Here is a 131483-nt window from a genome sequence, read left to right on the forward strand (position 1 = left end):
CAGGAGATGTGTATAAAGGAGATACGATAAAGGCAAGCACAGAGAAATGAAAGCTGCATCTAAATCAGATTGTGGTTTCTGGGAAAACTTCCTGAAGGAGAAGGTTTCTTTCAAGTCTTGGAGGATGAGTTAGGTGTTGGCAAGCTGTGAGTGACTGCGAAAAGCATTACAGGGACTAGGCTTGAAGATGCTCCAAACCATAAAACATGTTGCATTGAGAAGTAATGTCTTAGCTGAAGGGGTGGCTGGGGAAGGAGTTGAATGTGGATAGTGGGCTAGTGCTGCCTCACAGAGGGTCTTGCAGAAATACAGTTTAGTGGTTAGGAGCAGAGGTTCAGAAATCAGAGAGCTGAGTTCAAATCCCAACTCTGCTATTTACCAGCCATGTGATAATAACTGTTTTTTTTAACCCCTCTACATCTTAGTTTCCTTAGAACAATGTCTAATTGTGTTAGTTATCAATTGCTGCATAACAATTTACTCCAAAAAAATAGAAGTTAAAAACAACATACATTTATTGTGAGTATAGTTGAGGGAGAAGGACTGGGGGCACACATGAAACCAGAAGCAAAGATAGAGGATGAAGGCTGAGACAGTATAACTTAGGAATGCCTAAAGTAGACAAGGACGGTGATTAAATGTACAAATAAAAAATGTTTTCGCATGAGGGAGAACAAATGAAGGTCAACATTATAAGATGTTGAAAATGAGATGGTGTACGGGAAAAAGTACAATCGATGCAAGCTAGGGTCTGTAGTCCACAGGAACGCTGCAATATGCTTCCACTGAATGTAGCAAACGCATTATGCCAAAACTAAACAGGCAGGAGGCATAGAGGAGGGGGGTGGATTCTTTGTGGAAGAAAAGGAAATGTCTTCATATAGGTGGTGATGGCAAAGGCATGGCTATCTGCTTATACCAGGAACCACTGATTTTTTATATAGGTTGGATTGAATGATGTGTGAATAAAACTGTTTAGAAATGAACAGAGAGCTGCAGAAAATGCAGAGGAAGAGATGTACCTATTCACTCTCGGTAGGGAAGCTGAGGGGTGCAGCCCCTTGGAGGGCAGTGTGGTGGTTCCACAGGAGAATGGGGGTAGGGTTGCCATAGGATCCTGCAACCCCTTTGTTCAGTGCACAGCTGGGATAACTGAGAGTGGGGACACGAATGGACGTTTGCACACTGGTGTCTGGAGGCAGTGTTCACAACCCACAATGGATGGAGGTGGCCTAAGGGTGCACAACTGAGGAATGGAAGGGGGAACAACGGTGTATACATATAATGGGCTACTGAGCGGAAGAAGGAATGAAGTTGTGAGGCATGCAACTAGGTGAAAGAACCTTAAGGACTTAATGCAGAATGAAATGTCAGAGACAAAAAGATGAATATTATTCCAGACATATATGGACTAACTAAAATATACAAACTCAGTGGTGAACTGACGTCGAGAGCACGGGTTATCAAGTTGTGTCTTATTGTAAAGGGTCCTAGATGGTAAGTTCTTACAGCATCACGTATATTCAGGAGTTGTAACTGGCATTTCTAAATTCTGAGATCCTGGGCTGTTTGTAAACAACAGAAACTTCGGGTATTTATGTGACACATGAGACTCAGAGTCAGAGCTCTGAAGCTGTGAAAGTCAGTAGTACCCCATACGGGAATGGTTTAAAAAGTTGAGAAGGGATCAGAGTTCGAGTAGAGATATGAAGGAAGCTAATCTGGATAGGACTAAGGTAAATCAGAATACAGGGTAAAGGATAACATCATCCATATTTTAAAACTTCAACTTCTGTGTGAGATCAAAGGGAGAGATGTTCAGTTGGTGCAAAACTTATATTTTGGGTAGCACATTACCTAATCTAACTTGTATGGTCAGTTTAGCTAAACACCATAAGTACATGGAATCTTGAATAGGGCGTGAGATCTTGATGGTTTGTCCACGTTAGTGTGATGCCCTGATATATCCCAGAGTAATTTGGGCAGTGAATAAAGGTGAATAAAGAAATATTTGCAAAGTCACCTTGGGGGACTGAGGAGAAAGGAGGAAATATTCAACTTTCCCATTTGGAGAATTCCTGATATGCTTGCAGGCAGTTCGGATAACCAAAGGTTGAGCCTTTGATCTTCGGGTTCACCCCTATGAAACTTATTCCTGCAAAGGACAGGCTAAACCTACTTATAAATATGCCTGAGTCACCCCTAGAGAACCTCTTTTGTTGCTCAGATGTGGCCTCTCTCTCCAAGCCAACTTGGCAGGTGAACTCACTGCCCCCCCCACCCCCCCGCACACATGGGACATGACTCCCAGGGGTGTAAATCTCCCTGGCAACAGGGGACAGAAATCCTGGATGAGCCGGGACCCAGCATCAAGAAGAAAACCTTCTTGACCAAAAGGGAGAGGAGAGGAATGAGACAAAACAAAGTTTCAGTGGCTGAGAGATTTCACACCGAGTTGAGAGGTCATCCTGGAGGTTATTCTTATGTATTATACAGCTATCCCTTTTTAGTGTATGGTGATTTGGAGTAGCTGGAGGGAAGTACCTGAAACTGTTGAACTGTGTTCCAGTAGCCTTGATTCCTGAAGACGGTTGTATAAAGATATAAACTTTTACAATGTGACTGTGTAATTGTGAAAACCTGTGTCTGATGCTCCTTTTATCCATGGTATGGACAGATGAGTTAAAAAAAAAAGGGATAATAAATAGTAAGGGGGGAAAGAGGTAAAATAATTTAAGTAGAGGGAAATACTAGTGGTCGATGAGAGGCAGAGGTAAGGGGTATGGGATGTATGAGATTTTTCTTTTCATTTATTTATTTTTTTTGGAGTGATGCAAATGTGCTAAAAGTAGTCATGGTGATGAATAAATTGTGAGCCACTGATTGCAACCATGCATGGACTGTATGTGTGTAAAGATCTGTTAATATAAATTTTTTTAAAGAAACAACACACATTTATTATCTCATAGTTCCTGTGGGTGTTGAATCTGGACCCTGCTTAACTGGATCCTCTGCTTCAGTTTTCTCAGAAGGCGGCAAAGTGTCACCAGGGCTGGGTGCCATCTCAAGGCTAGGCTGGGGAAGGTCTGCCCTCACGCTTCCTCACCTGGTTGTGGGTAGAATTCAGTTGCTACTGTTGGGCAGAGGCTGCCCTTCAGTGTGTCAGGTGAGCCTCCGCATCAGCAGCTGCATCAGACACAGGGAATGTGCTAACAGGATGGAAGTCACAATCTGTGCAGCCTCACCTCTGGAGGGGCATCTGTCACCTTTGCAGCCTCACCTCCGGAGGGGCATCCGTCACCTTTGCAGCCTCACCTCCGGAGGGGCATCCGTCACCTTTGCAGCCTCACCTCCGGAGGGGCATCCGTCACCTTTGCAGCCTCACTTCCGCAGGGGCATCCGTCACCTCTGCAGCCTCACCTCTGGAAGTGCATCTGTCACCTCTGCAGCCTCACCTCCGGAAGGGCATCCGTCACCTTTGCAGCCTCACCTCCGGGGGGGCATCTGTCACCTTTGCAGCCTCAACTCCGGAGGGACATCCGTCACCTTTGCAGCCTCACCTCCGGAGGGGCATCCGTCACCTTTGCAGCCTCACCTCCGGAGGGGCATCCGTCACCTTTGCAGCCTCACTTCCGCAGGGGCATCCGTCACCTCTGCAGCCTCACCTCTGGAAGTGCATCCGTCACCTCTGCAGCCTCACTTCCGCAGGGGCATCCGTCACCTCTGCAGCCTCACCTCCGGAGGGGCATCCGTCACCTTTGCAGCCTCACCTCCGGAAGGGCATCCGTCACCTCTGCAGCATTCTCCTGCTTGGAAGAAGTCACTTGGCCACTTTCACTTAGAGAAAGGAATTACCCAAGGGCACGAATGGGAAATGTTTTGTCTGTCACTCTAGCCTATAGCTTATTTCCACTAAATAAAAGTTAGACATTATCATGCTGAATTGAGAGATTTGGAAAAGCTACAAAGACCCTGCAGAAGATTTTAAATCAAGGAATAACTTTAGGTGACTTGGGCAAGTTATTTAATATCTTTGAGTCTTCATTTCCTCTTCAGTAAAATGAAATACTTGCCCCCCAAAGAAATGAGTAAACGTATGAACCAGCATAAATGTGTCTCTTATAACCACAGACAGCTTTTGACAGTCTGTGGAAGCACACTGCTTTGGGCCAGTTTTCCATCTGTGTTGATTCAGTCTGATATCTTTTACGGTTTTAAAATTTGGCCCTGTGGGTCCATAAGGATTTGTGTAACTGGATGAACACCTACAAAAATGTATCTGTCTTTCTAGAGTTCCCTAAGTGTTTTCCAGTGGTTTGCTTTTTTCCTCCTTTTTAAAATACCTTTGCTTCCAAGGAACAGATGGGGAGCCTAAGAGAGAAAACAGACAATTTGGGAAATTCCAAGCCCTTGATAATAAAAATGGTAATAAACTCTCATGCAGCTTCTGAGGCTTCGCAGAGGGGTTGTTTATTGTGGATGGGGACGCCCTCCCCCCCCCACACCCCGCGGTGCAGATGGTCTCAGGTTCCCCCACCCAAAGCTGCGCCTTGCCTCCTCTCTCACTTGTTTGCTGCCTAAACCGGGTGCCTTGCTGCACTCCCCAAACCCACCCGACCGACCGTCGCGTTTCCTGCTCTTCCCTGGTGGGTTCCACTGGGGAAGGTACTGGGCACCCCAGGGCCCCACCGGAGGCCCCCTCGCCCCCTCCCTTCGGAGGGAAGCTGTACCTAGGATCCACGCGAGCCTTGGCACACAGGCGCGCTTCGTAGCAGGACGTCTCCGCGTGGGGCACAGTGCAGAGGAGCTGACATCGCCCTTTGCTTCTCAGTCCCCGGCCCAGCCTGGGGCGGGGAGGGGCAGAGGCGCCCGCATGCCCCACCACCCCCACGCCCTGCCTGCCCCGCGGCGGGCGTTGCGGCAGTCCTCAAATGCACTGCCACGGGGTCCCCTCTGCGCTGCTGGGTCCCCCTCTGTGTTGTGTGTCCTGCTGCGCCGCTGCCTCGGGCCTCGACGGCAGCGAAGGGAGGGCAGCGGGGACCCTGGAGCTCGCCGGGAGGGGAGGGGAGGGGGCAGCCCAGGCCGTGGGCTCCCGCCTCGCCAGCTCTGCCGCGCCCGCCACCGCGGCCTTAGCAAGACCTTAATGAGAACCAGACGTGGCGGTCGCTGTCGAACGTTCTCAGACCCAGTGATTGGTGCCCGGCCGAGGGCCGGAGCCAGTCAGTTGCCTGGGACGGCCGGAGTCCCGCCCCTGCGGGCGCGGCGGGGACCCCAGTCCAGGCTGGCGCGGCGCCGCTAGAGGACGGGCGGGCGGGCCTGGGCGCGCGGCGGAGGGGCAGCCCACGGGCCGGGGCGCGCGGCGGGGGGTAGCCCACGGGCCACGCAAGTATGCCGGGAGGACCCGCGGGCGGGCGGCCGGCGCTGCTCCAGCCACTGGCGCTGTTGCTGCTCGTGTCGCGGGCCGCGGCGCTGCACCCGAGCCAACTCTTCCCCCGAGGCGAGTCGTGGGGCGACCAGCTTCTGCGGGAAGGGGACGACGAGAGCTCGGCGGCCGTGAAGCTGGCGACTCCCGTGCGCTTCTACGAAGCCCAGTTCCACGACCTCTACGTAAGTACAGTCCCTCCTGGGACAGGGCTGGCGGCCTCCCGCCTCTCCCCCAGGGCCAGCGTAGTGTCCTCTCCGCGAGTCCTGCCTCGGGAGCGAAGAAACGGCCCCAGCCCAGCTGTCCCCGACCCCCTGGGCTGGGACTCGGCTTTGCAGAATTGTTGGCACCACCCTTGTGTCCCAGGAGGAAACCAGGTGTGTTGGGGGGCAGCCGGGGGTCCAGTGAGGGCGCGGAAAGGCTTCGCAGGTCTGCGGAGCTCCGGGCTCCCGCCTCCACCCCAGCTTTTCCCCTCGGAGTCTGCGGGAAGTGAGAGGTGGGCGCGCGGGCTCGGGGCGCGTGGACCTGCAGAGCTGGGAGGTGGGACTCGCCGCTGAAGGTGCGGGAGAGGGGCCTCGGCTGGTGGGAAGCAGCGGCTCCGCCGGGGCCGTGGCAGCGCGGCAGTCCCCGCTGCGGGCCGGGTAGGCGCGGGTCAGAGCCTGCAGCGCCTAGGCGGCTAGAGCACTCACCGGCCGGTCCCCCCCAGGTCGGCACCAACGGCGTCATCTCCACCCAGGACTTCCCCAGGGAGACGCAGTACGTGGACGACGATTTCCCCACAGATTTTCCAGTCATCGCCCCCTTCCTGGCCGACCTCGACACGAGCCGGGGCCGGGGCCGGGTGCTGTTCCGCGAGGACATGTCCCCTGCGGTCCTGGCGCTGGCCTCGCGGTACGTGCGCACTGGCTTCCCGCGCTCCGCCGCGCGCTTCACCGCCGCCCACGCCTTCCTGGCCACCTGGGAGCAGGTGGGCGCCTACGAGGAGGTCGCACGAGGGGCGCAGCCCTCGGGGCGGGTAAGTGACCGCGAAGCTCGGCAGTGGCAGAGACGGGGGCGGCCGTGCGTTCAGGACTGCACACCGGGGCTTGGCCAGGGATTTCCTCTGGCCTGCTGGCCTGTGCATCTGTTAATGCACAGGTGTGGTGGGGTGGGGGGGTGGGGGTGCGGGGGCTGGTGCGCGCCTGGGGGGGCTGGTGTGCGGTTGGGGGTTGTGCTGATGCGTGCCTGGGAGGCTGGTGTGGTGCCGGGGGTCTGGTGCGCGTCTGGGGGGCTGGTGTGTGGTTGAGGGGGGCTGGTGCATGCCTGGGGGGGTTGGTGAGCGCCTGGGGGGCTGGTGCAGGGCCGTAGGCACCAGGCTTCCTCTGAATCTCCGACAGGGACCAACTTACTGACCAAGGAAAATGTTGCTCAGAGAACAGATGGAGAAGCCCCTGGGAACTTAAGGCAGTTTTCTGTTTGATTATTTATTTTTAGGGTCACCTCTAAGTGCTAAGTATCCTTCCTAATTATGTGTTTACTGAAGGGAGAAAAAAAATCAGAAAATGCAAGCAATTTTAAAAAGAACACTCATTTTCCTACCACTCAAAGATGACTGCTGTTAAAACACTGTTGGATGTAGGCTTCCGGAGTTTTTCCCTATCCTATTAATAATGAGGGGCTCAGAGTGCACGTATTATTAGTATCCTGATCCTTTTTCACTGAATGTTTATTTGCATATGTTTCAAAGTCAGTAAATATATTTCTACAGCATTTTTAATGGCTGCATAATATTACATCCAGTGGATTTACCACAGTTTACGCAACCAGTGTCCTCAGTGGTCATTGAGGTTATTTACAAATAGCAAATATTATTGATAATATTGTGAAGCACTTTTTAAATAATTTTTTTCATGTGTCCTTAGTTGATATTCCAGAAAGTGAAATTGATGGACCATGGAGGCTGCACTTTTTTATAAGGTTCTTGATTGCTCTTGTCAGATTCCCCCTGGATTCTAGTTTGCCTGAGCCGTAGTTTGCAAGAGACTGCCTTCTGCTTGTTTAATAGCTTCTCTCTGGAGAATATAAAACAACCCAGACCCTCAGTGTATAGACTGGGCAGCAGCGTTTCAAGGACTCCAAGTGGACATCAGATGGGGCAGGGAAGCTTGGCAGATGGTGGAGTAAGGGCAGCCTGTGAAATAGGACTGAGATCTAAAAAACTCTTAATATTGATTTCTAGGTTAAATCATCAAAGTGATTCCCTAAGAGTTTAAGTGCCTTGTCCACTATCCCTGAGCAGCTCAAGATGGTGGCCATTCTTTTTTATGTTCTGAGTGTAAGATGAGTATTTCCTAAAAGTTATACCAAGCAAATGAGGTACCAGAAATGAAAACCCCTTGGATTTATGATGTCTTGGCATTTAATTTTTTTGGCAGGCAACTTCTCGTTTTGTTTATTGACTAATTTTTCAAATGCCCAATGACATCTCAATTGTTCAGGTCCACAGAATACATTCAATTCAAACAGATACACCGCGCCCCATAAGCACTGGCTGGAGAGGGCTCAGAGATGAATAAGGCAAGGTCTCCACCAATGTTTGCATTTATAGTTTCTTAAAAACGCATTTGAACAATTATGTACTACATGCATATAATTTAACTATTGGAAAACAAAGAATAAAAGGAGATAAACATTAATTATAATTCTACTAACCAGAGGTAAACATTTCTAATAATTTATTGTTTTCTTCCCAAAGCTCATGCCTTTTGTGAGGCATATTCATATATGTCTGATTTAAATTTATGTTTAAATATTGTTGAGATTTATTCATTCAGCAAATTTTTTTTGCACACGTACTGTAGGTTGGAATTGGGATAAACAGTTTGAAAGGACATACTCTTACCCTCAAGGACGCCATGGTTTAGTAGGGACACTTATTGTTCAGCCTAATAAGTGAAGTCTCAACTTCAAGAGCATTTTTTGATTAGGTGGTTTGATCTGGGAGAGTTTCAGTGAAGAAGTAGCTTTGTGTGTGGGTTGACCAGAGTGGTGCATTCTCAACAGGAGGGATAGCATATGACGTGTAACTACGTGGTACAAAGGATTGCATGTTTGGGGCATTACATTTGTGTTCTTGCTGAAGAGGAGGTTTGCTGAGAAGTGAGGCTGGAAAGGCCATCCACACTCTGCTGGGAGGCTGGGCTTGGCTCTTTGGCAATGGGCAGCCTTTGAAAAATTTTAAGCTGGTAAAGAGAGAGCCCTTTTTCACTGTATTGATTAGGCAAGGGTGTAAAAGAAATACTGACTACTTAAACAATCGTTATATACATTGTTCATTCAAGTCACCATCTTGTTAAATTTGTATAACTATTTTACTGTCTTCCCATAACAGTCATACAAGATAGATATGACAGGAACTGTTGCTTGCATTTTACAGATCAAGGCAATTAGAAGTTAAAGTAATTGTTCAGAGTTCTACTGTTAGAGAGGCAAAGGGCCAGGTTAGAATACAGATATCTTGATTCTTAGTCTTTTTGTTGCTTTTGTGTTGTAAAACCCATTTTCTTGGCCAAGGTGTTGTAGATAGTGTTGTCTTGATGTGCTCTTGGTACCGAAAGAGTCCGTGGAACATAGCTCATTCAAAGGAAGAATGAGCTTGGAATAAAATCTGCTGCCAAAGATGCTTTTTATGCCAATATGACTTCCAAATTAGTATTCCAATGCTCTGAAGAAAATTCAGCTGCATCTGTCTTATTTGTTTCAACAGAGGAAAGAAAGACAAAGTTGAGTTAAGCAAGATGAATTGGAGAGATGAGCCATTGCACAGAGGTTCTGGGGTCATGAAATCTGGCTAGGGTTTTACGATCCAAATTTTATCAGGGCTTATTTGAAACTCAAAATTGCAGTACAGTCAAGATGACTTTGTTCATTATTTTTCTTCATCTGTTGCATGGTAGTAATGCTTCCCTTATCCAACTTACAGAGTGGCTGTGAAGACAATGACAATAAAGATAAAAAGGATTTTGAAAAGAGAAGTAGTTTGTGAAAGGTTACACAGTGACATTGGAAGCAATGGCCGGCAGAGCTCACCCTTCGTGGTTGTTGTGAGAATTCACTGACATGACACTTTTATTAGCCATTGTCATCCCTTTGACTGAGTGAATGCAGATGTGCGGCCTCTCTGTGTTCCTGATTCGGTCTGATAGGACCAGATTCTGGTTCTTTCATTTCTCTATCTTGTATGGATGCTCAAATCCAGGATTGCATAAGGACTCTTTAAATAAAAGATTTTCTGAATTGTGACTTTTTAAGTTCCTTTTTTTTGCGGGGGGGGTGGCAGGGAGCAAATTCATAGATTTCACAGCTGTTTTACTTTTCTAATTGAAATCGTTCTTCAGCCATTGCCATATGCTGAATTGGCTTCAGAATTTGTTTCATTTAAAAAGAAAAAGAGAATTCTGTTTGGAGAGAGAATGCCTTTTCAATTACCCATGTGGAAGGTTCTTCTGAATATTTTAAAGAGACCTGGGACTTGAGTTCTTGTGTTGATAACTCTTTGGCGATAGACTTTGGCAAATAGCTGCTTTCCTCAAAGAACTGTGTGGGTTGTATGTACACTGGCATTGTAACCTTGGAGTGAAAGGTTACTGGACAGCGGAAGATATCAGAGCAATGTTGTCTTTTCTGTACCATTTAAAAGAACTTTAGTTCAGTGTCTGACCTTTCTCTCCATGGGTGATCACAGTGGGTGTGACAGGGTGTCGTACCTGATGTTACAGCAATGTCAAGGTGTGATTACATCTAAAACATGGGAACAAATAGTGTCTATTGATTTGGTAACCTGAGATTCTGTGGACAATCGTGGTACTTCACAGAGCAAAGTGGTTGTGGTTGCTCGTCAGAGCACTTACTAATGGAAGGCAAAGAGGATTACTGTTTCCTTTAGCTGTGTTCTTGTTTTGTTTTGCTTGTTTGTCTGGCAGGGGAAGGGTTTTTTGTTTGTTTGTCTGCTCTGCTTTAGGGACGAGGGTTATGGAGAATGGAGTTACACAAATCTGTAGCATAGGGAATGTGTTTTTTGACCTGGAGTTTAAGTTGGGTTGAAAGAGCTGAAAGGATGGAGGTTGGGAATGAGGCAGCAGGAGAGATTGTTGTGAGCAGGGAGGGGTCAGGAGAGAAGGCCGGGAGAGCCGAGGCTGGGGGCATGGGTCGAGAGAGCTGCGGGTGGAAGATTCCCACGGAGGCGTCTGTGAGGGCGCCAAGGGTGCAGGTGGGTGCTGGGCTCCAGAGCCGGGCCTCCGAAGAGGGCGGCCTAGACTCTCTGTGAAAGGGCTGGACCCGAGTCTGAGCTATAGCTGTGAAGACATGGAGAAAAGAGACATTTACGGAAATTGGTCAAAGAAATGTTAAGATTTTGTTGAAAGCCACGTGTTGGGAAGGGTGTACTGTTGGGGACTTGATACTGCCGAGCATTTATCTTTTAAGTTCGGGTAGGATCTGTAGGATCTAGGCAGAGAATGAATGAGGGGCAGTCATGCATGTGACCATTTCCTAGTACAGTGGGACATGGAGAATTCTGCGAAGGAATTGGAGGCTGGAAGCCGATGATCCCACAGGTGGAGGGGACATGGCTCCGAGGACGACAGGAAAACTTCGTGACCGCTGCAGGAGCCCCCGACTGTTTAATCTTAATTTTGTAAGACTCTAAAGCAAACTCCTTTGGGACAGGGGTGACACTGTTCTGATTTGTTGCCAGATGGCTGAAGTTAATCAGATGAACTGCGAAAATTAGAAACCTTCTAGGGGCATGTTTTGTGTCCATTAGACTGGCTCTGCCAAGTGTCAGACCAGCCTGCTGCCCCAACCTGGAGGTGGGAGCCGCCTCCGCTGCGGGCTCTGGCTTCTCCCTAGGGCTGGTAACAGGGCTGCGGGACCTGGGTGCCCGGACCTGAGTGCCGGGCCGCCACGGGCGCTCAGCCTCCCTCAGCCCCCCTCGGCCACACCCCGTGCCCCCCTCAGCTGCCCCCTTGAGCCCCCTCGGCTACACCCCGTGCCCCTCTTGGCTGCCCCCTTAACTCCCCTTGGCCACACCCCGTGCCCCTCTTGGCTGCCCCCTTAACCCCCTCGACCCCCCCACTCCTCTCTCCTCTCGGGGACCCTGGGGGCTGGGAACCCATGACCCAGGTGGGTGGGCGGCGCCTGAGGGTTGGGGCTGTGAAAGGCTTGTGCCGAGGAATCCCCCTCGGTGGGCAGCGGGTCCCTGGGGTTAGAGGAACCCCCCTCGGTGGCCAGCGGGTCCCTGGGGTTAGAGGAACCCCCCTTGGTGGGCAGCGGGTCCCTGGGGTTAGAGGAACCCCCCTCGGAGGGCCAGCAGGTCCCTGGGGTTAGAGGAACCCCCCTCAGAGGGCCAGCGGGTCCCTGGGGTTAGAGGAACCCCCCTCGGAGGGCAGCGGGTCCCTGGGGTTAGAGGAACCCCCCTCAGAGGGCCAGCGGGTCCCTGGGGTTAGAGGAACCCCCCTCGGAGGGCAGCGGGTCCCTGGGGTTAGAGGAACCCCCCTCAGAGGGCCAGCAGGTCCCTGGGGGCTGCGGGAGGAGGAGCCTCAGGACTTCACGAGGTCGAGTCTTCTGCAATTCGATGTAGAATTTTGTAGAACAGAGAGAGAACCGGAGAGGCAGTTATTTGGCATGTTGGGCAATTTTTAAATAGCCAGACTCCTTTGGAGTATATTTTGGAATCATAAATCCTGCTTAGATGGAGTTGTTTCTTTCCTCTATTTGCCTTTTTTCAATGGAGACAAATAAACATTTGCTGTAATAAGTGCTTGCCCCAGGAATGGCATATAAAAGATGTCGAATAAATTTTAATGGAAGTGGATTTGTTGACTGACTGACTGAAAGAATGAATAAATGAGTGTGCGAATGCCCAGGCCCCCTGTAAAAAGCCAGGCTCTCCTCTCCACTTTATCCTGCGGCTCCTCCCATGTCCCCCATACCTCCTTCACAACCTCCACAGCCTTCTTATTTTATAGAATTTCTCTAAACCACTATTTCCTCCTGTCTTGCATTTATGATGGGAGATCAATGCCAGGAACTTAGCAAGCTTATCTTTTAAAATGGGTATCTTCCGCCTTCTTTGCTTTTCTTTCCCAAGTCAAACTTTATTCTGACTGAAATAAGACTGAAGTTATTGCATCCACATTACTTGGTGATATCTGTTGCATAGACACGATGCAGAGCGGCCTTTGTTTACATTTGGCACAAGTTATGGCTTCCTAACTTTTAGAAATTCTAGAAAGCATTCTCCGTCTTTTGTTTTTGGAAAAGAAAACTTTGCTGAACAAACAATTAGCAAATACAGCAATGACACCGATCTGAGACTCCCTGTCTACTGCTTTGGGGGGGATGGGAAGAGAGAGAGAAGACTTTTTGTAAGTTAGAGAACTAAAAACGGTTTTATAATGTTATGTTGTCCTTGATAAGCATATTGACACCTGAATTTTATTTGTCCTATAAGCAAAACCTTAAAACTCTGCTTTGAAATTAAACATTGAAAGGCAAAGTTAAGATTAGGAAAGCGCTTGAGCGACACATGGGAAAGGGCCCAGTACAGGAGAAAATGGGTGCCACATTCCTTTTCCTTGCTGTGTTTTGTTTAATAAAATAGAATGTTCTTTTCTGTACTCAATTTTGTCTGTCTAAGCAAAATGGGAAGGTAATACTACGTACCAGTAAATAATGTTTCTTAGAGTTGCATTATTTGTGAAGTACATAGTATTTTTAAAATACTTTCTGAGGTCCTTATTAAGTTATAAAAGGAGCAGACTTTAGAGAGAGAGGTATTCTCAGACTCCTAAACATAACATCTTGGTAACAGCCACAGGATCTGCTAGGAGGGAAAAAATAGCAGGATGAGGTATAAACTAATCACAAGAGTTTTTGTTGAACTTGAAAGCATTATTCTGTCAAGCCCTGGGCTCAACTCTGCGGCTCGCTCTGGCTCCGGCCTTGTTGCCAGCCTGCCTTGGCCCCTGCCGTGTTTATGAACTGCACAAGCACTTCTGTGATGCTGCCTGCCCCAGCCCCGAGTTCTGGGCCCACCCTCCTCTCCGACCTCGCCCACCTTGCCCCTTGCTGCTCTCAGAATTCTGACTGCACTGGCTCCCTCTTCTAAACCCCCAGCCTCCTGGTCAGTCTTCCCGTCCTTGGCTTTGGTGCATCAGCACCGAGTGTGCTATCCCCTGCTCAGTAGGCACTGGCTATTTGAATCAATGTGCAAATGAATAAATGAATGGAGTTTACAAACATGTAACTGTTCACCATGAAACACCCACAGAGGTATTATGGGGTGGCAGAGAAAGGAAATAGTTCTGCAGGGAATCACACAGCACCTCGGAGGGGCAGCATTTGCAGCTTGAGCGGGGTTTCCAGGCCTAGGGAAATGACCACATGTACAGAAGCACCAAAGCACAGGGTACAAATGCGGGATGTTAAGAGTCTGATGAAGTTGTAGGGGAACTGAGCCTGCTCGGAGAGCTCGTACCAGCTGGCGAGTCACCCTGAATGCCCTGCTAGGGTACACTTAGAAGGCTCAGGGTGTGGACTTGGGAACTGACTGTAGGTCGATGTGTTAGCCCTTGTGCCTCTGTCTCTTCAGCTGTGAAATGGGGGTACAGTGACTCTTGTACTGGGGTGAAACGATAAATGAAAAAGAAAAGTGAGCGAGGCTGTGAGTGCAGACAGGAGGCCTGGCCCTGTGCCTGCCCACGTGGCCGCTCAGTAGTCAGTGAGTGAGTGGAGGACCCAGACAGGAGGGGCTGGGTGCCTAGGGAAGTGGGCCTGGTCAGTGGCTGTGGAAATGGACAAATTAGTACCGCTGCTTATCAGCCCTGAAAGAGGGTTAGATGGAAGGAGTTTGAAACCTTAAAAAATATTTTTAGCCTATGTTTTATCTATGCACATTTAAACTGTTGATCTTAAAATTGATAAAAGGTGATTCTTATAATAAATGATATAGCTTATAAAGTTATATTTGTAACTTTAAGAAGAAATTTTAAGGAATATTATCATTATTATTAAAAAAAAACAAAACACAGTTTGGAGAAAGCCAATGAGTGAGTCCCGGAGAAGGGGGAAAATCCTTTGAGCTGTCTGATGTTTTGCTTGCACTCCAATTTTTGGTTTGTTCCTTTCTTAAGGATGTTTCTAACATGTGTTCTCATATATTTTCTTTTCACAGCTGAATACTTTCCAGGCTGTTTTGGCGTCTGATAAGTCTGATACCTACGCCCTCTTTCTTTATCCTGCCAACGGCCTCCAGTTCTTTGGAACTCGCCCCAAAGAGTCTTACAATGCCCAGCTTGAGCTGCCGGCCCGGGTGGGCTTTTGCCGAGGGGAAACCGACGACCTGAAGAGAGAAGGGCTGTACTTTAGTTTGACCAGCACTGAACAGTCAGTGAAAAATCTTTACCAGTAAGTAAAATAGGACTTAAGCCCTTTCCTGCTTGAATGTCATTGGACCTGTAGAAGCTGCCCAAATTCAAGTGACCACAAGACACTTAAATAATACCCTGGTGGACTCTCAGCAAAATCAGGAACTAGATTAGACGCTGGGAGAATCACGGTCACAAAATATAAAAGGTCCTTTACTTCTCATGCCCTGTTGGGTGCAGATAAAGGAAATAGAACAACATGTGTGTGTATTTGCAGGACCACTAAGGCGTGCCATGAAAAACATTGCTTTTGGAGCCACATAAAAATATCCAGTCATATAACTGCCCAGATTGAGGTTTTCCAGGTTAATCATTTTACAGGAAGACACATTACAGTTTAATCTTTTGGATAGATACATGTTAAAATTTAAATGACGAGTAATGTAATTTGAAGGAAAAAGTATTGATAGGTTTTTAGAATACTCAGGATTTTTCTGTGGTTTCATTGCCTGGAATCATACTGATTGATTGTCCATGAGGTACACAGAATTAAACCCTTCCCTTGCTCCCATCAGCAGCTTACTTTGCTGCAGTAATGAGCCCTTCCCTTTCTGTCTGCCCAGTTTGTACCGGTGTCTCGGTTAGCAAAAGCAGACTGATCTCAGGCATTTTTTTTCTTGATGTATTTGCTTTTATTCGTTTCCCAACTCCTGGTCTGGAAGCCACACAGTACAAGTTGGCTGTTACCTCGTCTCCCTAACCCGCTTCACAGTTTCATGAAATCACTCCCGGGTACTGAAATACCTTACATTTTTGCATGCCATTTGCCAGCTACCAGAGAGCAGGGAACTGCAGCCAAATATAGTTACTTAGGGCTGATATTTATTAAGAGCTTAGTATTTGCCAAGCATTGTGCTGAACACTTTCCAGATATTGTCTTCATTAAAACTCACAAGAATCCTATGAGGTAAAACTGTTTTTAAAACACAAACAGTGACTCCTAAGGTAATCCATGGCCTAAGCTTAACAGTTCAATTATAGAAATGTGTTTTCATCAGTTGTAGCAAATGCACCATATTAATACGAAGTCTTAATAATGGTGGTATAGGAGGACCCTGTATTTTATGCATGATTTTTCTGTAGACTCACAACTTCTCTTAAAAAAGAAAAAAGAATCCTATAAGGTAAGTACCACTATTTTACAAATGAACTTAGGGAAGTTAGTTGCCTGTGCTCTCAAAATTAAGTGGCTAAGCCAAAATTTAAGCACAGGCCTGGCGCTCTGAGCTACCTGCCATACCTCCTACCTGCCACGCCTCCTGCAATATAATTATTTTTAAGGAGAGCCCCTGCTGAGTCCTTGCCTCCTTCCCCATCCCCATGACCCATACTGGGTGTCTTTGGGTCTCCTTCCTAGGCTGCCTTTTAGTCTAGAATGGAGCAGCTTTAGCTCCTGAATGTTTCCCCCCGCCCCCGCCTCCTGCCCTGGAGTCCGTGGATCATTGCTCGTTGCGCCCTATTGGGAGTGAACCTGGCACCGGCGCTGCGGAGGCTTCCGGGGCCAGGCCCTGCCACCGACAGTTTGTGCTCTGCCGCGGTGGACGGAAGTGGACGGACAGTTGTGAATGCGTGGAGGGGGTAGAGTGAGTGCCCATGCCCGCAGGTGCGGGAGGCAGCAGGCCCCCAGGAGCCCGTAGGGAGAGCCAGTGTGCTCCCCCAGCGCCGTCGCGGAGGCCCAGGGACCCGTGGGAAGAGCCGGTGTGCTCCCCCAGGAGCCCGTGGGAAGAGCCTGTGTGCTCCCCCAGCCCCGTGCGGGGGCCTCCAGGAGCCCGTGGGGAGAGCCGGTGTGCTCCCCCAGCGCCGTCGCAGAGGCCCAGGGACCCGTGGGAAGAGCCGGTGTGCTCCCCCAGTCCCATGCGGGGGGCCCCAGGAGCCCGTGGGGAGAGCCGGTGTGCTCCCCCAGGAGCCCGTGGGAAGAGCCGGTGTGCTCCCCCAGCGCCGTCGCTGAGGCCCAGGGACCCGTGGGGAGAGCCGGTGTGCTCCCCCAGCGCCGTCGCTGAGGCCCAGGGACCCGTGGGGAGAGCCGTGTGCTCCCCCAGCCCCGTGCGGGGGCCTCCAGGAGCCCGTGGGGAGAGCCGGTGTACTCCCCCAGCCCCGTGCGGGGGGCCCCAGGAGCCCGTGGGAAGAGCCGGTGTGCTCCCCCAGGAGCCCGTGGGAAAAGCCTGTGTGCTCCCCCAGGAGCCCGTGGGGAGAGCCGGTGTGCTCCCCCAGGAGCCCGTGGGAAAAGCCTGTGTGCTCCCCCAGGAGCCCGTGGGGAGAGCCGGTGTACTCCCCCAGCCCCGTGCGGGGGGCCCCAGGAGCCCGTGGGAAGAGCCTGTGTGCTCCCCCAGGAGCCCGTGGGGAGAGCCGGTGTACTCCCCCAGCGCCGTCGCTGAGGCCCAGGGACCCGTGGGAAGAGCCGGTGTGCTCCCCCAGGAGCCCGTGGGAAGAGCCGGTGTGCTCCCCCAGGAGCCCGTGGGGAGAGCCGGTGTGCTCCCCCAGGAGCCCGTGGGGAGAACCGGTGTGCTCCCCCAGCGCCGTCGCGGGGGTCCCAGGAGCCCGTGGGGAGAGCCGGTGTGCTCCCCCAGCGCGGTCACGGGGGCCCAGGGGCCCGTGGGAAGAGCCCTTGTGCTCCCCCAGTCCGTCAGGGGGGTCCCCAGGAGCTATGTGCACAGAGCACTTCTAGCCACCATGCCTTCCCCCATTTTCATTTTTGAAGTCTGTGAATTCTTTGATAAGAGCAAAATAAATGGTCAAAATGACCAATGAAGGTACTTTTCTTTAGTGGATTTTTATAATATAAAAAATAGAATAAAATGCAAACAATATTGAATAATGTGAAAAGGAAGTGAAAATCACTCATGGCCACTACTTCAAGTGATAACCAGCGTTAACAACTCTTCCAGAATTTAGACACATGCAAAAAATAAAAAAAAAAACAACAAGAAAACATGAGTGCTTTTGCTGTACATGTGGTATTTTCCTGCTTAACACTACATTATTATGGGCATGTGTTATGGACATCTTTCAGTCAGATCCCTGTGCATATTACCATTTTAAGACTATAAAGCATTGCACTCTATATGTTCAGTATTATTAAGACAGTAACTTAATGATGAAACTTTAATATGTTTTGGATTTTTTTGGTTATAAATAACCCTTCTGTAAACAGCATATTGTACATTGTTCACATCTCATTTCTCCTCCAAACAAATTCCTAACAGTGGAATTGCTGAGACAAGGGATGTGTCCAGTTGACCGTTTTGCTGCCTGTTAGCCAAATGGCCCTTCAGAAATGTTGCACCAACTTGTACCCTCGTCTGGTGTGATGCTGTGGTTGACAGTGTCTGTTCCCCATAAGATTTTATTCTTTTTAATCTTTGCCAATCCGATAGGTATAAAATCTTCACGTTTTTACTTTGATTTCTTTGATTACTAGTAACACTACACATCTTTTCATATGTTTAATAGCCAATTATATGTCTTTCTTTGTCCCGATTCTTGGGTGTTTCCTATGGCTTGTGTAGAAGGTCACTAAATAAGTAAGGAAAATACAGACGAGACATGAACCTTGTGAATATTTTTATTCAGTTGTTGTTCGTCTTTATGATTTGTAAGTTGGAAGTTCAGGATTGTTGAAGTTGTTGATTTTTTCCTTTATGATTTTGGGCCTTGATACTGTCGTTAAGCATTTCATGTGTTTTCTCACTTAACCCTCCTAACAGCTCGGGGAGGAAAGCAGTGACATCCATTTTGTAACCGTGTTTTCCTCTGTAGGACATAAAGTTCTTTCTGTCACTAGGCTTTACAGAGGACCTCGGATTTCAGGTAGAGTCTGAAATCCATGGTACTTTTGTGCACCGTGACAAAAGCCAGGTTAGTGGCTTATATTTAATCAGGTTATTTTATTTAGCTTTTATTTTTCGTAATTTATATTTTCCTTCTCTATGAAGCTTTTTATAGTTTTCTGTTTCTAATGTCAGAAAAAAAATTCACAGGTGTATCACCTCTAATGTGACAACAAACTCAATATCCTCAAATCTTCAGGATTTTCTCTTATCTGCTCATTTTCCTTATTTGCTTGCCCAAAATACCAACATTAATTCTTACAGGCTTAATAAGTACACATAGCACATTGCACAAACGATCACAGTTTTGCTTTCTAGGCTCCTCTTCTTCTAGATTAGCTACAACAGCAGCAGCAGTGACGACAGGTAGACACACACACACTCAGGCAAAGGGGAAAGAGATGCTGTGGGCTGTCTCAGCAACTGGAAATCCAAATGAACAGAACGAGGCCTACCCAGATGAGCTGCAGCCTCTTGTTCACATACATTCAATGAATTTATTGTCTTATTACTCATTAATTCTTAATCCTTGCTGACTTGGAGGCAATTCCATAGCATGGGAGACTCTGAGCATGGTCTTTTTGACATTTAACCACCACAGTAAATAAACTGGAATACTCGTGCTTCCCAACCCTTGTTTGTTCAAGTTTTTCCATAGCTTTAGAGTCTTATGTGCAGGTGTTCAATTCAAAACGTATGATTGACTGGGGAAGGATGGATCACTGGGCTCTTCGGAGGCCGTGTTCTCCGAGGGAGAAAGTGAACCCTCTCTAGTCTCAGATGTCTCTGCAGAGACCTCTTGTCATGACCCCTGGCTTCTGATTAAGCCTCTTGCTCTCTTACTTTCCCCTTAAATTTGCCTGCATTTGATCAAAATTTGGACATTTTATTATTTTTAACTTGTTGCCTTGGTTCATTGTTCTCTGAGAACTGGTGAATCGACCATGTGGGTAAGTAGTGAAGCAGCTTTAAGGTCATGCTGATTCGGATGCGGCGGGGGCAGTGGTTTTCCAGCCTGACTGCTGAGGCGCTGACATGGGTGCGGGACTGAATTCAGACCCAGGCTCTGCCAATGCCGAGTTGGTGCTTCAGGTGCGCTCACCTCCCTAGACCTGTTTTCTGCCCTGCGGAGTTGGCATGACAGCTGCCCCTGCCTCGCATGGCACGCACGGGCACAGGCTGACGTACAACTAACTCTTTCAGGCAAATAGTGGTCATTATTATGTAAGTATTGGGGGAAGACTTTTAAGCATATGTTTTCTTGAGTGTGTAAGAGTTTTCCAATAGGGAAAGGATAAGATATTCCCACATTCCCTGCTTGTTTCCACCCAGCGGGTATTTAGATAAACCATTTGGATTGCTGAGTGGAATTATAACGATGGTGGAGCATTTGTGGACGCACAGCCTCTGAAACAAAGCCAGACGAACGGTGGTTTGCTCACAGCTCCCTGTAGTGTCCCTGGCTACCCTGTCATCGGCCTCCAGCTGGGAGAAAACATCAGTAGGTGCCGTGGGTCCAACCTCGGCAATCTCTCAGCTTTAGCGTCAGCTGCTCATGCGTGGGAGGGGCGGGTGGGCGCCCATACAGTGACCTCTTCCCTTCTCACCTAGACTCAGCAACCTGGGCGTCGCCGGCGTGTGGGCCTTTCACATCGGCAGCGCCTCCCCGATGGCCAACGTGGTGCCGGCCGCGGTGCCCACCCGGGCCCACCCCCCAGCGCCCCTGGGACCCTCGCTTGGCCACGTGGCAGCCCCGGAGGACGCCGACATGGAGGGCCATGGGGAACACCATGAGGACAGCGGTGTGGAATACGAAGACCCCCCGAGCGGGCCGGGGACGGCAGGGGACGGCCACAGTGGGACGGCAGCCTCCACCCCCTCGGCAGCTGGCCCCATGCCTCCGGCCGCCAGCCTGTCCCCGCGGCCACCCCTAGTGCCTGGGGACTGGCCACCCACCCCCGAAGCACGATGGGCCGTCCCGGGCCCTCAGACCCGAGCTGGGGAGCCCCTGGGCGAGGCAGGCGCCCCAGATGCAGATGGCCTCGGGGAACCTCCCGGGCCCACAGGGGCCGCAGGCTTGCTGGGTCCCCTGGAAGCCACCCCACCCTACCCTGGTGGCGGGGCCGGGCCTTCGGGAGCCGGCATCTCTGCAGCCCCCCCTGACGGAGAGGCGCGTCTCCCGCACTGGCCAGCACCCAGCAGGTGGTCCGAGGCGGCAGAGGAGGGCGAGGCCCACGCCAGCACCCAGGGTAAGTGTGTAGGCGCTGGGGCTGCCTCCTCCTTCAAAGGCTTGTTTTGTGAAAGTCAAGAATGTTCTCTTAAGCAAGTAGGTGAAAAGTTTAGCAGAAAGAAAATTGGAACTGATTTTCAAACCCTGGGCTTCAGGAGATAAAGTAAGTTTCCCCAAATAAATCTTGGCAGGCACACTCAGTTGTGAAGCTCTTGACCATTAATAATGTTTTAAACAAAATGGGTCTCAAAGTGAGTGGGGGAAGAAATGAGCGGCTTGTGCCAGCTAAGTTCTCAAGTGTAATAAAGCATTTCAATTGGAAAGTTCAGCCACGGCCAAGCTTCCTACACATTTCAGTGTGTGGCTCAAGGCTGCAGTTGAAGGAGCCTGTTGGGCTGGCTCAGATGGACAGGCCAGGGACTTTGTTATGGGGTCCTTGAGCTCCACTTGGCTGGAGGGATGCATTTCAGTGTGTGGGAGAGGCCGCCCGTGGGGAAGGAGAGCTAGACACCTGTGTGTGCTGTCATTTCTGGGTCATGGCTGTGCAGCTGTGCTCTCCCTGGAGCCTCATCCTCATCCCGTGACTCACTGACCGGGATGAAAGGCGAGCAGGGAGATGCCAAGAGGTCACCATTGCAGCCGTGGCCAATTACTGCAGACATGGAACCCGGGTCATCTTCTCTTCCTAGTTGGAACTTGTCATGTTGGCCTTCCCTTCCCAGTCAGGGATGTAAAATCAAAGTGAATGGGAAACAGGCCACGGAGTCGTTCTGTTTGCTGCAGTGACAGGTCATCAGATCTCCTGTGAGAGAGGGGAGGTCAGAGGTGAAAGGCGGAAGCACTCCTCCGGACTTTTTGTTGTTGTTGTTAGGAAACAAACATTTTGCTTTCATGGAAGAAACAGGCAGACTGAGCAGGACATGTGTGCGGGGGAGATTCTTCTGGGTTATTTTGCTGGGCTATTGATCTGTAGGATTCTGCTTAGAGAGGTGCTTTATTTTTTAGGAGGAGAGAAAACATTTTGTGATTCGCAGTATGGGGTAACGATTAAGAGAAGAGCCTTGGCGTGGGACTTAGATGTGAGGCCTGGTGGCCGCACTCACTGGGTGGGCTGTGGGATGGGCAGCCCCCAGGCCTCCAATTTCTCATTTTTGGGAGGGTTGAATGAGGCATTGTATGTGAAGTTCTTAGGTTAGTTTCTGTACCGGTTGGTTCTTACTCAATGCTGGCTGCCGTTACTAACTTTAGGGGATTTAAAACGGTGGGGAAGGGGATGGGGGCTGGAGAGAGAACGAAGAATGTGCTAAATAATTTTGCCTTAATTTATGTGTAAAGGGCCAACATTCCTGTAAAGTTGAAGATGTGGATTTGATTTGAAGATGTTAGGACCTTCAGACCTTTCTGACAATCTCCTGAATTTTCTATATGAGCCCTCTCTCTTGAAAGAAATTTTAAGGCCAAGAATCAAAAATTTTCAGCAAAGAGATCTTGAGGGAATGAGGTATTCCTGAATGATGTCTTCATATGTGGTTGTAATGTCCTGCCCTGGGAAGAGCTTCGAGTATTGAAAAGCAGGTCCCTGGAGTCATTTATTGATGAGTTAGAAAAGGGCTGCTTGCCCAGCCTGTGAGGCATTGAGATAGCTGGGGTAGCAGTGGAGGAGGTTTAGGGAATGGCCAGTGAGAAGATCAGAACGCAGCAGCCTTAACCCTTCTGAGGACAAACTGGTATTTATCAGCTGTTGGATGGGCTCTGACACTGACATACAGGAAATGGCAAGATGCACATGAAAAGGCTGGTTAAGACACTGAAATAAGTTTCAGAACCTTGGAGAAAAACAATCAGAAGCCACCACATTAGAGAGCAGAGAAGGGAAACTTGAAAGGTGAGCCTCTGTTTATTTTCACCTCAAGCTTTAGGGAGATTGCATGAAGAATAGAAGGTTGCAAATGTTAATTTTCTTTTTTTTTTTTTTTTGGTCATTGATGAACCAGAAGGTGCATCAGATAAAGCGGACTCCATTTGGGAAAGATGGTGAGGTGGGGGTGGCAGACACACCCGCCCAGCATTGCCTGCTAACCCTCCAGCCACGAGGCATCTTGCTTGCACATTTCTACCCATGGAGTATAAACAGCTTGGGTTTTGGCATTAGATGATCTTGGGCTTGATATATATACTCTGTGGAAAGACTTATATACTCTGCGACCCTTGTTTTCCTCAGCTATAAAGTGGACATGATGCAAACCTCCTTAAGTTGCTGTGAGAAAGTAAGATATGGAAAGCACCATGCCCAATAAATCCTAATTTCCTCTTTGTAGTGGTCACTTCGCTAAACCAAAAAATTAATTTAAGGTTTATTTAAAGGCTCAGAAAATAATCTCTCCCTCATCTTTTTATTTTAATTTTCTTTTACAAAGAACTCTTTGTACAGACCTTTCTTTTGGTTCAGAAATCTAGATCCTTTTCAGATCATGTTTACCACCAGAAAGGAATTTCCTGACCACACTCTAGTTTAGGGTTTATATATATTTATTTGCTTTGTTCTGCTTTCATAGGCCACGGGACCAGCAATAAGAGAGTTTAGTATACTTTCTCTGAGGTGTCTCATCTCTCCACGGTGCTCCAGTAATTTTGTTGTCAAGTTAGAAAGTTACCTGAGCACCTACCATGTACCGTTTGCAGAACGAGGCACTTGCGGAAGTTCTCACTGGCTTATGATGAGCACGCACTGTTACCCTAAGTCAGAACTTTGCTTTAGCTTGCATTGTCATGTTGACTCCTCAGAACAGCTCTGTAAGATACTGTCATTTTGCAGAGAAACTGAAGCCCAGGAATACTGAGGAACCTGTCTGAGTTTACGTAACTAATAAGAGGCAGACCAAGACTCCAAGGAGGTCATGAAAGAATTAGGAAAAGGTGTCAAGTAACAGAGCAAGCAGGAGAATGTGTGTCACTGCTGTACGGGAACTGCTGGGCAGGAGGGGCCCAGACCCGACCTGAGAGTCAGAGTCCAAGTAAAGAGAGGGAAAGAGTGGGGAAGCATTCTGGGGAGGGGATGCCATGAGTGGAGGTAGAGAGGTGGAAATGGGTCGAAGTATTTGGGGGTGGGGGGCAGGTTACAGAGGAGCTGCCAGTGAGGGCTTCAGCTGCCCAGGACCTGGGACTGCCTGTGCTACGATCAGCGAGGAATGAGGTTGACTTCCGGGGGTTTTAGGGGTCCCTTAGCCTGTGGAGGAGGTACTGTGCAAAGCTTAATTTGGCTTCAGCCTGTGCCATCAAGTAGAAAGGGGGAAGGGCGCTGTGGCTGTCAGGAATCCCAGTCTTCTCTACTTTGGGGTCCTCTCGCCTCTAGTTGGGTGGCAGTCACGCTGGGGCAGCCCAGGATGGAAATGGGAACTTCTCTGCAGTGCCAGTCCAGTGCCACCTCTGCCCCCAGGAAGGGCTGCAGTGTTTTGCCCGTATGGTGCCCGTGGGGGGGGGTGACGTCCTGCAGGCTCTCCTGCCCAGTCCAGCCCTCCGTGGGGGAAAGCCCGTCTCCCGGGAGCACTGCTGGTCTGCTGAGGCTGCTTGGAGGGAGGGTTCCCCTCCTGTGGGGACACATGTCCCAGGAGATTCCTCGGTGGGACGTGGCCTCCTTCTTTCTCCAGAAGTGGGGAGAGAGCCCATACACGTCATGGCAGCAGGATGGCCCCACCCGGGCTCTACTAACTGTCTCCCAAGTGGCACTCTGCACCGAACACACCCCTCAAAACCAGCAAGCACGAAGACACGAGGGCTGGGGGACAGCCTGCTACTGTTTTTAATTTCAATGTTGGTGGTGGTTCCTGTTTTTTCTTGTAGTCTGTCATTCTTATCTTTTATGGGAGCGAGGAAAACTTAGAAAAATCTGCCCTGTGGCAAAAACATCGGTTCTTTTTCTTGACGTAGTATAAAACGTTGTGAGAAGGAAAACTCACTCCTGCTGCCATGGGATCATGTGGCGGACAGGACTCCTCACTGCATTCCCAAGGCTCTCTGACCCCTTTGATGAGCTCCGGCCACGCTGGGGGCTAACCGCTTCCCCCTGGGCCGGGTTAGAGCTCTCGGCCACAGAAGCCAGGCAGGCGCAGGGGCTGGAGACAAGGGCTTAAGTGTTTCTGGACAAACGGAGATTGAAGGAGGGTCAGAACAAGTACAGAAGTTTCCATTTGTGTTAAAAACTCCCAGTTACAACTCTCAAGTGCTTTGGCAGTGCCTTCACTGTTTTCTTCTCCTTCTTAAACATCCCTACTCTTTTCTCTTCTTATTCAGTATGTGAGAACAGTAAATGGAAAAAGTTATGAGATTTGAAAAATCCCCATATTAAGGTTCCTTTAGCATCATTAAACCTCAGTTTAAAAATCTGTTAAAAAATAAACTCTGGGCGGGCAGCGATGGCAGAGTTCTCGCCTGCTGTGCTGGAGACCAGGTTCCATTCCCACAGCCTGCCCATGCAAGCAAAAGAAAAGAACTACAGACACGGCCAGCCTCCGTCTCACCGCTGTGCCCCAGGCATGGCGGCAGGTTGGTTTCTTTGGCACTTTTCTCCCTGGCAGAGCTCCCTGCAGCGTATGGATTCTGGGAGGCCTGTTCCACTGGAGGAAAGCTGAGTGTGGGACCGAATCCACCTGTGTCTCACTCACCGGTGGCCCTGGTTTAAAACACTCACACACCCAACCTCGACCTTCTGAAGCAGAATCTGTGTTTTTAACCTGGTGGTTCTGATTCCCGCTGGACTTGATAACAGCGAGTATGCAGTGGAAGGTGTGTGGGTTTACTGCCAGAAAACCATCCCATCTCTGAGGGCCTCTGCTTCCTCAGTTCTAAAACGGAGATGATACCTCCTTGCCAGAATAGGGAAAAAGTGGTGAAAATCCAGTTGAAAACTATGACATAATGGGGCATACAAATGGCCATTGAAAATTTTAAAACGCCACTTTGTCTGTGATCATTGCACATCTCGTTGGCTGGGACCCAAATAGTGAGTCACAGCCTTCAAGTACCTTCAGCATCTTTGACTCCAACTGCAATTCCCTAGAAGTTTGAGAATCACACTGAGACAGAACTCTGGCTTTTCTTTGCACGCTGGTGTTTTCAGGTCCAGTTCGCGCCTGCCCACCCTTCCTCAGGGAAGGGACCTGGGGGTGTGGACTTCCAGGTTCTCTGCACAAATAAACTTTCATGTCATTTTCTTGTGGCTCAAGACCTAAACAGACCACCAAACACTGAGCTCCACTTACCAGAAGGCGTGGGGTGCCGGCCAGAGCTTTCCCTGAACGTCTGCCCTTCCCGGGAGCTGCAATTGGTCAGGTTAAATTCATGACATTGATGGGCATTCCCTAGCTCAGAAATAGCAGCTTCTGAACACCCCACATAGCAACAGCACCCTCCTGGGAATGGAATCACCTGAGAAGCTGCTAAAACACAGGTTCCTGGCATCCACCCATAAAGTCAAAATGAGTAGGTCTAAGGCAGTGCTGGGAGTTTGCATTTCTAACAGGCATCCCAGGTGATTCTGATGCACGGTCCCTGGAATCCGCCAGGAAGAAACACAGCACTCCCTCTGAAGGGTTGGATAATGCCGTGCTGGGGTGCAAGTAGCTATCAAAGCCAGCCTGGTGCGTCCTGGCTGCCCCACAGCTCTTGTGCTCTCCCAAACCTGCTCCTCCACCTGCCATGTCCCCATGCCGGACCCCTGACGGCCACCCCAGACGCCTGGTTCCAACCGGCAGGCCCTGCACCCTCCACCTTCTAAACGTTGCAGGTCTGGTCCCTTTTCGTCCTCTTTCCCGTGAGTCCCATCGTGCCTGTCTTCTCCCGCCCTCCGTCTCGCTCAGGCTAATGCCAGGTCCCGGGCCACGATGTGCAAGCCATACCTGGGCTCTCAGGCTGCCCTCCGGCCTCCTCGCCTCTTCCCTCACCTCCCCGGATGCGGGGCCTCCACTTCCACTCTCGGGTCAGCTTCTCCTGCTCCTGCTCTGGCCCCTGCTCCAAGGACATCGTCTCCGGAGGGCGCCTCCGACGGCTCTGCCCGCAGGAGCAAAGAGCACCATCTCCTCCTTCCCTGTGTCTCCCCTGCTTTATTTTTCTACAGCATTCTGAGCACCGCCCACCGTGATACCGAATCCCCTTGTTTACGGCTGCCCCAGGACAGCATCAGCTCCACGGCAGGGATTTTTGCCTCTTTTGCTCCTTTCTATATCCTCGATTCCACCACCAGTGCCAGGCCCATAGTGAGTGCAAACGGTAGCTGTTTGAATTATTACGTGCGTGAAGTAAAATGTAAGGGGTATCTCCTTACCTCCCAGCTGTCGTGGTCAGTGTCCACATTAATGTATGCATCTGTGAGTGGTCAAGCAGAGGGAGGGCCCTCGCCACCCCTGGCAGGGAGAGACCCCACCCCCTTTTCGTAGTCTTGGCTCCCACAACCTGGGAAAGAAAGCTTGTGTTCTTGGCTTAGTAAATTCTACCCTAAGGGTATAACTTTCCACAAAATCTGTTAAAATTGCTACCTAGGTCCCAAGGCCAGTTTACCAGTAGCTATTTAATCCATCATAATTACAGTGTCCACCTCACAATAACCTTTCATGGGCATCTAACCACATTTATTGAATTTTTTTTGTAGAAAAATGTCTGTTCCAATCAGCTTGTAAACTTCTGCACAGTGGCATTCCTAAGTCCCCGCATCATTGCTGTTCTCCACTGTTTTTACCCATATTTAAAAGCTGACTACACTTAGTTTTTTTAGTTAAATAAGTCGGATTCTCCGTGTCTCCATCCCCAGCCTCTCCCTGCTTTGTAGTTCAGCCTTAGAATAGGAATCGGGTTGAAGATGTTTTCACGAAATGCAAACAATCCTCATTATTCACGGATTCTGTACTTGTGAGTTCTGGCAGACCTTACCCTTGGCCTCGTTTGTGGGCCTGCAGAGCCCTTGCACCATCCCCGGAGGTGGGACAGGACGACCTCTGCCTTCCCGTTTGAGCTCTGCTTTGTGACGAGGGTGTCATCGTCGTTGTTGATTATTTAGCGCTTTGTGGTCCGTGTTTGTTGACGGCTTTGCTGTTTGGGAAGGCGCAGACGCGTGGAGATGCCCTGCACCGTGAGTGCCGCAAGGCTCTGCGGGGTCCGCGCGCGGCGGGCCAGCCTCCTTCCACCTGAGTTCCGTGCTTCTGGCCTCGGGCTCCACGCGAACAACTCGATCCGATCAGGGGCCGCTTCACGGAGTCGCAGGAAACAGGGCTGCGTGGCGCGGCCGACCAGGCCTGCGGCACCGCCCCGCGTGTCCCCCGGCGCTGGCTCAGGCAGAGCTGCTGCAAAAGGCGGGACCAGCTGGGACGGAAAGAGGCGATCAAGTTAAACCCATCATTTCCTTAATGCAAGGGGAGGCAGGGGAGGGGGCAGAACAGTCGGTAGGTTCTGGGTTTGTTATTACCTGTATTTCCTGAAAATGACAACTCTTTGGACCTGCATCAGTTTGCCTTTTTAGCTTGCTTCTCAGGAGTACTTAAACAAAAGTGATGTCTATCTGTGTTTTTTTTGCAATGCAGCTATGAGGCAGGGGGGTGTCACTTGGGATTTAGAGATGAGAAGGCTGCGGCAGCCCCCGTGTATTTCTGTAGTTTGGCACACCGAGCAGCTTCCGAGGTTCTTGGGGCTCTTTCTGCCGTGTCTTCGGGAGAGTTCCCCGACCAGCGGCCGGTGTCACTCGCACGCCTGTGGGGCTCGAGGGGCTGCCTTTCTGTTTTCAGACCTGTGACTTTCTGAGCTGGAGAAAATCAGGACTTTGGCACATTCACTTTATATTCAGTGTTGGGTCCTCCCCCCCTTTCTTAAACCATCGATGTACAAGTGATATATTTCCTCACAGCAACCTCAGTGATGTTTTTATTATGATCTACTCTGTTTTTTTCCCATCTTGAATTTTATGCTACTTTCCTCTTCAGAAATGTTCAGGGTTATGCCTGTTTTCTTTCTATTTTTATCAAAATCTCTGACAGTTGAGAAATCTGAGTCATCAAAGCCTATACCAAATCTTGAGTTATCAGCTTCATCCTATGTTCCTAATCAGATGTGCCACTGAGTCAGGTTTATCTCTTTTTCCTGCCAGTCCCTCAGCCTGCTGCTTTCTTAAGGATCTGTACACAGCAGGGGAACGCACTGTCCCAAAGCTGCTGCTACTCTCATATCTTCTTACCTGTCTGGGGTTTGTTTTTTCCCTCCATGTAATACCACCTGGAACAATCTTCTGTCTTCTACCATTAAGCCTGATTTATAAAGTATAACTTAAATTTTTCTTGCTGAAGCTTGTACTGATCAGCTGCTTAAACCCTGCCCTGGGGGTAAATGCACTTGGGTTTCATTGCAGAGGTAAACGTCTGCAGCCAGGCTGCCTGGTCTCGAGTCTTGCTCTGCCCGATGCCTGAGCCTTCAGACAAGTCACTTGAACACTCAAGATGCTTGGTTTCTTTATCTGCAAAGCAGGCATTGAAAACAGTCCCTGCTTGTAGGGCTGTTGTGCAGATTACGAGCAAAGCTCTAAGAGTAATATCCGACATAAAATAAGTACCATTTAAATGTTAACTTTTATTATTCTTTTACGTGCTGATACAAGGCTTTATCCTGGCTGTATTGTTACATATGCTATTATATCTTCCCTATTAGTTGGTTTGCTTTCTCCTTTTAATGGAGGGGCGGGGGTGGTGCATGGTCTGGGAACCGAACCTGGGTCTCCCTCATGGAAGGCGAGCATTCCGCCACTGAACCACGGTGCACCCAGCTTGTTTGCTTTCTCTTCTGACCTAGGATACTGGGGGAATATTGATCTTTGCATTTCTTCTTTCCCTTCTCACTTCCTCCTTTTCAGACCCCTTTGCTCAGGACTCAGTAGCACTGTTTTCCCCAAGAGCAGGGCATCTTTTCTCCTTGGAAGCTGGCGCTTGGCACTGATGTCCGCCTCTGCTTTCCACTCTGCTGCTCCCCTGGCTCATCACGTCAGGCGGCTCCACATCTAGGGATGTGCAGGCAGGGAGGTGCGCAGCCACTTTGCCGCCTCGTGGCGGTGCTTGGAATCGGCATGTTCCACAGTGGAGAAAGCCTCCTCTGCCCACCAGACGCTCCCACCCCAGCCCCTGGGCCATTTCCTTCATGGACCATGGAGCGTTTACTTCAAATTTCCTTGCTTCCTGGCAGCACAAATGACTCCTTTTCTTTTTCTTTTCCCTTCTCTCCTCCTCTGTTCTTTCTTTCTTTTTTCTCTTCTCTATAGGCAGGACAATTGAACAATGGAAGAACAGCTCTGGGGGCCTGTAGCCGACCTCGGCTTCCCAGAAAACCTGACTCTGGCCCAGGCCTCTTTCCCCGTGCCTGGAAATCCTGCTTCTATCGTAATAAACCCTGCAGAGGCCATAGGACATGTTGACAGCTCGATTCTCTGTTGCTTTCCTTCTGCACACCCCTTCCCACACACACTTTAAGGTGTGTGTGCGCACGCGTGTGTGTACGTGTGTGTGTGTGTACGTGTGTGTGTGTGTACGTGTGTGTGTGTACGTGTGTGTGTGTACGTGTGTGTGTGTGTGTGTACGTGTGTGTGTGTGTGCATTTCTTAAGACCTTCTTCCTCCCCCAAAACTGTTTTTATGGGGAGGGGACAGGCTAGAGGCTGTTCTGTTTAAGCTCAGGGCAATCCAAGAGAAGAAAACCATGGTTAAACGGAAGCCCACATTCCTTAGTTTCTCTTCTTTTGCCTTGCTCTCAGTGGGGGGCCATGACCATCAGGTTGAACTGTATAAAACTGCTTGAATTTGACCATTTTTGACATACAGAAATGGCAGTTTCTACAGTTCGGCCTAACCTGCTTGTTTGCGTTCATTTGAGAGCCCCCAGAGCACATCGTGGGTCACCAGTGCTGGGAGGAGACCCATGTGGGGGCAGTAAGCACCGCGTGTGGCCAGAAGACAAAGCAACCTGACTTGTGCGTCTTAAACATCAGAAGTGCATTGCTTGGTACAAATTCAAGCGGATCTTGGGTGCAGAGGCTGTGTGGTGCTGATGCTTGGCAGCCGCGCTGCTGGAAGCGCTTATCCTTCCGACACAGGTCTGTTCTATTCTTCAGTCTTCAGGTCCGAGGCCCCCGGCCGGGGCACGTGCTCCCAGCACCACGGGCAGTGCTCCCGGCGCGCCTTCTGCACCGACTACGCCACCGGCTTCTGCTGCCACTGCCAGTCGGGGTTTTACGGCAACGGGAGGCAGTGTTTGCCCGAAGGTGACGGCGGGTCTGCTTTGGTCCCTTCCCGTGTCCAGCTGCGCCCGGCTGCTTGGTTGGAAGCGCTGGCAGCGTGGGGGTTTCGGGGGCGGTTTGGGACAGGGACGCGTGGGGCCGACTTCCCAATTCCAGGCTTGTCCGCGGTTCTTTTTCTTTTTTACTGCCTTATTAGAGCCAAAGTCCAGAGAGAGTGCGGGAGGGCCGGCGAGGGTCCTTGTCTGCTAAAGAGGGGTATTTGGAGCTGGGGTGGCATTGCGGTTCTGCGCCCCCAGCCCGGCCTGGGTGACAGCCTAGGCCGACCGTCCCCTTGTCTTTCCTTAGGGGCCCCTCTTCGGGTCAACGGGAAGGTCAGCGGCCGGCTCCGCGTGGGCGCCACGCCCGTGCACTTTGCGGGTGTGGACCTGCACGCCTACGTGGTGGCCGGCGATGGCAGGGTCTCCACGGCCATCAGCCACGTCCCGCCGCCCGCCGCCCATGCGCTGCTGCCCCTGGCCCCGCCCGGGGGCCTGCTCGGCTGGCTCTTTGCCCTGGAGAAGCCGGGGGCCCGGAACGGCTTCAGCCTCGCCGGTGAGTTGGGGGGGTGTGGGGTTGGCAGGGGCGGGGCGGCGGGGAGGGGGGGCCCTTCCCCTTCCCTCAGTGAGGTTTGATTGAAACCTTGAGGCAAAAGTAGAGAGTGAAACTATAGTTTATTTGGTTTAACTTGAATTTCAGAGAAACAATGTTAGCATAAGTATGCCACATGCAATAATTGGGGCATACTTCTCTGAAATTCCAATTTAGCTGGTTTTCTCTTTGGTTTTAGTAAAAAAATAAAATAAAATCTGGCAGCATTAGAAAGGGAAGGGCCAAGGGTCTTCGCAAGAGTTTTTCTCACAGAAGACCACGTCCTACCCAGAAGAGGTGTGAGACAGGATGAAGCCACATGCTTGTGTGGGTATTTGAGAGCCTGTGGACTCAACAGCTGATGATGCTTGGTTGAGTCTCAGAACCTTCAACGGGGTAGAGATTGGGAGGAGAAAGCATGTGGGTAACTACTTAAGCAAGGGTTCTCTCCATGCCTGTGTTCTGAGTTGTTTTTCCTCTCTTCTCCCAGGTGCTTCCTTCATCCATGACATGGAAGTCGTTTTCCACCCAGGGGAGGAGAGGGTTCGTGTCACACAGACTGCTGAGGCACTTGACTCAGAAAACTACCTGAGCATCAAGACCGACATTCGAGGGGAGGTGCCTTATGTCCCAGAGAATTTCACAGCCCGCATTGCTCCGTACAAGGAGCTTTACCACTACTCAGACTCGGGTATGTGCAGCCAGTTTTCATGTCTGTGAAACAGGAGTAATTACAGTACTGGCGGTTAGGATACCATGTGGAGTGCCTTCGAGTGGCGTGTGGCACGTAATGTGAGCTCAGTATCACCCTTATTGTTATCGGATATGCAGTGAGTGCAATACGCAGTTACGTTACGTGAGCAGAGTTCTGGCTGCTGTGCGTAAATGTCAGTGTCAAATCACTCCTCCTCGTCACTGGCAGTAACAGTGTTGTCTGTGGGAGTTGGGTAGGGATGGGATAACTGTGCACAACCTGCTGTCTTTTGCATGGGAAATATTGATTATTGAAGTCTGTGCTTGTCCCATAACCTTGTTTCAGCTGATGAGTTCAGCCTGCTCCAGAACCAAAGGATGCTGGCTTGGTGTAAAACTCAGGTTGAGTTTGGAGTCTGAAGATAGGATAGAGACCCACATCCACTTTCCAGACCTGCTGTCCAAAGCTGTGGGAAGTCCGTTTAACACCTGAGAAACCATTTTATCTGTAGACTGGGAATAACACACCCTCTCTCTGCCTTACATGGTTGTGAACACGTGTGAAGTTGCATCAATTCTGTAAAACACCACCCCAGTGCAAGCAGCTGCCATGATCCCACTGGCATCCCAGCACTTGGATTTTTTGTTCCTTTCCTTCCAGCCTCTGCTTCTCCTCAGTGGGGGTGCTAGAAGCCAGGCAGATGAGGGACTAGAATAGGAAACAGAGGGCTGGACTGTGTACAGAAAAGCTGATGGCCAGATGACTGGACTGAGCTCTGGACCCACGGAGGCAGATGGAGAGAAATGGTCCTTTCCTCTCTCTGTGACCCCTCATGCTGAAGTGCAAGGCACTGGAAGATGGCACCTCTGTGCAGTGAGAGTTGTAGTTTCAGCTCTACCACATGTGTGTGACCTTAGGCTGGTCACTTGGTCTCTGTAGGGTTCTGCTCGTGACCATGTTGCTCACTTCGTGTGGCTATTACGAGACTTAAACAAGACAGCGTAGAGAGCTATGGGCCCGGCTGGCATGTAGCGACATTTATTCTTTGCCTATGATGACACCAACAATTGCAGTGCCATCTCCCTGTTAGCACTTTGGTTTTGTATCCACTCAGGTTCTTGAGATTACACTGCAAGTTTCTCATATAAACTGGGAGTTTCCAAGGGTACACACTTCAGTAAATTAGATGAAAAATGATAGAGAAAAATCCATCCCAAGTGAAAATCTCTGCATTTTTTTTTAACTTCCCCAGCATTCATGTTGAATGTGTCTGTTGCAGCTGTGACCTCCACAAGCTCCAGAGACTACACACTCATGTCTGGTGCCATCAACCACACCCGGTCCTACAGCATCCAGCAGAACATCACGTTCCAGGCCTGCAGGCACGCCCGCAGGCACCAGGCCGGCCCTTCCACGCAGCAGCTGAGCGCGGACCGCGTCTTTGCCTTGTATGATGAAAAAGAAAAAGTCCTTAGATTTGCGGTGACCAACCAGATTGGCTCTGTTGAAGGTAAAGCTTCCTTTGCTTGTTGTGTTGGGGAAGAATTACATCTGGCCGCCTTTCTTCATTCCTTTTTGAGTAGCCTCAAAATAATTCACAGAAGTTACTAAGGGCTTCCGAGTGCCAGCCTCTGTGTTCAGTGCTGGGGTGCAGAGACGAGTAAAGCAGAGCCCTTGTCCTTGGGGTAGAGACAGTGGCAGAAGTGCTACTTCAGAACGGTGTCATGTAACCAGACATGGTCAGTGACGCTGACTTGTGGCACACAGGGTTGTGTGTACCAGTCTGTGCTGGGTTCACACCTGTGCACAGCACAGCACAGCCACATCCTCCTAAAGCCACGTTGGGAGGGAGAAGGTACTGACAAGTGCTTGTCCCAATGGTGATAAGCATGGGATGCCAGGAACCTCGGGGAACACATTTCCAAAGAAATGACATTTCCGATTAAACTTAAAGGATGAAAAATATTTCACCAAACCAAGGTCAGGCCCAAGAGTCAGTGCCCAAAAAAAACAAAATGGAAAGTGCACTGATGAAAAACCCACACTCGCGTCTTACTTAATCGGGAAAGAATGAATACTTTCCTCTAAAATCAGGAGCAATGCAAAGATGTCTGCTGTTGCTGCTTCTATTTGATATTGTACTGGAGGTTCCAGCCAGGGAGATTAGGCGAGAAAATGAAATAAAAGGCATCCAGGTTGGAAAAGAAGTACCAATATCTTTTCTTAGGTAGCACAGTCTTATATATATATATATTTAAAATATATATATAAAATCCTAAGAACACCACTAAACAGTTATTAGAATTACAAAATGAGTTCAGCTAGCTGTAGGATAAGACAAGTTGTATTTCCGTACAATAGCAATGCATAAATCAAATGAAATTAAGAAAATTCCATTACAAAAAGAAAATACTTAGGAATAAATTTAGGAAGGAAAGTGCAATGCTTGTGCACTGACAGCTACAAAACATTTTTGAAACTAGAAAATAAATGGAAAAGGTGTTTATTCATGGATTGGAAGATTTAATATCATGAAGATGGGAATATTCCCCAAATTGATCTATAGATTCAGTACAATCACTATCAAAATTCCAGCTCGCCTCTGTGCCACAACTGACAATAAGAACCTAAGATTCACGTGGAATCTCAAGGGACCAAGAATGGCAGTCTTGAGAAGAGTGGAGGACTCACTTCCTTATGTCGAAATCTACTACAGTCAACGGTAATCAAGATAGCATGGTACTGGCATAAGCACAGACAGACAAATCAGTGGAAGCAAATCAAGAATTCGCAAATTAACACTCACATTTACAGTCAACTGCCTTTCAGCAAGGGCATCAAAACAATTCAGTGGAGGAAGGAATAGTCTTTAACAAATGGTGTTGAGACAACTGGACGTCAACGGACAAAAGAATATTTGGCCTCTAGGTCATGCCATATAGAAAAATTAATTCAGTGGAGCATATACATAAGTATAAGAGCTAAAACTTTAAGAATTCTTAGGAGAAAACATAGGAACAAGTTAATCTTGAATTTGGCAAAGATTTTGTTGGAGAAGCCATAAAACATCGCTGCCATGGCTGCCATGGCTGATGCAAGACAACACAAAATGGCTGACCTGAAATCTGCCCTCCGCCCTAGCAACAATGGTGACCAACCCCGGAAATCTGCCTTCCGCCCTAGCAACAACGGTGACCAATCCCGGAAATCTGCCCTCCAGCCTAGCAACAACGGTGACCAATCCCGGAAATCTGCCCTCCAGCTAGCAACAACGGTGACCAATCCCGGAAATCTGCCCTCCAGCCTAGCAACAACGGTGACCTATTCCGGAAATCTGCCCTCCGCCCTAGCAACAACGGTGACCAATCCCGGAAATCTGCCCGCCGCCCTAGCAACAACGGTGACCAATCCCGGAAATCTGCCCTCCAGCCTAGCAACAACGGTGACCTATTCCGGAAATCTGCCCTCCGCCCTAGCAACAAGGACCACCAATCCCAGCCCGACACGTGTCCCTGCATGCTCCCAGCCTATATAAGCCTGTGCACTTCCTGAGTAAAGCAGACGCCTTCCACTCTCCCCTGAGGGTTGTCTCCTAGTCGTGTGCTGTGTGCTGTGTGCTGTGTGCTGTGTGCTGTGTGCTGTGTGCTGTGTCTGTGTGACTGACTCAGTACGGCCGCTTACCCCCAGCCATCAGCTAACCAGCCACCAGCTACCCCACAGATTTCTTAGATATAACTAAAAGCACAAGCAGCAACAACAAAGACAAATTTGACATCAACAGTTAAAATGTTTGTGTTTCAAAGGACTCTGATAAGTTAAACTACAAAAATCAGAGAAAATACTTGAGAGTCATATCTGATGAGGGATTTGTAGCTAGGATACGTGAAGAACTTTTATAACTCTTTAATAAAGACAGCCTAATTTTAAAAAAATGGGCATAGGATTTGGGTAGACATTTCCTGACGATGACCTGGACCTCATTAGTTCTCAGGGAGAAATGCAAATCAAAACCACCATGAAATACCACTGTATACCCCCTTGCATGGCTGCAACTTGAAAAGACTGATAATTAGATTATCAGTTAAGTGTTGGTGAGAATTTGGAAACAATAGAACCTTCATACACTGCTGGTAGGACAGTACAATGGTATCACCACTTCGGAAAACAGTCTAGTGGTTTCTCTAAAAGTTAAGCATAAAATTACCATTCAACCCTGCAATTCCATTCCTACATATAGAGCCGGGAGAAATGAAAATATATATTCACGTAACACCTTGTACGTGAATATTCTTAACAGCATCATTCCTGACAGTCAAAGATGGAAACAATCTGAAGGTCCATCAGCTGATGAATGGATAAACAAAACAAGGTGTACAGTACAACTTTTTCGGTCATAAAAAGGAATCGAGTACTATTATGTGCTACAGCCCAGCTGAATCTTGAAGAAATTAAGCTAAGTGAAGGAAGCCAGTCACAAAGGCCAACGTTGTGATCCATATATGCAAAGTGTCCCGAATAGACAAACCCACAAATAGAGAAGCACTTCAGTGGTTGTGTAGGGTTTGTAGGGGCTGGGTGTGGGATGGAGGGGCATCCATGGGGTGTGCAGTTTCTTTTTGAGGTGATAAATATTCTAAGTTGACTGTGATGATGGCTGTGCAACGCTGAATATCTTAAAAACCATTAAATTGTACAATGGTTCAATAGTTTGTGAATTACATCTCAAAGATGTGGGGGGTGTCGAATAAAACTCGGAAACGTAATTCTCAAGCTTCAGTAAACATTAGCATCACCTCCAAAGCTCATTTAAAAATACAAATAAAGATGTTCTAGGCAAGCCAGAAGATGAACCTGTGGACTCAGAGAATTCTACAGATGCCATTTACACTGAGTCAGGTCAAGGGAACATTTTAATTCTGGAAACAGGCTGTTTCCCCCACGAGGCACATGAGGAGAAGGTGTCTCCTCGTCTCCATATCAGACTGTTCAGCTCTCTGTTGACTCTGTAACTGCCAAGTGGCTTTTGTGCTTAATTTCTGGAGTCAGGGGCCTCTTTATCCTCCCCAGGCTCAATACGGAGGTGTTGCTTCAGCAGTATGACAGCAAGAGATTAAAGGAAGAGGACTGGCTCCTCTCCAAGATGCAGAGGTGACTTGTAGTGAGCTGGGTTGAGTTGGTTTTATCAGACTTGACCGGGGGCCCAGGCGTTGTGTGCCCAAAGATGGTAGGGCAGTGAATAGCATGAAAATATCAGTTAATTGTAGAAGAATGTGTAAATGAGAGGAAAAGATTGATTTTGCAAATTTCTGTAGGAGAAGTTTAAACAGAAACAACTAGGGAAACATTGTTTACCTCTAGATGTCCAGTTGAGCCCTCTGTTGGGCACACACATTTGATCTATCAAATAGCCATCAGCCAAAGTACCTTCCTCTTCAGGCCACAGAATCCCAGGTCCTAGAATTATCTGGGCCAAAGATGCATCACTGGGTGTATTTTTCCTGGAGACATATCAAATAAGAGTAACAGTGGGTGAAAGGAAGCTAGCAAAGTGGCAGGTACATAGTTGTTCATTTGTCTTGAGAGTTTTATGATTGTCTTCTACCTAAGTTCAATTAATCACAATAATAGAAGACAAAGACTGTTTCCTTGGTGCCAGCACTGGTCTAAGACTCGCACATGTTCTGACTCATCAAGTCTGCACACCAATGAGGAGGGAAATATCCCTGTTCTGGAGATGAGACTGAGGGAGAAGGTAAAGTATCTGATCATAGCCTGTAAGTGGTGAGTTGGAGCTCGAATCTGGGTGCTACCTCTGGAGCCCAGGCTCTCAGTCCTCCATGGTACTGCTTCTCCACAGGGACAAAGAGAACCTCTTTCTTCCCTTCTCAGATGTAGCAGTATCTTCTCGTCTTTAGCTTTTTCCAGAGGGAGCTATTATCTCGTTGGAATGCGTATAGAACAACACAGCTGTCCATGCCTGATGTGGGCGCGTCATCATTTCCCAGGGTTTAGAAGGAAAAACTGTTTTGTCTTTTCTGGTGAGTAATCTGAGTTGGTGGCCCCCACTGACTTCCCGACCACCAGAAAACTCCCCTTGATTGTTTGCACTTCCAGTGTGGGTTGGTTTTGTTTTGCTTTGTTCTTGTTTGTGGGGGGAGGGGGGTCATAGGACAGGATCTCGCTTCCGGCCCTTGCTGCCACTTCAGGGGTCCTTGAGACTTTGGGCAGAGGACAGAGGGTGGAGCTGAGTGACCGCAGCCGTAGATGCTCCTCTCAGGAAAGCCACTTTTCCCCTCTTGATTAAACAAGTAAATTAGTTCCACATCCGCTGTCAGAGTCAAGCAGTTTAATGGGGTGAGGGTGAAATAGAAAATGTCTTAGCGTCTTGTCTATTCTTAGTATAATGGGAAAAAAGCTAACAAGCCACAGAGGATAAATAGCCAGTGTTAGAAATGAATTAAACAGTAATGGCCTGGGAAGCCAGAGGCCGTGGGCAGGACTGAGTTGGTAGGCCGGCGACGTGTGTTCAGAGCCCCAGGTTGGTTTAATGACCTGCTGTTTTTGTCATGAAACCTTAGTGGCTTTTGAATGAACGGCCCTGCATCTTCATTTTGTACTGGCCTCTGTAAGCTGTAGAGCTGGTGTTGTCAGTGAAGTACATTTAAATCACCGACATGTAAATATAGACAATTTCAGGTAGGCTCCTGCATCTTACTACTTTCTGTTGTGCTGCTGCATTTTTTTTTTTAGTGCCTAATAGGGTGGTAAGCTTAGTGACACCCTTGTATATACACTAAACTCTGCCTGAATGTGTTATGGTAACATTTGATGTTGGAAAGCACCAAATAAGAAAGCTAAGCATTAGTACCTACAAATTAAAACACTTTGATTTCCACTTTGGCTGGGTAGGCCAGACCTCTAGGACAGAATCTTCGAAAATGGCAAAATAGTAATAGAGAACTGGGTTCTTGTCTAATGTTGTCCTCAGCAAGGGCCTGACTTGCTCTTTGCATCGTGACACGTGCTGTGACTGACTCAGAGACGCAACCTGTCCGTCAGGTTCGTCTCGCAGCCACGGGTACAGTGCTGTGCCGCTTTCCCTGCTGCCAGGAGACCCAGCAGGAAGCATAAAGAGATTCAGATGGCACAGTGGGAGTTTGAAGGACCTCCGCTCGATTTAGGGAGGGGGGCTCATCTGACATGCTTCAGTTCGTCAGGTTTAGAAAGCGCTGGAGCTTCCGATTCACCTAGATGGTGCTGTGAGATGCTTCAGTGCACTGCTCCTGTGCTGGTTTGAAAGGATGTGTGTCCTAGAAAAGCAATGTTTTAATCAGAATCCCATTTCATAAAGGTAGAAAATCCCTATTCAATACTGTATGTTTGAAACTGTAATCAGATCATCTCCCTGGATGATGTGATTTAGTCAAGAGTGGTTGTCAAGCTGGATTAGGTGACGACATGTCTCCACCCATTTGGGTGGATCTCGATAAGTTTCTGGAGTCCTAGAAAAGTGGGAACATTTTGGAGAATGAAGGAGATTCAGAGAGAGAGTAGAGAATGCTGCAGCACCATGAAGCAGAGAGTCCATCAGCCAGTGCCTTGGAGATGAAGAAGGAAGATGCCTCCTGGGGAGCTTCATGAAACAGGAAGCCAGGAGAAGAAGCTAGCACATGACACTGTGTTCGCCATGTGCCCTTCCAGATGAGAAAGGAACCCTGACTGTGTTCGCCATGTGCCTTTCCAGATGAGAGAGAAACTGTGACTGTGTTCGCCATGTGCCTTCTCACTTGAGAGAAACCCTGAACTTCATCGGCCTTCTTGAACCAAGGTATCTTTCTGTGGATGCTTTAGATTGGACATTTCCATAGGCTTGTTTTAATTGGTACATTTTCTTGGCCTTAGAACTGCATACTAGCAACTCATTAAATTCCCCTTTTTTAAAAGCCATCTATTTCTGGTATATTGCATTCTGGCCACTAGCAAACTATAACAGTTCCCCAACAAAATCTCTGAACAATTAGCAAAAACTGGCACAGCCATCTTCCTCAGTGTCAGGAAGCAGTTAAAGGGTTGCATTAACTAAGCAAGTGCTGAATCAAGAAAACCGACCTGTAAAGTGGTAGGAGAGGTTTGTGGCACCCCTGCTGGCCTGTCCCCCACTGTCTCCCCAGGGCGGTGCTGGGCCAGCCTGCGGTCCCACAATAGGTCGCTGGCCAGATGACTGGAGAAACAGAATAACCCCTGTGTGTATGCTGATGCCAGTCCATCAGGCAGAGCCAGAAGGCCTGGGTCCACCCTCCTGGGTTCACCACCAGCGCTGTGTAAGAAAGGGCAAAATAGACTGCAGGAAAGGATCACCTGTGTTAGTCAGACAATATAGCACCAAGGGGGGAGTCTTCCAAAGCGAGTAGAGGAGACATGCCAATTCCTGTGAGTGGGGGAATTCCTAAGGCCATGACACAATGGATTGGTAACTAGAAAGGGAATGGATGGAAAGCGACCACTGCAGAATATGTCAATAGAAAAGATTGAGAAGATTGATGAAGCTTCCCAAGGAATGGAATTCAGGGGAAGCATATTTCTGGTCAAGGCATCAAAGGAATAAAGAAGCTGATAGATTGGCCATAGAAGAATCTAGAAAATAAGATGGTTTTCATCATATGTTACCTGCCTTCTTGGAACTATGCCTGCTGGTGCCAATGGCAAAGGTCTCTTCCTGCTTTCTCATGAGCATCTACATATAAAACTTGTCTCTCACCCATATTTGTTTTTCTGGGATATTACCAACTCTTTGTCAAGTACAGTACAATGGCAGATTTACTTCTTTTTTAAAAAAAAAGGAAGACAGTTGATCAGAAAGCAAGTACACACCACCTGAGACCATAGTTCCAGCGTACTAAAAGAGCGCTGTCAGCACGGCAGCAGGTCAAGCACAGAAGGATGGCCAGATGGCAGGGAAGTCCAGTGTATGAGGTGGGCTACCGCGACACGTACCTCGCCCAGTGAGGCAACCGTGACGAGGATGAGGATGGGCATGGCAGCACGTGAGGCCACGAGGGATGGGCGGGTTGGTGCTCCCTGCCCAGCAGTGCTCCCTGCACTCCGCTCTCACTCCCAGGGGGAGCAGAGCTCCTTGGGGAGGACCCCAGATGCTCAGCCATTGCTGCCTGTGCGTCACGGGCTGCTGGCAGGGCTAATCCTAAGAGTCAGTAATGTGGAGGCCATTCCTGTTTGGTCTTATGAATCTTAAAAGAGCAAGCCTTTCTCATTAATCGAATTTTAACCCTTAAGAATGGTGGATTTTAGTGACAGATTGTTAACTTCAGAAACTTGCGGTTGCAGTCCTGGCTCTAGTACCTCAGGATTAGGGTTAGATTTCCAGTGTTTCTCACTCGCTTTCCTAATCTGTGAAAACTACCAGTGCTGGTGAAGACAGCCCACTGTGCTGAATTATGAGAATCCCAGAAGATGGGAGAGCAAAGCACTTTTAAATCAGAGGCTGTCACGTATCGGGGTCTTTGTTCCTTGGGCGCAGACCTGCTGAAAGCAGGACGGCATTAGTTGTCTGGAGGGTAAACACGGGAAGCCGCTCTGGAGTTTCAAGCTGTATGCAGACAGCCCGCCCTGGTCTTGGGTGGTAATAATTCTTTATCCGTATTTAAAGTGTGCCACAAAACACAGACACGGGCAAGTGAGGTCTCGGGACCCTTCCAGCTCCTTCCCTGTGGCCCTGATTGTCCTTTTGTCTCTCACTTCCTCTCTGCCCCAGTGAATCCTTGCTACGACGGGAGCCACATGTGTGACGTTGCAGCCCGGTGCCTCCCGGGGCCAGGCATGGACTACACCTGCGAGTGCTCACCTGGGTTCCAGGGAGACGGACAGAGCTGCATGGGTGAGTCCCGGCATCTGTGCTGCCCTTGCGTGGACTTTCACTTTGCTGACCCCGGATAGAAAGACCCTTAGCTTTTCTCTTAGTGTCTCACTGATCGATAGGTTCAGCAGATATCCATGCAGGAGCAGTTGATTAAAAGCTGTAGCATGTTCTGACTAGGTCTGAGAAGGTAGTTTGGAGATGAACGTTTTGGGGTAGGATGGGTGAAAATGGAACATCTAGTGCAACTCCTGAATATTTTCAAGTTCTTAGGTTTTGCATTTTGAACCTGAGTTAAATAGTTCTGAGACTTACTAAGATGCAAGTTTTCTGGTTACCTTTACATTTCAGACATTGCCTCATTTGCCTATAGTAGCCCATAAAAAAAGGAGTAGAAACATTTACATTTTAGAAGAAAGCTTTTTATATTGTTTTTCTTCTAAGTGTTCAATATTTTTAAGTGTTTAAAGAATTCTCAGAATGTTAGCTCAAAAAGTATTTTCCTATGGCTTGCACTTGAGTGATTTGAAGTAAGTTTTTATGATGATCTTATAATATGTATCCGTATCTGGCCCTTTAAAGTACTATCATTTTACTCCTGTTTTTTCCTACCTACTCTCAGGCCGCTGAACCTCATGGAGGGGAGACAACACTGAGTTTTCAGACCTCCCACTTCTGGGGCCCTTGATTCAAGTAGAACTTTGCTGTTCTCCTGTCTCTTTAGATGTAGACGAATGCGCATCTGGCTTCCCTCGCTGCGGCCCCAACTCTGTGTGCATCAACTTGCTGGGAAGCTACCGGTGTGAGTGCCAGAGTGGCTACGAGCTCGCAAGCGACAGGCGCACCTGCAACTGTGAGTGCCTAGACCTCTGCTTTGCGCCCAGAGTGCTGTGCAGCCTTGCTCTTTAATCCGTGAACGTTTCTGCTTCTGCTGTACGGAAACTCTGCTCTGTGGTGGTCTTAAAAACACAGTTTAAATGGAAATAACCCAGAATTCTGGCTCAGTTCAGCCCTGGTTTATTTGTTTGTTTGTTTGTTTTCCCCCTAAATGGGTATTTGTGGTGTTATTGAAGGTTGTTCTCCCTCAGTCGGGGTCATTCTGTCCTGGTATTTGGCCAAGTCACATGACAAGGCCATGGCCCTTTCCAGTAAACACCCCCAGCTCTCCCTCGAGGTCAAGTCTTTCTCAGGGTAGAACGAAGTGGGTTTTTAGTTCAGCGATGTGCGCCCCACTTAACCAGTCAAGGCACCCCATCTGTGATAGATGCACCCTTTCTAGGGCTCCAGAAAATACTTTGGACCTAGAAATGGGCCCAAAAGAAACAGAATTCCAAAACTCATCCCAGTGATGGAGCAAGATGATAATAAGATGCACTTCTTAATGCAGCGGGCTGAGAAAACAGGAGTGATAGCAGGAACCGTGTGCGTGCGTGTGTGTGCGTGTGTGTGTGCGTGTAACAGCCCTCTGGGGAGTTATAAACTGTAATCAGAGCCTGTTATGACGACTGATATTGTGCCTGGTGTTTTAACCACAAACCCAGACCAGATTCTCAGACTTGAGTAAGCAGATGCGCCCTGCGGGAACTGTGTTGAAATGCAGACCTGATGCGCTGAGTCTGGGATAGGCCTGAGAACCTGCATTTTTACCAGCCTGCTTAATTTCATTTTGTAGATTATGGAAACACTTTGTTCCAAAGGTCAATTCTGAACCCATGGTTCAGAACAAAAACTTCATCCAAATATTTACATCTTAAAAGGATATTAAAAGTAGGCTGTTTACTTTGCTGTTTGCTGTGGAGTTAGTTCCTACTGAATTCTTAGTGAGGCAGCAGCAGAACCCCGATGTCTGAGGGTTAAGAGCTTGCAGTTCCCATCTGCGGTGGAAGAGCAGACAGGACGGACAATAGAGCCCCTGTGTCCGAGCCACTGTCTGCAGCTCACAGTAGCAGGACTGGTGTGCGGGGCAGTTAGAGGGCTGCGAGGAGCTTGGCACTGCTGCTTATGACCAGGCACTCGGTAAAGCTCTCAGGAGGTCATTTAAATGTGAAAACTGTACCTCACTGCACTGTTATTTCCTGGTAGTTTCACCAATTTGGTGGAATTTACCCCTTGAGAGCGTGCTGATGCCGCTGGTGCCCTGAGCACACTGAGGGGCGAGGCCCCCAGTTGCAGCGTGGACTCTGACTCCCCTGCTTCTCCTTGCAGTGACTGCCCCAGGCCCGGATCCCTGTGTGGACGGCAGCCAGTCCTGCGTGCCCGCCAGCCAGGCCCAGTGCACCCAGCTCGGGGACGGCACGTTCCACTGCGCCTGCCTGCCCGGGTACGCCGGCGACGGGCACCAGTGCACCGGTGAGTACCCGCCACGGCTGCGGAGACATGGGAAAGCTGCACGGAGGCAGGGCCGAGCCCTGCCTTGGTTCAGACAGCCTTGGCGTCACCAGAAGAGAAAAGCAAAGAGGCTGTGCCCTGAGGAGGGAAGGGGGCCAGGGGTGGTTCCTCTTGTGCTCCATGGAGAGGACAGCCGCCACCGGAGCGCGCCTCGAGGGCGGGGAAGCCATCAGCCTGCGGGAAGCTCCTGTTCCTTGGAGCTGGTGCAGATTGGAGGAATGTGCGGAAAGCAGCATATTCTACTGTTTTGAAGCCTCCTTCTTTCATTCTCTTTGGCTAATGGCTTAATTCACCCCTTTCAGTCAGGCCCAATTTCTAGTGGCAGCTGCTCCCCTGGTGAAAGTGAGAGCTTTAGCGGTCACTAAACACGCATACAATTCTTTTTCTAGGTTCCAACCTCTTTCCTGTCAAAAAAAAGAAAAGAGAGAGAGAGAGAGAGAGAACTCCATAGGTGTAAAAGGATGTTAACACAAATTACTCAAATTTTCTCTCAGAAATCTAACTACTTTTAAGATTCCATACAGTGTTTTATAAAAATCACTAAACCAGAATGTAAGACTAACTGTTCAAATTTAGCTTTGTCAGAAATAATAGTGTTAAGATTTTTACTTCAAGACCATGCCCAGTTCTCTGGGGGTACGTATAAATAAATGTTCATGAAGCTACAGGGTCTGTGAAGCTCAGGATTTTCTAAGCACAGGCGGGGCAGCAGTTGAGTTGAGGCTCGGCTGGCGGGGCAGCAGTTGAGTTGAGGCTCGGCTGGCGGGGCAGCAGTTGAGTTGAGGCTCGGCTGGCGGGGCAGCAGTTGAGTTGAGGCTCGGCTGGCGGGGCAGCAGTTGAGTTGAGGCTCGGCTGGCGGGGCAGCAGTTGAGTTGAGGCTGGGCTTCATGCTGTCTGCTAGTAACACTCACGAGCCTACGGTAGGATGCAGCGCCGGAAATGTGAGGATGGTGGGAAAAGGGTTTGGAATGGAGAAGAACTGGTTGGGGAATATAACCCTAAAAGGCAGCTCCCCTGCCTTCTCTGAATGGTTGCTCGCGTCTGCTTCCCTGCACTGAGCCCACGAGCTGTGCCTCCTGGGAGCTCTGAAAGGGGTGGACTCCCCTCCTTGCTACCTGACGCTGCACTCCCTCCCTTTCCCCTTCTTTTTCCCTTTGGTTCCAGTGGGACAGGCTGAGTGGACAAGCAGGCTGAAGCCACATGTTATTGAGGGGACAGATGGGTCAGGGCAGCACAGCCCCCCACTCCTTTCCAGACATCGTAGGCTATTTGGAATTGTCTGAACTTTGCTTCTTAATTAACTTCCACTTCTGTTCAGAAACACTGTGGCACGTTTTTCTTCAAGTCACACAATTTACATTGAAATAACCCAAAGCCATGGCTCAGTTCACCCTAATTTTTCCTCCTAAATAGATTTTTGGTGGTGTTATTGAAAGACTTTTCATTGCTGTGTATCCCGGTCTGGCCCAGGTGTGCAGCAAAAGGTAATGTGCCCTCTGATAAACATCCCTAGCTCTGAGTGCAGGCAAGGATGGCGTCTCAGGTTCGAAGGAAGGACGTTTGTGATTAAAAAATGCTTGTCTCTCTTGAGAAGCCCAGGAGCCCTGTGGTGATGTGCCCTTTACAGATGGAGCTCCCTGACAGGTGTGTGGCCCCCTGACAGGTGTGCGGCTTCCGACAGGTGAGCGGCTCCCCGACAGGTGCACAGCCCCCCAACAGGTGCACGGCCCCCCGACAGGTGCGTGGCCCCCTGACAGGTGCGTGGCTCCCTGACAGGTGTGCGGCTCCCCAACAGGTGCACAGCCCCCCAACAGGTGTGCGGCCCCCCGACAGGTGCGTGGCCCCCCGACAGGTGAGCGGCTCCCCGACAGGTGCACAGCCCCCCAACAGGTGCGCGGCCCCCCGACAGGTGCGTGGCCCCCTGACAGGTATGTGGCTTCCGACAGGTGAGCGGCTCCCCGACAGGTGCACAGCCCCCCAACAGGTGTGCGGCCCCCTGACAGGTGTGCGGCTTCCGACAGGTGAGCGGCTCCCCGACAGGTGCACAGCCCCCCAACAGGTGTGCGGCCCCCCGACAGGTGCGTGGCCCCCCGACAGGTGCGTGGCTCCCTGACAGGTGCGTGGCTCCCCGACAGGTGAGCGGCTCCCCGACAGGTGCACAGCCCCCCAACAGGTGTGCGGCCCCCCGACAGGTGCGTGGCCCCCCGACAGGTGCGTGGCTCTCTGACAGGCGTGCGGCTCCCCGACAGGTGTGCAGCTCACAGTCAGGTGCGCAGACGCCTCATTTTCGTCTCTTGGAGGGACCAGAGCTTTTTTTCATCCTTGTAGTCTTTGTCATTTCATTATTTGCCCTCTACCAGCACAAGCTCAAAGAAATGATAAAGCAAAGAAAAAGAAAATCTTGTCTATGAAATTGCATATTTAGGCATCTAACTTTTCAGGTCAGCAGAGATGGTACTCTTGAGGTACTTAATTCCTTAGGTCTTCAGTTTGAAGCATAGAATTTGGAATTGATTTCCACCTAGGTGTGCTGGGGACTGATGTTCAGGGTGTTAACTAGGTTAGATGCTTCTTGCCATCATAACCTCTCTATCGTTCTTTCTCCCTTCTTCTTACTTTTGCTTGTCTTGTGAGGCTGTGGCAACCTAGAATCACATTAAGAACCTGAAATTGGCTTCTCTTCCATGAAGGGCATCTTAGAGCACTGCCATTTTTTGTTTTGATCGTCTTGCTGATTTCTGTCATTTTGAATTGCCTCTGTTTTATCTCTTGTTCTCTACTTTGGGGTTCCCCTTAAAACCTATGCACTTAAAAATATGTCAAGCCCATCTAGTACTTTTCCTGGATGTTAGTTTTCTATCGCTGCATAAGAAAGCACACCCAAACATAGCAACTTAAGACAACACAGTCTGTGCCAGAGCTTTGAGAGTGGCTCAGCTGCTTCCTCTGTTTTAGGATGTGAGGCTGCAGTCAAGGTGTCTGCCAGGTCTGCGGTCTCATCTTAAGGCCCGACTGGGGGCACATCCTTACATGGCTATTGTTTGGATTCAGTTTCTCAAGGACCATTGGATGGGAGGCCCCAGCTCCTTTCTGGCTGTTGGCCAGAAGCTGCTATCAGTTCCTTGCCATGTGGGCTTTCCTAGCATGGCAGCTTGTTTCCTCAAAGCCAGCAAAAGAGAGAATCTGCTAGAAAGGTGGACGTCACGATCTTGTATAACTTTTGTAGTGAGGGAAGTGACAGCCCCTCTGTTGCTGTATTCAGTTGGTTGAAGCAGGTTACTCAAGGGGAGGAACTCCACAAGTCATAAATACACGGGACAGGGATCACGGCAGCCTGCTTATGGTGCGCGTGTCTTTCCATGTGCAAAAACACTCACTTTACAAGACCTCCAAGAGTCTCCTCTCATTATGGCATCAACTCAAAGTCCAGAATCTCACCTAAATCAGATCCAGGTGTGACTATGGCTCCTCAGATGAGGCCCCTTAAGGATCGCTTCATGAGTTCTTAGTCTGCAGGTCTGTGAAACAAAAGCGACAAGTCGCCTTTTCCGTCTGCACGATACTCAGCAGTGGGCAGGGTAAGGTGACAATGGTGGAGATGGGGTGAAAGGTACAAAGGAGCCACTGGTCCACAGCAGTTCTGAAATCCAGCTGGGCACATGTTGGCAGTTTTTGGTTAGGTTTCAGGGCCTGGAAACAATGCTTGTGGTCTTAACTCACTCTCTGTGTACCTGGTTCCATCTTCTCAGCCTTCCTTTCTTTTTCATGAAAGATAAGACATGTTATAGCTGAGTGGTTTTTTCAGCCTATCTTCCTGTCAGTAGAATTTTAGAGGTCTGAAAGCCTCTTTCATTTTCTACTTTCTCTGTCCCTCTCAGCCCAAGCTGGCTGTGATTCACAAAAACTTTAAGTCTTCTGTGAATTTCATTGATGTTCACACCCCTGAACAAAAGTCATACTCACAAATCTCTTTGAGATAAGCCCTTCTCTACCATGGTCACCCACTGAGATGGCCAAGGGGCCACACCCTTCAGTTTCTTTGAGACACTTTTATTTGACTCAGAGTATCTAAGGCACACTGTTAATCTCTTTAAAGGATCTTTTGTTTGACTGAATACTCTGATCCTTGGATCTTCCTGAAGTTGTAACAAAATTTTGTACAGTTATACCTTGGCTTCATTTTTTAAAAGTATTTTTATTGTATAATATAACATGCATAAAAAGCAAAGAAATAAAAAACAATAGGTTTCAAAGCACTCTTCAACAAGTAGTTACAGGACAGATTCCAGAGTTTGTCATGGGCTACCATACCATCCTCTCAGATTTTTTCTTCTACCTGTTCCAGAATATAGGAGGCTAGAAGGCTTAAATATTTTTATCGTCACAGTTGACTATTTTTTCTTTTTAATGAAAAATAACATATACAAAACGATAAATTTCAAAGCACAGCACCACAATTAGTTGTAGAAAAGATTTCAGAGTTTGACATGAGTTATAATTCTACAATTTTAGGTTTTTACTTCTAGCTGCGCTGAGGTCCTGGAGACCAAAAGAAATATCAATTTAATGATTTAACAGTCATATTCATTTGTTAAATCCTATCTTCTCTGTACAACTTCACTTTCAACTTTGATTTCTCTAACACTCTCCCTAGGGCTCTTTGGGCTATGGTCATTCTAACTTTTTCATGTTGGAAGGGTCTGTCACTAATATTGGGTAGGGAGATGGAACTATCTGATGTTCTGGAGAGGCTGGGCTAAGTTTCAGGACTTATCTGGACCAGGGGCCCATCTGGAGGTTGTAGGTTTCTGGAAAGTTACACTAGTGCATGGAACCCTTCTGGAATCTTATACATTGCCCTAGGTTTTCTTTAGGATTGGCCAGAATGATCTTGGCTGGGGGTTGGCAAGTTACGATAGTAGCAGTATTTAACTGAAGCTTGTGAAACAGCAACCTCTAGAGTAGCCTCTAGACTCTACTTGAACTTTCTCTGCCACTGACATCTTATTTGTTATACTTCTTTTCCTACTTTTGATCAGGATGGAATTGTTGATCCCATGGTGCCAGGGCCGGATTCATCCCTGGGAGTCATCTCCCACGCCTTTAGGGAGACTTTCACCGCTGGATGTTATGTCCCATGTAAAGGGGGAGGGCAAGGAGTTCACTTGCAGAATTGGGCTTAAACAGAGTGAGACCAACAAAAGCAACAAAAGAGGTCCTCCGGAAATAATTCTTAGGCATACTTATAGGTAGGCTAAGCTTCTCCGCTAATTACATAAGCTTCATAAGAGCAAACCTCAAGATCAAGGGCTTGGCCTATTGATTTGGGTGTCCCTAAAGTTTGACACAGTGTCAGGGAGTTCCCTGATGGTAAGTTTTAATAGTTTCATATTTTTTCTCCCATTCCTCAAGGGACTTTGCCAATACTATTTGATTATCTGCTTAATATATTCTAGGATGTATCCAGGCATTACAATAATCTATACGGGATTAAAGGTCCTCTTTCTTATTCTGGGCTCCTGTGCTTCAATTGTTCAATGAGCTATACGGATAAGTAGAGTTAGAGCATGTGCTTCAGTTCCAGACCAAATACAACTTTCTTCCTTTCATCTCAAAGAGTTGTATAGTTCTAAAATATAGACAATGTCTTCCTTACCCCTGTGTTCTGAATTACTTTAACCCCAATCTGATCAGCTTCATTCTTATCTCTAAATATCAGGTTATATAGATATAAAACAGCCTCTCTAAATCCAGAAATAATCACCATCTGGACTAAATGTGTCTGCTACAAAAGCTTACAATGTAGGCCCCTGTTTTCTTATAAGCATTTTCTAAAGGGGACCATACCATTGCTGTTGTTTTGTTGCTGACTTATTTTCCCTACCAGATGTCCCATGTATTCATTCACATCACTGCATGCCTCACGACTTTGTTCCCTTTTGTAGCAGCGCAACCTTCATTCATAAGTATACACAATCGTTCACCAATCTCCTTCTCTGTCAGTGCATCCTTCAGCCACCTGCATTCATTCGGCATCATGTATAATGCCTGAAGTTCACAGTCTGTCAGCATTCTCAATTTTAGATAATTTCATTGTTCCCAAGAGAAAGAAAACCAATGAACCTCGCCAAATAGGAAATCTAAACCTCCCCTTAACGCTTGTCCCTCTCCGCATTATTTACCTCTGCTGTTGCTGTGGTTGTGCTGATGTTTTCCTGTTAAGCGTAGACATAGCATGCAATAGCAGTTTCCCCTGTACCCTGGACTTAAACACTCTTTGTACATGAATCAAACCTTTGAAGTAATTCTTGCAAGAACAAATTCATCTTTCTAATGTTAATCAGTGGGACGCATAGGTCTATACATCCCCTTTCAATCTTGTTCATCTTCAATATGGTAATATTACTTCTAGACCCACTAGAGAATCACCTTTACCCCCATCTATTCCTTTACATTGGAGTTCAACCTCATAAGCTAACGGTTCACCCATCTCTAGCTTCGATGTGTCTCTAAGTCCCCTGTGTTCTATATTATACATCTCTGATATACCTTTTTGCTGGTCATAAAAGTGGTATCATAAAGTATGTATCCTTTGTGTCTGGCTAATTTCACTCAGCATCATGTCCTCAAGGCTCATCCATCTTGTCAGGTAGTTCAAGATGTCATTTTGTCTTACTGCTGCATAATATTCCATCGTACGTATATAACACATTTTTTAATCCACTTGTCTGTTGATGGGCTTTTGGTTTGTTTCCATTTTTTGGTGTTTGTGAATAATGCTGCTGTGAACAGCAGTGTGTAAATGACTGTTTCTGTCATTACTTTCAGCTCTTCTGGGTGTATACCAAACCAAGTAGTGCTATGGCTGGGTCATAGGGCAACTCGATATTTAGTTTCCTAAGGAACCGCCAATCAGTCTTCCATAGTGGCTGCACCATTATACATTCCCACCAGCAGTGCATAAGTGTCTCAATTTCTCCACATCCTCTCCAGTGTTTATAGTTTCCTATTTGTTTAATAGCAGCCATTCTTATGGGTATGAGGTGGTATCTCATTGTTGTCTTGATCTGCATTTCCCTTATAGTCAATGAAAATGAGTATCTCTTCATGTACTTATGAGCCATCTGTATTTGCTCTTCAGAAAAAGTCCTATTGATATCTTTAGCCCTGTGCTGATTTGAAATGATCTATGTACCCTAGAAAAGCCATGTTTTTAATCCTAATCTCATTTTGTAAAGGCAGCTGTTTCTTCTAATCCCTATTCAATACTGTATATTTGAAACTGTAATTAGATCATCTCCCTGAGTGATTGTTAAATTGGATTAGGTGACATGTCTCCACCCATTTGGGTGGGTCTTGATTAGTTTCTGAAGTCCTATAAAAGAGGAAACATTTTGGAGAATGAGGACAATTCAGGGACATTTGCATTTCCCTCATAGCCAGGGAAGTTGAGCAACTTTTCATGTAAAGCCATTTGTATTTCTTCTTCTGAGAAGTGTCTGTTTATGTCTTTTGCCCATTTTGTAATTGGATTGTTTGTCTTTTTGTGGTTTAGTTGAACAATCTCTTTGTTTATTCTAGATACTAGACACTTATCGGATATTTCATTTACAAATATTGTCTGCCATTGTGTAGGCTGTCTTTTTACTTTCTGGACAAAGTTCTTTAATGCTCAAAAGTGTTTAATTTTGAGGAGTTCCCATTTATCTATTTCTTTCTTCAGTGCTTGTGCTTTGGGTGTAAGATCTAGAAAACCACCTCCTATTAACAAGTTTTATAAAATATTCCCCTACATTTTCTTCTAAAAGTCCTTGATCCATTTTAAGTCAATTTTTGTATAGGGTATGAAATATGGATCCTCTTTCATTTTTTTGCATGTGGATATCCAGTTCTCCAAACACCATTTATTGAAGAGACTGGTCTGTCCCAGGTGAGTTGGCCTTATCAGAGATCAATTGTCCATAGATGAGAGGGTCTATGTCTGAATACTCCATTCAAATCCATTGGTCAGTATATCTATCTCTATGCCAGTACCAGGCTGTTTTGACCACTGTAGCTTCATAATGCACCTTAAAGTCAGATAGTGTGAGACCTCCGACTTCATTTTTCTTTCTCAGGATATTTTTAGCTATTTGGGGCACTCTGCACTTCCAGATAAATTTGGTTATTGGTTTTTCTATTTCCGCAAGTAAATTTTGGGGTTTTAATTGGTATTGCATTGAATCTATAAATCAATTTAGGTAGAATTGATGTCTTAACTATATTTAGACTTCCAATCCATGAACACGGTATGCCCTTCTATTTATTTAGGTCTTCTGTGATTTCCTTTGGCAATGTCTTGTAGTTTTCTTTGTATAGATCTTTTGTATCCTTAAATTTATTCCTAAATATTTTATTCTTTTGTTTGCAATTGTAAATGGAATTGTTTTCTTGATTTTCCCCTCAGAGTGCTCATTACTAGTGTATAGAAACACTACAGGTTTTTGAGTGTTGATCTTGTAACCTGCCACTTTGCTATACTCATTTATTAGCTCTAGTAGTTTTGCTGTAGATTTTTCAGAGTTTTCGACATATCATATCATCTGCAAACAGTGAGGGTTTTACTTCTTCCTTTCTAATTTCAATGCCTTATATTTCTTTTTCTTGTCTAATTGCTCTGGCTAGCACTTCCAACACAGTGTTGAATAACTGTGTGATAGTGGACATCCTTGTCTTGTTCTGATCTTAGGGGGAAAGTTTTCAGTTTTTCCCCATTGAGGATGATGTTAGCTGTGGGTTTTTCATATATTCCCTTTATCATGTTGAGGAAGTTCCCTTCTATTCCTATCTTTTGAAGTGTTTTCAACACGAAAGAATGTTGAATTCTGTCAAATACCTTTTCTACATCAATCGAGATGATCATGTGGTTTTTCTGCTTTGATTTGCTGATATGGTGTATTACATATTGATTTTCTTATGTTGAACCATCCTTGTATACCTGCAATGAATCCTACTTGGTCATGGTGTATAATTCTTTTAATGTGCTGCTGGATTCGATTTGCAAGAATTTTGTTGAGAATTTTTGTGCGTCTATATTCATTAGAAAGATTGGTTTGTAATTTTCTTTTCTTTTAGTATCTTTGTCTGGCTTTGGTATGAGGGTGATATTGGCTTCATAGAATGAATTAGGTAGTCTTCCCTACTCTTCATTTTTTTTTTCGAAGAGTTTAAGCAGGATTGGTACTAATTCTTTCTTGAATGTTTGGTGGAATTCACATATGAAGTCATCTGGTCCTGCACATTTCTTTTTTGGGAGCTTCTTAATGACTTGATTTTTTTACTTGTGATTGGTTTTGTTGAGGTCGTCTGTTTCTTCTCAACTCAATGTTGGTTGCTCATGCATTTCTAGGAAGTTCTCCATTTCATCTACATTGTCTAGTTTTTCAGCATAAAGTTGTTCATAGTATCCTCTCATTACCTCCTTTATTTCTGTGGGGTCAGTGGTTATATCTCCTCTTCCATTTCTGATTTTATTTATTTGCACCCTCTGTGTTCTTTTTGTCAACCTTGCTAAGGGTCCATCAATTTTATTGATTTTCTCATAGAACCAACTTCTAGTTGTTGATTTTCTTGACTGTTTTCATGTTCTCAGTTTCATTTATTTCTGCTCTAATCTTCATTTTTTTTGTTTCCTTTTGCTTGCTTTGGGGTTAGTTTGCTGTTCTTTCTCTAGTGTATAGTTAATTCCTCAATTTTTGCACTTTCTTCTTTTTTGATATAGGCATTTAGGGCAGTAAATTTCCCTCTTAGCACTGCCTTTGCTGCATCCCATAAATTTTGATATGTTGTGTTTTCATTTTCATTTGCCTCAAAATATTTACTGATTTCTCTTGTAATTTCTTCTTTGACCCACTGGTTGTTTAAGAGTGTGTTATTGAGCCACCATATATTTGTGAATTTTCTGGCCATCTGCCTGTTATTGATTTCCAACTTCATTCCTTTATGATCTGAGGAAGTGCTTTGCATGATTTCAATCTTTCTAAATTTATTGAGCCTTGCTTTGTGACCTAGCATGTGGTCTATCCTTGAGAATGATCATGAGCACTTGAGAAAAAGGTATATCCTGCTGTTGTGGGGTGTAATGTTCTTAAATGTCTGTTAAGCCTAGTTTGTTTATTCTATTATTCTGTTTGCTATGTCTTCTTGTTGAATTGTTCCTTTTATTAATATATATTGTCCTTCTTTGTCTCTTTTAATTGTTTTGTATTTGAAGTCTAATTTGTTGGATATTAGTCTAGCTACTCCTGCTCTTTTCTGATTGTTGTTTGCATGAAATATCTTTTCCCAACCTTTCAGTTTTGCTTGTCATTGGGTCTAAAATGCGTCTCCTGTAGACAGACTATAGATAGGTCCTGTTCTTTAATCCATTCTGTCAGTCTGTGTCTAAAATGGGGAGTTTAACCCATTAACATTTGATGTTATTATTGTAAGTGCAGTACTTTCTTTTACCATTTTGCCTTTCATTTGTCATATCCAATTTTTCCTCATTTTACCTTTACTAATAGTCTTCATTTATATACTCTTCTCCACACCTCTCTCTCCTGTCTTTTCCTGTCCATCTCTAGTGCTCCCTTTAGTATTTCTTGAAGAACCAGTCTCTTGGTCACAAATTCTCTCAGTGATTTTTTGCCTGAAAATGTAATTTCCCTCTCATTTTTGAAGGACAATTTTGCTTGATATAGAATTCTTGGTTGGCAGTTTTTCTCTTTTAGAATTTTAAATATATCATCCCACTGTCTTCTCACCTCCATGGTTTCTGCTGAGAAACCCACACATAGTCTTATTGGGCTTCCCTTGTATGTGATGGATTGCTTTTCTCTTGCTGCTTTCAAAATTCTCTCTCTCTTTGACCTTTGGCATTCTGATTAGTAAGTGTCTTGGAGTATGTCTCTTTGGATCTATTATGTTCATGGATTGGGGGCAGATGTGACCTGGCTACACAGGTCAGCACGTTCTCAGCTGGGAAGTGAGGCTGAAGGTCGTGCGCAGGCCGGTTCTAGGACTTCTCCCAGTTCCGCTCCCGTCCGTGCTCCCCCAGGGCTCCGCGCCTCCGAGCCCGTTCTCCGCGCGCCGGGCCCCGCTTTCTGCCTCCCGGGTCCTCGGCCTCCGCTGCCAGGGCTGCCAGGTATGGTACAGAAGCTTCCCCAGTGCAGCCCACCACGAGCCGCCATCTCAGCCGCCTCCTGTCCCTTCTCTAACTTTTCCCTGGAGCGGGGCTGAGCTCGAGCTGCCCTATTCCTTCATCTTCCTGGAACTCCTTGGCTTTATTTTTATATCTTTTTTTTTAAATCTCTAAACCAGATTTTATCTTAATTTTAGCATCTTTTTTATTTGGAGAGATTGAGAATTTTCAAAATTATAGTGTCATGTTTCCTTTTTGTTTTACAGCCCTTCGCTCGATTTCTCTAGAGCTCCTCGTGTTTTACTATAAGCAGCACAAAGTAGGATCTTCAACACTTTGCTTGGAAATCTCCTTAAGCAGATACAAAAATTCATCAGATATGTTTTCTGCTTTACACAAACAGCAGATGATGGTGTTGCTTTTCGCCCCGACATAACACAATCCCTTCTTCCATTTCTGATAACACGTCCCCCACTTATTTTTTTTCATTTTTTAATTTTTGCATGGGCAGACCCTGGGAATCAAACCCAGGTCTCCGGCACGGCAGGCAGGAACTCTGCCACTGAGCCACTGTTGCCCGCTACCCCCACTTATTTTTTAGCTTTCACTGGAAGCATTACCAAAATCCAGATTTCTGCCGACTGTTAAAAGCAGTTTTCGCTATCATGCTCTCCAGTCCTTCCAGCCTTAGCCCACTGCCCAGTTCCAAAGCTGCCCCAACATTTTCAGATGTATGTTAGGTAGAGTCACTGCCAGATACCAAGGTGTGTATTTGTTATCTCTTACTACTTGTTCTAGTTTGTGAGCTGCAGCATGTGATACCAGAAGCAGAATGGCTTTTCAAAGCGAAATTTTTTTTTAACTTTTTTTATTGTATTGTATAATATAACATATATACAAAAAAAAAAAGAGAAAAAGAAGTTTTAAAGTACTACTCTTCAACAAGTAGTTACGGGACAGATCTCAGAGTTTATCATGGGCTACCATACAGTCCTCTCAGAATTTTGCTTCTAGCTGCTCCAGAATATAGGGATTAATTTTTTTTTATCATCACAATTGACTTTTTTTTCTTTTTGTGAAAGATAACATATATACAAAACAATAAATTTTGAAGCACAGCCCAACAATTAGTTGTAGAACAGACTTCAGAGTTTGACATGGGTTATAATTCCACAATTTTAGGTTTTTACTTCTAGCTGCTCTAAGGTACTGAAGCCTAAAAGAAATACAAATATAATGATTCAGCAATCATGTTCGTTTGTTAAACCCTACCTTCTCTTTATAACTCCACCATCAGCTTTGGTCTTTCTCCTTCTCTCTAGGGGTGTTTGGGTTATACCCATTCTAACTTTTTCATGTTGGAAGGGGCTGTCAGTAATATGAGGTAGGGAGATAGAACTATCTGATGTTTTGGAGAAGCTGGGCCCTCTAGGTTTCAAAAACTTATCTGGACCAGGGACCCATCCAGAGGTTGCAGATTTTTGGAAAGTTACTCTAGTGCATGGAACCCTTATGGAATCTTATATATTGCCCTAGGCATTCTTTAGGATTGCCTGGAATGGTCCTGCTTAGTGTTTGGCAAGTTATGATAGGTAGCAAAGATCTAACTGAAGCTTGCATAAGAGTGACTTCCAGAGTAGCCTCTCGACTCTATTTGAATTCTCTCAGCCACTGATACTTTATTAGTTCTACTTCTTTTCCCCCTTTTGGTCAGGATGGAATTGTTGATCCCACGGTGCCAGGGCCTGGCTCATCCCCAAAAGCTAATTTAATAAATTGCAAGTTTACCATTCTAAGGCCATGAAAATGTCCAAATTAAGGCACCAACAAAAGATTACCTTTACTCAAGGCTGATGATGTTCGGGGTTTCTCTCTCAGCTGGGAAGGGCACGCTTCTTGTTTCATGAAGCTCCCCTGGGGACATTTTCCTTCTTCACCTCCAAAGGTCTCTGGCTGTCTGGGCTCTGTTGTTTCTGGTAGCTCTAAAGCTTTTTCCAAAATGGTTCCTTCTTAAAGAGCTCCAGTAAGCAGCCCCACCTTGAATGGGTGGAGACACATCTCCATGGAAACCATCTAATCAAAAGTTACCTCCCACAGCTGGGTGGGTCTCATCTCCATGGAAACAATCAGAACGGTCCCACTCAAGCAATATTACATGAGGATTGAAGGACATGGCTTTTGGGGGTATATAATGGCTTCAAATTAGAACATTACCTAACAAATGACCCCAAAACTTTGTGGCTTAAAATATTGTGGCTTAAAACCATGTGACATTTGTTATCTCTCAGTTTCTATGGGTGGGAATCGGGGCATGGTCTGGCTGGGATTTCTGCCTCAGGGTCCCTTTGAAGGCAGCACGTGAGGGGTCAGCCAGGGCTGGGTCTCATCTCGAGGCTCAACTGGGTCTGTGGATTGCTCCACGCTCATACCATGGGTGTTGGCAGGACTCGTTCTTCACAGTCGCTGGGTGTCCCTGGAGGCTAGCTTTGGTGTTTTGGCTACGCCTCCCAGCATGACAGCTTCCTTCATGAAAGCCAACAAGAGAGTCTGCTAGCAAGACGGAAGTTATGATTACAGAAATGCCATCCCGTCAACGTTGATTTGCTGTATTGGTTAGAGGCAGGTTGCTCAGGGTAAGAGATTCCCTGGGTCCCTCAGGACTGGCAGGTGGACATCGCTAAGGCCACCAGGGGCTTCCTGCCAAGTGGGTCGCAGTGGGGCTGCTGCCCAAGCTCACCGCGTGTGGGTGGTGGAGAGCGAATAGTTTTTCTCAGGTCCCGTGCTTTCATCAGATGGGGCTAATCATGAAGGTGACTTTCAGAATAAATAAATGTATAAATGTTGTATAGATATGACCGTCATAGTATAGAAGTATAAATACAGATATTCTGTACAGTATCCACGTGTCCCAGTGACCAAATGATTTTTGATGGAGGCTCTACTTTGTGGAAAGTGTACCTTTTTTTTTTTTTAACTTTTTAATTAGTATAATATATATACAAAGAAAAAGCAATAGTTTTCAAAGCACTCTTCAACAAGTAGTTACAGGACAGATCCCAGAGTTTGTCATGGGGCTACCATACCATCCTCTCAGATTTTGCCTGGTAGCTGCTCCAGAATATAGGAAGCTAGAAGGCTTAAATATTCTTTTATCATCACAATCAACTTTTTTTCCTTCTTTTTTGTGAAAAATAACACATGTACAAAACTGTACATTTCAAAGCACAGCACCACCATTAGTTGTAGAATATATTTCAGATTTAACATGGGTTACAATTCTACAATTTTATGTTTTTACTTCTAGCTGCTCTAAAATGCTGGAGACTAAAAGAGATATCAATTTAATGATTCAGCATTCATATTCATTTAAGTCCCATCTTCTCTATATGACTCCACCTTTGATCTTTCCATTCCTCTCTTTAGGGTTGTTTGGGCTATGGCCATTCTAAAAGCGTACCCTCTTGAAACGCACAGTTTTTTATTTCATCAAACTAGTAACACAAGGGTGTGTGGGTTTTTCTCCAGCCACAGTCTGACCACCTCCCTGAAGTCTCACCAGCAGGAGACTTCCATCCAAGGAGGGTTAAATCTTGTGCAGCTTTCCTCAGTTTGGACTGATTCAAGCCTTATACTGACATGAACTGGAGGTTTCTCAGTCATGTTAACGACAGTTCCCTTTGTCTTTGTAAATCTTGATGACTTTGTTGGGGGTGAAATCAGGCTGTCTTGGAAAGGAATCTTCCCGGGGGTGGGGAGTGGGGAGCCAGTCAGTGAGTTAAGGAAACTGGCTTATAGGGGGCCCATCCCTCGGAGCTGTCCCTGCTTGGGAGGACGAGGGGATGTGCCGAAGTCGTCTCTCAGGTTTTCCAAACACGGTTCAGTAGGTGAGGGTGGGAGCTTGTGGGGGGCCCGAGCTGCCCTTCGCAGACAGGCCCTCTGGTGCTTGAACATGTTGTCCTGACCTCGGGGTTCTGCTGGGCTCTGACCACCAACGGGGGTTGTTCAGCCTAAGTGGCCGAGCTCCTCCTGGGCCAGGGGCTTGACAGTCCTTCCATGTGAAACCTCGGACCTCCCAAGGCCCCTGGGGCTCGCCCTCCTGGAGGGGCCGCCCGCTGGCCGGGCTGGCTCCAGCTCTCTCTGGCCGGGGAGGCCCTGCGGGGCGGGCCTCTCCCTCAGCATCTCATGGCCGAGGTCCCTCCCGCGTGCCGTCTGCAGCCTCTGCAGTTCTCTCCCTCGTTGGTCCTTCGTGGTGGTGACTGCCTCCCTGGACTTCAGCCTGGACGGCAACAGCGGCTGAGGGAGGGGCAGGCCCTGGGCTTGGCCGGACGCTCTGAAAGGAGGAGGCCCCGCAGTCTGGGGAGTCCCCTCTTTGCTCCACTCAGAAGTAACCGGAAGAAGTGGCCCCAAAAGTAGGTGCTGCCCCAGGAGTTCCTGCTTCTGTCCTTGCTCGGGCTCCTGTCACCCGAGAAGGGCTCCAGGCATCTGCTGGGAGCAGCTTTACCCCTGTACGAGGCTGGATGCCGATGTGCACAGTTGGCTCTTATAGCCGGGCTTTTTTACAGACTTTTTCAAGCCCAAGGAACTAGCTGGTCACCAGCTTTGCCAAATTGCACATTTATTTGACTTTTAAAGAGACAGCCAACCTTAAGGATAGCTAAATATGACTAATACAAAACCTATATTGACTAAAATAGAAATATAGTTTTTGTTTTTTATTGGTTTTCTTTGGTTTATATTTTAACTGCAGCACTAACCAGGAAGCGTTTGTGTCTCACTTTGCAGATAAATTCAGCGTTCTACTTTCTTGTTTGTGGGTGATGTGAGGGTGGCAGGGAGGCCAGTTGCTTACGAGGAAGAGTCTCTTGTTGGCATTAAGCTTGGTCACATTGAACAGCCAGAGGAACTGATTTAGGCTGTCCCCGGAGACGCAGAGGTGGGCGGCAGGCGCGATTACCCAGCCCAGTGTGACAGGCCCCTCCCCAGTCTGGGTTGAAGGTCTAGAGAGCAGCCGGGAAGAGGCCATTGTCCGCGGGGGGTGACCTGGAATGCTTGGCCTGGGTCCTGGGAGACCGGTGAGGCCCGAGGCCACCCTGTTCGGGGCTGGACATCTCCTGCACCCAGACGCGTCCCATGTTTTTCTGCTCATACGTTTTTAGAAGTTTTGGGATGTTGTCATGTGTGACGCTACTTTCCATCTAGTCGAGCCGTGGTCAGCCCTGCACCCTCGTTTGTCCTCCTTTGACTCTGCAAGGCTGTCTCTTAAGACAGCTCATTTCACTACTTGAGCTTCGATTCTAACAGTTCTGCTTGGAGAACTTCGGGGGTGCCTTCTATTGCTGGTAGCTGCCGAGTTCAGCAAGCAAAAGTAGTATTGCTTGTCTTTTATATGAAGTTTCAAGATCTTGCTTTTCTCAGGAATATTATAAAAATGAGTCCTCATGGTACAATGTGGCATGTGGAAACCTGAATTGTTTGTACGATAAGCCTGATAAATTTAGATTTTTATATGTGGTTTCAAAGCCCTGACCATATTTTTCTTGTACTTTTCTTAAAGTAGAAAGTAAAGAAAATTTCTGGTTGATCGAGGGTTCTAGAGAGTGGGGTTGTGACTGCACACAACTAAATGTGCTTCCAGCTTAGGTGAAAAAGTGTTTGGACCCTGGCCCCTTGTCCCTGTAAATGAGTGCTGTGCAGAGATGGTGCCAACAAGGAAAGGAAAAGAAAACTATTGTTACTTGAGTTTATCTTTACTGTAGCAGAACTGAAAAAGAATGAACGATTTCTAGTCTAAAGATTTGTTTGAAGGTTAGCTTCCTGGAATTCACTGTGATGAAAAATGCCTTAGAACCATGTCCCAGGTTGTTTTTTTCTGCTAGTGACCCACACGTTTGACTTCTACACCAACCCTTCTCAGTCTAGTGGGGTACCTCACATGTTCCTCACTGCTGTCTGCTAAGCTTGCCTTTAAGTCAGCCTTTTTCTGTTGATGCCCAAAGGTCTTCTGAGCCCATTTCAAGCAGGACCTCTGGAGTGGACAACTCATCGTTGTCCCGTGTGTTGTGAGACCGTGTAGTAGCACAGGCGGTGTGCAGAAGCCATTCAGTCCCTTCCTTCCGTCCTCTACTCTGTCTCTGTCCCTCATCTCTGCAGATGTTGATGAATGCTCAGAAAACAGATGTCATCCCGCGGCCACCTGCTACAACACTCCTGGTTCCTTCTCCTGCCACTGCCAAGCTGGATATCATGGAGATGGACTTCAGTGCCTGCCTGGTAAGGTTTGAAAGTCAGATTAGGTTCCTGCTCCTTCGGTGGTACTTTGCTCTGGCACTTCAGCCCTCTCTGTTTATATAGGTCTGAGGCCTTTTGTGGTAGATTATCTGGGCTCTGCAATTTTTCCTCAGTTACCGCCTGCTGCCTAGTTTCAGGGAAACCCAGGGATGCGCCGTCCATCCTTCTACATGGTAGCAGCTCTGGTTAACTGACCTCGGCATCTGCATTTCCTCAGTGAGCACGTGTTAGATGAAGCCTTGGGGTAGAGCTCAGGAAAGTGGGGCCATATCACTAGTGAGCTTAGCCTTAGTCCCCGTGGCGGCTGCTGTGGGGGGAGCTGGCCAGCACGTTGTCTCATTGGCCTGGAGCTTGTCAGGTTTGAACTGTGGCCCTCAGGGGATGAGTAGGGTTTTGATTTTGTTCCCCAGTCTCTTGAGCTGTTTGGTTGGAAGCTGGGGTTGATGTTCATTTCCCTAGAGGGCACTAGGGTCCTTTGGGCAGAGGGAGGGGCAGTCAGCTGTGGTTTTTAAAGGGTATAAACAATGAGAATCAGGGAAAGACCAGACAGAGACGGAGCTGAAATAGGAGTTCAGGACTCCAGAATTACAGTGCATTGCTATTTTCCCATGCCATGCTGTTTTCAAAATTCTCCAAGGTTGGATGGTAAAAGTGGGTGGGTTACAATGCCTTTTGTCTCTTCATGGCTCCCTCTGCCTCGTTCTGGAAGACTCTGTCTCAGGGCCGAAACCCTGTGAGCATCAGTACCCTGGTTGTTCAGGACCCTGGCTACCTGTCCTGGCTCCCAGCCCCACATCCCCCAGTGCCGTGAGCAGGGCAGCTCCCTGCCCCTTCAGGGCCACTGCGGCACAGGCTTCTGCCAGGGCGTGGACCCTGACGGTTGGGAAGCTCCGTGTGCCCGACCCACGTGGCTGCAGCCCGCCTCCCTCCCCTGGTGAGCCAGCTGGGAGAGGAGCCTTGCAGAACCCCTCTTGCAGATGTTCACCATCATTAGCTATTAGAGAAACTCAAATTAAAACTGAGATATCATTTCACATACTCTAGAATGGTATTATTAAAAAAAAGAAACCCAAGTATTATAGGGGATGTAGAGAAATAGGAACAGTTATTCACATTTGTGGGAATGTAGAACAGTGCAGCTGCTGTGGCAGACACCAGCAGTTCCTCAGGAAGCTAAACAGAGAACTACCTACCATACGAGCCGGCAGCCCCTGCCAGGTGTACACTCACGAGAATGGAAGCAGGGGCACGAGCAGACACCTGCAGACCAGCGTGCACAGTGGCATTATTCACAACTGCAAAAGATGGAAGAAACTCAGGTGCCCGCCAGCTGGTGAAGGGATAGGCAATGTGATGTGCTCAGATGATGGGCTGTGTGCAGCTGTGGGAAGAAATGAAGTCGAGGCACATGTAACTTTGTGGGCGAACCCTGAGGACAATATGTTGAGTGAAATAAGTCAGACAGAAAAGGACAAATACTGTATGATCTCACTAACGTAAACTAACTATAATTAGCCAACTCATGGAGTTAATACCTAGAACAGAGGTCACCAGAAGGTAGAATGAGGGCGGAGAATGTGAAGCTGGTGCCTAATTTGTGCAGAACATGTAATAAGGTTGGCGGTAAATGTTTAGAAATGGATGGAAATCGTGAAAGCACGTTATAGCGAGTGTAGCTAATAGCAGTGATGTGTGGATGCGGTTGTGGTTGAAAGTGAAAGTTTAGGTTGTCTTTGCTGCTAGATGGGGCGGGGGGGCACGCGTCCGGTGAGCTGTGCGGGGAGGAGGCGCCGGAGTTGGGGGGCAGCGTGGCAGGGAGCGGCAGCCCGCGCAGCAGGGTCCAGCGGGAGAGGCGGGAGAGGCAGCAGGGTTGCAGGCATCAGGCGGTGCGCGCCGCCGCCTCCGCTGTGTCCACGCGCGCTCGCCGCAGCCGGGCTTGTCCTGCCCCGGGAGGCTGGCGGCGTCAGGCGCTGGGGGCCACGAAGCAGGCCGCGGCCGCGGCTGTCCACGGTGCGCACCGGACATCTCGAGGCGGCCCTCAGGGCAGGTCCGAGCTGGCGGCGAGGAGGACAAGCCCGGAATCGCCTTCGGCGTCGCCCAGGCGCTGGGCCGGGCGGCCGGGTTCGGGGCGGGCGGGCGTGCGTGCACCCGGCCAGCGGCTCCCCGTTCCGCGCAGAGCCCACCCGGAGGCCCGCGACGGTGTGCGAGCGCTGGCGGGCCAGCCTGCTGGAGCTGTACGGCGGCGCGCCCCGGGACGACCAGTTCGTGCCGCGCTGTGATGCGCGCGGCTACTTCGCGCCGCTGCAGTGCCACGGCAAGAGCGACTTCTGCTGGTGCGTGGACCAGGACGGCCGAGAGGCGCCCGGCACCGCACCCGCATGTAAGCGCCCCCGGCCGGCCCGGCCTCCTTGGCTGCACCCGGGGCTTCTCGCGGGAAGGGCCCGTCCCGGGAGGCGGGAAGGGGAGGGACCCGCAGGCCTAACAAGTGAGTCCCTGGTACTACGTGGGGCCTTCCCCAGACCCGGGAGCCTTCGGCGCCCAGCCGGGTGGCACTGAGCGCTGGGCGCAGCCTCACACAACCCCTGCTTTCTCGGCAGAATTGTGGCTGCCGGGGTCCTAATGGAATGTCACCAGCTTTGTGCTCATTTGCTCTTTTGATTAATTACCTAGTCCACATGGGGTCCCAACTGGGATTTAATATTTGGATTTTTCATGAGCAGTTTCTGCAATCAGAACATCTGGGGTTCACTTGAGCATGGGTTTACTCCCCTTCCCCAAGAGACACCAACCAATGCTGGCTGTGGTTTCCCCTTTAAAAGCAACAACTCCCCAAAACACAAGGCCCTGCTTTGCTCTGGGGGAAGCGTTTTGTTATTTTCCTCCCCAGTAGTTGGCAGCATTTACGTAATTAAACCTTTTTTAAATACCTAAAAATTAGAATCTCTTTAAAGACCATCTGGAGCGCCTCTGTCTAGGGTGAGGAGCCCCTGATGTCCTCAGTGGCTGTGGGGTGTGGGCAGGTGGCTTCTGTCCTGCACACGCCTCACCCTCGTGCCCTTTCTTCGCTCACCCTCACGCCCCTCCACTTCTTCTCGCTGCAGGTATTCCCACGGTCACCCCACCCACGGCTCGGCCAACCCCCCGTCCTGACGTGACCCCTCCATCTGTGGGCACCTTCTTGCTCTATGCCCAGGGCCAGCAGATTGGCCATCTGCCTCTCAACGGCACCGGCTTTCAGAAGGACGCAGCCAAGACCCTGTTGTCACTGCATGTAAAGTGGACGCCCAGGCGGGGGGAGTGAGGCAGGGGCAGGGCGGGGGCTGCCCGACGGCGCAGCGAGCTCCCCTCCCGGGGCCAGGCCATGCAGTGGGTAGAAGGCATGCAGGTCTCCAGGCCATAGTCCATCCTCACGGGCCCCACGCCCCCTACAGAGAGTGGGACTCTGTGGTTAGGAGCGTCAGACGAAGGCTGCCCTCTCCAGTGGGTTCATGGGCTTCGAGTGTGGGGAAAGGAATGAGCGTTGTCAGGCTCTGGAAGCAGTGCAGTGGTCCGAGGGAGAATAGACAGATCAGAGTCCCCAAAGAGACTCCAGACCATGGCAGTAAAAACGAAGGGATGGCCAGCTAAGAGTGTGGTTTCTGTGACGTTGAGAAACCCCATGTGGTGATCAATCAATCAGAATCCAGCAGTGACTGCCTCACTGTGGCAGTTCCCTTCCCTCCTCTTTTGTTTCTATAACTGGTCAACCTCTCTCCTTTATGCTCTAGGGAGAGCATGATGCCAGCAGAGGAAAGGGTTGAGCTGTCCCAGGGGGTGGTTGCCACCTCCTGAACCAGCCCCTAGTGCCAAGGTGGCACATTTTAGAGAGAATTTCTTCTCTTAGCCGGGGGAAGATGAGAGGGGCTCACCTGACGGGTATCCCACTGGCACTTAAACAGAAAACAGATTCCATTTCTAAACTTCATGCCCCGGGTACTTGCTAAGCAATGAGAAAGAACAGCCCATGAACAGAGTTAATGGTTTTATTTGCTTCTGTTAAGGAACTAATCAGGTTCCAAAAAAGTTCAGAAGCAGCCAATATTCAGAAAGAGATGTCTTTTCCTAAGACTCGAGGTTTCTCCCCCAGCAAACACTAACATACCATCTTGAAAACTTTCCTGTAGAAGTTAGAAACTAAGGAATTGCCAGACTTGAGTTAACCATTGCTTTCTTCTAGTCTGCTGTCAGGCAGCTTAGCTGTTTATGAAGGGCCCCTGATGGGGTGGAGTGCTGCTGGCGGCACCTAAAGAGAAATTGGACTTGGGTTATAAGCACATCTTTGGAGAAATTTACTTGAGCTGGTACGTTTTTCTCCAATAAACGTTGAACTCGGTGAACTAATAGGTTAATAAAGCCTCAAATCCGTCAAGTTGGTGGACGCTCAGGACCCCTGAGTTCATGGAAGCCCGTAGGGAAGATACTCGTCTGGGCAGGAGGAAGACTTCATTTCAATTTTCAACTGAGATTGTAATTGACCTTCAGGCCCCCCAGGAATTAACCCCCTTTCCAAAATTTGAACGGTCTTTTCACTCCCTACTCTCCCTGAGGCCCAAGGTGAGCCGGGTGCCAGGAGGCTGTGTCAGGGGGCCTCGAGAACGGTCAGATGGCCTTGCAGACGGCTGTGCACACCTGCGGGAGTCTGGGTGGGAAACTGAGTGAAGCAGTGGGGAAAAAAAGAACTCAGATTTAGCATTTTTAGAAAGACTTTGTCATTTGTCTAGAACTTCTCTGCAATGAGGGAAGTCATCTCCCTAATCAGAAGCTGAGCAACCACCATTCCCCAGTTCCTTAATTCACCAAATTATACTTATTTTTTACAAGAGTACAACCCAAGAACATCCTGTAGTAAGAAATGGGGGTGGGGTGAGGATTATTGCCCTCAGGTAGAGGAGAGATCTATGTTATCATAAGGGGAAGAGGATAGATTTTTTTGGCATATATTGGCAAATTTTAGAAAGCCTCTTTCATAAAGGTGCTGATAACATGTGAAAGGGATCATTTGCTCAATGAAATATTAAGGACCTGTTTTGCTCAGACTAACTTTTGTCCTCTAATTACTAAAGGGACTGATTTTGTTCTCGTGAAATCCCTTTCGTTTTTATTGCCAACGGTATGAGAACCTATTGAGGGCTTTCTGGTTACTAATTACTCATTAAATATAATAATAAAGGATCTTTTACACTGACACCAATTTTTGTAGCAACCATATGAAATAGCAACCATTTTGCAAATGAGGAAACCAAGGCCTGGAGAGGTGAAGTGCCTGAAGTCACACAGCTAGTAAGTGGGGCCCTGGCTGTGACCCCCAGAAGTTGGCCGCCCAGCCCCCACTTCTGAGCCCTGCTCAGCTGCCCACAAGGCCACAGCACATGGTCGGTGCTCACGTGGCCACACGATGGAGGCTGCTGAGCATGAACACAGGTGAAATTCAAGTTCTGTTTCTTCCATGAAATCTGTTTCGGTCCATGAAGGGCTCCATAGTTGTGGGAATTGACTACGACTGCCGGGAGAGGATGGTGTACTGGACAGATGTTGCTGGACGAACAATCAGCCGTGCCAGTCTGGAACCAGGAGCAGAGCCAGAGACGGTCATTAACTCAGGTCAGCAGTCACACAACAGAAGCTTCACATTTCATTTGACTTGACTAAATTCAAATTCAAGTTCTTGCCTTTTATGCCCAAGTCTCCCTGTTTTCATCTGACAGCGAGATGCTAAGTCACTCTATTGAGCTGTACTAGACAGCCACTCTGTAAACAAACATGTTCAAACGTAAGGATGAGAAAGAAGGCAATGGAGACCTCTGAGCTCAGAGCAAGAGCTCAGGACATAGAGTGCGTGTTCCCTGCCCCAGCACTGTGGCTGCCTGGTGCTGTCAGGCTGGCGGTTCTGCTAGTCTAGAAGAAACTAGAGGTGACTAAGAAAATCAGTAATTTCCTCTAATTAACCTGATTCTTGGGACTTTTTTTTTTTTTTAAACACTGTTCAAATACTTCCAGCTTGTCTTTCCTACACTGCAAATGTTCCAGTCCTGCCTCTGCTTTACTCGCAGGCCTGATAAGCCCCGAAGGACTTGTCATCGACCACTTCCGTCGCACAATGTACTGGACGGACAGTGTCCTGGACAAGATAGAGCGCGCCAGGCTGGACGGTGCCGAGCGCAGGGTTCTCTTCTACACAGACCTGGTGAACCCTCGAGCTATTGCTGTGGATCCAGTCCGAGGGTGAGCAGGGCTTTCCCGGTTCTCTGTTACATGCACATCCTGACGTGAAGTCCAAGGGTGAGCAGGGCTTTCCCAGTTTTCTGTTACGTGCACATCCTAATCTGAAGCTCTCAGATCTTAAAGGCAGTGTGGAAAGGGTCAGAATGAGAGTAAAAGTTCACGTTCATCAACTAACAAATATTATCCACTACAAATATATTTCTTATTTACTGACTGTCAGATGCTACTCCAGGCAGACAAGGTCTGCTCTTTCATGGGCCTTAAATCCTAGTAGGAGGAAATAAGATGTAAACTGAAAAATATTTGGGCCATGTCATGCAGGGAACTCAGAGTATTGGAGGGTGGCTGCAGGGCTGTGAATCAGGGTTCAGGGTCAGGCAAGGCCTCTCCGAGGCAGCAGCACGAGCTGGAAGGAAAGCAGGTCTCCTCCTTGTAGCAAGTTTGGAAACCATGTTATAGCCTCAGCACGGTTGACCTCCACCAGACAGGGTAACCAAAGCCCAGCACCCAATGTGATCTTTCTCTGGCCTCAGTTTCACTGTAACAAGTCAAGTGAAAATTCTTTCCTGCCGGTGGTAAGTGCTCAGCTCATCAACTGGAGGTCGGTGTTCTAATACTAGTTAGAAGCGGAGAGGATTTTTATACCTACAGAAACTCTTGTTCCTACCAAAGGAAATTCCAGAGAAACCGTTCAACAGTATAAAGCAAACCTTCACCTTTAATCTTCATCAAAGTGATTCTGCCTCAGAAATTTTTAGTTCAGAAACTCAAATTCTGAACGCTGTAGCTGGGTTCTACACATCGAGGAAGATGTATTTTCCTTGATTGCAGCTGACTTGGCTACAAGATAACTCTTAAAAAATGCATCTTTGGTAAGTTTGCTTTTTCTGACATTTGGGAAGTTCATTACTTCCTCTTGTCACTTTAGCTGAAGCTGCGATACCTTTGTCATGTGCTTCAGAATCTGGAGGAAAAAGCACACTTCTAGGCAGATCATGGCCATGAGCGTAAAGATTAAAGTAGAGCCTGCTTCTTCCCATAACAGATACTGAATGGTAAAACTAGAAGCTATAAACTTAGCTCCAATTAAAGGAACCATATTGCTTTCCAAATATGTTTGCTAAATAAATATTTTACATTTCAACAAGACAAAAGGTCAAGTGCCTCACTTCAGTGCACCCACCCTTGGGTCTTAGGTACAGGACAACTGAGATTTCCTCTTCACCAAGTACCAAACAGCCTTTTCCCTGAAAGAAGGAAACAGAACAATTTGCCACTCAGATCCTTGGCCCAGGTCTTCCATGGTTCCTATAGCTAAACCACTCCTGGGAACTATTTCTTTCTATCCCAAGCCTGAGATCCAATTTAAGATTTCAACCAATTAATGGATTTGTGGGTACTTGAGTCAGGGGTGTCTGAGGCAAGGATTTTGAGAGACTTAAACAAGAATGACTTCTTCCGCAGGACACTCATGTGAGAAAACCATGTGATGCAGGTAAAAGTGGAATATGGCTATGTCTTAGTCATCTAGTGCTGTGTAACAAGTTATTTCAAACCTTACAATTTAAAACAAATATTTATCATTTCTCAATTTCTGTGGGTCAGGAATCTGGGCAAGGCTTGCTTAGCAGGGTGCCTGTGGCTTGGAGTCGCTCACAGGACGGCAGTAAGGTACTGGCCAGGGCTGCTGTCATCTCAAGGCTTGACCTGGGAGAATCCACTTCCAGGCAGGCACACGTTGCTGTTAGCAGGCCTCGTGTCCTTGCTGTCGGCCAGAGACATCCGTTCCTTAGCACCCGGGCCTCTTGGTAGGATAGCTTGCAGCATGGCATCCAGCTTCCCTCCAAGTGCATGAGAGAGCAAGAGAGGGGCCCAATACAGAAACCAGTGTTTATGAAACCTAATACTGGAAGTGATGTCCCAATCAGTCCTGTCATTTTATTTCCTGGAATCAAATCATTAAATCCAGCTCACACTTAAGGTTGTAAATACCAGAACACAGAGCTCACTGTAGGCTTAGTGGCCACTACAGGCTATATATAGCTATTCTTTTACAATCTTGATTTTTATCCACAGCAACTTGTACTGGACAGACTGGAATCGAGAAGCTCCTAAAATTGAAACATCATCTTTAGATGGAGAAAACAGAAGAATTCTGGTGAATAAAGACATTGGACTACCGAATGGATTAACCTTTGATCCCTTCTCCAAACTGCTCTGCTGGGCAGATGCAGGTAATATTTCTGATAGAAGGCTAATTAGTAGGTAACTCCTTCCTACGGTGGGTGTATGCACGGAAACAGATTTTACTAGGAAACCAAATCCCATCATTTAAATCTTTTGGTTTAAATGTATAATAGCACAGCATGTAATCTCCTTTCTTTAGTCTGTAAACTTTTATTTAAACAACATCTTATGATCCTTATAATGAACCCTGTGAGGTAGAGGTGGTTGGTGTTGAATTAGCTGGTAGGTTTGAAGCTAGTATGATGTTCATTTTTGTTGTTTTGTCCTTCTCCTACCTAGCACTTGGCATAACATTTTTTTTTCTTGGCATACATTTTAAGAAACAAGAAATATTAGCTACTGTTGAATTCACAAATTTAGGTAAACAAACAAGAGGTTACTCTTTTTGTTGCCAGTGTTAGAATTTATTTGTAAATAGTATCTGTTACTTTGCTGTTAGTTATTAGTATGCTATTATGCTGAGGCTATTCTTTGAAGTGATGTGGCAGAATGGCTTCCTTCAGCAATAAATTTGGGTTATTTATAGCCAAATTATCTGTTTCTCTGTTGTGTTTTCACTATTAGCACAACTGAAAGGATACTACATCTAGTTCTATTTTAAAGAATATGAAAATGAATGTTCTCGAATAATTTATAATCTAATAAAAAGGAATATAATGCAGATGGGTTATGATTACAACTCAGCTGTCCATAACAGTCAGAATTTTAAAAAATATTTGAAATTTAAATCATGACTCCATGAGAAATATGAAAATTGAATTAACAATTGCAAAATTGTCAAGACTAGCTTTTTTACATTGGTCAAAACTACAATGAAAAATATGAGCCATGTTTCCATTTAAGTTGCGGCTTTTTCTACCTAGAAAATAATAGTCTTTAAAAACTATTCAAGGATTTTGTTTAAAAGGTGTCCTGGATATCACACATCGCTTGCAAAGGGCAAATATTTATCCAGTGTTATGTTTACAATTTATGAACAAAAACTTAGGTGAAGTATAAAATGTTTCTCTCTAATGCCCCACTTTGAGGGAAACTTAGCCAGATTTCAGTAAATGCAACACTTTTTTTTCTAAAAAGTAACTGAATTTGAATTCTATTAACTAGAATGCTACTGAACAAACTGGAAGACTAGTAACACAATCGGCAGTTTTACAATTGCTAATTTTTATGATTACAGTGGGAATAAAATAGTTTCCTCTTCTGTCCCTACCGTTTTTGGCAAAGGAGCCCCACTCCCTCCCCACTACCCCCCATGGTATAAAAGGATCTCATTGTCCCTCTCTGATGTTTTAAAAAGGAACCAAAAAACTGGAATGTACACTACCTGATGGAACTGGACGGCGTGTCATTCAAAATAACCTCAACTACCCCTTCAGCATTGTGAGCTATGCCAATCACTTCTATCACACAGACTGGAGGAGGTGAGCCCAACACTCTCGTGACAGACCTGAAAAGGCAAACTGTTCTGGAGAACATACCAGTTGTTATACAAAAAGTTAACATGTGACTTTAGTAATTCAATTCTCTATTGAAGTTTTTTTGTTATTTCGTCATTAGTAGATGTTAACACCATTCAAATATTACTGCTTTTAGTCTATTTTACTTCATCCAAAAATTCAGTGGTTACTGCTCACACATGACGTGGCAAAGCAGCTTAGTAATGACTATCCAAAAAGGAAGCACAATCACCTAAATCTGATCTTCAGAGAATTAAGAGTACTTCAAGTAATACCATGAGGTACATTACGTAGATACCATGGGGAACATTTAACAGATCCTCAAGTAATTCTAAGGTGTACTTTCAAGGGACTGAGAACCATTTATTTAGACCAATGCTTCTCAAACTTCCATGCATCAATAACACTCTTTGGCCTTATTAAAACAGATTGCTGGATGGACCCCAGCCCAGAATTTCTGATTTATTAAGATCTGGGATAGGGCCTGAGAATTTGCATTTTATTTGTTTGTTTTTTTACTTGGGCAGGCACTGAGAATCAAACCTGGGTCCTCTGGCATGGCAGGCAAGCATTCTTACCTGCTGAGCCACCCTAGCCTGCCCTAGAATTTGCATTTTAAATGGTTCCCTGTGATGCTGAATTGGAGACCACTTTGAGAACCACTGATTTAGATAAATCTTCAGTATCCAAAGTCAAAATTCATTTGGTTAAATTAACTCTAAAAGTTTATTCTAGAGGGCTGCCAAAGATTTTATGTATTGAAACTGAGATTGTTTTCTGTCTAACCACTTAAATGTTTCTTATCTAATTACTGTCCATACATTCATTCTTCCTTTCTGTTACCAGAGATGGGGTTATAGCCGTGAATAAAGACGATGGCCAGCTTACAGATGAGTATCTTCCAGAGCAGCGGTCACACCTCTATGGGATAACTGCAGTCTACCCCTATTGCCCAGGAGGTAAGCGAACATGCTTCGGGTGCTCCCACGGGTTGGCGTGGTGGGAAAGGACACAGGATGATGATGACTGTGGTTTCTGGCCCAGAGACAGGCTGTTCCCCCTAACGCTGCCCACAGTCTGCCCCAGCCAGGCCACTTTGAACCAGAAAGTGAACAGCCCTTGCATGGAGGCCAGACTTCTACTTTAACTCGATCTAGCTTGACTATATGGGAAATGAAGATGGTCAGCACAGTGAGGTCTTTCCCCTTTGAAGGACTTGCTGTTCCAATTCTGGGTTACAAAATACTCAGCCACTCCCCCTACAACTTTACTCTCCCCTTACAGGAAGAAAGTAAATGTACGTTCTAAAGGAGGACTTGGGAGTTTACCACCAGAATCCTGACCCTGAAGAACATCTACTTGCAAATAAAGGCAAAGAAAGTGAAAAGGAATTGCCTGTTAGAAATTCCTGGACATACAAGATGAACATTTTTAATACAAAAAAAAAAAAGATGAAATGTATTTTGTGAAAAATTCATACCTCAATCTTTACTACTGTATTTTTAAAAGCAAAAGTTGCTATTACAAGTTTAAAAAAAAAAGAAAAGAATTTTAATTGTTGCTTTTATTAAGGTAACTTCTTATATACATTTGTATCATATTTAAAAGGTCAGATTTCTTAAAGCCAGAACCAATTAGAGTATGTTTAGAACCTGAATCCGATTTTTGCTATGGATTCTTTCTGGCCAGACTAAAGCACACATCGGTGTAAACATACAATCCTGAAGATCCAACCCTTGATGTAGTTAGAGAAGGCTGTGCACAACTGACGGGAAAGAACCAATTTATTTATCGTTTCCCAACAAAGAGTTCTGTGCTTTTCTATTTATATTAAAAGGTGCTAGAAATAATTCATTTTGTATTTTCTGATCCTGTAAGTGCCTCTTTAAATTAACCCCAGAAAGTACTACATTTATAAATACCAAAGATGTATGAGTTCTTAAATTTGCTAAATTACTCCAATAAAATATTTTGTTTTCTTATGACTTGAGGATCTGTATGTCTCTATGACAAAGTTAGGGGTTGGTACGTACCTTAACCACAAAAGAGGAAGCATCGATTATACAGATATACAATAACACGTAGTCCAAAAAAATCCACATTCCCCAACTTTATTAAAGAAAACAGTGATGGTAAATCTCTAGAACAGTCAATCTTTTGGAATTTCCTCCCTTGAAAATGAGACATTTACTTTCCAAACACATGCCTGAAGTATACACGGTTCCCAACTGCACTAATAGGTGAGAAGGCTGAAACCCTAAAATGTTCATCTTCCCACTTTTCCCAGTCTGTGGTCTGTCTTAGGATCAGCAATAATGGCCTGGACAGCGACTATGGCTTCATTAATTTTTGTCTGTAGCTCTCTGAGCTCTTCTATATGCAGCAATCGCAGAATTTGAGCAGCTTCATTTAGTACTGCATCTGTTTCATAAAAACACCACATCATTAATTTTTATAGTAAGACCATTTATTCACTCATACTCCCAAATAGTCAGCAAATCTATAAAAACAATTAAAACAAAACCACTTACCTCCTGTGTCGAAACCAAGAATATGCTTGTCTAAAGCAACAGGCAAGCCCTTTAAAAAAAAAAAGATAATGACATCACAATTAACAGTATTCTCTCCCCTGAAATTTGCAGCATACTAAGAGTTTTGTTTTAAATCTACCTTGTGAGGGATTTTTCCTCCTACAATTAGAAAAGAATGGCCCTGAAAAATATGCAAGGATGCACCATAACCACTGTACTCCTTTAAACAAGACAAAATCCTTGTGCAACAGTGCTCTATCACTACTACTATGGAAGCAGGACTGCTGTTGACCCATGTTAGCTTTAGCAAGCAGCAGCCTATTTAAATTATATACAACTGTACTTTTCAGCTAGCACGATTTTTTACTGGATCATCTATGAATAATTTATTTTTCTAATCTGTTTCATTTAGCTAACCTAGTCACCTATATACTATATCTGTATAGTCACCTATATACTATATCTGTATATAGTATATAGTATATAGTATATCTACAAAGACTGTGACCTTTATGATGCCAAACTGTACAGACTTCACCATAAACATCACATACACAAGGACAGCTGGTCCGGACTTTGTGCTGCTTATATTGTATGACATCATTACCATTAGAAAAATCCACTACCTGAATTTTCAGTGTTACAAATGCTAAGTTGCCACTAGTTTTAGCATTTTTACCCAATTCATTAAATCTACCCTGGCTTTATCTCATTTAAAATCGCTAATAATAACTTATTATGTACACGTTACATAAGGAACAAATGGCTATGAAAAAATGGTAATCAAAATTATGTCAGTTTGGTATTAGAGGATCCAATGTTTCCTTTTGTCTGCCAATAAACCACCAAGAAACAGACAGCCCTGAGATTCATCACATACCTCACATGCTAGGTATGAGAACATCAAACTGTCAGGTTCTCCGCTGCATTATTACAGGCTGATGGTTTTTTGAAGACAGCTCTAAAATTTAGATTTGGAGCACTGAAAATAAAATTTCACTTTGCAAACAAGAACAAAGAGATCCAGCTATGCCTTTACTTGCACTGCCTTCTAAACTGTTTTGCCATTGAATAAATGAAAATAATTACACCAGAACAATTCACTATCCATTCAAGTGTGCCTGAAATAAGCTGATCTTTGATTTCCAGTGGCCTGATTCATACATAATTAGTGAACCAACAAGAACTTTTAAGAGAAAACTGAGTACTTTCAGAGGCAACTATACTACCCTGGCACTAGTAACCTTTTTTTTTTTTTTTTTTTTTTTTTATTAACGGAAAGAAAAAAAAGAAATTAACACAACATTTAGAAATCATACCATTCTACATATGCACTCAGTAATTCTTAACATCATCACATAGATGCATGATCATTGTTTCTTAGTACATTTGCATCAGTTTAGAGGAACTAGCAACACAACAGAAAAAGCTATAAAATGTTAATATAAAGAAAAGAAATAAAAGTAGTAGTAATAGTAAAAAACAACAACAACAAACAAACCAACAAGCAAACAAAAACAAAAAAAAACCCTATAGCTCAGATGCAGCTTCATTCAGTATTTTAACATGATTACTTTACAATTAGGTATTATTGTGCTGTCCATTTTTGAGTTTTTGTATCTAGTCCTGTTGCACAATCTGTATCCCTTCAGCTTCAATTACCCATTGTCTTACCCTGTTTCTAACTCCTGCTGAACTCTGTTACCAATGACATATTTCAAGTTTATTCTCGAATGTCCGTTCACAACAGTGGGACCATACAGTATTTGTCCTTTAGTTTTTGGCTGGATTCACTCAGCATAATATTCTCTAGGTCCATCCATGTTATTACATGGTTCACAAGTTTATCTTGTCTTAAAGCTGCATAATATTCCATCGTATGTATATACCACAGTTTGTTTAGCCACTCTTCTGTTGATGGAGATTTTGGCTGTTTCCATCTCTCTGCAATTGTAAATAACGCTGCTATAAACATTGGTGTGCAAATGTCCGTTTGTGTCTTTGCCCTTAAGTCCTTTGAGTAGATACCTAGCAATGGTATTGCTGGGTCGTATGGCAATTCTATATTCAGCTTTTTGAGGAACCGCCAAACTGCCTTCCACAGTGGTTGCACCCTTTGACATTCCCACCAACAGTGAATAAGTGTGCCTCTTTCTCCGCATCCTCTCCAGCACTTGTCATTTTCTGTTTTGTTGATAATGGCCATTCTGGTGGGTGTGAGATGATATCTCATTGTGGTTTTGATTTGCATTTCTCTAATGGCCAGGGACATTGAGCATCTCTTCATGTGCCTCTTGGCCATCCGTATTTCTTCTTCTGGTAGGTGTCTGTTTAAGTCTTTTTCCCATTTTGTAATTGGGTTGGCTGTCTTTTTGTTGTTGAGTTGAATAATCTCTTTATAAATTCTGGATACTAGACCCTTATCTGATATGTCATTTCCAAATATTGTCTCCCATTGTGTAGGCTGTCTTTCTACTTTCTTGATGAAGTTCTCTGATGCACAAAAGTGTTTAATTTTGAGAAGCTCCCATTTATTTATTTCCTTCTTCAGTGTTCTTGCTTTAGGTTTAAGGTCCATAAAACCACCTCCAGTTGTAAGATCCATAAGATATCTCCCAACATTTTCCTCTAACTGTTTTATGGTCTTAGACCTAATGTTTAGATCTTTGATCCATTTTGAGTTAACTTTTGTATAGGGTGTGAGAGATGGGTCTTCTTTCATTCTTTTGCATATGGATATCCAGTTCTCTAGGCACCATTTATTGAAGAGACTGTTCTGTCCCAGGTGAGTTGGCTTGACTGCCTTATCAAAGATCAAATGTCCATAGATGAGAGGGTCTATATCTGAGCACTCTATTCGATTCCATTGGTCGATATATCTATCTTTATGCCAATACCATGCTGTTTTGACCACTGTGGCTTCATAATATGCCTTAAAGTCAGGCAGCGCGAGACCTCCAGCTTTGTTTTTTTTCCTCAAGATGTTTTTAGCAATTCGGGGTACCCTGCCCTTCCAGATAAATTTGCTTATTGGTTTTTCTATTTCTGAAAAATATGTTGTTGGGATTTTGATTGGTATTGCATTGAATCTGTAAATCAATTTAGGTAGGATTGACATCTTAACTATATTTAGTCTTCCAATCCATGAACACGGTACGCCCTTCCATCTATTTAGATCTTCTGTGATTTCTTTTAACAGTTTTTTGTAGTTTTCTTTATATAGGTTTTTTGTCTCTTTGGTTAAATTTATTCCTAGGTATTTTATTCTTTTAGTTGCGATTGTAAATGGGATTCGTTTCTTGATTTCTACCTCAGCTTGTTCATTACTAGTGTATAGAAAAGCTACAGATTTTTGAATGTTGATCTTGTAGCCTGCTACTTTGCTGTACTCATTTATTAGCTCTAGTAATTTTGTTGTGGATTTTTCTGGGTTTTCTACATATAGTATCATATCGTCTGCAAACAGTGATAGTTTTACTTCTTCCTTTCCAATTTTGATGCCTTGTATTTCTTTTTCTTGCCTAATTGCTCTGGCTAGAACTTCCAACACAATGTTGAATAATAGTGGTGATAGTGGACATCCTTGTCTTGTTCCTGATCTTAGGGGGAAAGTTTTCAATTTTTCCCCATTGAGGATGATATTAGCTGTGGGTTTTTCATATATTCCCTCTATCATTTTAAGGAAGTTCCCTTGTATTCCTATCTTTTGAAGTGTTTTCAGCAGGAAAGGATGTTGAATCTTGTCAAATGCCTTCTCTGCATCAATTGAGATGATCATGTGATTTTTCTGCTTTGATTTGTTGATATGGTGTATTACATTAATTGATTTTCTTATGTTGAACCATCCTTGCATACCTGGGATGAATCCTACTTGGTCATGATGTATAATTCTTTTAATGTGTTGTTGGATACGATTTGCTAGAATTTTATTGAGGATTTTTGCATCTGTATTCATTAGAGAGATTGGTCTGTAGTTTTCTTTTTTTGTAATATCTTTGCCTGGTTTTGGTATGAGGGTGATGTTGGCTTCATAGAATGAATTAGGTAGTTTTCCCTCCACTTCGATTATGTTGAAGAGTTTGAGGAGAGTAGGTACTAATTCTTTCTGGAATGTTTGATAGAATTCACATGTGAAGCCGTCTGGTCCTGGACTTTTCTTTTTAGGGAGGTTTTGAATAACTAATTCAATCTCTTTACTTGTGATTGGTTTGTTGAGGTCGTCTATTTCTTCTTGAGTCAAAGTTGGTTGTTCCTGTCTTTCCAGGAACCTGTCCATTTCTTCTAAATTGTTGTATTTATTAGCGTAAAGTTGTTCATAGTATCCTGTTATTACCTCCTTTATTTCTGTGAGGTCAGTAGTTATGTCTCCTCTTTCATTTCTAATCTTATTTATTTGCATCCTCTCTCTTCTTCTTTTTGTCAATCTTGCTAAGGGCCCATCAATCTTGTTGATTTTCTCATAGAACCAACTTCTGGTCTTATTGATTTTCTCTATTGTTTTCATGTTTTCAATTTCATTTATTTCTGCTCTAATCTTTGTTATTTCTTTCCTTTTGCTTGCTTTGGGATTAGTTTGCTGTTCTTTCTCCAGTTCTTCCAAGTGGACAGTTAATTCCTGCATTTTTGCCTTTTCTTCTTTTCTGATAAAGGCATTTAGGGCAATAAATTTCCCTCTTAGCACTGCCTTTGCTGCGTCCCATAAGTTTTGATATGTTGTGTCTTCATTTTCATTTGCCTCTAGGTATTTACTAATTTCTCTTGCAATTTCTTCTTTGACCCACTTGTTGTTTAAGAGTGTGTTGTTGAGCCTCCATGTATTTATGAATTTTCTGGCACTCCGCCTATTATTGATTTCCAACTTCATTCCTTTATGATCCGAGAAAGTGTTGTGTATGATTTCAATCTTTTTAAATTTGTTAAGACTTGCTTTGTGACCCAGCATATGGTCTATCTTTGAGAATGATCCATGAGCACTTGAAAAAAAGGTGTATCCTGCTGTTGTGGGATGTAATGTCCTATAAATGTCTGTTAAGTCAAGTTCATTTATAGTAATATTCAGGTTCTCTATTTCTTTATTGATCCTCTGACTAGTAACCTTTTAACATTGTTCAACCTTGCCAAAGGATCAGAGGACAAGATAGTGGGGCCAGTGGCAAAAACAGAGGGACCAGAGTCCAGAATGGCAGCTGCGTCTGAGGCCCACGCTGACAGTGAAGGATCTCAAGGGGCAGGGTGGGGCCTGGTATCAGACACCTACAGCTATTTCTTTCAACCCGAGGACATACTCCACACTACTCCATAGTCAATAAGACTGTGGGGATATTTGGATTTCTGGCACTAAAACTCTAAAAACTTCCCAATAAGTAATTCTTTTTTTTCTTATGGGAAAGGTAGTTATGGTATAGCATTTACAACCTACAAAGGACCAAAAAAGATAATGTTTCAGTCACCTGTACTCTGAATCTTAAACCGTTCTAAAACAGCCCTTCCCTTGGGATGAGCTACCAGCTCATCCAGACACGGACCCACCAAGGTAAGAGTACAGGTTCTCAAAATGGATTGCCTGAGCTCAACCACTTTTCCACTAGGTGACCTTAAACAATTTACTTTTTCTCATGATTTTTTATGTCTGAAACTAGAACAAATGGACAAGATGAAAGAATGACAAATTTCTCTGAGAAACAATGGAGGAAGGATGTGATTTAGGTTGAAAGGGAGAACGTTAAATAGTAACAAGAAAAAGAGTGTAAAAAAAATCCAGTAAATTTCAATCAGTAAATAAATTTAAACTCCAAATGGACATGGTTTATATTGGTAGAATGTGGACTAAGCTCATTAGTATTTTCTCAAGGTATAAAGTAGGAAAAACATGAAGTTCATTTTCACTCAAAAATGATTGCTAACAATTGGATACATCCTGGAATTCCTGCATAAATGTCAATTTTGCTTAAGAATCAAATTCAATCCGAATGAAGCTATCTTTTCTCTAGGCTATTCTAACATAGAAGGAATATCTTAAGTAGATGCATGCAAAACTTAAACCCATGCCAATACCAGAAAAAATTTTCATTATTTAGAATTTATTAAAACATACATACCTCTTTTGTTTGATTTGCTTTAGCAACTGCGTCCTGCGTCAGGCGCTCCTGAACCAAAATGCGAATTGCCTAAGGCAGCCAAAAATACTGTTTTTACTTCTAAAGGCTATATAACTATGATCCTTTCTTCTCCGATTCTAGAGAATAAGGATGTCCAGTTTGTTGAAGTAAGAATTACCTAGTTCATTAACTCTCCAGTAAATTAAAATAAAAAACGAAACTGCTACTACAAATTTTCACAATGAATCTGGAAAAACGCTCATGATGCTTAAAAACATTTTTTGAGTAGGTTATATCTATGCATGATGAAAGAATTTTAAATACAGGATATGTTAAAAATAGGTCTTCTCATTGCTGACCTTCTGCCACTTGGTTCCCCTCCACAAAACTCTACCATTGTTACCAGATTCTTGTACATATTTAAAATATTCTATTAAATTATAAACATATACATCCAAATATACACATAACTTCAGCAATATCCCACCTCCTGTCATGTACCTTTTTTCACTTATTGCAAAATGTTTTTAGACCTTTCAAAGGATGCTCTGTTTTTTTTCATTCATGAGCTTTTTAAATTATGGGAGCCATGTGTATGCATACACATGCACATGCTCAAAAAAGCGAGATCCTTTTCATGGAGATTTAGTAGGGTGAAAATAACTAAAAAAATAGTGAAAACCTGAAAAATTACTTTATAATAAAAACAAAACAAATGCTGTATTTGAAAATAATTAAACCAATTTTTTACAGTGATTTCAAAGATATTAAACAACCCATTTGCCAAACAGTTTATATATTGATTCTTACAGTTGGCCACCCTACTAGGATGTTTTCCATATTATCATGTATTATTTGAATGCCTCCTAAAATAATGCAAGAGACAATATTCAGCTATAATCAGATTCTATAAAGCCTATATACCACAGCTGATTCGTACTTTTTCCCATCAGGTTTTCAATGTCTAACAAAAGCACCTCAACTACACTATGCATTGTCTTTTTGCATTCAGTTTATAATGAAAGATGACATGACCACTGTAGAACTGTTCCAAAGCAATTATATAAAGCAAATTGTACAATTATCTGAATAAGGAACAAGCCTTTGAAAGAGCCAAATTTCACTCAGAGCAACTCTGTCTCTTGACATACAACCTGGGTTGAGAAAATCTAAGTAACCATTAAGCTTCAGCAGAGAGAAATATTATGATTCAAGGATAGAATAATCCTTTCCCTGTTAAAACTGCCATTTAATATACTCAGTTCTAAAAAGTTGGATAAATTATGGCTTGGTTTCTTCTGGATAGAGTGAAATTTAATTACTAAACTTGCTAAAAAGCAGTTAAAAGTCATTTACATGCACAAAGTATCGTTAAATGCCTGGTACTCAAATCAATTTCTAGAGTAGTGGTCTGGGATCCTAAGAACCACACCTACCCTCCCTATCACTCGGCACAGAACTCCCAGGGTACATATATATGTGTGTGCACACGTGTGCATATGTAAAAAAGTATTAGCATTTTCCTCTAAGGCTGTTGGGAAAAGAGAATGAGACAATCTTTGCAATATATTTAGCACAGTGGATGGTGGGTACATAGTAAATACTCTTTGATATTAGTTACTATGACAACTAAAAGTAGATTAAACTGGTTCTGGTTGACCAAGATAGCATTAGATGCTCCAGGGTGCTGTTAACCCACAAAATCTGTGAACAACTAACAAAAACTGGCAAAGTCGGCTTCCTTAAAATTCCAGAAAACAGTTGAGGGCTGAATCAAGAAAACAGAGATTTAAAAATTGTAGAAGATGATGGTTGCTCTTGCGGCCCTCACCCCACTCCCTTCAAGGAGCAGTGTGCAGCCAACCTGCGCTTCCACTGTGGGTCCCTGGCCCTGTTTTGGAGAGAGCAGAGTAACCCCTATGTGCATGCTGGGATGCATGTATACTGGTGCCAATCTATCAGTTGGCAACTTGAAAGGCTGAACCAGGAAGTCAATTCTTGGGATCACCCTCCCAGAACCCGCCCTGCAGGAAGCAGCAGTTTGCAGACAGCTTCAGGAGCTATTCAAGTAGTCCAAGCAGCCTGGGGCAAAGGATTACCCAGCTTTGAGTCAACAGTGGAGCACCCGTAAGGGAGAGAAAGTCTATTTCACAGGAAGGAGAGGAGTAATGCAAATTCCCCCTAAACAGGAGAATTTCTAAGGCCGTGAGCAAGCAGGTACAAGGACAAGATGGAGGTTCAGAAAGACGGCCACTTCACATCACTTCAGTTTGATCTTCACTAAGCAAGAGCACCTGCCAAAGCAAAGCCTATCTACAAAGACCATGAAGGCATTATTGCGTTGTTTTTGTTAGCCTCCTGCACTGAAGAAAATCTCTGTCTTACCACTGGAACAGACAGCTGAGGAAGTAAATCCCACTATAAACACTTAAAACTATTAAAATGCTGGGACTCAGCATCAAGGGATTGAGGAATCTTCTTGAACAAAAGGGAGAAGAGAGAAATGAAACAAAATAAAGAACCCATGGCTGAGAGATTTTAAAGAGTCAAGAGGTTATCCTGGAGGTTATTCTTACGCATTTTATAGATATCCCCTTTTTAGTTCAAGGTGTTATTAGAGAGGCTACAGGGAAGTGCCTGAAACTGTAGAGCTGTGTTCCAGTAGCCATGTTTCTTGAAAATGAATGTATACTGATACAGCTTTCACAATGTGACTGTGTGATTGTGAAAACCTTGTGTCCAATGCTCCTTTTATCTATTGTATGGACAGATGAGTAAAAAATATGGATTAAAAATAAATAATAGGGAGAACAAATGTTAAAATAAATTGAGTAGATTGAAATACTAGTGAACAATGAAAGGGAGTGGTAAAGGGAATAGGAAAAAAAATAGAGGGAACAAAGGTTAAAATCTATTGAGTAGCTGGAAATACTAATGGTCAATGAGAGGGAGGGCGTGATGCAAATGTTCTAAAAAATGATCATGATGATGAATATACAACTATGTGATGATACTGTGAGCCACTGACTGCACGCCATATATGGACTGTTTGTACGCTAAGAATGTTCATGTTTGTATGTTGTTTTGGTTTGATAATACAAAATAAATTAAATTTAAAAAAAGAAACAAAATGTACAGTGTGCAGTAAAAGATTTCAAGACAGACAAACAGGAAATGATAGACCATCCAAAGAACAACATAAAATTCCAAAAATGATCAACAGAGAAAACCAGACTTTGGACTTAAAAAAAAAAGATTCTTAATATAGTCGAAGAAATAAAGGGAAACCAGAGAAAGAATTAAAGGCTATCAAGAAACAATGCATGAGAATTTCAGTAAAGAGACAGAAATTATAAAAAGAACCTAAGCAGAAATACTGCATTTAAAGATCACAATAATTAAAATGAAAAATTTCCTAGAGGGTTTCAAGATCAGATTGGAGCTGCCAGAAGAATCAGTGAACACAAAACAATTGAAGTAATTCAGGCTAAGTAACAGAAATAAAAAATTATTTTAAAAAGCTAACAGAGGGCAGTGCAACACGGACTCAGTGGCAGAATTCTCGCCTGCCATGCCAAAGACCCGGGTTTGATTCCTGATGCCTGCCCATGCAAAAAAAAAGCTAACAGAGCCTATGAGACCTGTGGGACACCATCAAGTGTACCAATACACACATTAGGGAAACGAAGTAAGAAGAAGTAAAAGACAAAGGGGAAGAAGTACTAGTTCAATAAATAAAGGCAAAAATACTTTTCAAATTTAATGGAAGACATGAATATATACATTCAAGAAACCCAAATAACCCCACAGAAAGACTCCTCTCCAGACACACTGTAGTCAAATGGTCAAATGCCAAGGACAAGAGAGAGTTCTGGAAGCTGGAAAACAAAAGCAACATGTTATACACAAGGGAGTCCCATTAAGATTAAGTCATGATTTCTCATCAGAAACCAAGGAAGCAAGAAATCAGTGGAAAGAAATATTTTAAATGCTGAAGGAAAAGAATTGCCAACCAAGATTCGTGTATCTGGTGAGAATAACTTTCAAAAATAAGAGAGAGGTCCGGGTCAAGACGGCGGCTTAACAATGAGCGTGTTTTAGTTCGTCCTCTAGAACAACTACTAAATAACCAGAAACAGTACAGAACAGCTCCTGGGGCCATGTCAGTGACCAGACACACAGCGTACCCCAGTCTGGACCAGCTGGACTGGCTGCAAGCACCCCCCCCCCCCGAACCCGTGAGTTCCCAAAGCTGCAGTGGCCAGCGCCCCTCCCCCACAGGCCACTTCCCAGAGGGGAAAGGGAAGGACTTTACCAGCAGCAGGGACTGGGCACAATCAAACGCCAATTGTGGAACTAATTAACAAATTCTGACTACTAAAAATACGCCCCCAGCTTAGGTGAACCTGATCAAAGCGGAGGTTGCTCATTTTTACCCCAGTGCCAAGGGGGCAGGACTGACAGAAAAAGGGGGAAAAAAAAGGAGACAGAGGTTTTTGTGGCTGTGTATCTACAAAAGCTTGACTGCCTCTGGATACAACGGCAGGACTTTTCAGGCTGCAACTGCCCCAGGCATAGGCAGAAGTGAGCTCTTTTGGGGGCCTGTCTGGAGCCTGTGCCTTCCCCAGGGGAGGGGTGAAGCCCAACTCAGATGGAATCCCTCCATCAAGGAATCCAGACACCAGGGCTTGGTAATTTGAAGCCATTAAAACCAGCCTACAACCTCTCCTGTCTCCACCACGCCCCCAGCCAAAGTTAAAGGTACTGCATCATCTTATGCTGGTGGGACCTGCAGTCAGACAAGCGCCACACACAGGGCAAGATAAGAAAAACAGAGTCCAGAGACTTCACAGGAAAGTCTTTCAACCTCCTGGGTCTCACCCTCAGGGAAAACCGACGCAGGTGACTCTTTCCTCCTGATAGGAGACCAGTTTGGTCTGGGAGAATCTGGCAGGGGTCTATAATACCTAGGTAGACCCTCCTCAGGGTGGGGTAGGGAAAAGCACCATATAAGCAGGACAAGAAACAAGAAAACAAGAACTGAAAAATTCTCCTCTGTTAAACAAAACTTAAGCTAGAGGTCCAGAAAAAGCTGAATGAATGTCAAAAAACAGATAGACAACAAATTCATCCAGCAAGAAAACCCTAGATAAAAGAAGTGAAAGTAATCTCCAGAATAAACTAATTAAGGTAATTAAATGCCTAGACGCCAGCAAAAAATAACAAATCACACTAGGAAAATTGAAGATATGGTCCAGTCAAAGGAACAAACCAACAATTCAAATGACATACAGGAGTGGAAACAATTAATTCAGACTATACGAACAGACATGGAAAACTTCATCAAAAACCAAATCAATGAATTGAGGGAGGATATAAAGAAGGCAAGGAAAGAACAAAAAGAAGAAACTGAAAGTCTGAAAAAACAAATCACAGAACTTATGGGGATGAAAGACACAGTAGAAGAGATGAAAAAAAACAATGGAAACCTACAATGGTAGATTTCGAGAGACAGAACATAGGATTTCAAAACTGGAGGACGGAACATCTGAAATCCGACAAGAAACAGAAACTATAGGAAAAAAAATGATAAAATATGAGCAGGGACTCAGGGAATTGAAAGACAATATGAAGCGCACGAATATACGTGTTGTGGGTGTCCCAGAAGGAGAAGAGAAGGGAAAAGGAGGAGAAAAACTAATGGAAGAAATTATCACTGAAAATTTCCCAACTCTTCTGAAAGACTTATAATTACAGATCCAAGAACTGCAGCGTACCCCAAAGAGAATAGATCCAAATAGACATACTCCAAGACATTTAATAATCAGAATGTCAGAGGTCAAAGAGAAAGAGAGGATCTTGAAAGCAGCAAGAGAAAAGCAATCCATCACATACAAGGGAAGCCCAATAAGACTATGTGCAGATCTCTCAGCAGAAACCATGGAGGCGAGAAGACAGTGGGATAATATATTTAAATTATTAAAAGAGAAACACTGCCAACCAAGAATTCTATATTCAGCAAAACTGTCCTTCAAAAATGAGGGAGAAATTAAAACATTTTCAGACAAAAAATCACTGAGAGAATTTGTGACCAAGAGACCAGCTCTGCAAGAAATACTAAAGGGAACACTAGAGACAGATACGAAAACAGGAGAGGTGTGGAGAAGAGTGTAGAAAGGAAGACTATGAGTAAAGGTAAAAAGAAGGAAAATTAGATATGACATATAAAATCCAGAAGGCAAAATAGTAGAAGAAAGTACTACCCATGCAGTAAAAGCACTGAATGTTAATGGATTAAACTCTCCAATCAAAAGACATAGTCTGGAATAATGGATTAAAAAAACAGGACCCATCTATATGCTGTCTCTACTCAAAGAACACGAGGCCAAGGACACAAATGGACATTTACACACCAATGTTTATAGCAACATTATTAACAATTACCAAGAGATGGAAACAGCCAAAATGTCCATCAACAAACAGGTGACTAAACAAACTGTGACATTTACATAAGATGGAATATTATGCAGCTGTAAGACAGAATAAAGTTATAAAGTATGTAACAACATGAATGGACCTTAAGGACATTATGCTGAGTGTGACTAGCCAGAAACAAAAGGACAAATACTGTATAGTCTCACTGATATGAACTGACATTAGTGAATAAACTTGGAATATTTCCTCGGTAACAGAGATCATCAGGAGATAGAAATAGGGTGAGATATTGGGTGATTGGAGCTGAAGGGATACAGATTGTGCAACAGGACTGAATATAAAAACTCAGAAATGGACAGCACAATACTACCTAACTGTAATGTAATTATGTTAAAACACTAAATGAAGCTGCATGTGAGAATGATAGAGGGAGGAGGGCTGGGGACATAAATGAAATCAGAAAGAAAGATAGATGTTAAAGATAGAGATGGTATAATCTAGGAATGCCTAGAGTGTATAATAATAGTGAAATGTACAGTGTACAAATTTTAAAAATGTTTTTGCATGAGGAAGAACAAAGGAATGTCATTATTGCAGGGTGCTGAAAATAGATGATCATTAATACTTTAAAATGTCACCTTATGTGTGAGACTAAAGCAAAAAATGTTTATTTGTTACAAAATTTAGATTTTGACTAGAGCATTTCCTAATATAACTCATGTAGATAGTTTGACTGAATGTCATAAGTACTTGGAATCTCAGGTAGGACATGAGATTTTGTTGGTTTGTCCAGAGTGATGCCCCAATGAATCCCAGAGTGATTTGATCAGTGACTGGAAAAGTATTTGCAAGCCCCCTTCGGGGAATGGTGAGAGTGGGGAGAAATTCAACTTCCCCAAGTTGCATTCTTGATATTCTCACAAGCAGTGTGGACAACCAAAGCTATAGGCTGAGCTTGGGGTTTGTTCATATGAAACTTAACCCCACAAAGGATAGGTCAAGTCTACTTAAAATTTAGGCCTAAGAGTCACCCCCAAGAGAGCCTCTTTTGTTGCTCAGATGTGGCCTCTCTCTCCAGCCAACATGACAAGCAGTCTCACCACCCTCCCCCTCTCTGCGTGGGACACGACTACCAGGGGTGTGGACCTTCCTGGCAACGTGGGGCAGAGATCCTGGAATGAGCTGAGACTTAGTATCAAGGGACTGAGAAAAACCCTAGAATGAGATGAGAATTAACATCAAGGGATTGAGAGAACCTTCTCGACCAAAGGGGGAAGAGTGAAATGAGACTAAGTGTCAATGGCTGAGAGATTCCAAACAGAGTTGAGAGGTTATCCTGGAGGTTATTCTTAGGCATTAAGTAGATATCACCTTGTTGTTCAAGATGTAGCGGAGAGGATGGAGGGAACTGCCTGAAAATGTAGAGCTGTGTTCCAGTAGCCATGTTTCTTGATGATGATTGAACAATGATATAGCTTTCACAATGAGACTCTGTGAATGTGAAAACCTTGTGTCTGATGCTTCTTTTAGCTACTATATCAACAGAAGAGTAGAACATATGGAATAAAAATAAATAATAGGGGGAACAAATGTTAAAATAAATTTAGTTTGAAATGCTAGTGGTAAATGAAAGCGAGGGTTAAGGGGCATGGTATGTATAATCTTTTTTTTCTCTATTATCGTTTTATTTCTTTTTCTGTTGTCTTTTTATTTCTTTTTCTAAATCGATGCAAATGTTCTAAGAAATGATGAATATGCAACTATGTGATGATATTAAGAATTATTGATTGTATATGTAGAATGGAATGATATCTTAATGTTTTATTTCTTAATTTTTTTAATTAATAAAAAGTTAAAAAAAAATAAGAGAGATTAAGGCATTCCCACGTTTAAACAAAAGCAGAGAGAGAACATTGCCCCTATCTGTCTTACAAGCAAAGCTAAAAGGAGTTTTTCTGATTGAAACGAAAGGACCCTAAATACTGGATCAAAGTGGAACAAAGAAATAAAGACATCCAGTAAAAGTAACAAAGTGGGTAGTTATAAATGCCAGTACAACTCTATTGCATTTTTTGGTACGTAATAAACAACATTTTACATCTTACATTACTTCTAAAGTGCAAAAGAAAAAAGAATGACAAACCTATGGTTTCTGACACACAATATATAGATGTAATTTGTAACAAGAACAAAAAGGTTGGGGATAGAGGAGTACAGGAACAATTTAAATGTATGCTATTGAAGTTCATTTGATATCAAATCAAATGTGACTATTATAGATTTAGGATTTTATATTTAAGCTCCAGGGTAACCACAAAGAAAATATATGAAAAGAAACAAAGAAATGAGAAGAGATTCAAAGAGAATACAAAACATCAAATAAATATGAAAGCAAGCATTAAGAGAAGAGTTGAGGGTCAAAAAAAGTATAAGAATTACAAAGTCAAAATAGCAAAAAGGCAGAAGTCTTGCATTATCCATAGTTACTTTAAATGTAAATGGATGGAGACTAAGTATAGAGTTGCCATATGATCCAGTAATCCTGTTACTAGGTATATAGTCAGAAGAACAGAAAGCAGGGACACAAATAGACTTTTGCACACTGGCGTTTACGGCGGCATTATTCATGAATGCCAATGGAAGGAAGTAGCTCAAGGGTCCATCAACTGCTGAGCAGAAGGGCAACCTGAGGTGTATACATCTGATGGAATATTATGTGGCTGCAGAAAGGAATAAAGTTATGAGGTATGCAATAAGGTGAATGAATCTTGAGAACATTACACTGAGTGAAATAAGCAAGAAACAAAAGGACAGATATTGTATGGTCTCATTAATATAAAGTAACTAAAATGAGCAAACTCTGAGAATTAAATTTGAGAGCATAGGTTAACAGGAGACAGAAAGTAAGCAGTGATTGGGCAACTGATGATTAAAGAGTACAGAATGTTCAATAACATTCAATGTAAAGGTTCAGAAATGAATAGCATAACACTGTATGAAAATTAGGACCTAGATTGGAAGTTCTTAAAGCAATCACATTTATTCCTGAACTTTAACAGTCATTTCTAGATTCTGAAATGTATAACCTGGTACTTTCGTGGAACTTTGGGTATCTGTGTGACACCTGAGACTCAGAGGTGGTGTTCTACAGCTCTGAAAGCCTGCATTGCTCCATAAAGCAAATGCTACCAATACTGAAAAAGAGATCAGATTTCAATTAGAGATATGAATGAACCTGACCTGATTAGAACTAAGGTAAAACAGAATACAGGATAAAGCATGATGATACTGCCTGTATTTTAAAATTTTTAACTTCTATATGAGATCAAAGGAGGAGGTATTAATTTTGTCCAAAATTTACATTTTCTATAGCACACTACCTAATCTGACCTCTCTGGTCAGTGTATTTAAACAACCTAATTACGTGGAACCAAGAATAGGGAATGAAATCTTGTTATTTTGTACAGAAGATAAACAAGTATTTTGAGAGACCCTTGAGGGACTGGAGAAAAAAATGTGGAAAAATTAAACATCTCCATCTGGGGAATTCCTGATCATTAGGAATTCCGAAATTAATAAGTCAAGCCCTTGATCTTGAGGTTTTAAACTTATGAAACTTATTTCTATAATGGCAAAGCTAGCCAATTTATAATTTTGCCTAAGAGTCACCTCCAGAGAACCTCTTGTTGCTCAGATATGGCCTCTCTCTCTCTAAGCCAACTCTGCAAATTAAACTCACTACCCTCCCCTCTATGTGAGACATAACTTCCAGGGGTGTAAGTCTCTCTGGTAATATGGGACATGATTCCCAGAGAAAAGCCTGGCCCTGGGATTGTGGGATTGAGAATGACTTCTTGAACAAAAGGGGGAAAAGGAATGAAACAAAGTTTCAGTGGCTAAGAGATTTCAGAGAGGTCATTCTGAAGGTTACGCTTATGCAAGCTTTAGCCAGATATTGCAAACTGCCACAGTACACCAAGCCCCAACTAACTGTACACCTGAAAACCCTAAAGAATACCCTGGGCTCTATCTAAGGCCCTATAAATTTTTACTTATAAAGTTTATTTTTCCAGAAACTTAGTTTCCAGATTGTTCCTCTGACAGATAAACCTGGACACCCAGAGATACCAGTCTCTCCAAGAGTATCAGCCAATTTCATTCCACTCCCCTATAATGTCAACACACATTTTCAGCATGAAGAAGTTAGAATAGTCATTGCCCAGATATTCCTGAAGATTCACAGAATAATAAACGAGAGGAAGGAGTTGTAACTGAGAAGTTGGGATTTAACAAATGATTATGACTGACTTACTATACAGATATTTCTTTTTAGTTTCTAATATATTTGAACAGTCAGAAGGAAGTACCTGAAATTGTTGAACTGTAAGCGAGCAGCTCTGATCTCAGAAAATGATTGAATAATTAGTCTAGCTTTTATCTTGTGACCCCGTGACTGTAAATACCTTGTGACTGACACCCCCTTTATCCAGTGTATGGGTAGATAGTAACAAAATAAAGACACGCATGAAAAAAATGTAAATAGATTAAACTCTCCAGACAAATGACAGAGACTAGCAGAATGGATGAAAAGCATGACCCAACTTTATGCTGTTTACAAGAGACTCATATTAAATTCAAAGACACAGGTAGGCTGAATGTGAAAGGATGGAAAAAATACACCATGCAAATAGTCACTAAAGTGAGCTAAGATAGCTATACTAACATCACATTAAACAGACCTTAAATCAAAACTATTACAAAAAGTAATGAAGGTTATTATATATTTATAACTGTAGGCCAAATTAGTCAACTTAGATGAAATGGACATTTTTCTAGAAACACACAAACAACCCACACTGATTCCAAACGAGAGAAAATTTCAACAAATCACTCACAAGTAAAGAGATTGAAACAGTCATTAAAAACTTCCTAACAAAGAAAAGTCCAGGACCAGATGGTTTTAAGGGGAATTCTACCAATCATTTCAAGAAATGAATACCAATCCTACTGAATCTCTTCCAGAAAATTGAAAAGGAGTCAGTTTTCCTAACTCATTCTATGACGCCAACATCACCCTAATACCAAAAGCAGATAGAGATACAAGCAGAGAATAACAGACCAATCTCTCTAATACAGATGTACAAATCCTCAACAACAAAAAACTTGCAAATTGAATCCAACTGCACATTAAAGGAATTACATACCATGATTAAGTGAATTTTATCCCAGGTATGCAAGAGTAGTTCCATGCAATAAAATTAATCCATGTAATACACCACATTAACAAATAAAAGGAGAAGAACCACATGATCATCTCAATTGATACAGAAAAGGTATATGACAAAAACACTCTGAAAGATAAGAATAGAAGAAAAGTTTTTCAACACAATAAAGGGCATATATGAAAAACCTTTCTGTAGTACTCAATGATGAAAGACTGAAAACTTTCCATCTAAGTTCTAGAACAAAACAAGGACGCCCAGTGTCACCAGTTACCCAATACTGTGCTGGAAGTGCTAGCTAGAGCAGTTAGACAAGAAAAAGAAATAAAAGGCATTCAAATCACAAAGGAAGAAATAAAACCTTCATTATTAGCAGATGATAGGATCTTACATCTAGAAAATTTTGAAAAATCTGCAACAAAGCTAGCAGACCTAATAAAGGAATTCAACAAAGTAGCAGAATACACAATTAGCAAAAGTCAGTATTTCCATATACTAGTAATTAGCGATCTAAGGAGGAAATCATGAAAAAAAATTCAACTTACAATAGCAACTAAACGAATCAATATCTAAGAATAAACTTAACCAAGGATATAAAGTACCTGTGCAAAGCATGGCTAAAAGAATCAAAGAAGATAGTCATAAATGGAAGGACATCTGCATTCACGGATCAGAAGATTAAATATTGTTAAGGTGTCAATTCTACCCAAATTCATTTACAGACTCAAAGCAGTCCCAATAAATTCCCAACAGCCTACTCTGTAGAACTGGAATAGTCAATTACTAAATTTATTTGGAAAAATAAGGGGTCTCAAATAGCCAAAAACATCTTCAAAAAGAAAAATGAAAATGGAGGACTCTCACTTCCTAACTTTAAAGCATATTACAAAGCTGCCATGATAAAAACAGCATTGTACCGGCATAAAGAAAGACATACTGACCAACAGAATTTAACTGAGAGTTCAGAAACAGATCCTCACATCTACAGTCAATCGATTTTTTGCACAAGGCTGCCTGCCAAATCAATCTAACAGGGACAGAGCAGTCACTTCAATAAAGGGTGCTGGGAAAACTGGATATCATAAACGAATGAAAAAGAACACCTATCTTACACTGTATACAAAAATTAACCCAAAATGGATCAAAGACTTAAATATAAGATAGAATAACAGAATTCCTAGAAGAAAATGTGGGGAAGTATCCTGAAGATCTTGTGGTAGGAGGTGGTTTCTGGGATCTTAACCCAAAGCACAAGCAATGAAAGAAAAAAAAATGGATAAATGGAACCCCTTCAAAACTCAATATTTTGTGCTTCGAAACACAGCCTACTCAATCCACATGTCCAATAAGGATTTAATATCAAGCATATATAAAGAGATCCTACAACTCATCAATAAAAAGACACAATCCAATTAAAAAACAGACAAAAATACAAATCAACATTTTTCCAAAGAAATACAAATGGCTAAAAAACATATGAAAAGATATTCAATATCACTAGCTATTAGAATGCAAATTAAAACTACGAGATATTCCACACATACTAGAACGGCCACTATTAAAAAAAAGACTTCCAGAGAAGATGGCGGCTTAGTAAGACGCGCGGGTCTTAGTTCCTCCTCCAGAACAGCAACTAAAGAAACAGAAACAATACGAAACAGCTCCTGGAGCCACGACAGAGACCAAAAAGACAGCGTACCCCATTCTGGAACGGCTGAACGGGCAGGGAGAATCTGCTGCGGTGAGATACCCAAGGGGCGCGCGTTTTCCCGGCCGGGGCGGCTGGTGACTGGGGTCCCCTCCACGCACGTGGCTCCCCGGTCTGACTGGGAACGTTGGATAGCGGGGCCCTCCCGCCACGCTTGGCGTGTCGGGCCAGCTGGGCAATTTGGACAAGCACTCCCCCAAGCCACGGCAGCCGGCGACCCACCCCCCCACGTGCGGTTTCCCGGGCCGACTGCGAGATTCTGATTGGCAAGTTAAAGGAGCCACAGCATCTTTTACTGGTGGGACCCGCAGACAGACGAGCACCACGAGCGCCACCTACTGGGCAGGAAAATAAAAACAAAGCCCAGAGATTTCACAGAAAAACCTTTCAACCAGCCGGGTCCCATACCCAGGGAAATCTGATCAAATGCCCAGACCCCAGCAGAAAATAATGGATGACGCTCGGAAAATTGAAGATATGGCCCAGTCAAAGGAACAAACCAATAGTTCAAATGAGATACAGGAGCTGAGACAACTAATGCTGAATATACGAACAGAAATGGAAAAACTCTTCAAAAACCAAATCAATAAATTGAGGGAGGACATGAAGAAGACATGGGCTGAACAAAAAGAAGAAATAGAAAATCTGAAAAAACAAATCACAGAACTTATGGGAGTGAAGGACAAAGAAGAAAAAATGGAAAAAACAATGGATACCTACAATGGTAGATCTAAAGAGACAGAAGCTACAATTACTGAACTGGAGGATGGAACATCTGAATTCCAAAAAGAAACAGAAACTATAGGGAAAAGAATGGAAAAACTTGAGCAGGGGATCAGGGAACTGAATGACAATATGAAGCGCACAAATATACATGTTGTGGGTGTCCCAGAAGGAGAAGAGAAGGGAAAAGGAGGAGAAAAACTAATGGAAGAAATTATCACTGAAAATTTCCCAACTCTTATGAAAGACCTAAATTTACAGATCCAAGAAGTGCAGCGCACCCCAAAGAGAATAGACCCAAAATAGGCGTTCTCCAAGACACTTACTAGTTAGAATGTCAGAGGTCAAAGAGAAAGAGAGGATCTTGAAAGCAGCAAGAGAAAAACAATCCATCACATACAAGGGAAACCCAATAAGACTATGTGTAGATTTCTCAGCAGAAACCATGGAAGCTAGAAGACAGTGGGATGATATATTTAAACTACTAAAAGAGAAAAACTGCCCACCAAGACTTCTATATCCAGCAAAATTGTCCTTCAAAAATGAAGGAGAAATTAAAACATTTATAGACAAAAAGTCACTGAGAGAATTTGTGACCAAGAGACCAGCTCTGCAAGAAATACTAAAGGGAGCACTAGAGTCAGATACGAAAAGACAGAAGGGAGAGGTATGGAGTAAAGTGTAGAAAGAAGGAAAATCAGATATGATATATATAATACAAAAGCCAAAATGGTAGAGGAAAATATTATCCAAACAGTAATAACACTGAAAGTTAATGGACTGAATTCCCCAACCAAAAGACATAGACTGGCAGAATGGATTACGACCCAGCAATACCACTGCTAGGTATCTACTCAAAGGACTTAAGGGCAAAGACACAGACGGACATTTGCGCACCAGTGTTTATAGCAGCATTATCTACAATTGCAAAGAGATGGAAACAGCCAAATTGTCCATCAACAGACGAGTGGCTAAACAAACTGTGGCGTATACTTACGATGGAATATTATGCAGCTTTAAGACAGACTAAACTTATGAAGCATGTAATAACATGGATGGACCTAGAGAACATTATGCTGAGTGAGTCTAGCCAAAAACTAAAGGACAAATACTGTATGGTCCCACTGATGTGAACCGACATTCGAGAATCAGCTTGGAATATATCATTGGTAACAGAGACCAGCAGGAGTTAGAAACAGGGTAAGATAATGGGTAATTGGAGCTGAAGGGATACAGACTGTGCAACAGGACTAGATACAAAAACTCAAAAATGGACAGCACAATAATACCTAAGTATAATGTAACTATGTTGGAACACTGAATGAAGCTGCATCTGAAATATAGTTTTTTTGTTTGTTTGTTTGTATCTTTTGTTTTTGTTTTTTTTCTTTTTCCTTTTATATATATATATTTTTTTTATTAGTATTATTATTTTAATTCTCTTCTCTATATTAACATTCTATATCTTTTTCTGCTGTTTTGCTAGTTCTTCTCATAAATCGATGCAAATGTACTAAGAAATGATGATCATACATCTATGTGATGATACTAAGAATTACTGAGTGCATGTGTAGAATGGAATGATTTCTAAATGTTGTGTTAATTTCTTTTCTTTTTTTGATTAATAAAAAAAATTAAAAAAACAAAACAAAACAGAAACTACAAGTGTGGAGAAACAGAAACAATTATTTACTGTTGGTAGGAATGAAGAATGGTGTAGGGCTGAGGAAGGTAGTCGGGGGGTTTCTCTGGAAGCTAAATATAGAACTGCCATCTGATTCAGCAATACTGCTACTTGAAAGGAGGAACACCATAGACATTTACACCCGATGTTCACAATAGCATTATTTGCAAATGCCAAAAGATAGAAACAACTCAGGTGTCCACCAGCCAATGAATGGATAAACAAAATGTTGCATATACATATGATGGAATATTATGCAGCTCTATGAAGAAATGAAGACACAAAAGAACAACTACTGTACACCCTCACTAAAATGAACTAACTATAACTATAACTGGCAAACTTACAGTGCTAATATCTAGAACACAGGTCACCAGAAGATAGAATGAGAGCAGAGAATGGGGAGCTGATGTTTAATTTGTGCAGAATATGCTGATTATAAATGTTTGGAAATGGATGGAGGTGATGGTAGTGCATAACAGTGAATGTAACTAATACAATGATATGTGAGTGTGACTGCGGTTCAAATGGAAAGTTTAGGGTCATGTCTGACACTAGAAGGAAAGTCATAGGATGATACAAAGGACATATAATAGCAAACCCTCTTCAGGGTGAATGAAAGGTTCTAGACCTCACTGTGGTGATATATGCACAACTGTTTGAATATACTAGAAAACAGACAAAACTACATGGTATGTGAATTTATCTCAATAAAACTGCTTTTAAAAAAAAAGAAGGATCTCATATCAGAGACTTACAACTGGAGGATCTAGGGGAAATAGAGCAAACCTACCACAGACTGAGCAGAAAGAAGGAAATAACAAAGATTAGAGCAGAATTAAATGAAACAGAAAATTAAAAAATGAAATGATAGAGTAAAGCAATGAAACCAAAAGTTGGTTATTTGAAAAGAGAAAAAAATCAACAAAATTATGAAGCTACTGTGGTCAAAACAGCATCGTACTGGCATAGAGATAGATATCCTGACCAACAGAATCTAACAGTGTTCATATATAGACCCTCTGTGGTAGTTAGATTCTGGCGTCAACTTGGCCAGGTGAAGGTCCCTAGTTCTGTTGCTGTGGACATGAGCCAATGGTACATGAACCTCATCTGTTGTTGATTACATCTGCAGTTGGCCAGGAGGCATACTTGCTGCAATGAATGTTTGATTTAATTGGCTGGTGCTTGAATGAGAGACTCAACACAGCACAGCCCAAACAGCTCCACATACCTCATTCTCAGCAGTCACAGCTCAGCCCAGGCCTTTGGAGATGTAGAAAGGAATCACCCCAGGGAAAGTTGTTGGAACCCAGAGGCCTGGAAAGAAGGCCAGCAGAGATCACCCTGTGCCTTCCCACATAAGAAAGAACCTTAGTTGAAAGTTAGCTGCCTTTCCTCTGAAGAACTAACAAAATAAATCCCCTTTTATTAAAAGCCAATCCATCTCTGGTGTGTTACATTTCGGTAGCTAGCAAACTAGAATACCCTCTCATCTATGGGCAACTGATCTCTGATAAGGCAGTCAAGCCAACTCACCTGGGACAGAATAGTCTCTTCAATAAATGGTGCTTGGAGAACTGGATATCCACATGCAAACGAATGAAAGAGGACCCATATCTCACACCCTATATAAAAATTAACTCAAAATGGATCAAGAACTTTTAGAAGAAAATGTAGGGGAATAGAAGAAAATGTAGGGGAATATCTTGTAAAACTTGTGATAGGAGGTGGTTTTCTAGATCTTACACCCAAAGCAAGAGTACTGAAGAAAGAAATAGATAAATGGGAACACCTCAAAATTAAACACTTTTGGGCATTAAAGAACTTTGTCCAGAAAGTAAAAAGACAGCCTACACAATGGCAGACAATATTTGGAAATGAAATATCTAATAAGAGTCTAGTATTCAGAATAAACAAACAGACTGTTCAACTCAACCACAAAAAGACAAACAACCCAATTACAAAATGGGCAAAAGACATGAACAGACACTTCTCAGAAGAGGAAATACAAACGACTAAAAGGCACATGAAAAGTTGCTCAACTTCCCTGGCTATTAGGGAAATACAAATTAAAACCACAATGAGATACCACCTCACACCCACCAGAATGACCATTAGCAATAAAACAGAAAACAAGGGCTAGAGAGGATGTGGAAAAAGAGGCACACTTATCCACTGCTGGTGGGAATGTCAAATGGTACAACTGCTGTGGAAGGCAGATGGGTGGTTCCTGAGGAAGCTAAGTATAAAACTGCCATATGACCCGGCAATACCACTGCTAGGTATTTATTCAGAGGACAGGAGGACAAGGTCATAATCAGACATTTGCACACTGTTTATAGCAGCATTATTTACAATTGCCAAGAGATGGTAACAGTCCAAATGTCCAACAACAGATGAGTGGCTAAACAAGCTGTGGTATATAGATACAATGGACTATTACGCAACTGTTAAGAATAAACTCAAGAAGCATGTAAGGTGAATGGACCTTGAGGACATTATGTTAAGTGAGATAAGCCAGAAACAAAAAGACAAATATTATATGGTCTCACTGATATGAACTAACATTAATAAATGAACTTGGGAGAATTTCAGTTAAGAACAGAGGTTATCAGGACATAGAAACAGGGCAGATATTCGGTAACCAGGGTTGAAGGATACAGACTGTACAACAGGACTGACTGTAAAAATTCAGAAATGGAGAGCACAATACCACAATGTAGCACAATAACATAAGTACGCTGAATTTGAGAAGGATAGAAAGGCTGGGGGCACATACAAAACCAGAAGGAAAGATAGACGATAAAGACTGAGATGGTATAATCTAGGAATGCCTAGAGTGTATAATGATAGTGACTAAATGCACAAACTAAGAAATGTTTTTGCATAAGGAAGAACAAAGGAATGTCAATATTGCAGGGTGCTGAAAAATAGATGGTCATTCATATTTTAAAACTTCAACTTCTGTATGAGACTAAAGCAAAAAGTGTTTATTTGATACAAAATTTATATTTTGACTAGTGCATTTCCTAATATAACTTACATGATACAAGTTAACCGAACACCATTTAAGTACACGGAACCTTGAATAGGGGATGGAATTTTTGTAGGTTTGCCCAGTGTGATACCCCAATAAATCCCAGAGTGATTTGAACAGTGAATAAAGAAGTATTTGCAAAGTCCCCTTCGGGGAACAGTGAGTAAGGGGGAAATTTCAACTTTTCCATTTGGAGAATTCCTGATATTCTAGCACACAGTGGGAACAACCAAATCAATAGGCCAATCCCTCAATCTTGGGACTTGCTCATATGAAACTTATCCCCACAAAGGATAGGCTAAGCCTGCTTACAATTAGGTCTAACAGTCACCCTCAGAGAACTTCTTTTGCTGCTCAGTTGTGGCCTATCTCTGTCTCAGCCAACACAGTAAGCAAACTCACTGCCTTCCCTCCCACCCCACCCCCCACCATGTGGGTCATGACTCCCAGGTGTGTAAACCACCCTGGCAACGTAGGACGAGAATCCTAGAATGAGCTGGGATTCAGCATCAACAAGGGATAAGAAAACCTTCTTGACCCAAATGAGGAAGACAGAAATGAGACAAAATAAAGTGCCAGTGGCTGAGATATTTCAAACTGTGTCGAGCAGTTATCCTGGAGGTTATTCATACGCATTATATAGATATCCTTTTTAGTTTAAGGTGTATTAGACAGGCTAGAGGGAAGTGCCTTAAACTACTGGAAGAGCTGTGTTCCAGTAGCCATGTTTCTTGACTATATGATAATAGCTTCCACAGTGTGACTGTGTGATTGTGAAAACCTTGTGTCTGATACTCCTTTTATCTACTGTATGGACAGATGAGTGAAAAACATGGATTAAAAATAAAGAATATGGGAACAAATGTTAAAATAAATTTGAGTAGATTGAAATATTAGTGATCAATGAAAGGGGGTGGTAAGAGGTATAGAAAAATAAGGGGTACCAAAGTTAAAATATATTGGGTGGATGGAAAAACTAGTGGTCAATGAGAGGGAGGGGTAAGGGGTATGGTATCTATGAGTTTTCTCTTTTTATTTTTTTCTGGAGTGATGCAAATGTTCTAAAAAATGATTATGGTGATGAACATACAACTATGTGTTGATATGGTGAGTCACTGATTACACACCAAGAATGGAATGCTTATATGTTAAGAATGCTCGTTTTTGCGTGCTGTTTTGTCAATAAAAGTATATACATATATATACAATGTATAAAACAATAAATTTAACCAAGTCTGAAAAGGACTTGCACATGGAAAACTATAAAACATTGGTGAAAGAAATAAGACACAGAATGGAAGGACCTTCTATAGTTATGCATCAGAAGACTAAATATTATGAGGATGTTAATTCTACCCCAAGTGATTTACAGATTCAACTCAATCCCAATCAAAATCCCACCAGCCTTCTTTGCAGTAATGGAAAAGCCAATTACCAAAGTTATATTTAAGGGTAAGGGCCCATAACAGCCAAAATCATCAAAAAGAATGAAATTGGAAGACTTCCACTTTCTGATTTTAAAATGTACTGCTAAGTAAACAGAATAGCATGGCACTGGCACAATGTCAGACATATAGACCAGTGGAATCAAATTGAGAGGTTCAGAAATAAACCCTCATATCTACGGCTAACTGATTTTTGACAAAGTTGTCAAATCTGCTCAACGGTGACAGTATAGTCTCTTCAACAAACAGTGCTGGGAAAACTGGATGTCCATATGTCCCTACCCCACTCCATATACAAAAATTAACTCAAAATATATCAAAGATATAAATATAAGAACCAAAACTTATATAAATGAAAAAAGAGAACAGAGGGAAGCATCTTCAGTGCCTTGTGTTAGGCAATGATTTCCTAAGCTTTACACCAAAAGCATTAACAACAAAAGAGAAACTGGGTAAAATTACCTCATGACTCCAAAATTTCACTTCTAGGAATATATTCCAAAAAACTGAAAGCAAGTATTTACAAACCAATGTTCATAGTGGCATTATTTACAATTGCCAAAAGACAGAAGGAACTTGAGTGTTCATCAAATGATGAAAGGATAAACAAAATGCAGTATATCCATACAGTTAAATACTATTCAATCATAAAAAGGAATGAAATTCTGATAACATGTAACATGGATGAATGTCAAAGACATCATGTTGAGCAAAATAAGCCTGACACAAAACAACAAATACTATATGATCTCACTGATTCACGGAGTCAAAAACAAGAATACAGGATCATGATGGATGTAGGGAATAGGAAATGAATGCTTAATTGGTACAAAGTTTCTGCCTGTGGTGATAAAAAAGTTTTATCACCACAGTAAGTGATGGTGATGGCAGTATTACACTGTGAATATCATTAAGACCACTGAGTTATATACCTGAATGTGGTTAAAAGGGGAAATTTTAAGTTGTATATGTATTACTAAACTTAAATAAAATTTTAAAAATAAAATGAAATAAACATGACTATACCTGTACATCAGTGAATCCTAATGTAAACTATGGACTACAGTGAATAGTGCATTCTTTCATTAGTTGTAAGAAAGGTATCACACTAACGCAAAATGTTCATAAGAAAACTGTGGTGGGAGGGGGAGGTGTGTATAAGAATCTGTATTTTCTGTGTGATTTTTCTGTAACCCGAGAACTTGTCTAATAAAAAAATTAACACTAAAAGAGATGAAATAATGACGTTTTCTGCCCCACATTCTTCAACTATATTTTTGTCAAAAAACCAAACTTAAATGTCAAACAGAATTCTTCGAAAATGAAGAGGTTTTTCTATGTACCAAATCAATAATGAAGAATATGAAACTGACCTTAAGCATCACCAGATAATCATCATGACGCTGAATCTGAAGGAGGTTAGCCAAAGCCATTACACCAGCTTTAAAATCAGGATTATTTACTACAAAAGGTTAAAATAAACAGACAAAAAAAAAAGTTTAGCTCTGCAAACTTAATTACAGACACACATTTGTACACATATTAACTCACCAAAAAACAAAGTAGTATAGTACATCAATAATCAGGTAAATTGGTGAAATCAATAGTGTTCTATTAATACATTTCATCAAACTGAACGATTCAGTAAATGACTAATTTAACTCACATTAGGTTTGTCCTGTAACAACTTCTGCAAGGCCCATCTCTGCAAGCACTTATAATTAATATTTCTTTCCAAAGCTATTAATTTTAATCATAGGTCCCTTCAGTGGACAGTTTTACCAAAATCTTTTCTCTAAGAAGCTGCTCTGGAGTGTCCAAAAGCTTAATTCATTCATAAGACTTACTCGTAAATTATAGGTCACAATGAATAAGTCAGTAGAAGAATATTTAACACATCATTAACGTAAGTAATTAGAATCATCACACTTTTAAAAAAGGAAAGAATGACTAAAAGATAACTGGGACTTATAATGAAAAATTTTACCACTTCTCTCACAGTATCATTAGATTAAAAAAATTACTTTATACATGTGGGAAGGCAAACATTCACTAGCAGGATTAAATAAAAATCAAAAGCCCCAAATTACCATGACCAAATTGAAATAAGAGAATTTTAACATTCAGATATTTAATTGCCGTTAGAAAGAAAACACACTGGAACTAATAAAAGAGAGTAAAGCTCATAGAGATTTAAACTTCAATCCAAATGTTCTCTACATGTAACAGTGAGCCTAGACATCACTCTAGGGAGTAACACTCTATAAAGAACGCAAAAATACTGATGATCAGCTTCATGCATTTACTCATGTACTTACCATCCAAATTGATCAATGGCTCTGCATTTTTAGTTGCACTGTCAGCAGTTTTTGTATTATCAGGTACCAAGTCTTTGTATTTTTCAGCTGTAAAAAAAACAAAAATATAATTTTACAAGGCAACTTACAGTAAAATACACTACTACTTTATTTATTTATTTATTTATTTACAATGGGGGGGAGAGGGCGGTATATGCTCAGGAATCAAACCTGGGTCTCCTGCATGAAAGGTGAGCATTCTACCACTGAACCACTGGTGCACCCTACTTTATTAAATTTCAATGCGCCAAACATAAACATGAGACAATCCAGCCAATCAAAATAATTTTTTGCTAAGAAGACAATGTGACAAGCTTTTTCATTAAGCTAAAGTGGTCACTGGAACAGATGAAACAAATATCTTTTTATAACATATCTAAGGTCAAACATTATCTAAACTTTAGGGGGTAAAAGTCTGCTTTCACATTTTCCCCTAAAACTTGGTAGGAGGAACAGAAGAATGAGAGGAAGATTAGCCTTCTGAAAAAACTCAATAAACCTATTTCAAGAAGACTTGAAATTCCAGAATTCCAAAGACAGATTTTATTACTTTCATGTAAAAAATACCTAATATTAAAAGGAATTCGTGGGTGGGCAATGGTGGCTCAGTGCCTGCTGTGCAGTAGACCTGGGCTCAATTCCTAGAGCCTGCCCACGCCAAAAAAAAAAAAAAAAGGAATTCATGCATAAAAATACTTAATTCACTAAGCAATGTTCAAAGTAGCATCCTAGGCTACAGTGCTTATACAATTTACTAAGGATAAATAGGGAAAAGAAAAACTTAGAATTTAGTCAAGTAAGGGTCAGCTTAAGGAGGCTCCCACTGGTCAATTTGGGAAAACTTGAATGGCAAAATATATGATGACAAAAAGGATTATAATCCTTTGAATAAAATAAGGATCCATGCACCAACACTAATTTAAATAAATAAATGAATGAATGAATAAATCAGAGAGAATGGAAGATTCCTCCTTACAGCAGAAAGCCAAAGAATAAGTGTAGAAGAAATGATGGAATTAAATAAACACTTTTGGTAATTATCATCACAGTAACTGAATTAGGCAAGAACCATCAAACAAATACTGAAACTAGGAAGATTTGAGGAGCAACAACATACTGACATAGTCAAGAAGTGTCTCCCCATACGATATATATTTATTATACAAAGGAAAATAATTTTGCAGCAGAAAAACCTTAACCAAGTGATCAAACAACATGACCAGTTATAGGTCATATCAGTATCAAGTGCCTCCTGATATCATGCACTCAAAAGAACAAACACATCACTTCTGTGTTATTCCTAACAAAAGCACAGACCCTGAATCCAGACATGAGAAAACCTTAGACAAAACCAAAGTGAGAGGCATTTCACAAAATAAATATCAGGTCATGAACTACCAACAGAGTGAGAAACTGATCCTGATTATGGGAGACGGAAGAAATAACTGAATACAAGGCATAATCTAGGTTTGGGCTAGTTTTGCATTTTTGGGGGGTTGTTTCTGTTTTGTTTTGGGGGACATTAGAACTTTACTGGGACCATTGGTGAAATCTGAGTAACATATATGGATTAATATTTGGCACCGATGTTAAATTTCCTGATTTTGATCATTGTATTGTGGTTATGTAAGAGAATGTCATTTTTAGGAAATGAACAACCTTGAAAATTACTAACAAGTGGATTGTTAATTACTAACAACCTTAAAAATTACTAACAATTTTTGTAGACAAAAATCGTGTATATGTATATATGTAAATAAAGATAAACCAAATGAAGTACAATATTAACATTAAGGGGACCTTGGTTTAAGAAAAATCTCTGTACTGCTCTTATAACTTTTCCATAAATCTGAAATTACATTTTAAAAAAGTCAGATTTTAATCCCTTAATTGAAAAACTAGTATAAGTGCTAAGGCACAGATAATAAAAATTCACAATGCTTTCCTCAAATAAGAATAAAAATTTAAAATAACTTAAAAGCGAAGAAGAATGCGCGCCTCCTCTTGGAAAGGAATAGTATTACATTTTTCCAAACATCTGTTTTTGCAATGTCTGAATTTTAATCAAAACCTTGTTCTGAGTTTACTTTTTTTTTTTTTCTTTTTTACACGGGCAGGTACCAGAAAATGAACCCGGGCCTCTGGCATGGCAGGTGAGAATTCTGCCAACGGGCCACTGTCGCACGACCCTGAGTTTACTTTTAATACCATTTACAATTTTTTGGCAGGGGTAGGTACCGGGAATCAAACCCAGGTCTCTGGCATGGCAGGCAAGAATTCTGCCACTCAGCCACCACTGCACTGCCCAATACCATTTACCTTATAACTACTTTTTATTTTCTTTTTTTCAACATTAAAAAATACCATATTTCAAACACAAACTAGCTTCTCAATAATTTTTATTCATTCAAAAAAGACCATGTTTACAGTATTAGACAACTACAGGGATAAACAATCATAAGGCACCTACCATTCTTGGTATCTACGTAAGGTTTTACGTGGGTGAAAGATTAAAAAATGGGACAAATGGAATAAACAAAGGTAAAATAATTGAGATGGGATTATGAATTTGTTGGGAATGGTTGAAAAACATTTATGATAAACTAGAGAATACTTTGTTGCAAGATAACTCAGACCAAGATAGATAAAATAATCTTCTTCAAGGTCCTGAAAATTAATTACTACTGGCCTACAAAGCTTAAGATTATAACATCTATTTTCTAAAGAAAGAAAAGCCCAAGCATTTTCTTTTTAAACTAAAACTGAAAGTAAACAAAATGTTTCAAATTAGAGCTTTCCTCAAGATCTCTACCAGAAGAATTCGGAAATTTAAGTTTGAGGTACCAGCAAAACACAATTTCTAAGGCTCCAAACTAGCATAAGCAAAGTTCTGCATTCACCAGACACAATTTACCAAAGTTGATAAGCACCTATTGTGTGTAAAGAATAACATAAATAAAAGAAAGAGAACATAAGTAAAATATAAGAGGCAAGATGATCAGCTCTTGCCTTTAAATGCTGACAGGAGCTGGTCTAATGAGAGGAAACAAGTGGTAGGAAGAATAATGACTCTCCCCCATCAACCCAAAGACATCATGTTCCAATTCCCGGAACCTGGGAATATGTGACCTTACATGGAACAAGACAGGACTAAATTAAGGACTTTGAGATGGAGATATAATCCTGGATTATCAGAGAGGTTCCAATGCAATCATAGGGTGCTTATAAGAGAAAAGTAGGAGTCAGAGAATGTGACAACAGAAGAGTGAGAATTTCCAAATAAATTCTTTTAAAGAGGCAATGAGGAAGTATAGACTTTAATGAAACAAACGTAAAACAATGTAAGAAAAAAAAAAACGCAAGTTGGTAAATTCCCTAAGTCTTTAAACTCCTCTTTTCCCATCCTTCCTCTCCCTCTTTTTAAAAAGACACATTTATTCCCCACAAGACATACCATTATCTCCATATTCAAGTCTAACAGCTAACCCAAGAAGCCAGTCAATTGCTTCTTGTCGATCTTGAATCTTGAAAGGACAGTTAACATCTCTGAGATACTATGAGAAAAAAAATGCAATCTCATTATTGCCATAAAGTCAGAAAACAAAAAAAAAAGGTAGAACTGAAACTGTGGTTTGCAACCCTAAGAATTTCTTATAACATTTATATTCCCAAATTTTTACACAATTATGTAACCCAAAGGAAGGACACATCCTACAAAGAAAAATGAAATGTTTCCATCATACTTTCTGAAACTGTTTACCTTTGTAGATTTCAGAATACCATTAGTGTAGTGTATCTTCCTAGTTTTTACATGAGAAAACGGAGGTCTAGAGGTATTAACACTTGCCAATGGCTACACAATTTAGATCTGGGACCTGAATCTAAGATTTCTAATTCTAGTCCCAATACAATCCCTAATTTATGAAATCAATTATCCAAAGGAGAAACCCTTAGGTACCTAAATCACTCCACTCTCAGAAATAAGAAGTTTAGTTACTTTTCATGACATTTTAAAAGAAAAGTATCTTATTCATCAAAGTAATATAGCTGATGAAAACGCTTAACATAAGTGATGACCTTACATTTTAAAACGTGATTTTTGTTATAGTTTGAAAGCCATTATTTTTCTTGTAAAAATGTTACTAAACTTAGACTATCAATGAGAAAATTATTCTGATCATAAAAACTCTGATCACAAAAATAACAACTTCTATTTAGGATAAAAGGGTAACATATTGGAAAGCAGAGACATCTGTGTATGTTAAATAAAAGCATAAACACAACATAATCTTAGTTTTCAAGTATGTCAATAAGCATTTTCCTTTAATTAAAGTGACTGTACTAGAAATTTATCATGATTACATTTTTAGTCTAACAGAAAAACTCTGGTTTGGCCATAAAATAAAAGTGAAGTGTTAACCAGTCACAAAATATTTAGCACCACTTACTCAAGAAATATCACAATGTTTTCAGAAAAACAATTCTATCTAATACCGACAGCTTGGTAGAAAGAGATAATATAATCCAATCTAAAATCTGAACAGAAAGAATAAGAAAAAAGTTAAACCCCTGAAATCCAACTTCTCTAACGGTGATTATCATTTTTTTTAATTTCAAAAGAATGAAATAAATTTAAGCTTGTGTATCTTCTGTAAGTTTTAGAAAACATATCTATATTTTTTTACTTTCTAATTTGTTACCTTTTCAAAGAACTTGGGCCAGTCACTGCTGTGGATGTTTCTTAAATTACCTCTGTCTTCAATTTTATAGTGTCTGATTTTCTGATCTTCAAGCCAAACAATAAAGTTTCTAAATTCTGTTTCATCTGCAACAAAAATATAACACAAATATATAAATCACTAGAAGCCCTAAACAGAACAGTTACTTCCCCACAGGTATGGTCTAGTGGGTTTTTTCAAAACCCCAAATAGTAAGTTAACGGAAGAGGGGAAAGTACAAACCCTGGAGCAACAGATCACTGATGCTCTGTTCAAATTCTGGTTCCAGAACTTCCTAGTTGTGTGCACTTGGGAGAACCACCTAAATTTTCCGTGGTTCAAATTCTTTGGCTACAAATTGGGGGTAATAAAAGAACTTACCTCAAAGGGTCAGAGAAATAAAGATAAAAGCAGTGCCTGGCACATAGTTTTGCTAACTAAATGTTAATTATTGGCATTCCACTTCCTTTCTGGAGTTAAATTCATAGCGAATAACAAAGTATAAGAAGTTAAATGAGAAAACTGAGAGAAGACAGACGAAGACCCCAAGAACAGAGCCGCGTACACATTAACCATGTCCACGAGAAAGCACGCAGCCTGGCTCAGGGAGGTAGGTAATGTCTCCTTTTTATAGACGGGAAAGTTAAGGCTCAAAGATTCAAATCCAGACCTAAACTCCGTTGCCTCGGACCCTTTCGTTAAAGAAAAGGCAAAGTAGGAAAACTGAGTTCTTCCATAAACACGCTTCTACAGGAGGCCGCCCACGTTTTCCGCTGAGTCCCACCCGACTCTGCCCGTCGGCGGAGCATCGGGGCGGCGCTTCCTCACCGCTTTCCAGCTTTCAGAGACCAGGACGAGGGGAGACGAGCAGTGCCGGGCAGTCGTGGAATAAGTGGGTTGGAGCATTTCTGCTTTTTCAACTCTAAAGCTGTAAAACCCTAAATACCTTCGTACTTACAGTCCAACCGGCCCGCTCCTCAGCTAGAGCTTCGTGCAGGGTAGCCCAGGCGACCCCCGCCCGACCCCCAGCCCTGCGCTCACACCGGTGCCCAGGGACCGCCCGGGGGCGGGGAGCGGGTGCCCGAAGGCGAAGAGCTGAGCGGAGTCGGGAGGTAACCAAGGAGGGAAGTGGCGGGACCCCGAGAGGAAAAAGGGGCTCGGGCCGCAAGGGCGGCGAAGAGCAGAGGAGCGCGGCGGCCTGGAGAAGAACCCGAGGCCCACGGGGCCCACGGGGGACCAGGCCGCGGGGGGACCACGGGGAGGACCAGGCCGCGAAGGCCCACGGGGGTATGACGCCAGGCCGCGGAGGCCCACGCAGGGGGACACCAGGCCACGGAGGCCCACGGGGGTATGACGCCAGGCCGCGGAGGCCCACGCAAGGGGACACCAGGCCGCGGAGACCCACGCAGGGGGACACCAGGCCACGGAGGCCCACGGGGGTATGACGCCAAGCCGCGGAGGCCCACGCAGGGGGACACCAGGCCACGGAGGCCCACAAGGGGATGACACCAGGCCGCGAAGGCCCACGGGGGTATGACGCCAGGCCGCGGAGGCCCACGCAAGGGGACACCAGGCCACGGAGGCCCACGGGGGTATGACGCCAAGCCGCGGAGGCCCACGCAGGGGGACACCAGGCCACGGAGGCCCACGGGGGTATGACGCCAAGCCGCGGAGGCCCACGCAGGGGGACACCAGGCCGCGGAGGCCCACGGAGGGGCACACCAGGCCGCGGAGGCCCACGGAGGGGGACACCAGGCTGCGGAGGCCCACCGGGGGATGACGCCAGGCCGCGGAGGCCCACCGGGGGATGACGCCAGGCCGCGGAGGCCCACGAGGGGATGACACCAGGCCGCGGAGGCCCACGGAGAGGGACACCAGGCCGCGGAGGCCCACGGGGGGATGACACCAGGCCGCGGCAGGAGCGCTGGGAAGGCCGGGGGAGCGCGCTGAGGAGGGAGTCGCCGGGCGGGACCGCGCGGCCGCCGCCGACGCAGCCTCACCTCTGCAGTTGAAGCCGGCGGGGTTGTGGTAGTCGAGTGCCGTCAGCTTACGTCGGAACATGGCCCCGGCTCCTCGCTCGGAACCGGGCCTCGGCCGGGAGAAGAGACGGGGCGCGGATCGCTGAGGCGCCGCGACGCGCCGAGGGGTCGGCCTAGCACCGCGACGCACCGAATGGCAGCAGCCTTCGCCAATCGCGGCTCTGTAACGGCGAGCCCGCCCCGGCGAACCCTCGCCAATCACGGCTTCGGAACAGCGAGCCCGGCGAATGCCCGCCAATCATGGCTTCGGAACGGCGAGCCCGGCAAATGCCCGCCAATCGCGGCTTCGGACGGCAAGCCCAGCGAATGCCGGCCAATCACGGCTTCGGACGGCGAGCCCGGCGAAGGCCCGCCAATCATGGCTTCGGAACGGCGAGCCCGGCGAATGCCCGCCAATCGCGGCTTCGGAACGGCGAGCCCGGCGAATGCCCGCCAATCACGGCTTCGGACGGCGAGCCCGGCGAAGGCCCGCCAATCGCGGCCCTGCTCCAGGAGGCGGGGCCAGCGTCGGCATGTCGCGCGCACGTAGACCTTGTCCGCCTCCTGGGTGCGCGCCGGGTCGCTGGTAAGCGCGGAGAGCGGCGTCCCGTGGGCTTTGATTTTTGGCCGCCCTCTCGCTAGCTCCGAGAGCCGCTTCTCAGTGTTGTGAGTCCATTCATTCCGTTATGTGTCATCTACATAATAGGCCTTCCAGGCACTGGCAACACAAAGGCTATAATCCAGGTCCCGCAGGATGGTCTTTCGGACAGGTGACAGCGACCCAGGTGAGAGTGATCCGCAGGTGAGGGCGACCCGCAGGTGAGGGCGACCCAGGTGAGAGTGACCCGCAGGTGAGAGCGCGCCGCAGGTCAGGGCTACCCAGGTGAGGGCGACCCGCAGGTGACGATGTCCTGCAGGTGAGGGCGATCCAGGTGAGGGCGACCCGCAGGTGACGATGACCCGCAGGTGAGGGCGACCCGGGTGAGGGCGACCCGCAGGTGAACGCGACCCAGGTGAGCGCACTGTAACGCTTCCAGCCGCTGCGTCAGGGCCCCTTCAGCGCCCTGGTCCCTGCAGCAGCCTGGCCACCAGCTGCTGCTTCTGCCGGAACCCTAGCCCTCCCCAGCCCTGCCTGCGGCTCCTGGAATCAGGCCTCTCACTTCTGCTGGCCCCAGTCTAACTTCCTAGGGCTGGCCTTGACTCCCCGGTCCATCCCCGCTCAGAGGCTGCAGTGGTATTCTAAAACAAACTGCCCCTCTTCCTGCTTAGGGATTCCCTGTCCCCTTCTAGAAGACAAGTCCCCTGCTTGGCAGGCCTGGTCTCTCATCCCTCCACACCTCTCTGCTGTGCAGCCCACCCATGTGCAAGGTTTTTCACCTGGCCGTGCTGTCCTGCCTCTTTGCCTTTGCTTCTGCTGTTCTGTCAGTGTGGAATGTCTTTATCATCTTCCTCTCATCGAGGCCTGGCCCTTTGAGATTAAGTCGAATTGTTATGTCCTCCGGACACCCTGATCCTGTCCCAGCCCTAAGGCAGGCCCAGTGACTGTATTTGTGCCGGGGTAACAGCTCATGCTGGCCTGTCACAGCCCCAGCACTCTATCTCGTCCTCTGCTGAGCTGCCTTCCCGGCAATGCAGGTGCCCCGAGGCCCTGGGCTGTGTGGTTGCACCCGCGCCCTAGGCCCAGCGCTGCCCGCACCCAGCAGAAACTTGGCAAATGTATTTGTGAATGAACGCAGTTCTGTTGATCACAGAGGCGGGAGGACCACGTGTGCCGCCAGAGTCAGAAAACACTTCACAGAGGAGGTAAAGCCTGAGGTCTGGCTTTTATAATATATTCGTTCCTTTCTTCACTCACTGAGAAAATATTTTCCAAGTGCCAACCATGTGCCAAGCACTGTTGCAGTCCCAAGAGACAGCAGCAAGCAGGGTCCACGAGGTCCCTGTTTTCGTGGAATGGAAGGATAATACGGGAGACAAGAAAGAGATGAACAGGCGTGAACCAAGGCTTCGAGAGGTGAGGAGTTCCCCACACTCAAAGGAGCGACTTCATGTTGAGGGAAGAGGATGCCACAGGCAGGGAGTAAGCAGCCGCAGGGCCAGAGGGGCTTGAGCTGGGCGCAGGGAAGGCGGACAACGGCAGCCTTGAGACTCAGGCAGCACCAGCTTGAGAAGGGCCTTTTGGCCACACGAAGGGGAGCTGTTGAAGTGCCTGGGGGTAGCTGTTTGGGTTTACTAAAACAATCAGAATGCAATATACCAGAAATAGGTTGACTTCTATAGTGGGAATTTATTAGTTTACAAATTTACAGTTCTAAGACCATGAAAATGTCCAAATTAAGGCACCAAGAGGAAGAGATTTTCTGGGAGGAAAGGCTGCTGGCCACTGGAGTTCCTCTGTCACATGAGAAGGCACATGGTGAATGTGCTGATTCTTCTCTCCCAGCTTCTCTTTGCTCAAGCTCTCTCCAGAAACGTCTCTGAGCGTTTTCTCTCTGTGTTCTCCCAAAGGGCTGCTTTCTGAGAAAGATGAGACCCACCTGGGATGGGCTGGGTCCCATCTCAATTGAACCAGAAGGTCCCACTTGCAGTAGGTGCCCGTCCCGTGGGGATGCTTAGAAGAACATGGCATTTTCTGGGGTACATACTGCTCCGAACCAGCACGCCAGCTATCTGTGTTTCATTTCATTTCAAATTTTAATTAAAATTGTCAACATTTGTGGAGCATACCTATCAATAAGGTATAGTCTCTATTTTCAGGAAGGTTAAGTAGAGTAGCAAAACTACAATGTATAAATAAATAATTGTAGCTGTAAAGTGGCAAATGAATTGAAACATACAAAGTGTCTCCCAAGTCGGAATAGAGTTTTAAGGAGCATTGCGAGACACCTGGATTTTCCAATTAAGATGAATCAAGGAACCAGCTTCAAGAGTGTTGCTTCAAACAAACTTGGGTCAAAGATGCAGCTATAATCAAATACTGCAGTGCACACTAGTTGTGCAACTAACGGAATTTTAGCCAAAAAAAAGAAGGAAAATGGATCTATCGAGGAAGGAAAAGAATACAGGGATTGCAGGTAATGAATTTTGTTAAAAGAGGAGGAAAAAGTCACCCATAAAATGTATTTTCTGGAATTGATCCTTTAATGATATGCGACTAAGTTGTGGTTTTCCTGGGCAGGTCTTCCCATTTCAGGGCCCCAAGCTACCGGCCATTGAAGCTGCCATGGAGCCCTGGCTTCCCCTAGGGGTGGCGACAGTGGGAGAAGATTCAGGATCATGGAAGGCTGAAGGACCCATCAGTCTTGAATAGGAGGTAAAGCTAATTTGGTCTTTTCTTTCTGCATTTCAAGGAGTCCTCTGTCATATACTGAATGAAGTGTCCTAAAGGAAGTGAGACGTAGACAATTCAATTTCTGAAGACCAGGCCCTCTATGTACTTGAGAAGGGAAAAACAATTTTTGTTTATCAAATGACCTGGGCTCCAATCTAATAGTCGATCAGGGGGTTGATATTAATCTGTTTAATTCAACAAAGTGTTTAAGTGGCAGCTACTTGCCAGGCAGCTTGTAGGCACTTTTGAAACAAATGTGAACATAGACCCAAATCCCTGCCCTCTAGAGCTTACCATCTGGCAGGGAAAGAAAATCAATAACGTAAGCAATAAGTAAAATATTTAGTGTTTCGGAAGATAAGAAGTGCTATAGGAAAAACCATAAAAAGGTAAGGAGTTGGGGGGTTGGGAATAATGTGGGTTGCATTTTAAGGGACGATGGTCAGGGCGGCAAAAACCCTTTCGAGAAAGTGACATGAACAAAGACTCGAAGCAAAGATGGAGTTAGCCATCCCTTTCTCTGGGGAGAGAGACTTCTAGACACATCATTCAATGCAAATGTGCGTTAAGAATAGTTTTCTCCTAGTTTTAAATGGCTGGAAAAAAAATCAAAAGGAGTAATATTTCATGAAGTGGAAAATTGAATGAAATTCAAATTTCAGTGTCTAAAGTTCTGTTGGACTATATCCCTGCTCGTTTGCTTGGAAACTGCTTTTGTGCTATAAAAGCAGGGTTGTGTAGTTGTGACAAACTGGAGGGCTTACAAAGCCTAAAATATTTTAATCATTTTGGTTTCAGAAAAACAGATGTCAGTTTCAACATTATCACCAAGGCAATGCATTATCAAGTGAGACAGCTAATTAAAGTAGAAGTTGCCCTTTGAAGGTTATTTTCAGTTTGCAACAATTTTTATAGGTTTAGCAGTTTTACTAGATCCTTTGTTCAAATTATTCATACAAAGAAAACAGGGCGAATTTGTAACATTTAAGAATATCCACAAAAGTCTCTACACTGCACAGAAAAACACTTTGATGTTCTAAATAGTATCAGTTTAACACCTTATCACATTAGATTTTTTAACAACTTTTATGATGCAGGATGGTCCCCTCAGGAGCCTGTGGGGGAGGGTAACTCCATCCCTTCCTAACACTCTGTTAATTATGAAGACGGCTTTTGTTTTTAAGGTCAGGCTCTGGAATCTCATAATTTAGCATTAGAAGTAAAAAGCAGGCTAGACAGCTCAGTTTTATTGGTACAAATGTAGTAGGAATGAGTAGGCTTTTTCTTAATCACACAAGAAGCATTAAACATTAACCTTTCACATTTGAGATGTGGGGGAAAGCTTACAGGACAACGAGACAACATGAGCTGCCAGTGGTGGAGAGACTGTCCTGAACACACCACACAGCTGCGGCGGCGCGAGTTGTGGTTTTTGTTTGCGATTCCTCTGCCCGGGAGACACAGGTGGCTGAAGGAGGCTCCTGAAAAGACGGGAGCGATGGTGTACACGTGTGGCCAGACTGCTCCCACAAAAAGGAACGAAGTTGGGAGGCATGCAGAGATTTAAATGGACCTGTGGTGAGGCAAAATAAGCCAGAAACAAAAGAGCAAATATTGTAGAAAATACTTAGAAAACTGGGGCCCAGACTGTAAGCTCTTGTAGAAGTCACATTTAGTCCAGAGTGGTCGTTGTTATTTCTGGATTTTGAGAGGCTGTTTTATATATATGTAAGCTGGTAACTAGAGATAAGAATAAAGCCAACCAAGTTGATATTAAGGTAATTCAGAATACAGGGGTAAGGAACACACTGTATTTTAGAACTTCGCCTACTCTTTGAGACCAAAGAAAGGCTTATTTTGCCCAGAACCTAATCTAACTCAACCAATCTGGATAAATCATTTAAACAATCCAAACACTGGAAACCCAGAATAAGAAAGAGGTCCTTCAATCCTGTGTAGCTTAATGTAATGCCTGGATACATCCCAGAGTATATTAAGCAGATAGTCAGAAAGTACTGGCACAATCCCTTGAAGGATGGGGGAAAAATATGGAACTATTAAACTTTACCACCAGGGAAACCCCTGATACTGTGTCAAACATTAGGGACACCCAAACCAATATGCCAAGCCCTTGATCTTGAGGCTCGCTCTTGTGAAGCTTACGTAGGTAGTGGAGAAGCTTAGCCTACCTATAGGTGTACCTCAGAGTCACCTCCAGAGAACCTCTGCTCAGAGGTGGCTTCACTCCCTCTAAGCCCAACTCTGCAAGTGAAATCACTGGCCTCCCCACTACGTGGGACATGATATCCAGGGGTGAAAGTCTCCCTGGCGACGTGGGAGATGACTCCCAGGGATGAATCCAGACCTGGCACCTTGGGACCAACAATGCCATCCTGACCAAAAAGGGGAAAAGAAATGTAACAAATAAACTATCAGTGGCTAAGAGAGTTCAAATAGAGTCGAGAGGCTACTCTGGAGGTCACTCTTACACAAGTTTCAGTTAGACATTGCTACCTACCATAACTTGCCAGACCCAACCAAAACCATTCCAGCCAATCCTAAAGAACCCCTAGAGCAATATATGACTCTACAAAGGTTCCATGCACTTGGGTAACTTTTCAGAAACCTACAACCTCCAGATGGGTCTCTAGACCAGATGAGTCCTGAAACCTAGAGGGCCCAGCCTCTGCAGAACATCAGCTAGTTCCATCCCCCAATCCCATTTTATCGACAGCCCCTTCCAACATGAAGTGTTAGAACAGGAATAGCCTAAATACCCTCAAAGAGTGGGATAAAGAGCAAAGGTGATGGTGGATTTCTACAGAGAAGGTCGAGTTTAACAAATAAGCATGAGTGCTAAATCATACTGATATTTATTTTAGCCTCCAGTACCTTAGAATAGCTAGAAATAAAAACCTAAAATTGTGGAATTGTAACCCACATCAAACTCTGAAATCTGTTCTACAACTCATTGTTGCAATGTGCTTTGAAATTTATTACTTTTTTTGTAGATATGTTATTTTTCACAAAAAAGAAAGAGGAAGAGGATAACAGAACAGATAGGATTTAACAAATGAGCATGACTGCTGAAGCATTATGTTGATATTTCTGTTGTATCTTGGAACAGCTAGAAGAAAAAATGAAAAATGGTGAACCTGTAACCCATACCAAACTTAATAACTATATAGTTATAACTACTTGTTAAAATGTACTTGGAAATTATTGCTTTTTTTGTATATATGTTATATTTCACAATAAAGATAATGTTAAAAAAAAAGTGTGACCAGTTAGAAGGCTACTGCAGTGGCCTAGGTGAGTTGCAATGGTGAATGTCAGAAGTTTTGCCCATTATCTAGTAAAGTTTAATGTATATGGGGAATTATCTGTCGCAAACAACTCTTTCCTGTCTTTTCAGCCATCATTGTGGGTGATTGAGAGTCATCCATAGGAGATATTCACCTTCAAACCCCCCATTTATTACCCAGTGTTGCCAGAAAAGCTGGATAACCATTTGGATGATTTTTCAATTATAGTAAAAGAGGTTCTGAAGCTGACAGAAAGAGCACATTAGAAAGGTAGGGAGAAATACAGCTGCTATCAACCAAGACACATACTTCCCACCTCCACCACTGATTTTTTAAAATGCAATCGGATTTTCTTCTTTTCCAGTGAGATGCTGGCCCCAATTCCTCTCCTAAGCCCAGAGAATATATCGCATTTTCTCTTTTCTGTATGGACTTTCCAATCCCTGGAAAATACTGTAACTATGCTACTATATTGGGATTTAATAATAAAGAGTAAAAATTTTGCTCCTTATACCCATTACCAATTGTACATTTTATTTTGCTTTATTTTTCATGTTTGCTGGGTCATTCCTACTTTAGCTTTGAAAATGAGAGCAGCAGCCTCCTAGGAATTTAGTGTTCATTATAGCTAACATTCAGTGCTGGGCGTGAGTGTTAGCAAATGCTGAAGAAAAGCACTTTCTCATTCTTTGCTTTCCAGCCATAATCACACAGAATCTCCCTGGTGGACCACGAGACCTAACCTCATACCTTTAGATTGTTAATGAGAGTTTGAGTTATTTCTCCAGTGAGCCCAACTTTTTGGCAGGTTTAGACTTCAGAACTCAGTGGCGTGTGTGTTTTTCTGTAAAGCGGCTGCCGTTTTGACACCCTTTCCTCACAGTCAGGAAATATTTGGAATTTGATTTTCCAAAAGTATCAATTCTCTTCTGATAACAGGCAATCTCTGATAGCACCTGCTATAGTCTACCAAAGCTTCCAGACTGCAACACACCAGAGATGGATTGGCTTTTAATAAAAGGGGATTTATTTCATTAGTTCTTCAGAGCAAAGGCAGCTGACTTTCAACCAAGGTTCTTTCTTACATGGGAAGGCACAAGGTGATCTCTGCTGGCCTTCTCTCCAGGCCTCTGGGTTCCAGCAACTTTCCCTGGGGTGATTCCTTTCTGCATCTCCAAAGGCCTGGGCTGAGCTGCAAGTGCTGAGGTGAGGTATGCTGAGCTGCTTGGGCTGTGCTGCATTGAGTCTCTCATTTAAGCACCAGCGAATGAACTCAAACATCATTCATTGCAGCAGGCACGCCTCCTAGCCGACTGCAGATGTGATCAGCAACAGATGAAGTTCACATGCCATTGACTCATGGCCACAGCTACAGAATTAGGCACACTCACCAGGGCAAGTTGACACCTGAACCTAACTACCACAGCACGTGTTTTATTTGTAAGCTGCTGGAATGCAATATACCAGAAATGGATCAGCTTTTAAAAAGGGAATTTATTAAGTTGCAAATTTATAGTTCTAAGTCTGTGAAAATGTCCAGATTAAGGCATCCAGATAAAGATACCTTAACTCCAAAGAAAGGGCCAATGGAGTTTAGGGTTTTTCTCTCATCTGGGAGAGCACATGGACACATCTGCTAGCTTTCTCTCGTCACTTCATAAGGCTTCCCTGGGGGTGTTTCCCTTCCACATCTCCATAGGTCTCTGGCTGTGTGGGCTGTGTTGGTTCTGTTGGCTCTTTCCAAAATGGTTCCCTCTTAAAGGGCTCCAGTAAGCAACCCCACCTTGAATGGGTGGGCACATCTCCATGGAAACCACCTAATCAAAAGGTACCACTCACAAGTGTGTGGGTATCTCTATGGAAACAAATGAAAAGATCCCACCCAGCAATATTGAATGAGGATTGAAGAACATGGCTTTTCTGGGATCCACAACAGATTCAAACCAGGATAGTACCCTTGGGAAATAAAGTAGGCCCCTCGCTGTTCATTCAAAGCATAGCTGGAGAAAGCGATATAAAAGTTGTCCCCAAATGTAGCCTGCAAATGTGAACCTTACTTCTGCTTTGAACCTCCCCACCCTGGTGGATTCACAATTACAGTGAATTTAGGATCGTCTTTCTCTTCCTAGGGGTTACACCCAAATTTTAGAGAACTTGTGAAATGCCAAGGGGAGAGTGGCAGATGGCGAACCCTCATCAACCCACACTGGCCTCCCCTGGGGCAATGTCATTCCAACCAGCCTTTGGTTGCTGAATCTGCTGTGCCCATCCCGTGGCTACAGGCTGTCTGTGCTGTGGCCGTGCTGCTTTCAGCCATGTGGAACCTCCTCAGCTCCCACACCAAGTGACACGCGCCCCATTACTGCAGTCTCTGGGTCCCCCAGGGCCGCGGAGTTTTGACTCTCTGCACAGTGTGGCACGTGGAACGAGAGGCCTGGCCCGATCTGCCGGCATCAACGATTGCAAACTGGTGACCCACCCTCGGATGTGTCTCGAGTGATCTGTGATAATTAGTAAAAGAAAAAAGTTTGATCTAACAGTTCTAAATCAGAAGATTTCACATATTCTATTATCTTTCCATCCTTTCCTGTCTCTTCCTGCTCTCTCTGAACCCACGATACACTTGTATCACCCCATTCTTAAAAAATAAAATTCCCCACATTATGCCTTGCCCATCACTTCAAGCTTACTCTATCCAATCAGGTTTTCATCCTCTATCACATGGAATTAGAGACTTCCCATTCCCTAAACCCCAGAGCTTCAAACTGTGTTGAAGGACCGGTTTTAAAATTTCCAATCTGTCACAAACCAACACTAATATAAAATTCAATAACAATGAAGCACTAGAAAAAATGAATTTAAAAAGACACATAAAGTTCAAGCTCAAATATTTTGTTGTTAGTTTCAACAGGAGTAAAATTCCTCCATCAATCATATGAAACTTAACCCCACAAAGAATAGGTCAAGCCTACTTAAAATTAGGCCTAGGAGTCACCCCCAGGAGAACCTATTTTGTTGCTCAGATGTGGCCTCTCTCTCCAGCCAACATGATGAGCAGTCTCACCACCCTCCCCCTCTCTGCGTGGGACATGACTCCTAGGGGTGTGGACCTTCCTGGCAACGTGGGACAAATATCCTGGAATGAGCCGAGACTTGACATCAAGGGATTGAGAAAACCTTCTCGACCAAAAGGGGGAAGAGTGAAATGAGACAAAATAAAGTGTCAATGGCTGAGAGATTCCAGAGTCGAGAGATTATCCTGGAGGTTATTCTTACACATTAAATAGATATCACCTTGTTAGTCAAGATGTAGTGGAGAGCTGAAGGGAACTGCCTGAAAAGATATATCTGTGTTCCAGTAGCCATGTTTCTTGAAGATGATTATATAATGATAAAGCATTCACAATGTGATTGTGTGATTGTGAAAACCTTATGTCTGATGCTCCTTTTATCTACCCTATCAACAGACGAGTAAAACATATGGAATAAAGATGAATAATAGGGGGAAAATGTTAAAATAAATTTAGATTGAAATGCTGGTGATCGATGAGGGGGAAGGGTGGGGGGTGTGGTATCTATGAATTTTTTTCTGTTTTCTTTTTCTGAATAGATGCAAATGTTCCAAGAAACGATCATGATGATGAATATGCAAAAAAAGATAAAATTAAACAGATTTTAAAAGCAAAAAAAAAATTCCTCCATCAAGTCACTATATGTAAGGGTTTAAATACTTCCTCAGCTTCTGTCCTTCGATATCTCATCACGAATCACTGACAACCTTCAGCACTGTCCTTGAACTCAGGACATTTAAGTTTGGTTAGACAACCCCAGTCTTCTCTGCTTTTGTGCCTTTGCTCATGCTGGTCCCTCTGCCTGGAATGCTGTGCTCATGACCGTCTACCTCCCTCTCTTCCTCCACCCCTTGCTAACATGCTCACCTTCAAAAGCCCACCTCATCCGTCGAGACCCTTTCACATGCCACCACTGCCAGAAGACACCATTCCTGACCCTCGTGACCGGTGTGGCCTCCCCTTCGAGCTCCTGTGGAGCACAGATGGACTGTCAGCCCTTGACGTTGGGTTATGCGCACTGTGTCATGTCTGATGTTAAGCTTCTTGAGCGCAGACTCTTTCCCAAATGGTACCAGTACTGTGTCTTTTATGTCGTAAGCTCTCAACATCCAGTTTCTGAGTTGAATTTCTTCAATAAAAGAGGAAAGATGCCATCTGATTGGTCACAGAATGTTGGTGACAGCAGTACGAGCAAAACTCAGGGCTTTGGGCTCCTAGTCTCATTCTCTTGAACTCTCGGGGATTTAGCCTTAAAACTCGAGTTCTATGCTTTAGAGCCACAGCAGAATCTCATGAATGAACGAAACCACCACTTTCATTTACCGCTGCCCAAGCCTGAATCTGAGTGAGTGCCTCAGGCATCTCGGAGAAGCATATGGAAAGGCCCTGGAATTAGAATCTGCATGTTCTCTGAACCTGGTACACTTTCACCCAAGATTTATTCATTCCTGATTCTATTTCTGAATTAAAAAGGCAGGAATGCTGTCTCCAGAGGATAGAGAGAGCTGGCAGATGTGCTATAAGGGGCCATTGGAAGGAGCCCTTCTGGCTGCAGAGTTTGTCCTTGTAAAGGAATGCCCTTGAGGGCTGGAACAATGCATGAAGCAGCCAATTGGGAAGGGAAACTGAGAACACCTGTGAAATCTTGCCTACTACCACTAGGGCTTCCCTGAAGTTGAGGAAAGTCAGACTATTTCTATTGGTTGAAGTTTTAGTTTAGTTTTGTTTTTTTAATCTAGGAATGCCAAACCTTGTAAGAATTGTTGCCTATTAATTATTTAATATATATCAAATTAACACTTTAAAACATGAACAAATAAGAGCACATATATGGCCTCCCGTGGAAATAAAGGTCTGTGTGAGGCCTCGGATTCAATTGAGATAAAGAGTGTGGGGCAGGGAGAAAGGTATGGCTGGTTCCCTTACTAATGCTGCCCCCAAATATTTTGAATATCACACCTGCATCTAGCCTCTAGTTGGTAGACTTTCCAGAAATTCCTACAATAAACCATAAAGATTTGCAACTTTTCTCTTCTTGGACAAGAGTCTCTGGAACAGTAAAGTTATGCTAATGAAGGTAATGGCCTAGTAAAGCCACTTAAATAAGCTACACATGGCTAGTGGTTTTGGTTCTCAGACTCCTGAAAGAGTCAGGTTGTCTGAGAGGCTTTTGCTCAGCCCTGCCTCATTTCAGGACCATTCCTTTGTCCTTGTTCAACACAGATATCTGCACCATAGTCTGGGCACACACCTGCTTTTCCTGCTGCTTGTGGATCCCCAGAGAGGAAGACTTTATTTGGAATAATTTCCTTCCTACTCCTATTGTTTCCCAACCTTTCAGGCACTGAGTTGATTAAATTCAGCAGAAGAAATAGGCCAAATCCTTTGCTCCACAAAAACTAATTACCTTCTCTGTCCTCTTCTAATCTGGCCTGTCAGTTGAGGGAATTATTTTTCTTCTTTTACAGAGAAGAAAATTTTACAGGTGGCTTGGTATAGCTTCTAAGATTCTTCTCCTGCTCTGACAAAAACCTCTGTCCCTGGTGGGAGAAACATGGGCTTTGCTTAACCATTGCTACTACAGCATAAGTATTGCAGTTTCCTTCAGGGGTTTCTTCACTTCTGTAAGGCCTTATACCAGAGAAGCCATAAATTGCTAGATAAGCCAAAACAAACAAACAAAAATCCTTGTCCATGCATCTTAGGTGCACATGCACATTTCTAAGCACAATAACTAGCTGTTCCAGAACCACTCCATGTCAGCAACTTCAATCAGATGTTTATGATCTCATAAATCCTGACTTTGCTCTGTGATTTCCTTCTTCCTATCCTGATACAAACCCCTGAAATCCACTGGGTGGTGCAGGGTGCTACCCTGAAGATTCTGCAGCCACTCAGGACTGGTTGGTAAGTTCCTTAATAAACTGCTACTATTTTGCTATATGGAATGGACTGCTTTGTTTTTCAGTGTTAGATGCCCATCAAACTTTGGCCAAACCTATCCCACAGATTCAGATTCACAGCCAGACAATTGGCGAGCCAGTCAGGAGACCAAAATTGAAACAAGCCAAATGGGAAATCCTGGGGTGGCCAACTTCCAGTATGTGTGTTGGGGGAGGGGGGGGCCCATTCTTCAGACAAGTTTGGCCCAGTGTCTGAGTACAGGGCTGCCCCACAAACACCAAACAGAGTGTTATTTGTCCTGCAGGAGAATCTGGTCGGGCAGAAAATGGGTGGCAAATGGAAACATCAAGGAAAAGAAGTGATACAGCCACCACATGGCTGCTGTTATGGGCAGTTAGATATGCGAAAACTCAATTAAAAGCAGGAATGGAAGCAAGGAGATTAGAAGAGGCTTTAACTCCAGAAAAGGATTAGCATATTTCAACAATACTGATATATTAGTAAAAACCATTCAAACCAATCTGCTTTATAACAATTTTAATTGTTGTGATGTGCTTTGAAATTTATTGCTTTTTGGTATAAATGTTATTTTTCACAAAAAGAAAAAAAGTCAATTGTGATGATAAATGTACAGTATATAATGATATGTGAACCATCATTACGCTTTGGTTGATTACATGGTATGTGAATATATATCAATAAAAATATATCAATTAAAAAAATCAAAGAAGAAGGTGGAGTTATAAAAGAGAAGATAGGATTAACAAATGAGTATGACTCCTCAGTCATTATATTGATATTTCTTTTAGTCTCCAGTGTCTTGAAGCAGCCGAGGGAAAAACCTAATTGCAGAACCATACCAAACTCTGATATCTGTTCTATAACTAATTGTGGTGTGCTTTGAAATTTATTGCCTTTTTGTATATATTTTTCACAATAAAAAATTTTTTTAAAAAGGCTCAAACCCAAGAGGGTCAATTAGAAGTAATGGCATGTAAATGAGCAAAATGCATGGACAAAGGCTGCAGTGGGGCAGGTCTGAGTGGTTATCCAGAGGAGACGGGATGGAAGGGTGGGGATCCTAGGGAGACAACAGAAGAGGGAGGTGGGGAGCAAGAAGTCAAAGATGAGCCCAAACAAGCAAGGCCATTCATAACTACAGAAATGAAAGCAACCAGGGATCTTGATGACTTTTGGGAAGAGATACCGGCTCAAAAGCAAAACAGTAATGAGGGAGTATACCCCCAAAGAATTGGTAGAAATAACAGAAAAGTTTAAACAAAAGGGCTAAGAGGGCACAGCTGTCTGATTACTAAGATCATGGGATGTAAGAGTAGCTGGTATTATGCTTTCAGGAGTGCAAATGGCAAAAATGGCTAGCATAGCTATACATCCCTCTCTTCATTGGCATGACGACCAGGCATAGGAAAGACCAGGTGGCATTAAAAGCTTATTAGTATAAGGGGAACAAAAATGTTAAAAATAAAAAAAGAGAGATTTTCATGGTACATTTTAGCTGCAAGAATGGCCTGGCCTAATGAGGGGGATAGGCTGTCCACAATGGTCGCCTATGGAAGAATTTCAGGACACAGAGAATTGGCAATGAAGATGTACCATATGCTGAACACCTTCATGGACCTGAATTCACGGCCGGGATAAAAGCTAAAATCCTCCAAGCCATGCCTCTGGCCTGGAATGGGACATTAGGAGCTGTGTCAAGCCCACTGGATGGCCGGGCCATTCATCAGATGGCACAGGCAATAGCAGACTCGGATGACAGAAAGAATACGGTTAAAAGAAGTAAGGAAAGTAACCAAAGAGACCTCCAAGGGAAGGGGCAGGGGCTGCCTAGAGGGATACACATAAACAATTAAGGGCTGATTTCATTGCTACAGGCAATAGAAAAAATAAACAACCTAATGCTATATTAGTAGGAGTTGGGCAAAAGCTGCCCAAGGAGAAAAAATAAGAGCTTCTGCCCATGTCTAAATCTTGTGCTGCCAGTTATCACTCCCACAGCACCACCCAAAGAAAGGAATTCTGGTATAGGGGGCAGATATCCCTTACACTGAGGACAGGAGTGCAGCCACAGTCATTTGCCAATACAGTGACAGCAGGTATGCTGGTTTGAATCAGTTATGTACCCCATAAAAGACTGCTCTTTTGATGCATTCTCATGGGGCAGACCTATGGTGGGTGGGACCTTTTGGTCAGGCTGTTTCAATTGAGATGACCCAGCCCTTCCAAGGTAGGTTTTCATCCTTTACTGGACTCCTTTGTGAGAGGATAAAAGACAGTGAAAGCCCGGGGAACTTAGAGAGAAAATGCTGGGGGGGGGAAGCGAAAAAGAACCCACAGGAGCTGCAAGAGCCATTTGAAACTGGAACCAGGAGAGAGAGACCAGCCGACGTCCATGTGCTTCTCATGTGACAGAGGAACCCCGGATGCCAGTGTGCTTTCCTCAGAGAAGGTATCTTCCTCCTGTTGCCTTAATGTGGACATTTTCATGGCCTTAAAACTGTACATCTGTAACCTAATAAATCCCCATTGAAAAAACCAACCCATTTCTGGTATACAGCATTCTGACAGCTTCAGCAAACCGAAACATCAGGTGATCAGCGACCTCGTGTAGAGCTAGTCATACATTGGTCCACAAAAAACTATTTGCACATCGTAGCCCTTATCAGTGAATACACTCATCTGTGGGAGTCCCTGGAAATTTAACGGGCCCCTAAACATGATAGATGGTATGCCGATTTGAATCTGTAGTGGACCCTGGAAAATCCATGTCCTTTGATCCTCATCCAATATTGCTGGGTGAGAGCTTGTTGATTGTTTCCATGGAGATGTGACCTACCCAATTTTGGGTGGTGACTTCTGATAAGGTAGTTTCCATGTAGATGTGTCTCCACCCATTTAAGATGGGTTTGCTTACTGGAGCCGTTGAAAAGGGGACCATTTTGGAAAAAGCTTTAGAGTGTACACAGCCAGAGACCTTTGGAGATGAAGAAGGAAAACATCCCAGGGGAGCTTCATGAAACAAGAAGCTTGGAGAGATAGCTAGCAGACATCACCATGTGCCCTTCCAGCTGAGAGAGAAACCCCAAACCTCACTGGCCTTTCTTGAGTGAAGGTAACCTATTGTTGGTGCCTTAATTTGGACACACTTATGGCCTTAGAACTGTAAACTTGCAACTTAATAATTTCTCCTTTTAAAAGCCGTTCCGTTTCTTGTATATTTCATTCCAGCAGCTTACAAACTAGAACAAATGGGTATGGGGGAAAATCCACCTGAGAAGTGCAAACTACCCTAACATTGCAAATTTGGCTTCTCACCCTCCCCCCAAAGTATATTGTATGTATTTTTTTCCATTCCCAAATATATATTAGGGATGGCTGTGTTACAGGCCCTTACCAGCACCGTGGGAGGAGTTCATCTTTGCGTCTACAAAGTGAACTCAGCTATTTGAAGTACTGCTAGTGGGTTCCCAGAGAACTCGCCCCTACCCTGGCGGACCCAAACAATAGACACCCCAGGGTGGCCACGCTGCATGGGTGAGACATTAGAAGAACTGGCCAGAGGCGGATCGTATGTCCAGCACAGAGCCCATTGAATAGTTTTGTATTACCGCTGTAAAAAAAACTGATGGTATTTGGAGAATGATAGTTGGTTGTCAAGAATTAAATTAGGTTGTTCCTCTTATTCACGCAGCAATGCCGAATACTGCAATACTTCTCAATAACTTCACAGCCCAGTTAGGAGAGTTCCAGTATGTAGTAGAATTTGTTAACTCCTTTTTCAGTATCCCACTAGTTGAAGATAGCTGTCCTGGTTTGAAAGGATTATGTACCCCAGAAAACCTATGTTTTCATCCTGATCCATCTCGTGGAAGCAGCCATTTCTCTTAATCCCTATTCAGCACTGTACATTGGCAACTCCATTAGATTATCCCATGGAGATGTGACTCGTCCAATTGCAGGTATTAACCTTTCATTAGATGGAGAGGTAACTCTGCTACGCCATGTGGGTCTTGATTAGTTTACTGGAATCCTTTAAAAGAAGAAATGTTTTGGAGAGAGACAGGAGACCCATCAGAGCCACAAGAACCACAAGAGCCCATGAAACCAAAGACCTTTGGAGATGAAGAAAGAAAACACCCCTCGGGGAACTTCATGAGACAAGAAGCCTGTAGAGAAAGCGAGCAGATGCCACCGTGTTCACCATGTCTCTGCAATCGAGAGGGAAACCCTCAACTTCATCGGCCTTTCTTGAGTGGAGGTAACCTCTTGTTAGTGCCGTAATTTGGACATTTTTATGGACTTGCTTTAATTGGGACATTTTCATGGCCTTTGAACTATAAACTTGCAACTTAATAAATTCCTCCTTTTAAAAGCCATTCTGTTTCTGGTGCATTACATCAGGCAGCTAGCAAACTAGAACACATCAGTCTGGACATTTTTATATGTTTAGAACTATAAAGTTGTAACTTATTAAATTCCCCTTTCTAAAAGCCATTCCAGTTTGGCATATTGCATTCCAGCAGCTTACAAACTAATACAATTTGTAATTGAGAAACTAAGAATTAACAAATAATTATGATTACTGAATCATTGTATAGATGTTCTTCTTACTTTCTAGCATATTAGTAGACAGAAGGAAATATCTGAAATTACTGAACTGTTATTACCCAGCTGCCTTGATCTTTGATAGTGATCATATAACTATTTGGCCTTTATCTCGTGGTTGTTAAAAGCTCGTGACGGGCCCACTTGCAACCCCCTTATTCTGTTTTCAGAGTCTTTTCATCAGAAAAGGCCCAGCCCCTAGTGTTCACTATTGAAGGGACCCGAGTCAGCCCAGACTGGCCCACCTGCACCATCTCACCAGACCAAACTGGCCTGCAGGTCACGCACAGCAGCTTGCACTTCGCCCACTATGCATGTAACCAATCTGTGCTGGCTCAATCACTAGATCACCTCTAATTTCGTCATCTTGAGCCCCTGCACCCATCCTGAAACCTGTCCACTGATACTCTAAACTTTCAGTGCTACTGAAGTTTGGGGAGACAGTTTTTCATGCTGATAGGCCATCTGATCTCCTGCGTCCCACTTAGCGATAATCTTGTTCGCTTTTTGAAGCCCTGGTGCCTCGGGACTGGTCGTTGGAGCACATCAGGCGGACAACTCTACTTCTGATCAGTATCAACCACTCCATGCTAGTTCCTACTGAACATCTTGTATTTTGCCCCTAGGTTAATATTTCTAATCTTTACAGCGGAAGGAAGTTAATTCCTGAAATGGACAACCCAAGTGCCAACTCGTAACCCGCCTGTCCACTGGGTGTGTGGACTCTTACCACCTACCACCAAAGATGAAATGCCTGGAGCAACGTTGCCTTTTAGCTTAGCAGAATGAGACTGGGGGAATCTGCTTTACTAGACTTCCTCTTGACACTAGCAGGCACAGGCATTAATCTTAGGTGTCTGTGGTTGTGTCTTCTGCTGCCTGACGGACCCCTCTGTTGTCACTCTGGAATATTCATGGAAGAGGGACATGTAGAATGTAAGAGTGGATTTTTTGAGGGGTAGAATGTGAGCCCATAAACCTGAGAAGCCATGCATTCATAGGCAAGGCAAAAGCAAAAACAGAAAACCCTGTAAGGGCCTCTTAAAGCATATCTGTGCATTCCTAAGCCGGATAGCCATCTGTATTAGAACCACTCTTGCTACATGTCAGTAACTTCAAAGAGACATGTTCACAGTCTTGCAAATTCCAGCTCAGTTCTGGCCTTGCTTGTTCCCACTTGCTGAGTGGCATGGAGTGCTGCCCTGAAGTCCTATTACCACCTGGGACCAGCTTCCCTGTCTACAAGTTCCCCAATAAAATGCTTCTACTTTGCTACATGGAGTGGCCTGCTTTGTTTTTTGATCTTAAGTGCCTATCGAACTTTGGCCACACCTATTCTGCAGGTTCAAAGTCAATCTCTATTCTCACCTTACATTTTCTCCTTTGGTAATTTCTGCTCCCATGGTTTTGGCTTCTGTGCTGGTTTAAAAGGATGTATGCCCCCTAGAAAAGCCATGTTTTAATCAAAATATCATTTCGTAAAGGTAGAATAATCTCTATTCAATTCTGTATGTTTGAAACTGTAATCAGATCATCTCCCTAGATGATGTGATTTAATCAAGAGTGGTTGTTAAACTGGATTAGGTGACGACATGTTTCCACCCATTTGGGTGGGTCTTGATTGGTTTATTGGAATCCTATAAAAGAAGAAACATTTTGGAGAATAGAGATTTGGAGAGAGCAGAGAGTGCTGCAGCACCATGAAGCAGAGAGTCCACAAGCCAACGATCTTTGGAGATGAAGAAGGAAAATACCTCCCAGGAGCTTCATGAAACCGGAAGCCAGGAGAGAAAGCTAGCAGATGACACCGTGCTCGCCATGTGTCCTTCCAGCTGAGAGAGAAACTGTGACTGTGTTCGCCATGTGCCTTCTCACAGGAGAGAGAAACCCTGAACTTCGCTGGCCTTCTTGAATCAAGATATCTTTCCCTGGATGGATACCTTTGATTGGACGTTTCTACTTATTAAATTCCCCTTTTTAAAAGCCATTCCGTTTCTGGTATATTGCATTCCAGCAGCTCGCAAACTAGAACAGCTTCCTACCTGCCAGTGAAGAACAAACCATCTTTTCCAACCCCGCCTCTCAGAGAAGCTCTCATTCTGTGTTTTCGGGGATACCCCATCCTCTGTACCTCAGATCAACATGTCCAAGGCTGAGCATACAGTCTTCCTTAAACCCACTGTTCTCTTGTATTTCCCATCTCAGCTCATTGAACCATTGTCTCCTCAGTCACCCAAGCTAGAAAACTTTTTCTCATTCTCACACTCAGTGGGTCACCAAGGCAAAGGGATCTGCCTCTTCCTCGTGAATCTCCCCCCCGTCCCCATCCCGAGTGAAGGCTCTCCCTCTGTCTGGTGATGACAGCTTACAGGCTGGTCAGTCCTTCCTGCACCCACCCACCACCCTGCAGCTCGAGGAAAAGTTCTAAATAGCAGGTCAAACCATGACACTTCATTCAGACTTTTTCAGGGACTTGCTAGCACCTTCCGGAGAAGGTCTAATACCTTCGCCAACGAGGGCCCTGGCAGCCTGGCCTCAGGCTTCCTTTCTGACTGCTGTTCCCAAGGCATACTGGACTCCGGCCACACCCTGCCCCATGACTCTGAGCAGATTCCTAGGCCTGGAGGGTTCACCACTGCCCTTCCCTCCCAGCCCAGGGAACTCCCACCACCCTCAAATCCCAGCTCTAATGTCAACTCTGCAGACGTTTCTCTGATCTTTCCCTCACCTATCCTCTGTGTCCCTTTCATAACTTTTTTCAATGCAATTTTATTGAGCTATATTCACACACTGTATTAGTCAGGGTTCTCTAAAGAAACAGAACCAACAGGAGAACATGAGATTTATAAAAGCATCTCACGCAACTGGGAGGGGACATGAGTCCAAAATCCAGAGGACAGGTCGCCAGGCTGGCAACTCCAGGGAAGGGTCTTGGTCAACTCCACAGGAGAGGCTGCTGGCTGAAGAAGTAGTGAACATTCTCTCTTCTCCCTTAAACTATTCAACTAAATGGATCAAACCCAACGGGCCGCATCCTTTCATTCGTGAAAGACACATCCTTAGTTGAGCATAGACTTAAGTCACAGCTGCAATCAACTGACTGACAATCTAATAGATCAGCCTCCTGGTTTATCAATCAGCCACGTAATACCCATAACGGTTAGGCCCAGGCCTGCCTGACCAGACAGCTGGGCACATCTCCTGGCCACGTCCACACGTGAATGCAGCCCTCACACTCACCACACAACCTTTCCAAAGTATTGAATCAGCGGCCCACAGTGTCGTCACATAGTTGGGCATTCATCCCAACAATCAATTCTAGAACATTTTCTTTACTCCAGAAAAGGAAAAACAAGAGAGAGAGGAGAGAGAAAGAAAACCCAAAACATCCCACACCCCTCGTCCCCCCTGTGTTGGACTGTTGCGTTGGTCCACTTGTCACTGCTGGTGAAAGAGGAAGGGATTACCAGTCACAGCCCATCATTTGCAGCAGGCGCATCTCCCCGTGTGCTGCTGTCACCAACTCCCCGGAGCATGCTTTGCGGGGAGGGCCCTGCACAGCCCTCCCAGGAGGGCGGGGGGTCCCACTCACTCTGGGCCCCGCGGGGTGACGAGCCTGCCCCAGGAGCCAACACACATCGGAACACCCCCGCAGAGCCCTGAGGGTTGGTTCCACCCGTGTGGAGAGCCCTCAGCAGGCCCAGCGTTTGCCCCAAGGCACTGGGCACAGGGGCCAGCCGGCTTCTCCGACCACCTGACCATCTCAGAAGCTGCGAAGCCAACCCTCTACCCCACGCCTTCACCAGCATGCCCTTACTATGCCATTGCCTTCATCGGCATAACATAACTATTCCAGAGGCTGTTCGTTCCCACGGCGAGTCCTTGCGGTCCAGTGTAGGGACTCCCAGCAGCCCTGTTAATGCAGCAGCATTCCTCATCCACCTCATCTCTCCGGGCTCGCCAGTCCCAACTATCCCATCCTAATCAGGCCCACTCCCACTCTTCAAAAGGCCGTCCTGGAACCAGACCATGACCTCTTGGTACAGCAGACCTTGCCTTCCCCGTTGAGG

At 44.4% G+C, this 131483-nt stretch overlaps 2 protein-coding genes and 1 long non-coding RNA gene across 5 annotated transcripts; 2 read left to right on the forward strand and 1 right to left on the reverse strand.

Moving 5' to 3' along the window:
• Nucleotides 1-5388: 5388 nt before the first annotated feature.
• NID2 (nidogen 2) lies at nucleotides 5389-74532 on the forward strand. The gene is made up of 20 exons (XM_077126757.1): nucleotides 5389-5607; nucleotides 6129-6437; nucleotides 14637-14869; nucleotides 20328-20965; nucleotides 31078-31227; nucleotides 31549-31794; nucleotides 32321-32521; nucleotides 33804-34034; nucleotides 42294-42416; nucleotides 43120-43248; nucleotides 44601-44744; nucleotides 62095-62214; nucleotides 64409-64612; nucleotides 65334-65503; nucleotides 67743-67872; nucleotides 68322-68493; nucleotides 70570-70727; nucleotides 72038-72161; nucleotides 73044-73156; nucleotides 73482-74532. Exons 1-20 carry the CDS (start codon nucleotides 5389-5391, stop codon nucleotides 73490-73492), a joined length of 3825 nt encoding a protein of 1274 aa, XP_076982872.1. The 3' UTR covers nucleotides 73493-74532.
• RTRAF (RNA transcription, translation and transport factor) lies at nucleotides 74293-110335 on the reverse strand. The gene is made up of 8 exons (XM_077126758.1): nucleotides 110159-110335; nucleotides 108141-108265; nucleotides 106895-106994; nucleotides 103402-103488; nucleotides 102457-102545; nucleotides 80827-80895; nucleotides 74729-74777; nucleotides 74293-74618 (listed from the first exon to the last, which is right to left on the reverse strand). The coding sequence occupies exons 1-8, from the start codon at nucleotides 110217-110219 to the stop codon at nucleotides 74464-74466; spliced, it is 735 nt and encodes a 244-aa protein (XP_076982873.1). The 5' UTR covers nucleotides 110220-110335; the 3' UTR covers nucleotides 74293-74463.
• A 365-nt stretch (nucleotides 110336-110700) lies between these two features.
• LOC143655533 (uncharacterized) lies at nucleotides 110701-117239 on the forward strand. 3 transcript variants are annotated; one of them, XR_013162139.1, is made up of 4 exons: nucleotides 110701-110762; nucleotides 110883-112190; nucleotides 113355-113489; nucleotides 114837-117239. It is a non-coding gene; the product is annotated as an uncharacterized LOC143655533 (long non-coding RNA). The 3 variants fall into 3 exon arrangements; XR_013162138.1 differs by having other exon boundaries at nucleotides 110728-110961; nucleotides 111928-112190; nucleotides 114837-117236; XR_013162137.1 differs by having other exon boundaries at nucleotides 110728-112190; nucleotides 114837-117235.
• Nucleotides 117240-131483: the final 14244 nt, after the last annotated feature.

The sequence above is a fragment of the Tamandua tetradactyla genome, chromosome 14, assembly GCF_023851605.1.
Source record: "Tamandua tetradactyla isolate mTamTet1 chromosome 14, mTamTet1.pri, whole genome shotgun sequence".
Lineage (NCBI taxonomy): Eukaryota > Metazoa > Chordata > Mammalia > Pilosa > Myrmecophagidae > Tamandua > Tamandua tetradactyla.

What these genes read in the sequence shown, in the direction of transcription:
- NID2 (XM_077126757.1), top strand. Translation starts at nt 5,389, where the DNA reads ATGCCGGGAGGACCCGCGGGCGGGCGGCCGGCGCTGCTCCAGCCACTG. An exon ending in CCAGATTGGCTCTGTTGAAG is followed by an intron (nt 34,035 to 42,293) that starts GTAAAGCTTCCT and finishes TCTCTGCCCCAG; the next exon opens with TGAATCCTTGCTACGACGGG. An exon ending in TATCACACAGACTGGAGGAG is followed by an intron (nt 72,162 to 73,043) that starts GTGAGCCCAACA and finishes TTCTGTTACCAG; the next exon opens with AGATGGGGTTATAGCCGTGA.
- RTRAF (XM_077126758.1), bottom strand. Translation starts at nt 110,219, where the DNA reads ATGTTCCGACGTAAGCTGACGGCACTCGACTACCACAACCCCGCCGGC. An exon ending in ATTATCTGGTGATGCTTAAG is followed by an intron (nt 80,896 to 102,456) that starts GTCAGTTTCATA and finishes TGGCTGCCTTAG; the next exon opens with GCAATTCGCATTTTGGTTCA. An exon ending in AAGCAAATCAAACAAAAGAG is followed by an intron (nt 74,778 to 80,826) that starts GTATGTATGTTT and finishes TTTTTTTTAAAG; the next exon opens with GGCTTGCCTGTTGCTTTAGA.